Below are 126,078 nucleotides of genomic sequence, written 5' to 3'. Positions count from 1 at the left end.
ACAGCAACAATTGGTTATTATGCATTCCTGACGAACTTGTTAACAAATTAATCTGGTATACTTATTTAAGTTACGCACATTATGGAGCCAGAAAATGTTTTCTTATACTGAGACAGAACTGTTATTTTCCCAACATGGAGAAACGTATTCGACGAGTTTTAGCGTCATGTAAAATCTGCCAGAAAGCTAAATCAGACACGACTTCACATATTCCTCCATTACATCCCATTGTACCTGTTAAATTGAGACATATGGCTGCTGTAGACATTTTTGGTCCGATTCCCAGAACTAATAGAGGTTTTTGCTACATCTTTGTCGCTGTTGAACTCACTTCAAAATTTGTTACCTTCACTCCGTTACGCAAAGCTACTGCTAAAACTGTTCCGAAATCATTTGTAAAACATTTTCTATTTCATGTAGGGCATGTGTTGAAAGTAATTTCTGACAATGGATCACAGTTTCGATCTGCTATATGGACACGTATGTTATGAGCTAGAAACATTTCTCCGATCTATATATCCAGGTACCACGCTTCTTCGAACCGTTGTGAACGATTAATGAAAGAAATTGGTAAACTGTTTAGAATATACTGCCATAAAAGACATATTGATTGGGACACACACATACACTCATTCCAGGATGTAATTAATTCCATACCAAATGAATCCACTATGCTATCTCCGTCTGTTATACTGAAAAATGTTGAACCACATAACAAAATTAAAGAATTAGTAAAATTTCCTACATCTCGTCGACTACGACACCATGAAATAATTGACATTGCGCTGAACAACATCAAACGTGCCGCAGAGCGCCGGAGAAGACAGCAAAAACAGGTTTGTACATGCCATGACTTTCACATTGGACAGAAGATATTAGTACGTACACACTATTTATTTAACAGAGGAAAGAGTAGATGCAGTAAATTTGAGCTTCTATATGCAGGTCCATATCGAATTCGCAGCATTCCTCACCCCAATGTAGTACACGTCGAAACTTTGAGAACCAGAAAAACCAAAGGGAATCACCATATCTCCAACATCAAACCGTTTATTGAATGAACATACTTTATGATTTATCACACTGTAATGCCATTTCCTAATTTTTTTTATATAACCAATTATGCAATTATATTCACATGAACACTAACTGATGATTATCGTATTTTTTCTTGGCAAGTGCCCGGCAAGGTAAGGTTAGCAGGTCGCTTTTCTTGTCGTTACACATCAGACTGTGTACATTTTCATGTATGTATGATTGTTTTCCTATTTTGTTTGTATGCACTATGTAATCTTTAAGATATAACAAACACCAGTTGACTTGGACATTATGCCTTATGATATCTCAACATCGTGACTATTTTACATTTTTTTTGCTGCTACATTGTGATACTCTGTATACATTTTTGCACCTGAACACTGTCTATGTTTTGACATAATATGTTTTCTGTCATGCTATGCTGTATGCTCAATTATATTACTATAAACCAGTTTTTATTTAGTGGGTATATGATTTAAATGCAAGACATTAATCTTTGTTCATCATTTTCAGAAAGAAATAACGCGTAAAAGAAATAAATTAACCAGAAATGGGAATTTCACCTTCGGAATGAACAAAAGAAGATGCGATACCTCGTCACGAAGAGTAAATGGATCAGAATTAACAAGGATTAACAAGAACATACTATACACATCGTAGAATAGCAGTCTTAACTAATTTTTTCTTTCAGAATACGAGGCGATTGATGCAGGCTGTCAGGCAGAACTACACATCTTAGTTTTAGTGATGAAATATGCTATAAATAAGGAACTCTATACTATGAATAGTTGCATAATGAATAATTAAGTGACTTTTTTGCAGATGATAATGAATGGTGATGAATAATGATGACGAATATGCTAATATGGATAATGAAGTTTTTCTTTACAGATGATGATAATAATGGAATTATGATGATATGGATAATGAAGTTTTTCTTTACAGGTGATGATAATAATGGAGTTATGATGATATGGAATTAATGAAGTTTTTCTTTGCAGGTGATGATAGTAATGATACTGAAGTTTTTCTTTGCAGATGAGGATAATGTTGAAGTTTATGTATTTAAGCTATGTAGTTATTTAAGTATTTGTTGCAGTTCGTTTTGACAGTATGTCTTATGTCGCATGGTATGATGACTGAAGGTTTTGGAAAGGACAGCTAGAGAACATATATATTTAATACACATTTCATTACCTGTTAATTCGAAGTTCACTACTTTTCAGCATAATATGCGTTTCTTCTTTCAGTTTAATAATCCATTTTGTATTTTTTTTTCAGGAGAAATTATTCGTGAAATTAATGTGCTATAAGCAGTTGGTCATTAAACCTGTGTCATTCATAAATGTGATCACATATACTCTATTTGTTTCATAACCTTGCTACAGCTGACTCATGCCGAATGACGTTACACATCTTCATTTGCAGCAATAACTCAAAAGCAAATATTGTTATGCCCCAGTAATTAATTATCGATCCCAACGCAATGCATTGCTAGCACAAAAAAAATTGAATAATAGTTACAGTATGTTACATTAGCAATATGTACTATGTCACTGGAATGATCAGTTCTGAGTAATATGTCATTTGAATGGTGAATTCTGAGTAATACTGAATAATGTTTTCTGGTCACAGACCATGAATAATAGATACAGTATGTTACATTTTCATTATGTCCTATGTCACTTGAATGATGAGTTCTGAGTAATACTGAATGATGACTTATGCATTAATGCTATTCCAATAATTAACTCATGTTTTGAATGATGACTTCTGAATAATACTGAATAGTGTTTTGTAAAACTATATGAATACTTTGTAACTGGCCAATGAGTGCCAGTCATTATTTTTAAGTAACTGGCGAATGAGTGCTAATAATTATCTTTAAATATGTCATATGTCACTTGAATGATGAGAAATGTTTTATAATATTCAATACTTGCTACATGTTTAGTAACTGGCCAATGAGTGCCAATAATTATTTTAAATATGTCATATGTCACTTGAAGGATAAAAAAATGTTTTGTAATAATTAATACTTGCTGACCAACGAATGCCACTGTTTCTTATACTTTAAATTTATATTATGTCACTTTCATGCTATATATGAATTAGCTCCTGTTTTGAATGATGACTTCTGATGATTTGTATCTGGCCAATGAGTGCCAATGTTCTCTGTAAACAGATAACTTATGAACATTACTCTGTAATACTTCATACATGGTACAGAAATGTTCAGTAACTGGGCGATGAGTGCCTCAAATTACTTAAAAATCAGTTAATCGACTAGAGTAATTATCAATGATGACTGGCATAAGATTTAATGTCCTTCACCTTCTGACCTAATTACCAGAAGTTACTGCAATATCCGTTTGTCCTGTCTATCCTCATGCTCATGGAGCACTATATTTGGTTTTTGCACTAATTCTGCGTTTGTATACCTTACAAGAATGTGGTGTTGACACAACGTGCTGTCCACCACCTTGAGCGATGGAGATATTAGTATGGTCCCACTGTTTGGTGTACCTAATGTACTACCAAAATGATAACATGGAATATTACTATGACATTTCAGTGTCTTGGCTACACTGATTATACTTCTGGGAAAAGAACTTCAGATTGTCTCACTTGGTGTTGTGCTTCTGTAGAAAGATATGGACTTTCAGTGCAGCTGCATGCAACCTAATGTGTTACAACCATGATGCAATCCTTCCCATTCCTTTCCTAGTTCTTGTAAAATGATAAAGACATATACAGGGCGTGTGCACTTCATTTTCATTTGTTAACAAGATCAGTAGTCCTAAAAATGCTAAAGACTTTTACAGTGCCTGTGCACTTTATTTCAATCCATGATATGTTATGTAAAAAAGCTAAAGACTTTTACAGTTTGTGTGCACTTTATTTCACTCTATGATATGTTATGTAAAAATGCTAAAGACTTTTACAGTGCGTGTGCACTTTATTTCACTCTATGATATATTATGTAAAAATGCTAAAGACATATACAGTGCGTGTGCACTTCATTTCATTTGTTAACAAGATCAGTTGTCCAAAATAGACTAAAGACTTCTACAGTGCATGTGCACTCTATTTCACTCCATGATATGTTATGTAAAAATGCTAAAGACTTTTACAGTACGTGTGCACTTTATTTCACTCTATGATATGTTATGTAAAATTGCTAAAGACTTCTACGGTGCATGTGCACTTTATTTCACTCCATGATATGTTTATTTGTTGTAAAAATGTTTAAGACTTCTACAGTGCGTGTGCACTTTATGTCATCTGTTAATATGATTTGTACTCATTCCGTATAAATTGTGATTTCCTGATATATTCTGAACTACAGTGCGTATGCACTTTATGTCATTTGTTAATATGATTTGTACTCATTGTGTATACATTTTGTCTTTGCTTCATATGTTCTGTACTCAATGCATGTGCACTATATTTTATTTCATGTTCTGCACTTTTATATATGTATATATTCTGTGATTGTAAACTTAGTTAATTAGGAAAAATTTGTTGCTCATGGCAAGTCCAATTGACTCACCATCGCTGCCAAATTTTTGCCCCCCCCCCCCCAGTGGAGGGTTATGTAAGACGTATGTGTTGCTGGCGATGGGCGTGGCATGGCAGAGTCTCTGACCAGAGTTGTTGCTTGTCGCAAGTCGGCAGTAGTCTGTCATAGTATGCGGTAGTCCGTGCTAGTCGGCGCGTGCCTGCGCGTGTTGGCAGTCTGCTCTGGTTGGGACTCTGCAGGATGAGTATTGTTGTAGAAGGTAAAGAAGCAGCCTTGCTCATATCTAATAATGTATGTTAATTGTCATTTAATTTGTTCCAAAAAATGCCCTAATAATAATTTTCGTGATATAAAGTAATTTTTTAAAGAAAAGCATTCATTTCAATTTAAAGAAAATTTCCAATGCATAATCATTCCTTCCAAGAATCAAAAAAAAAATATCCACCAACATTGCACGAAGCTGTGTCGAAAAATGTCTACATAAGAGCAGATATATTTGCAGTTTTTATTGAGGTAAGAATTTTTCCTTTTTTTATTCAGAATACAGTGCCAAAGGGCAGCGCTGCTGTCCTCATAAAATTTATCGGGTTACTAATTTGTTTTTTTTATTATTATTTCCGGATTTACGAATTGAATTTTGTGGGAACATTAAGTGTGAATGCATTTCTGCACACAGATTATAAATGGGAGCCAATTTTGTTCAGAGATTACATTAAAATCAATTTTGTTCAGAGGTTATAATACTTTAAAAATTCATTTTAATTAATATTTCGTAGGGAGGTTACATTTGGCTCATGGTTCATCATTTAATTAATAAAAATATTTTCGTGTGGGGAGGTTACACTGGTAGCAGTAGTTGTGCAGCTATATGCGACATAGCATTGCATTTGACATTTCTTCTGTGTTGATGAAGCTCCTTAGGTGACACAACAATTCCAATGGTGTTCTATCACCTCGAACTATAATACCTTCTGCATGAGATGATCCACCGATTTATGTACCCAGCGTCCGCAATGTTAAGATATTGCTGCTGCAAGGGTGGCTTTAATATAATGTCCAGAACAATTTGGAATATTATTAAAAGAGAAACAGGTCAACCAGGAGCACAGGAAGACAGTATTACCATCAAATTGAATGAAAACTTTACGAACAAAAAGTCAGAAGTTGAAATAATTTTTAATTATCATTTTCTAAATGTTGCGGATATAGTAGGATCCAGGTGTTCATTAGAAGATGCTAGTCAGTTAATGGAAGAGGCCATACCTATGCAATTTGATACAATTGAAATCTCACCCACTTCTCCCTCTGAAATTAGGAAAATAATAAACATGCTTAAAAGCAAAAACTCACATGGAATTGATGGCATTTCCAGCAAAATACTAAAAGTTTGTTCTCAACAGATAAGTAAGATTCTCAGCCACCTGTGTAATTGCTCTCTGGAACAGGGCATTTTCCCTGATAGACTGAAATATGCTATTGTTATGCCTTTGCATAAAAAAGGGGATAGATCTGAAGTCAACAATTACCGTCCAATCTCCCTTCTAACAGCTTTATCCAAAAGTTTTGAGAAAGTAATGTATTCAAGAGTAGCTTCGCATATCTGTAAAAATGAAGTACTAACAAAATGTCAGTTTGGTTTCCAGAAAGGTTTTTCAACAGAAAATGCCATATATGCTTTCACCAATCAAAATTTGAATGATCTGAATAACTGAACACTACCCATTGGGATTTTTTGTGATCTCTCAAAGGCTTTTGATTGTGTAAATCATGAAATTCTGCTAGACAAGCTGAAGTATTGTGGCATGAGTGGGACAGTGCACAAATGGTTTAATTCATACCTAACTGGAAGAGTGCAGAAAGTTGAAATAAGCAGTTCTCATAATATGCAAAGATCAGCACATTCCTCAAACAGGGGAACTATCAAGAATGGGGTTCCACAAGGGTCGGTTTTGGGTCCTTTGTTGTTCTTAATATATATCAATGACTTGCCATTCTGTATTCATGAAGAGACTGATGATACAAGTATAGTAATCACACCTGACAAACAGGAATGAACTGATGAAAATGTCAATAATGTCTTTCAGAAAATTACTAAGTGGTTCCTTATAAACAGACTCTCACTGAATTTTGATGAGACACAGTACATACAGTTCCGTACAGTAAATGGTATGATGCCATTAATAAGTATAGACCTTAATCAGAAGCATATAGCTAGGGTAGAATATTCAAAAATTTTAGGTGTGTCCATTGATGAGAGATTAAATTGGAAGAAACACATTGATGATCTGCTGAAACGTTTGAGTTTTAGCTACTTATGCAGTAAGGGTCATTGCAAATTATGGTGATAAATATCTTAGTAAATTAGCTTACTACGCCTATTTTCACTCATTGCTTGCATATGGCATCATATTTTGGGGTAATTCATCACTGAGGAAAACAGTATTTATTGCACAAAAGCGTGTAATCAGAATAATAGCTGGAGTCCACCCAAGATCATCCTGCAGACATTTATTTAAGGATCTAGGGATATTCACAGTAGCTTCTCAGTATATATACTCTCTTATGAAATTTGTTATTAACAACCAAACCCAATTCAAAAGTAATAGCAGTGTGCATAACTACAATACTAGGAGAAAGGATGATCTTCACTATTCAAGATTAAATCTAACTTTGGCACGGAAAGGAGTGAATTATACTGCCACTAAAGTCTTTGGTCACTTACCAAATAGTATAAAAAGTCTGACAGATAACCAACAAGTATTTAAGAAGAAATGAAAAGAATTTCTGAATGAAAACTCCTTCTACTCCATAGAGGAATATTTAGATATAAATTAAGAAAAAAGAAAAAACCAAACAAAAAAATTATAAAAAAATAAAAAAACAAAAAATAAAAAAGTTGTTATATTAACTTAATTATGTCGTTAAATTAACTTAATTATGTCATGTATTGGAAAATTTGACTCATTTCACATCATTACGAAAAATCGTATTCATGATCCATGGAACTAGTATTAATCTAATCTAAACTAATGTAATCTAAACTCTAATCTGTCTGGCCATTTAAGCAATTAACTGCCACAACAAACTTCGTATTATCGTTAGCTACACTGTTTTACATGAATGTTAAATCTAAAATTGTGAACCAGAGTTCTCGTGTCTCCAGTAGAAACGTAGGAATTGCCCTTTCATCCACAGAGTGGAACTAGACTAGATTCAGCCAGTGAACTTTTTCTCTCTCAGACTACGGTGATAGCTCCATGTCATTTCGTGTTGAAATTCGAGTCTGAAGCTCACTAACCTGCTTCTGCGTATCCTCTTGCAGTCGTAAAAGATTTTAGTGGTCACGGCCAGCAGTTCTATACAGTGTGATGTGCGAGTGTTTCACACGTGTGTCACGCCATGAGTGTTCGATTTCACGCACACAAATTAGTTACACGCCAGCCACCATGAGCGCTGTGTTTTGTCCATTAACTCTGTACCGTTTCCTCTTACATTAGTTTGTAGGAATTTATATCTTCATGTTTACTCTATGTTGAGTCCTGTGATTGCGCATAGTGCTTAGTAGCGAGTCAATAAGAGTCTTAAGGTGGATTCGCACCAGCCAGAACGTCACCGTCACGTCAAAGTTTCGACGGGCCATAGTGTAGCCTACTTGGCGAGCAACTGTTGCATCAGGTACACAGTGTGAACTAATATGAAAATATTCCCCACTCACTGCTATTTCGAAATGATCTTAATATGTAGTGGAAGACAATAGTACATTAAAATATTTTATTTTGTATACCGAAGGAAATTGCAAAATAAGGATACATGTCTTGTTTAATGAGCTTTACTCACGATTTTTCCAGTGGAATGGCGAAAAGAAAAACCGGGAGTAAGGCTGATGTGGCATGCAGAAGTTTAAAATAAGATTCGTAATAAATTAAAGATGAACGGCAAGTAGCAGAAATATATGTAAACATAGTTCAAGTACACTAAAAAGGACCATCTACACATATCGTAGACAAACCATCAGCTTCTGTAGAGGCGACGTTGGACACTTAAAATTTGAATTTTTCTTCGTAATTTTTATTTTTATATTGCTTAACAGATAAAAACACTATTGTTTTAGACATTCTGTAATGTTTGTTTTCGTTTTTCTAACCTAGATTCTTTTCCTCTCTGTTTCTCTTCATCAAGGGCAACAGCAATCTTTGAAAACTGCTTTAAACTAAATTTTGGCATTTTATGACGATCTACGATGAACTACGAAATAGCGCCTCTGTTGAGTATTTTATGAACTAGCTGTAACGTCACGACGTTCTTTCTACGCTGACGTGCCATGTAGTGCGAATGCTACGCAGCTCCTCTGACCGTCGACGTTCCAAAATGTGACAGTTACGTGACGGTGGCGTTCAGGCACGTGTGAATCCATCCACCTTTATTCGTTCTCTCACGAGTCTTGTCTCGGCGTACACTGCGTCTAAAAGATGTTCTGTATTATTTGACCCACGAACGAATAAAGCCATTGTTGTCCCAGTAAGGAGATATCGTTTGTACGTTATTATTCGTAAATTAAGCAGGTTAAGCGGTCGGGCGGTCTAGTACTTAGCCCTGCAGCCAAGTTGGTGACCACAATGTGATTTACGACTGCCTGACGCACAAGTTAAACGAAGTACTATTGCAGGATTACGGAAAGTGTGGCAACGACCAACTCTACTGTGTCCAGGCTCACCGTACGATCACCAGCTTTCTCGCCTCACAACCCTGTACTTTGGATTGCTCAGGTCGATGCAAGTTGCTTCTATTTGGGAATTACTGCGACGTCACCAAGTAAGTACTGGTTATGAGCCAACTGAACCAGCAGCACGCGGCTCAAGTGCAAGATGTGATAATCTCTCCTGTAGAGAGTGGTGCATACGACCATCTCAAAACAGAACTAATCCGTCATGTATCTGCTTTGCAAAAAGAGCACCTCTGCCAAATTCTGATACAGGAAGATTTGGGGATCGCAAACCATCCCAGTACTTGCGGCATTTGCGAAGCAAGATCGACAGTAGCAAGGAACGCGGCAGCTGCTGAGTTCAGCTGCAGTAGGCGGTTGCCGTCTTCCATTAAAGCGATCGTCACATTGCAGTTTGATGTTCCTTTAGACCCAGTGGCAGGGATAGCGTCAAGACGCTGTATCACTTGTGTCTACCTGTGTAACAACTGCGCAGTGAGCAAGCCAGCATGCCACAGTGTAATGAGTCTACTACGACGCTCTGACGGCAAAGGTGGACGTATTGACACAAAAAATTGGGCAGTTGTTATCTCGCCGTAACGCCAGCAGCGACCATGGCTGATCCAGACTCTGGAAGTGCTCACGTAGCAGATCGTTGACCACTCGAGTATGCCTGGGACAGAAATGCAGCAGGAGGTATGTTGGTACCACTGCAAATTTGGCAATGAAGAATGTCGCTGTACCAAAGCCTGTGTATACTCAAATGCCAGTGGTAGTTGGACGTAGACGCTTTGTCCAATTGCTGGTCTGAGTGACAGCGTCTTTTGTAAGGAATCGACATACAGGACAGAAATATCTGGTTGAAACTGACTCCAATCTGTGTATCTTCCCACAAACTCTGCTACACCAGTGTAGGCCACATATGCTGTTCCATCTAGCTGCCACAACCAGTTTTTCTATCGAGATGTGAAGCACACACTGATTTGAGCTGGATCTAGGCCTGTGCCAGGCATTTATTGGGTCTTCACAATTGTGGACATTGAAAAGAAGACAACAGGAGTGGACTTCCTGGCCTACTATAGCCTTCTGCCTGACATCGTCGACACACGCCTGGTCGACCAAAGCACTGGACTGATGGTTGCAGGATCCTAGCACCACGCAACCACCCAATCTGCCAAATAGATTAAAGCTGCAGACAGTGAGTACGCCACCCTACTTCGAGATTTTCCATCATTACAAGACCGCCAAGTATGCCTCAAGATGTGAAGCATAACATCTTGCACTGTATAAAGACTACGGGGGGGACTACCGGCGATCCCCAACATGACAGTTAGCCCAGGATTGGTCAGCAAATGCAAAGGCAGAATTCAACAGTATGATTCGAGAGGGCATCATGTGACCATCCAGTATTTCTTGGTCTTCAATGCTGCAGGTAGTGCCAAAAATGTGCGGTACAATTGAGCGCTGAAATTCTCAGCATCAACAGAAGAACATCGCCAGCATCTCATACAAGTTTTCAAATGGCTGGACAATTACGGTGTTGTTCTGAACACAGTGAAATGTATTTTTGGTCAGCCGCAAATTGATTTTCTTGGCTGCCGATGTACCTCATCGAGCTCCATATCTCAACCTGAAAGAGTGGAAGCTATTCTGAAGACCCCCTGGCATGCAACGATTTCTAAGGATGCTAAATTTTTTTCTCAGCATATACTACAGGCAACAAAATGAAATGAGCATATGGCATCGTTGGCTGGGAGGCCCCATTTGGGGAAGTTCGGCCGCCGCTACAGGCAACTGAAATTCAAGAACTATTAACGGATTGACTCACAGGTCCAAAATACAATGAAAATGCATCAGTGACTCTTGGACAGATTGCATGACTGCTGTGTTCAAACAAGCAAAACAAGTGATAGCAGGTGCTGCACTGTTGGGGCACCCTGAGCAAACCATGTCGTTAACATTGGTGGTAGACGGGACCCAGGCAGCAGTAGGTGCTGTTTTGCAGCAACACAACAACAGTATATGGCAGTCTCTAGCCTTTTCTTGCGGAAACTGTCAACATCTCAATGAAAGTCAAGGGCGTATGACTATGAACTGTTAGCAATATACATGCAATCAAGTACTTCCGTCCTCATTTAGAAGCCCATGAGTTTACAATGTACATCGACTACGTGCTGCTCACACATCACTTCAACAGATCAATGTCAACTGTTTGCTGCAGTAGTATAACTAGCTTATGTTTATTGCACAGTTCACCATGGCCATCTAGCACACATCCGGAGTCGAGAATGTGGTTGTCTCTGTCGAGTCTGTAGTGTCTTCATTATTGATTACAAAGAGTTTGCAGAAGCACAATACACCGACCAGGAACTGCAAGATCTGTTGCAGGAAACAACTTCATCTTTAGATTTGCAATTAGTCAACGCTCCTTCAATGAGCATCAAGTTATACTGCCTTGTATCAGCAGAAACACCTCGGCCTTTTTCACCAACAAGATTTCGGAAAGACGCCTTGAAATCTTTACAGAACCTGTCATCCAGACGCACGATCTAAGTTACGCCTCATCACACATCATTCCGTGTGACCAGGAACAAAGAAAGACTGCCTTGAGTGGACATGATGCTGCATACAATGTTAGCGTTGCAAGGTCAGCCAGCAAATATGTGCACTGATCGGCTTCTTCCTCTCCACTTGGACGTCATGGGACCACTACTTCCTTTGAATGGTCAACAAACAGTACTTGTTGATATGACTGACTGATTCATGTGTTGGTCAGAAGCGGCAACTGTCGACAACACATCTGCAGAAACAGCATATTCTTTGTACTAAACTGGGTATCACAGTCCTGCTGTCCTCTGTACATTAAAACAGATCGTGGCAAGCAGTTCGAATCGGAATTATTCGCCAAGCTGTCAGCATTCTATTGCATGACTCATCACAAAACAACCAGCTACCACCAGGCCAGCAACAGCATGATAGAGCACTGGTCGTCAACACTAAAATCAGCTCTGGTGTTGCATGCTGCCAGGTGGACAGAAGCTTTGCTGATGGTTCTACTTGACCTGCGGAACACGTACAAAGCTGATGTGTATGGTTCCTCTGCAGAACTGGTGCACAAAGAGTCACTTCAATTGCCCGGATAATTTGTAAATGTGACTCCGCAGTCTGATACAGACTCATCTACCTTTGCTGGTCGTCTTAGAGTTCATGTCAAGCAGATCGGCCCTCTACAGCCGTCCAGAGACTGAAGTGTTGCCACATTTGTCCACAAAGGCCTCAGTATGTTTACACACATGATGTCGCATACTGGTCGCGTCAGACTGGCTCTACAGACACCACAAATCAGACCACACCATGTCGCCAAAAGGGGAGATCACACCCTGGACATTCTGGTCGATGCCAAACATTACAATAGACAAGGTCAAGCCAGCATACGTCATCCAACAAGCCCCTCCCCCTCCCGCCCACCCCCGAAATTCGATGGACACAGCCCCATCCAGCATCTACTCCAGCAACAGCAAATACGGCACCAGAGCTGGCCACGACCCCTGCACCATGAGATCTGGTTGACGTGTCCACTTTCCAGCGCACTTTCTGAATGGCACTCGGCGCTCTGTCTCTCCCCCCCCCCCCCAACCCTTCCCCCAAGGAGACTGTTGTAGCTACAGTGGCCAGCAGTTCTGTACTTTGTGTTGCACAAGTGTTTGACATGTCTGTCATGCCACGAGTGTTCGATTTCGCACTGTCAAATTAATTCTGCTCCGATCGCCAGGAACGCTGTGTTTTTTGTCTATTAACTTCGTGCCGTTGACTTTTAGTGTACAGCAATTTATATCTTCATGTTTACTCTATGTTGAGTTCTGTGATTGTGCATAGTCCTTAGTAACGAGTGAACAAAAGTCTTATGCATTCTCTTATGACTCTTGTCTTGGCTTACACTGAGTCTGAAAGACGTTCTGTATTTCTTGACCCATGAACGAATAGAACCATTGTCATCCCAGCAAGGAGATATCGTTTTGGGTTATTTGTTGTAAACTAAGCAGGCTAACCAGTCGGATGATCCAGTACTCACCCCTAAGACCAGAAGCTATTTTTCCATTTGGAACCATGTAATAACGTGATGCACAGTCGCTGTTTGATTCTGTACAGTTTCTGCTTTCTTTCGTATTTCAGTGGTCACCAATTTATAGGACCTTTGCATCACTCAGGCAGTAATAATTCATGCATACACACATGCTGTAACCAACTGGTTTAATTCTCACATTTAACAAAATACAGCTTGACAACCGAAAGTAAACAAAGATCTGCCAAACCAAAACGCAAAGAGAAAACATACACCAGCAGAGTTAGGTCGGATGACCAAAGAACGATATGCACTTTATCGGAATTCGATGCTTTCCACAAGTGTTTTCTATGGATATCATAACTGACAAATCGTTTTTCATTTAGCTTCCCCTTTCAACAGGAGGATTTGTCTGTATTTATGTTTAATCTCCGATATTTTCGAATTTGTTAGTAATAATAAACTCAAGGAATCATAAGTTCGAGACTCCAAGTTCCAAATAGCTTCAGCATTTAATACATTTTGTCCCAGGTTCTTATCTTTGTTGTAAAACATATCACTTTGTTAAGTGCATTAGTTCTTAAACGTATTTGTATTCCCTGTAGCACAATAGATTCAGATATTAAGAGAGAAGCAGCAAGCTTACTTTCAAATTATTTGATAGCTACTGAACCAGCCTTAATACAGCCCCACAGTGAACGCTGTTCTTACACTTTTGATGCTTTATAATCTGTACAATGAAAGCAAATCCCAGAAAGTTAATGTTCGCGCTGTACAGCTGTCTTGCACATCTGCCACCGCCAATCACGTATCAGTAAGGTGATTTTGTTTACTTTTATATAGTTGTATCTCAATGTTCTTCAGTTGCGGGTGACTATGGCTTTCAGGCTGTGCCCACAGCAGCCCTCTCAAAATACTTTCTAAAAGTTACAACAACAGAGGCAGCCAGCAGGGATCTTCTTTTGCTGTGCATAGTATAGACACTGTTTCTTAAGCTGCTGGAAAGCTCTCTGACTGCATTCAATTTTTTTGAGCTGCTGCAAATGAATTTGTAGGAAGGCCTACTGAGATATATGTACCAGAAAGACAAATGGTACCTCAATTACTTCTCACTCCTGTGGATTCTGTCTCTTTGTAAGTATAGGATTAATCACCAATCGACCACATTACTGTAGCAACGTGACTGTGGTAGGTCTAGGGGTCCTATACAGAACAGGCAAGGATACATTGGGTTTGTGTGGGCTGCATACATTCAGGAGCAAGCATCCATTCCGTGGCAGACCTACTGTTATACTGATTGATTTATACCCTGTAGGGGTTTCCTTACGATCTCCTGGGAATAATCCATCCTTCTTAAAGAACGCACCCCTCCTCCTCCCCTCCTGCCCCTCTGGGAAATCCCCAAACCTCCTCCCCTCCCCTATGCCAATACAAGCACATTCTTGATATCAAATTAATTGACTAAATAATTAAATTGATTAACTAATTACCCTCTCTCCCTCTTGAGAAATCCCTCAACCCTCCCTTCCTCCACCCTACCCCTCCCCTTCCGAAAACTGATGGAGAAAATTGGTCTGTGTGGAGAGGAAGAGCATAGGGTAGTTTATTTTCTTTATTTTGAGTGCTATCCTGTTGGCAATTAGCAGGAGAAGTTCAACCTCTCCCCTCTGCCCTATCGCTCTCCCTTCCACCCCCTCCCTCCCTGCTGTACCACTGCATTTTTTGAATTTTGTGTGATTTGGATGGGGTTTCTGGTGCACTTTCTTTGTCACCCCCTCCATCCCCCCCAACCTTTAGTTCTGTTCCATGTCACCACTCTGGGTATCAAATTCATTGATTAATTAATTAAAATAAAACTGGAAGAAACTAGCTCAATTGAGCTACCCCACTTAACCCATTGTGCCACTTTTGGTATTCTCCCATTGAACATGAGCTACTTGAGGCCAGACCTGAGTTAATTCAATAGCTCACTCACATTCTGTCTATTTGATTGACTAATTAATTAAATCGATATCCATTCTGTGTGGGACAGTTTTCTTGGTGGCTACATCCCCCTTTGGGAAATATTGATTGACTGACGGGAAATTGATTGCAGAGTGTGGAATATTGTTTATTTAAACAATTTATGGGGTACAGTTAGTGGAATATTTAAACAACTGCGGCGCCTTTTCATTCCGATTACACAAGGAATATCGTCATGAAGCACCATCAGATGTAATTACATTGTCACAGATTGCGCTAAATATATCTGGCGATCGGCGGATTGTACCATGTCCAAGCAGCCCTATAAGATGCACTATGCACTGGCCACTGGAAGCTGCAGTGCGTCCAGGGCCCATGATACCGCACTGTACCAAGAGGGACGCCAGCCATATACGGTCAAGCACACATGTCCCGGTTATAGCACGTTGACTGTACAGAGACTGTCTGAGCCATCATGGCTTCTGTGAGGCTACTTGCATGATCCTACTGACGCCACTTACGTGTGCGTTCCATCGATTCCCGCCCTCGTCGTATCATCTTTGCTGGGTTATTTGCTCACTCTGGGGCTGTGTGGTGGCGAGTGGTGTGTCAGACGTGGAGCTGGATGGTTGTGCCTGAGTACTTGGCGTCCGGGCCATTGCAGCTGGTTAACACTGTTGACCATTGCGTTTTCCTGCAGTGTCGACCATTGCTACTGGCGATTTTAGTGGTTCAAGGAGCAACTCTCATCGCGTAAAACTTGGTTACAACGTGCATTAGACAGCTGTGGTGTGCTAAATACGCCAGGGTGTATTGAACAACTTGCTAGCAGCCACAAGCTGAAGCGCAGTATTATCTGGTGCCTACCTAGAGTCCTGAAGCTATTGACCTCCGTACCATTGGTTTGAAATTATCTATGAAGTTGATTTAGTAGGCAATGTATCTAAGGACTGCTAATTCTGCCCAGTATGAACTGGCCAGGAATCCAGTTTCTTAATGCCTTTCGGTGACCTCTTTGGGGCTGTGTGTCTCAATCTGAAGGTTTCTGTATGTGCCATGCTAGGATTTTTCAACGTTAATCTTGTACTTTAAATCATAGTTTGTTTTATTGAGTATTTGATCTACTGATTGTAATTTCTGTTTGTTGTAGACCTCATGGCCCTTGCTGGGGCGAGTTACTGGATTTTGCCTGTAACTAAAGTTGTGTGTGCCCAGCCTAAAGGTACACAGGTGCAGGTCATGCATGTGTATTTGTTTACTCTGTGTCGAGGAGCCCTTTGGGTTATAGTTGTACAGTTTAACTGGCTATCTGCCATTTCGTGTGTATCCCAATTACAGTGTCTATCAGCGCCTATGGGGCTGTACTAAAGGTTTACCGGTACCTTGATTTGTTAAATCTTGTTGGATATATTACATAATTATTCTTTTAAATGACCTTGTACATTGCTTTTTGTTATTGCTGGAAAGGTTAACTTGCAATGTTATGAGCAGGCACCTCCCATCCTGAAGTTTCAATAGTTGAATTTTCAATTGCTTGCTTAAGTATTACTGTGTGTAATAATTTTTATCAAACTTGTTTGCTGTTTGTTGTTTAGGATATGTTGACAGCTTTGTATCAGCAGTGGTTGATGAGTTGGGCATGGCAGAGGTGTCCCTGGATTAAAAGGTAACTGATTCAGTAAGTCTGTTATTTTAAGTCCCTTGTGGGTATTTAATGAAATTCTTTGGGCAAACTGAGCACTGAGTTTCTTCATTTCTTTAAAAATTTAAGGGTTTTAGGGGCCTGGTATTTTATTTATGTACTTAACGTGATTTCTGTGAACCAGGATTGTGACCAATCAGTGAAGTACTACTGTTGCTTTGATTTTACGTGTGAACGGTCTTTGGGCAGCTGCAGAGCAGAATAACCAGTGGAGATGTATCCATTTTAATGTTTTTTTATTTAAAGTTTTTTGAACTTATATTGAACTCATGTTGTGGGTTGGCCCTTGGTTGTGGGGAGAGAGTGCCACCACAGGTATATTTCATTAATTAACTGTTTGTAGTCAGGCCTCCATTGTGTTGCATAGTTGCCATTTTTAGTACTGATTCTAATTTTATATATAATGCAAATGATTTTATACATTGTGAATTTAATTTAAAAATCTTAACCATTTGTATGTATTTGGTAAGAATCTTGGTAACTGTCAGTTGACTCGTGATTGAATTGGTATTAAACAAAAATATTTGTTTGGGAATCATAAATTACGAATCAAGTTCCACATGTTTTCCTTAAATTAAGCCCGATCCTTGTTCTTGGTCTCACTGTCGATTGAAATTACACAATGCAAACTCAGTTACTAGAAAGCTCCACTACCCATGACAGCAGATGCAAGCTACCTTTTTTGTGACCATCAATTAGCTAAGTCACCCTAGAGACATGGTCCACTTTGTTCATGGTGGCGTCCTATGCTGTGAAGTTCCCACCGCAAGTGGATACTTCCGATTGCAGAACCTGCACAATCTGCTCACAAAACACACTTTAACACCACTTTAGCGGAAACAGCTGCTCTGTGTGTTCGCCCTGTTGTGCAGATACTCACTGAGGCAGCTCACAACACAAACGGCAGAGGACACTAGGAGAAACAACCTCCCCACCACTCCTCCTTCCAATCCCCTGCATGCCTCCCCCACGAATGTCTGGTTACTTCCTGTCGAACACAGCATCTGGTGGCGGCAACTCTTTGACATTGATACCTGAAAAATTCCTGTCGAAACACATGCTCTCTCTCTGTCCCTCTCTCTCTCTAATTGCCTACTTCCTGCAAATGGAGCGTCTGTCATGTACCACACTAAGCCCTCTTTTGTCCTGAATAAAGTAGTGGAGACCTGGTAAATCCCCAGCTATGAACGTCTTGGAAGTACTCCCTCACTCTATCAGAGTGATTGAATTGTTAATTAAATCAATAGCCTTTGTATGCAGGCAATTTTTCCTCGCATACTACTGGTGGATAGTGGGTCTGGTATATTTGGTGGGAATCAGTCCCACAACTGCCCAGTTTCCAAGCCCTACTCTTCCACCTTTAGGGTTTTTCCCTTACACCCTGTTGGTGGACAATAGCATAGGTGGGTCATTTGGCGGGAAATCCATTACACAGGGGGTTACTGAAAATTTCAAATTTATAATATCCCTTGGCCCATACCAGCGGTTAGAAGTCGCGAATCGATCAGCTATTCGGTTCAAGGGCGTTCCTGATCAGAGTTAACATATATCCTGAGGCGGCGCATTTCGTCTGCATGAGATAAATATTTATTCCTTGACTTAGCGTGATCCAGGGCGAGCGAAGAAATGTCAGAAAATGGGCATGTAACCTATCTACGTTGCGAGACAGGATAAGAAGAGGACGTGTATGAAGTGTGTGCAATGAATCAGTCATTGTTAGCCGCAATATTGTGTAATTTGTGTTTTTTGAGATTCACAAGCGATATGTAATGTTAATGTGGATTTAAGTAACATCCATAATACAGTATGGTGCATTCCAAGGGTAGTTTCGCGTACTTATTTTTGATCAAAAGATTTTGTTTATGAACTGTAATGTACAAGCTAGTATAGGACTTCGAACATCTGGTGGTCAATGTTTGCTACAGAACCTGCTTCAATAACAAAGCATAGAGAAAGTTTTCTCTGCTAAAACTAACTCATTTCACTCGCAGACAATCATTGAATGACCAAATGCGAATGGCAGTATCCCAATTCAAGAAGATCCTATAAAAGTTTTCTTTCTCTTACATTTCAAGAATTTTACAGGCGATCGTCATAGTCAGCAGTTGCTTCTACACCACGAGAGTAACTTGTCTACATGTACAAAATTACGTACGCTGAGGGATTAGTCGACGTCGCTCTGGGAATTGATATAGTACTTCACAGGCATACAAACAGAGACACTACACACACTAGTTCAATAACAACAAGTTTAATATTACCAACTTGAAAACATTAGTTCTTCTTTTTAGCCTAAATATTATAAATTTCAGCTCAGTTGCATGTAATATCCTGAAACAATTTGTGGGAGGTAGGGCATGGGGCTGGAATGAAGTATGTGCTCACAGTACCACTATCAGAAAGTTATATTGTCGATTGGGTTTTTAAAGCATTATATAATCCCTAAGTTTGTTCTCTCAGCTACACCAGGACGAAGAATGAGGAGGAGGAGGACCAGGGGAGGAGGAGGAACGATCTAGCCCGTTATTGGGAACTAACAACAACGAACACCACTTCCACCTTGAAAGTTATCTAAATAAATAAAAAAGGTGAAAGTTATCTAATTAAATAAATAAAAATATTGACTGAAGTACTCTGTTTCTGATTGTAAACTCTGAACTCTAATAATAAATAAAATGATGTAATGAAACTTGTACTGTTGTAATGTGAAAGCAAAGCTGCACTGTAATAATAATTAATTGTTGTAATGAAATCATAATATTGCCATTGCTTCCTCACTGTAACACAACTTAACATTGCCTGTATCCTTACTCAGACACTGCTTAATATTGTCAGGCTAACTCTAACACAGCTGAACTTTGACTACCTACTGCTCCAGGGGCGCCGACTTATAAAAAGTATTGGGGGGGGCATACTGGGGCTCTTTTCCTGGAAAATTTTCTAAATTTTAGATGAAAAATAGTGAGTTTTAAAGGTCTTTTAGCATTTTAGATTCATATGATCAACACTAGAAACATGGACTCTCGATAACTCGACACTCTGGGAAACTCGACAAGCCTGACACATTTTTTGGCTTGAAAAAAGAAACAAAACTTAAACGCGCACAGTATTTTTGTAAAAAGCTAATTTAATTACAGTAATAATCATGCTTATAGACTATTACAGAGCAGTGAATATATAGCTCTGAAAAGACTGGAATTATATTTAAATAAATCCTAAACTATCATTAAAAGAATAAAACATAAAATATTGCTGTCACACAGTTATAGCAGTTTGATTAATATGTGAAATACCTAATTTAAGCTTACTTTGAATTTGGCTCAGGGTTCATTAAATAAAAACACTATCTCAAAGTTAATGCTTTAATTCAGTTAATAAAGTTAATACAGTATGCCTAATACTTTCAGTCAAAACGTATGTAAATAGTGGGTTTTAATTGGGACTTCCACCCTAAAAATATTTAAGTATTTGAAAATAACTAATACAGTACTATAGTAATATAGTAACAGTACTAAAATACTACTAACATTTCGAAACTCAAAATTTAACATTATGTATGTATTTAATTCTCTATTTTATAAAGATTTTTAATATTGCTCTAAATGTCATTATTAGGGCTAAAGTGTCTTTAGAAAGGTGTAAATGTCGACCGTCTGACTGTATTACCGAACATGAAGTTGTTGATGACTGGTCAGATATCCAGTTCATCCAAAACATCTTGGTGGGCATGAAGAACAGCCAAGTTGTTCAATTTCTTCTGTCCCATTGTTGATTGGAGATATGACTTCAGACGTTTAAGGGCGCTAAATGACCGATCTTCTGTTGTTGTCATGGTAGGAACTACTTGGAGAAGCTCAATGCGCTTCGCTGCTTCACATAACATTTCTCCAACTGCAGGCTCTAGTGTAATGTACTTTCTTACATCACGCATGTTTTTAAGACGAGTTATCTTTTATTAGCGATATCGGCTAACATATTCAATTGTAAGTGCAGTCTCTCAATGTCTACGTCATTTTTAAAAGACTCAGTTGATTTTTCCAAATTTGTTTCACATGTGCTTACCAAAAGCAAACACTCTTGTTCAACTGCAATGATCTGTGTTAGTCCAGTTGAAGTAAACCGCTCAGTAATGCAAGATTGCCCCATTTCACAAACTTCAACGTAAATAGCTTTGTAGTATTCCTTTGAGGTTTTGAAAGCATGCAGTGAGCTGGCTTCGTTGTTTTCAAACTACTTTGGTATATGAAGATAGTAACTGTTCCAAAAGAACAGATACCAATGATGACCATGAGACGTCTCTAGAAAGAAATAATAATTAATCGAAACCCTCAGCTGCCAACAGGTGTTGTTGATATACCTCAATGGGGACAGATGAAAATGTTTGTCCCAACCGGAACTCAAACCTGAGATCTCCTGCTTACATGGCAGATGCTCTATCCATCTGAGCCACCGAGGGCATAGAGGATAGCGCGACTGTGGGGACTTATTCCTTGCACTCTTCCCATGAGACCCACATTCCCAACTGTCCACGACCTACATTCGTAATGCTCCTAAAGGATATTTGCCCATTCACTCATTACTCATTACTAGCGCCAACTAAGGTGACGATTCCTGTAAGAGTTCAGGCAAAGTGTATGCATTCGCACAGAAGAAGGTCAATGGCTGGGTAGCCTTTAACTACTCGCTATCCATCTGGGCCACCAAGGGCACAGAGGATAGCGCGACTGCAGAGACGGTTCTTCTCTGCGAATGAGCACACATTGATCGAACTCTTATGGCAATCGTCACCTTAGGTGGCGCAAGTAATGAGTGAAAGGGGAAATATCCTCTAGGAACATTACGAATGTAGGTTGTGGACAGTTGGGAATGTGGGTTTCATGGAAAGCGTGAAAGGGGTAAGTCCTTGTAATCACGCTATCCTCTGTGCCCTCAATGGCTCAGATGGATAGAGCATCTGCCATGTAAGCAGGAGATCCCGGGTTCGAGTCCTGGTTGGGGCACACATCATCAGCTGTCCCCATTGAGGTATATCAAAATACCTGTTGGTAGGTGAAGGTTTCGATAAATTATCATTTCTTTGGTATACTTTGATTCCAAGGAAGTGAAGGATCATCAACTTGTGAAGGTTTTTTTTAACAAAATTACCAAAAGTGTTCAAAACTATCACGCCTTCCATTCAATATACAAATCAATCCCTCATATATTTTACCCAGATCAGCAACACTTAGATGAGAGCATTGAATTTTTGCGTCGACATCCTCTACTGGCTTCATTGCATGGCAATAAGGATGTAAAAGGAAATAAATCTTGAATTGCAACATTGACTCAAGGTAACCTGTTTTGTAAAATGCCCCTGTTTTGTCCTCTGCAGAAAATGTTTCAAAAAAACTCTAGACGTTCTTCCAAGTTCTCAGTATTCTCAAGATACTAGAAGCTTGTATAGTCCATCAAGTCGGGCAAAAGGGTCGTAGACCAGCTTGGTCGTTGGTGCTCTCACAGCGTATGCTTCTAAAAAGTCCCATCCTTTAGTTGGATTCCCTTACAGGGTTTATTAAGTCCTTGGCTAAAGCCACAATATCCCTCATCGACGTAAGTTGGCAGAGACTGTCTACAACTGCCAAGTGTAAACTGTGAGCAGTGCAGTGCATATAATGTGCTTTTGGTTGTATATCCAAATCTAACTTTTTTAGTCCTTTGAACTTACCTCATAGCACTGTCCTCTTAAGTTATCCATTGGCAAATCAAGATGAGCAAAAACGTCTTTTAAAATACTAAACAGTGTTTGTGATTCAGTGTTGAGGGTCTCTTATAAGCCAATGAAGTCTTCGTTGATAATTAAGGAATGATCGACAGTATGAATGCAAAATGACGCTTGTTCCTGACTCGAAGAATCACTTGTTTCGTCAACCATCATAGAAAAATGTTCAGTCTTCTTGATTGAAGCCAATACCTTTCTCAACACAGACTTTCCAATGATCTTGTTTTGTATATCGTGGGACATGCGCTTATACCCCGAACGCCCTAACCAATCCTTAAACTCAGGTATGTCATTCTTTCAGACTTCCAACAACTGAAAAAATTTGAGTTTACATCTTAGTGCCCTCTAAATGCTACTCCTTGTTGGCATAGAAACTGCACAGTAATAAAAATAGTCTCATGAGCTAAACGGCCTTTCTTCATATCATTATTTAACTGTTCATTCAATTGGGAGGCCACATTTTGGTTAGTGACAGAATTTAGTTTCAGAACACCTTCTTCATGTGTAAACGTATTTTCATGAAGACGGAATTTTTCCAAAGCCTTTTTCCAGTTAGAAAACCCTATGGAAGTAAATACACCTCCTTTTTTTGAAGAAAATTGTAGTAGATTTTTTCTACAACTTTACAGATTTTGCAAAAAATGTTTTCAGTAGATGCTTCATATTCTAGCCATGTATATTTGATCAACCAAGACTTCTGAAATGATCTTCACTTACTGGATCATACAGGTTTCGGGTGTGAACGGTTCTCGCCTGAAGACGATGAAGTAATTGATGACACAATAATTGATGGAGGTTGACTTGCAGTATCATCAACTTCCAAGCGCGCCTTTTTTGTAACAAATTTCTCCTTTGCAAACTTAATTCACAATACATTAAGAGACTAAAGTAAATGAATAAAATATAGTCATATAAAACAGTCCACTATACACTAAAGTCGGAACACTAAACACGTCTGCAGCATGCATTGAACGAAACTATCCACACTGGATGACTGTGACAGCAGGGTGGGCTTTATACAGCCCCGGCATCATGGCGACGCGAGGCAGAGGGTTCCAGGTGCTTCTGCCACAGTTCTTTGATGTCGCCACGGCCACAGTGCTGGCTCGCCTTTACACAAGGGTTTGCGCACCGGGACAGATTCTAAGTGTACCTGCAGCACCTTAACACTATCGTGATTCATAGCACTTGTTTTCAGTTAACCTGCTTACTAGTGTAATAATTATTTGTTTTAACTCGTTACTGAATGTATTTTGAAAGGTAACTATCGTCAAGCAAGGAAAATAAAAAATTTGAACATAATTTTTGTGATTTTCCAAAGCTTAATATAAATAATAATTTTCTTAAATTTTTTTCTTGGGGGGGAGGGGGGGTGACCCTCCTAAAAAATTTGAACATAATTTTTGTGATTTTACAAAGCTTAATATAAATAATAATTTTCTTAAATTTTTTTCTTGGGGGGGGGGGTGACCCTCCGCCCCCCATCCCTAAACGAACGCTTGAGGGGGCTCGAGACCCCTCAGGCCCATGGAGTCGGCGCCTGTGTACTGCACCCTCATGCAGCTCAGAGATACTAGCTTAACTTCTGCGATACAGCTTACAACAACGCTGCTCGCCCACAATCGATTCAGATACCAAAAGTATACATTACACCTATCAACCTGTCTGCTACAAGACAGAGTGTACTGGACTGTATTGAGTAGCAGTAAACACCACACACTTAAACCACATTCATTTCATAGCAGTAGTTGTTACAGTTAAATGTCGGAGATTACTTAAACACTCGTACATCCCGAATGCTCATGTCCCAACGTCCACATGCAGCGCCTCAGGCCAGAGAGTTGCATAGCCCTAGTTGCCGCCATTGACGCACTTTTCAGCGATTGCGCCAGGTCTGCAGCCAGACCTGCACTGCCAGAGAGGACCGCCCAGCCATGGAGCATGTCCAGGATGACCGAAATGGTAGGAATTCGGATGTTGTCAATATGTCCAGCACCAACACTTGTCAGTGATCGATACTGAATCTTCTCAAATATCCACATAAAAAAAAACGAAGAATACTAGCAACACGCGATTGCGAAGGCTGCCCAACAGTAACCGAGTATTAGTTCGTTATTCACCTGCCCAGAGGGCGACATGTTGAAGTCAACTGCATCTCAATTTCTCACCTGACCGAGTCTCGAGGCTTGCACCTTAAGCCGGAAATGCCTATTCATTCTGGCTACTGGCTACCTTCACCACACACCCTGACTCCATGAAGAGGCGTCCCAGAAAACCAGACAGAATGACTTAAGTTCTTAATAATGGAATGTTAAGAAAGTTAGTGAAAAATGTGTGACTTTGTAAAAAATTGTAAATGGGTTTTTACGAGGTACAGCATCAGTTTTACTGATTTTAGTGAGAGGTAACATCAGACAAGAATCATCAGAATTGCAACGATTGAATGCTGCGTCCCTCATGCCAGTAACGGGAGAACTAGAATCCCAAACTGCTTTTAACATGTGTTTGCCAACTTGAATGGTAATAACAGGATGATAAAAATGTTTCAGAGGCTGTTCTGTTTCATGTAACAGTGAATACCTGATGTCTTCTGAGCGGATCATATGCTCTGTAATGTGTGCAAAACACGATGTATCCTGCGTTGGTGCGGCGCTGGCATCATCTGACGCCTAATCTGCTAATCATCATTATGTAGTGTCTGAACCGTTTGGTGCGTTGGCGCATGTAACTTCAATGATTTGAACAGTGTGCTGGGGTTCTGAATGATTTTCATTACCTTGACACGGATGAAAATGTGAATCTGGTTCATTTAAGCATAAAGACTGGTTGCTATTAAAGTGCCCTTTATTTCTGAAATTATGATTAAAATTTCTGTTTCCCTCCTTATTCCCATTGTGACTTTGAAAATGCTGGGCATATGTGGCATAACACACCACTTTGCTAAAATGATGTGTTATGTGATGTCTACCTCACTTAAGAAAGATGATCACCACAGCTGAACGTATTGTTTTATTAGTTAAGTAGTTTAAATTCGCCAACTGCTAGAAGATTTTGTTATTGTTTGTGGATGTAAACTGGTATAGATGGACATGAATATCAACAAAGTGGACTATGACTGCAGTTTACTATGCATTGCAGTACATGCTGGGTTGGCAGTTATTCCGTGCTGTGGTATCCTAGCTTTAAGAAGTGGGGTGTACTGTTGAATAAAGGGCAATGGTACTAACATTACAGAAGGCACAGGAAAATTATCTGTCAATTCCTACAGAACTGTCATTCCTTTCAGACAGAGTTAATGAATTATCAAATCCAATGTACAGGCACTAATTGTATATGAAGTGTTGCCTTATATAATAATATTGTGACAGAGACATAAAATAACTGTGTTCAGAAGAAGAACTTTCTATTATTTACTAGAAAGCTGAAAATTTATCAAAGCTTTACATTTCCAGCACACTGCTACAACACAAAGTCAAGATTAATGCAATCTACGTGTTTAAATTACCATTTATTCAAGATGCAGCACTTCGTAATTTTAGGATAACTACACTCCCAATCTGAACATATGTATTTCTCACGCTAGGGAACATTTCAAACTAAAGACACTTGAAATTCTGTTTTTTCTTGTATCGTTATTCTCACTGTTAGGACACTTATGTTTCAAATGTCCCAGCCTTTTGTACTTATAGCACATAAATTTTTCTTGCTGTGATGTTGGTGGCCCACACGATTTGACAATATAGGGTCAGCGTTATTTCTCAATGAGTATACAGGAGAAACCATTTCAGTGAAAAAATTTTTGTTTACCTTGCCAGCTCTTCACTATAAAAGCACCGCCACTCATAGATTCTTCATCCATACTGAAAAACTTGTTTTTAATTGCATCTGTTGTAATAGGAATTCCTAAATATTCAGAGGCCATAATCATTTGAGAGTATTTTTCCTGTAACCCTGCTAACAATAATGACTGAATCTATTCATCACTAATTGCAAAACCAATTCTACATGCTGTAGGACAAAAAGTGTGAATCTGTGTATAAATATGTCTACACCTACTATGCTTAAAAGCAATGCAGATATTGCTGGAAACAACTTTCTGGTGTCATCTTAGCTTCGTAAAAATTGTAGTCACAATGTGCCTCTTTCTAATGTACCTAACTACTCTTAACAGGACCAGTAGTAACCTACATTCAAAAATAGATGTAGACTGATGAAGCACCTGAACATGAGACCCTAGGGCTCAATATCCAAAGTGGACTGATATAAAAATCACGATTTTTGATTGAAAGTGGTTAGTTTTTTATTTGGCAACAGTTCTGTATGGTTTTTGACCATCATCCACTACTGATTTACATAGCTTGTCATTTAGTCACATTGTTCTGGGTGCAATGATACTAATGTTTTCAATAATTTTTCTTGCAAAAGCAGAATCATTAAACGAAGATTTCAGTTTCTGCCACAACTATACCGTTGCTTTTGCTTCTCTTATACGCACATGTAAAGGTGGATCAATAATAGGAATTATATTCGCTTTGGTCTGGGCATCTTCTGTTTTAAATACTCGCAAGACGCATTTTTCCCATACTTCATAAAAAAGCATGCAACAGTTCTGATGTCCTTTCAGTATTTTATGGGTTTCAAATAAGAACACATTATCCCTGATCTCTTCACCACAGTTGTTTCTATAATGCTGAGAGTTGTGTTGCATGTGGATTCCGCCTGTGATGTACTAGTACTGAGAGAACTGGCAGATATATTACTTAACTCTTCATTAGACCACTTTATGTTAAAAGAAACTAGCACTTTCCTCTGCACTCAGTGTGACACAATAAACAGATATGACACACATCACAAAAGATAAGGTCAAAGGGAAGACAAGCATATACAAAAGAAAGAATCACTAAAGATCATGTCTCACAGAGATCATCATCATCATCATTATTAGTGTTCTGGCAAAAGGCAGGTTTTCACATGATAGTTCTCCAGTCTGTTTGGTCTTCTGCTGTCCTCTTCAGGTGTGCATAATTACCTCTTCCCTTTATGTCATCTACCATCTTGTATCTCCTTCTTCCTCTCAGTCTTCTCCCACAAACCAATCCTTCCAAAGCATCTGCTAGCAAGCACTCCCTTCTCAATGAATGTCCCAACGAGTTCTTTTTCCTTTCTCTTACAACCTTCAGCAGACGTCTTCTCTCACCAACCCTTGCCAATACTCTTTCATTACTCACTCTTTCCATCCAGCTTATTCTCTCCATTTTCCTCCACATCCACATCTCAAATGCTTCTAACCTTTTTTCATCCTCTGGTCTCAGTGTCCATGTTTCTGCCCCATATTGTGCCACACTCCAGACAAAACATTTGCCAAGCCTTTTCCTTAGACCTCTATCTAATTTGCCTCATAAGAGTCTCCTCTTTCTGTTGAATGCCTCCTTCGCTATGACAATTCGAGTTTTCACCTCCTGGTGACATCTCAAGTCTTCAGTTATTGTGCTTCCAAGATATTTAAATGCACTTACTTGGCTAATGGTAGATTGTCCTATTTTAACATTGGACAGTCTGCGTCTTGTACTGATGACCATACTCCTTGTTTTTGATGTGTTTATTTGCATCCCATACTCCACACAAGTTTCATTCACATCTTTCAGCATGTTAGACACTGTCCACTAACGTTTTGCCACTAATACCATGTCATCAGCAAATCTTATACATTCTATTCTCTTTCTACCAATACATATTCCTCTTATCCCATCTAAGCCTATCGCAATAATCTCTTCAAGGTATGCATTAAACAACAGTGGGGAAAGGCAACAACCTTGTCTAACACCTCATCCAATGCTGCTTCCTTCTGACATTTCATTTCCAATCTTTATCCTTACTTTCTGGGGTACATATAGATGCTGTATCAGTCGTCTCTCTTTCCAATCTACTCCTTTCCTCTTCAAAATATCCATCAGCTTGTTCCACTGAACTCTGTCAAAAGCCTTTTCTAAATCTATAAAAACACCAAAGATTTCTCGACGTTTTTCCATATATCTTTCCCTTATCGTGCTTAACAGGCCATTAGCATTTCTTGTTCCTTTTCCTCTTCTAAATCCTAACTGCTCCTCTGCAGTCCCTCTGTGTAGCTTGCCATATAGCCTTCTACTCAACACTCTCAGAAAGACTTTAGCTGCATGATAAATTAGACTGAGAGTCCTATGCTCTTCACATTTTTTAGTGTTTCTCTTTTTCTCTGTTGGTATCACAACTGTTGCAAGGAAGTCCTCAGGCCATTCCCCTTTGTCATATATCTCATTACAGAGGTAGACTATTTATTTTCTTGCCTTGTTTCCCAGAGTCTTCAACAGTTCTCTTACAAATCATCAATTCCACATGTCTTCCTATTCTTCTTCTCCTTCAGCGCCTTTTCTGCTTCTGATTCCAAGATGGTGAATCCGTTTCCATCTTCCGGAACATATTGCTCCTCTTTAACCTTCATTTCTCTTTGAATTTCATCCCCCTTACACCTACATTCAATATATTCTTGCCATCTGTTCAAAACCTCCTGTAGTTCTTCTGCCAGAGTACCATCTGCTCTTTCTATTTCCATGTTATTCCTCTTTCTTTTACGTTCAAAAACTATCTCACCAGCCAGTTTACACATCAGTTCATACTTTCCCAATTTTCTCTATTTCGTGCCATTCCTGTTTCATTAATTTTTCCCTTGCTTCTTCAGTTTCTCTTCTTAATTCATTATTCAGTTTCCTGTACCTCTTTTTGCCTTCTTCAGTTTCTACATTTTTCCACTTTCTCCGTTCTTCCATCTCTTTCAACATGTTTTCTGTTATCCATTCTTTCCTGGTGCTTCGGGATACTCTAATTCCTAGTATTTCTTTGGCAGCGTCCATGAGTCCTTCCCTCATTTTTATCCACTTGTCATTAACACTTTCATCAACACTACCTCTTTCCCATTTTTCCATAAATCTGCTCTCCAAATCTGAGGCCTTTCCTACGTCTTTGAGTCTTTCTATGTTTCGCCTTTCCTTTACTTTACCTCTCCAGACGTTTTTCAACTTCAGTTGAGTTTCTCCCACTATCAGGTTGTGGTCTGAATTTATATCCGCTCCTGGATAAGTTTAGTAGTCTTCAAACAGTTCCTAAACCTTTTTGTATCAAGGATGTAGTCCAGCTGATATCATTCCCTATTCAAATTTGATATCCTTGTGTAACGTATCCTTTTGTGGTGTTCAAGTAATGTGTTACCCACTGGTAATGAATTTTCTTTAGAGAAACTAATTCATTTCTTATTCCTAATCCAAATTTTCCTACTGTATCTTCATCTCTTCCTTCACACACCACTGCATTCCGTTCCCCCATGATGATAAAGTAGGCATTTCTGTTTTCTTTCTCAATGAGTTGTTGTATTTTCTCATAATACTCTTCCACTTCCTCATCTCCGTGCTGGCTGGTTGGCATATATACCTGTATTGACACCAAATCTTTTGAACTACCCTTCAGTATTAGCATTATCAGACTTCCATCAATATATTGTACCTTCATTACCTTATTTTTTAGCTTTTGGCCTGTCAATATTCCTACTCCATTTTCACCACTTTGATGTCACCTGAGTAAAAGAGCTTATATCCTCCACTTTCTATCTCTCACTTCTCTCCACATCAAATTTCACACAAACTGAGGGCATCTAATCTGTTCCTTTTCACCTCCAGTTTTGCATTCTCTAGCTTTTCTACTTGCAGTAGTGTCCATGTTCCAATCCTTATCTTACCTTCATTCACTGTCCATTTCTTCCTTTCAAATATGTCTACCCTCAATGTGTTACCCTCCTGGAGATCTGAATGAGGGGAAGTTTTAACTCCAGAATCTTTCACATGGAGAGACATACCAGGAACTGCTTGGGAATGAAATGTGGTAGTTTCCTGTTACTTTCCACAAAGGCAGTAGGATGCCAAACCTAAAATCAGCCGCTCACTATGAGTCAGACGGCCTCTGTAGCCGCCCCTCTGGGGAACAGTCGCTATTTGTACTCTTTTGTACCCAAAGAGAAAAGGTGCCTCTACTGCCAGCTCCCCCATACCGAAGTCCATCTTCTCCACCTTCGCTGCCGTTGAGATCTTCACCGTATCCCTGGCAAGGGCTCTCACGAGGTACTATCACCCAGGCCAGGTGAACCAAGGTTTTTTTAACGAGATGTTACTCCTCCCCCTCCTCCTTTCTCAACTGGGCTTGGGACCAGCTATGGCGGAACTCACAGAGATCACAAACATTCATTTGAATGCATTAAACAACTTCAGCACCGACGAATCAGCATTTACCACAACGAATTATCGTCCAAGATTAGTGTTTAGGCTAAAGACACCCGTTTCTACATTAAATATATTCGAAAGTTATCCTGCAGTGACACTGTGTCTGTGGCAGTTTGGGGCTGGAAGTGTTTCTGTGCACTTAGGATGCTTCACAGGATAGATGATGAACTTGATGCTGCACATTACACACATATAATGGGTGATGCTATAATCCCATCAGTCTTTCAACTAAAGTGATTCATTTGTTTCCAGTAGGATTCATCTCCACTACACATTCGGTTATGGTGCACCAGTGGTTTGCAGAACAGAATGATATTTACCTTCTCTAGTGCCCCATACTGCACCAAACCTCAGATACACTGAAAACATTATGAACATCTTGGTGGAGACAAAACCAACCATCCAAGAAAACTGCCCTGACCCCACATCAAGAACCTGTGATGACATTTATAATGATGTCCTAGCTACCTGAAAGGAAAGGGAAAATAATGAGAGATTTATTACTTACATCATAGTTCCCTCCCTTGCAAGATGTGGCTGATCACTGAAGCAGAAGGATTTCCAAAAGAGAATTAACTGGTAAAGAAATCAATTGCTGTGCTTCTTTGAAGGCCGAGAAAATCTTATTAATGACTGTGAATTGTCGATTCTGTTAATTTCGTGTTTCCTTTAGATTAAAGAAATTAACACTGAAGAACAAAAAATAATTATCTTAAGTGGAATTAGATCCAAATCCTGCATCTTGGGGTTGCTTATCATTCTGTCGTCCACACCATCAAATTATAAATATCTGTATTGTGATATTCTGGTATTTCATACAACTGTCTCATCTTTGACTACAACTCACGTCTTAAAGTGCCAGTCCCATGTGTAAAATCCTAGAAATGACACTGAACAGATTTTCTAGTGTTTTTTAAGGAGATGCATGTGTCGAGTTGAGTGTCAGTAAGCAGTAACTCCCTCAGTTACACTCACAACTACAAGTGTCCTTTACGTTTATGAGCTGTGCGGTGCACTATGTAATGTGGTTGGTTCCTGGCAACATACTGGGCAATTCAAATTTCAGTTACTGCCACCTTTTATGCTGCCAAGGGTCTTTTATAATGTTGTTGACAACTGTTAAAGAAGTTCAGTTTTTTATTAATAACATTGCAGTGTGTAATACAAGGGCTGACTGAAAGGTAATGCCTCCACCTTCGTAACTCTTTTGGCAGCACTGGTATGTGGCAGGTACTGGCTTGTTTCGTAGCCTCTTCTCTACAGCTCCAGTTGGCGGGAAGCCTTAGCATTGAACGGTTGTGTTGTTACAGTGTAAAGTATGGAGCCCTGCGCAGACGGTCGGTCAATGCGATTCAAGCAACATGCAGTCATTGAATTCTTGACAGCATAAGGTGTCACCCCACAGGAGATTCATCAGAGAATGAAAGCAGTTTACCGTGATTGTGTTGTTGTGTGAGTAATGAGTGTCGTTGGGCGAGTAAGTTAAAGATGTTGAGGCGGGAACATCTGACCTGCGTGACAAACAAAGAGTTGGACGCCCTGTGACAGCAACTACCGTCTTCCAGAAGCCAAATGTTGATTCAGGACGATCGTCATATCACCCAAAAAGAATCTGCAAACACAATCGGCATTTCACAAGAACGTGTGGGTCACATTATTGCTTTGCAGCATGACAAGCCAAACCACACACTTCATGTGCCACCACAGCAGAACTTCAGAGACTGAATCTCACCACTGTACGACATCCTTCATACAGTCCAGATTTAGCACCGTCTGACTTCCATCTGTTCCCAATAATGAAAGACGATATGCGGGGACATCATTGTGCTTCTGATGCAGGCATTGAGAGAACTGTTAGATTGTGGTTGCGGAAACAGAGTGTCGACTTCTTCCGTGATGGCTTCAGAAAACTTGCGCATCGTTGGCAGAAATTTATCCAATTGGCTGATGATTACGTGGAAAAGTGAATATTGGTAATTAAAGATCACATTCTAAGGATTATTTCCAGATTTGATTTATTAAATAATTCCCATCCAAACCTAATTAACGAAGGTGGAGGCATTACTTTTCATTCAACCGTTGTATTTAATTTTCTACAAATATCTTTAATCTGTTAATTCCAGAAAGAATAATTATGCCCAAAAAAGTAAAGTAGCTTTCATTACACTTCATTAAAATTTACTTTGGTGCATCAAGGTCTAAATACTGTTGCTATCGGAATATTTTTCCTCTTACCCAGTCACAGAAATTACTTTTCATGTGGCAAAACAAAGTTTGTATGAAGCAACTCTTCTGTTACATAGACTACTTTTTATAAGTAGATATCTAGTGCAAAAGGATTAAATAAAATCTTTTCCTCTTATAATACAAAGCCATTAGTAAACCACCAGCATGCAGGCACATTTAAGTCTATTTAAATCTAAATTGTATTAAATGCCTTCTAAAAATACTCATTCCTCATCTTGACAGTATAGTATGCTAACAATCTACTAAACATACAACTGTATAACCCAAGAAGAAGGAGCTCCACCACCTAGAAGATGTTTTAGCCTAATCACATCTTGTGTGTTGAGGACGCTGGAGGAAATCTGACTCGAATGAGGTGAGATATTCCCGAAAATCCTTTGAGTTCCTTATTGCTGCACAGTCTATGTACATTTATTCCAACGATCCAAAATTGTACAGCATACTCTGTAAGATAATTTTCAGATGTTGTAGCAATGAAAGGCAGTGGTATTCCGCTAGGTACCTTGCAATATGTACATCTGGGAGTGGTGATTGTTACGCATTATTTTCCATGAAACATACCAGCACCTTAAGTAACAATGGCTTACAAGGTGAGAGCATGGTGGCCCTTTGTTTAAGTGTGGTATGATAGAACAGATCTAAGGAGAATTTTAGAATTTTATCGATTGCCATTGTTCTCTCACAAAAGATTAGCGAGGAACTGTGAAGGTGTTGCAAAGCAGGTAATTCATCCTGAATGCTGCATGATCATTCACCTACATAAATATCTGCATACAGCTTTTTGCTTTAATTTGAAATTATCATTTGTTTATCAAATCAAATGGCTCTGAGCACTATGGGACTTAGCAGCTATGGTCATCAGTCCCCTAGAACTTAGAACTATTTAAACCTAGCTAACCTAAGGACATCACATAACACCCAGTCATCACGAAGCAGAGAAAATCCCTGACCCCGCCAGAATTCGAACCCGGGACATTTGTTTATGATATGAAATTAATGTATATTTGTAAAAATACAGTATGTTAGCATTTTCTTGAATAATAGCAGAGGCGTTGCAAGAAGTGAGGACACAAGCTCTGCCCACAATGAACACTGTCTTTCGCACAAATGAGTGATAATGAGAATTTTTTTATATCAGTGAATTCAAAGAGAAAGCAGAGCTACTAGGATTACCAAGTGTACCTATGTTTTGCGAAATGTACGTATGAGATTGCATTGACATGGGTCGAAAGTAGTCCCACCACATCGACTTGAGGAAAACTGGCGCCACCGACCTGATTAACAACAAACAGCTGAAACAATACCACTCCCTGCCTAATTCTTGTCTATACACAACACTTGATACTGTGTGCCTGCTGTCTTCTCATTATAGGCGCTGTTCCTTTGTGGTAGTGATGGTGATAGTGATGTGGTGGTGGTGATGATGGAGGAGCAGTCATGACCACCTATCCCTCCAAAAAAACAGAAGCACAGCATTAACTACCTACAAAATATTATATTAGAGCATTTTATACACTTCATTGTCATTGTTATGACACTGAAGCACCAAAGAAACTGGTACAGGCATACATATTCAAATAGAGAGATATGTAAACAGGCAGAAAACGGCGCTGCTGTCGGCAACGCCTATATAAGACAACAAGTATCTAGTGCAGATGTTAGATCGGTTAGTGCTGCTACAATGGCAGGTTATCAAGATTTCAGTGAGTCTGGACGTGGTGTTATAGTCAGCGCATGAGCGATGGGACACAGTATCTCCAACGTAGCGATGAAGTGAGGATTTTCCCGTACGCCATCTCACGAGTGTACCGTGAATATCAGGAATCCGGTAAAACATGAGATCTCTGACACAGCTGCGGCCAGAAAAAGATCCTGCAAGAATTGGATCAATGACAACTGAAGAGAATCGTTCAACACGTCGGAAGTGCAACCCTTCCCCAAATTACTGCAGATTTCAGTGCTGGGCATCAACAAGTGTCAGCATGTACAGGTATGCCGACAACCTCATGAATCCATGGATCCTGCAATTCAGCAGGTGACTGTTCAAGCTGGTGGAGGCTCTGTAATGGTATGGGGCATGTGAAGTTGGAGTGACATGAGACCCGTGATACATCTAGATATGGCACTGACAGGTGACAAGTACATAAGCATCCTGTCTGATCATCTGCATCTGTTCACGTTCATTGTGTACTCTGACGGACTGGACAATTCCAGCAGGACAATGTAACACCCCACACGTCCTGAATTGCTACAGAGTGGCTCCAAGAACACATTCCAGAGTTTAAACATTTCTGCTGGCCACCAAACTCCCCAGACACGAACATTATTAAGCGTATCTCGGATGCCTCGCTACGTGATGTTCAGAAGAGGTCTCCAATCCCCCCCCCCCTTCCTCTTATTTATGGACTGCCCAACAGGATTTCTGGTGTCAGTTACCTCCAGAACTACTTCAGACTTCGAGTCAATGCCACATTGTGTATGGCACTGCTGCTTGCTCGCAGGGTCCCTACATGATATTGGACAGGTGTATCAGTTTCTTGGCTCTTCAGTGTATAATACTAGGCATCTGTGCCACATGACATGTGAGTAATTTCTTCCGTTGGGGGAGGGGAGGGAGAAGTTGGAGAGAGAATAAAATTTTGACTCACGACAGCCCTGAATCGCAGCCTGGGATCCCTGCTTGCTTTTCAAAACATAAAATAATTGTAATCATCAATTTCCTTATATTTTTGTGATTGTCCATAGTATCATCATGATACCTCCTCAGCAGGTGATTTTAAAATTTCAGAAAAATAATTAAATCTCCTTAGTGGAACAGCATTTACATTATTTCTTTTAGTTTACACTATTTTATTGTATAACAATGAAGTTGCACGTGTTTTGAACATTCATCACTGATTTTCTTAACTGATCTGGTCGGTGGAGATATTCCTGAGAGTATATCACTTACATACAGTATTTTAAACAGTTTGCTTCTAGTTCTCAAAAGAAAATTGGGGTAACATTTGTGGTTCCATGGCTGCACGTGCTTTGCCATTCTGAAAGTAGGTGCTAAGGTGTGTGCTACACTTGTCTCCCATATAGCTTGCTTACTCTCATTTCGCTTATTTAAGGTAATCCCCAGCGTGCCAGCAGAGTGTGGTACTGTCTTGTTGTATTAATTTTGCGAGAAAATCTTCAATACCGTAACAAATTTCTCAATATTTAACGCACAATGATAATTAGGTTGAACGCATAGTTACAACAGATGTTGACTACTGTTAACTCTTGAGTCTACTTCTGCAATGGGGTCTCACACGTGTTACAAAAATAGCAGTTACACGCTGTCTTTCTATCGGGACATTTTTAAGCACAAATGAAATTAATTAGCACCATACTTTTCCCTTTAATAGCAGTCAGCCGTTTTCGTATGCTCGTAAATTTGTTTAGTGCATTTATATAACTGAGGGATCAAAATGAGGAAAAGTACACGAATTTTACAGCTACGTATATACAGTCATATTCCATTAGAGCGTAGAGTTCCGCCTCGGCAGGCAGTCACATGATGCCGGTTTCTGGTCCGAAACGTCAACACAACCAGACGTTTTACTGGCGCAAGACACCTTGGGTTCCATAGCTTTGTGCAGAATACCATGTGAAGTCCTGGTTAGGTGCAAATAATCTGACGAATCTGGTAGACTGTATTTAATATATAAATTCATAAAAAATTATTGTGTGTAGGATGTTGTTGTCTCTGCACGGTACGACCATCTTTGGTTGATACTTGCTAGTTGAGTCAGTGATGCACGAAGTGATGCTGTGACGGCAAGTGGTAATTGTGGGGTGCGGTGTTTTGATCCCGTAGATTGTTTATGTGAGGAAGCACGTCAATGAATACTAAGGTTCTGAAAACCTCTGCCATCAAAGATGCGAACATTGTCAAGATTGCTGTGGAAATGGTACATCAGGTACCTCAGTTAATAGAGTTCAATCAGAAGCAGCCGCTTGCAGCAATAATACAGGAGCTATGCAATGGGTGGGGACTTTCGGAGCCTGACCAGTATGCACTGCAGTTTTCAGAAAACAACAACCAGAACTATATAACGGAGAAAAATAGAAATGAGATTAAAAACGGATCAGTTCTGAGATTGACACATTCACCATCTACAACTGCTCAAGAGATATTGCAGAAACTGAACACAGGAACAAACGACGAAAAACTTGCAGCGTTACAGAGACTTGCTAAATTAAGTACAGATATGACATTTGCTTTGGAATTCATAAATAAACAAGGACTTGCGTTAATAATAAATATGATTGAGGGGGGAAAGTGTAAAATCAACATGTTAGCTTATTGCTTGGCGTCCTTTGTGGAACTAATGGACCACGGAATAGTTTCATGGGATATATTAGAAATACCATTCATAAATAAGGTTGCCAGTTACGTGAACAATCAGTCAGTCACACAAGATGCAAAGGTGATACAGGCTTCTTTGTCTATACTCGAGAATATAGTATTGAATAGTTCGGGAAAATATGGACAAGTAGAAAAAGAAGTCACTTTTCCGAACTTGATCATGCACCTGCAAAGTCCACATCCTGTGATTCAACAGAATGCCATTGCGCTCATTAACGCACTGTTTCTTAAAGCCGACCATGTTAAAAGAAAAGCTGTTGCTGCTACATTGTGTTCAAAGCAAGTCCGGAATGTTATATTAAGCAACGTCATACAAACTGTGTCAGGACAGGTAAGTTTAGAAAGTTAATAGTTGCATGCGAACAGTACATAACATTAAAATAAAACTGCTTGTAGGTAAACCCTCGGTGTTCTCAGATGTGTGAAGCTGGAAAATTGTGGATGGATATGTGAAGGGGTAAATTTTTGGAGTATTAGAATTTGTTTCTCAGAATGAAAACAAAAATTGTAGAATAAGTCTCTCTCGCAATATCCTTTCATTCATATTACGGAATCGTGACAGCCAGATTTGCATGCACCAGTGACACTGATTCTATGACATTTATGTGCTATACAGCACTTCATTAAAGGTGTTTCTTGATGGGTGGAGTGAGGTTTAAAGCAGTCTGTTAACAAAGTCCCAGTCATTAATTAATACTACTGTGACTGGGTCGACAGAAGCGTCCGATCCCACGCGTCGGCTTTGACCGTAAGGGTGTTGTCGTGTGTGACGTCATGACGGCGCGGAGTTTGGTGAACCACAGTCTTATGGAACATTACAAAGTAGAAAATTTATCATCATGATGTTGAAACACGCAGATACAGTACATCCAAGGCCGAAATGTCATTTTCAACATTTGTTATAGGTTGTAGGGTAGGAGAGGAGTGGGAAATATGCTGCTCAGAAGTCATTACAACCAACCAACGAAGAGGTGGATTACAAATTTTATGATTTTGGAAATTGTGTGTTTCTTCTGTAGGAGTCACAGAAAAAAAGTGAGACAAAGTACTTGGGGCGACCGGGAGCTGAGTGTGTTGCAATAAGTACGGTAGATCTCTATCCAAAGGGCAGGAATTGTGGTTTAGAATGTTATAAATGCAAAGGTAAAGCTAACAAAAACCTGCACAGGTTTCACAGGACATTGTTATGGTTTGGGCTGGTTTTCAATGCTACTAATGTGTGTTCAGCTGGACTGCAGGCAGCGAGTCTAATGACTTGGCAGGTGTAGTAGTTCGTACTAGCATGTAATTGTTATTTTGACAGCACTCTGCTTGATAGCGAATGACAGTGTCGTATGGAATGAACAAGATGTGACACTGAAATGAATATATTGTCAGCAGATTGTTGACGGTAAATTACATAGGGCATGCCACCTGTGGACTTGGGCTGGACAGGGCTTGTCATTGGTCCTGATAACATGAAAATTCTTTGAACACTAATTTCTGGAAAAAAAAGAAAAAAAATTCTTCCACAGAGCCACAGCATGACTAATGAGTAAACTACTATGATTTTCTCTGGTGTTTTAAAGCTATTTATGTAGGTGATCTGATGGTCAGTGGTTGTGCGAAGTTATTAGTTCCAGTGCACTTTCAACAGATAATTTTGTCTAAACACTATCTCATGTTGTGACAACTTCTATCCATGGCTTTAATTTATTCTCAACTGAGATAAGTACAAAATACATATTGTATGTGATTTACTTTCCTTTTGGACAAACGGAAATAAGGAAGCGTCCGATCCCGCACGTCTGCTTTGACCCATGACGTCACAAATATGGCGGAAACAAAAACACACACACACACACTTTCCACAAGAAGCCTAATGACATTAATGGGACAAGCGCGGGAAATGGGGTGTTTTGGGTAGGGGGGCAAACTAAATATAAACAAATTTAGACGCCTTGCGTAGCTACAACGTGTAAGTGAAGACAGCCATGCATGAATACCCACCCACCTCCCCAGAGGTCGTAACCCCTGCAACCCATAGAAGATAAAGATGCTACAGTAGCTGATTAGTGTTTTTTTGTCTTTTTTTTAAAAAAAAAAAAAAAAAAACCTCACGGGATAGAACGAACAGATCAGAAAAGTAAATAAAATAAGAGAAAACAGAACTGGAGACAGTCACACTCAAACCAAACTCTGCGCCGTCATGACGTCACACACGACAGCACCCTTACGTCACGGGTCAAAGCCGTCTCGTGGGATCGGACGCTTCTGTCGACCCGGACAAACTCTGTTTTGACCCAAAGCTGCTGCTGTTGAATTCAGGTTTAAACTGTCATACAATGTGTGTTAATATGTTATCTTCCTGCAGTTGTGTGGAATTGGATTAGAGATACTTTATTAACACAGTATAGCACTGGCTAAAGTGCACATTGTCGGGAGCTCTTGCATTGCGTGCTGATGTTGGAAAGTTGTTGGTGTTGCTCATAGCCAGTTGGGTGATAGTAGGCCTATATGGTAGCTAGTAAGAATCTCTAACTCGGAATCACATTGTTGTACTTCAGAAGTTATTCAGGCTGTGGCATTGTGTTGCAAATGTTTAGCCAGTTGATTGCTAAATAATACCTTCTGGCTTGAGCTGTTAGAAGAATTAGTCTGTTGTTGGGGTTCTCTGTCATAAGGTTATATGGACTGGATAGAGATTTCTGTATGCTATAAGATTCCAATCTCATATTCCTACTTGTTTTAAAAGGCAAGCCCTTTTTTTGTTGTTAGTACGTTTACAGTTAATGTAATTTTAGTTCATGTTGTGTCAAAAAAATGCAAACCATCTGACCAATTTATTTTTGTGATTGGTGACCCAGCAAAATTCATAGTTATGTCATTCTCATATATCACTTTTTATGAAAAACTCCAGTCTATTACCACCCTAACAAATGGAGAAGATAGAATTTTGACTTTCTCACCAGAATTCGCCAATTTCTTAAACTTTAGTGTGTGTGGTATAACACATTCATTCAGCTGCATCTGTCTTCTGTGATTACCAACACGTGACCAGACCCCTACCCCTTTTTTAACTCAGAGATGTTATGTGTAACATCTGCTCCTAATTATGTATACATCTATGCCCCACAAGCACACATTGCAGTGTGTGGCATGGTGCTTTTCCTGCTCCTTTTGCGAATATAATGTGTGGAAACAATGACTGTTGGTAAATTTATCTGTAAGTTTAGCTGTCTCAGATTTTCCTTTTTCGGTTATTTCACGAAATGGTATTTGAAGCTTTGTGGCACAGTGGTCAAGTACTCGACTGTGGATACGTAGGTCTTGAGTTTGATCCCTGGTGAGTCTTTGGTTTTTTATTTGTAACTTATCATTTCTTTCACCTCAGGGAATGTTTGTTAATGTGAAAAGTGCTTCATCATACTGATGTTTGCAGAGTCTCCATTAAACTGTAGGGCTCACTATAACTGGCTGGATAAATGAGTTCAAAGGTTGGAGGCAACAGCTTACTACTTACAACAGGAGCGTGCCTAGTAAAGAACAGTGGCACTCAAACCAATCTTCTGATTGATGAGAGCATTAACTTCTTTTTAGGATGATGTGATGTATTTCTGAAATCATCTTGTGTCATAAACTCTTAGACATTTAATGGTAATCCTTTCTTTGGTGCAGAAAGTATCTCTTATGGTGACTTCCACTGAAGTCTGATGAGTATCTCCTTGATGTTCTCACATTTGCTAAATGAACCCGCGCTGAAACATACGGCTCTTCTTTGGTGCTTCTCTGTTTATGTTACTTGGTACAGTTTGTATATAGTCATGAAAAACAAAAGTAATTAAATATATGATTTACGAAATGTGTAGCCTGCACAAGAAAATTTTAAAAATATTGAAAAGGAAGATCAATACAAAAGCCCCAAGCAACCTCCCCTCACATACACACACAAAACATTTCAAATTTATTAATCTATCAAGAAGGAACATACATTTTTGCTAACACATACATATGACATGCCTGTTGCTGTAAAGTCACAGGATCATTGAATAAATCACCTTTAAAATTCTGTTTCAGGTAGGAACAGAAATGGCACATCAGTTGTATGTTCTCCAAACATTAACTTTGGGCCTGCTGGAGCATCGTATGAACACTCGCATGGATTCTCAGGATCAGGATGCACATGACAAAATTAAAGAATTGCGTCGAATTGCATTTGATACAGATATTGGAAATTCTGGAGGTGGCGATTTGGCATCAAGGCGTCAACTTGGAGTTTTTGCAAAGGACTACAAGAAGCTTGGCTTCAAGCATGACATTAATCCAGCTTTGGATTTTATGGAAACTCCTCCTGGAATGCTGGCATTGGATTGCATGGTTTATTTTGCTCGGAACCATACAGAGAGTTATACTAAGGTACAGACAGCTACTGTACAATATTATGTTTTTTAGATCTATGTGAAGGTAATTTCCCTTTATTGTATGTATGGGTAATTGGAACTGACTGATTCCATCTGTCTGCTTTGTCCTGTGATGTAATGGTTTTGTTGTGTGTGGCGTCACTATGGCGCGGTGTTGGTGGATGTTTGTGTGTTGAGTTTAACATTGGGTTCATTTGAGTCTTGGTTATGACTGTGGTGATGTGGGTTTGTTTGTCTGGGTAATCAGTGTTGTAACACGGTTTGGAAGTGTTTGCTTTGTTTTCAAAGAATTATTATGTTTTTTCTTTTTGTTTGTGTGTTTGGTTATTTTTGTTAGGTCTGACTAGTTTGGTGTACATTGTTGTGAGTGTGTGTGTGTGTGTGTGTGTGTGTGTGTGTGTGTGTGTGTGTGTGTGTTTTGCGGTAATTGTGATGTTTTGCGTGTTTTATATTTTGGCATTTTGGTTGTACTTTAATTGATGTTGTGAACATGGGGGTTTTTGGGTTTTCGAATTGTTAAGATTTTTTGTTTCGGTGGTGTTTTGTGAGTTATGTAGATGTGAGAAGTTTATGGCTGTTATATAGGTCAAGGAAAATGTCCAATTCTGCTTTTCGAATTGGAGATGATGGTTTTTTTTAGTATCGTGGACTTTGTTTGAGAGATATAGGTCAAGTGAAGTGTACAGTTACTGTTGGTTGTGTGGCTGTAGCGTTTTGTTGTGAGTTGAGTTTTTTTAATAATATTTTCAGATGATGCGGTGTTTTGTATTGTTATATATTTAGCTTCTCCTAAATCCTCTGTTTCCTGCACTTGTCCCATTACTTTCCTTTTATTGTTGGATTGACAGGTTCTTGTTTGCATTTGTTGGCATGTATATGTAGTGACATCGTAACTATTTAGTATACACTAGACGTAGTTGTTTCCACCATATTGATGATGTCAGGGGTCAATCAAGATGGTGGAATCAGTCACTTCCCTAATACCATGCTAGAGTTGCGTCACTATTACTGTCTTTCTTTCTGTAGGATACAATTTCATTCGTACCTGGTTTCTTATGGTGTTTAGTCTTGACTGTCTGTTGGTTGCACGTAATTATTGAAAAACCTGGAATTTGATTCTTGTTACGTACATTATTTTTTGATTCAGACAACATATTTGCATTGTGAGTGTCTCCCTTAAGTTAGTGCACTACTTATAAATCTTCCCAAACCACAACTTGTGAATATTCTTCTTTTTGTGCTTGTTGGTCCTGCTACAATTGAATCACTTTCTGTGATTATTTATTAGGAATTCTATTTTATCTAGTGTAGATTTTAATTTTTGAGTGAGTTAAATCACCACAACCGTTGTCCATTCTTTTCTCTCTAGCAAGCTTGATGCAGTTGTACATGAAGATCTCCCAGACAGTTCAATCCTTCTTCTCATGTGACATCATTACTATTTGAGTGTCTCTTGTCTTTGAAGATTTGTATGTCCCAGGTATCACAATGTCCTCCTCCAGATTTTTTCAAATATTGTTTGAGGATTTATGTAAAACCATTCTTTCCATATGACTGTGTCACTGCCGTCTTGAAATATATCAACTAGGCCCCTTTTAAATGAAGCTGCTGTTTTATTTCCTCATTTTTCTTCTAGTGTTTTTGATTCAAAACCAGAGTAATTTCATGTAACATGTCTGTAGACAATTTCTGGTGGGTAAAGTCAGTGTAGCAGTTTGCAAAACCATTCACATTTGGATCAAGTTATGCTTCGTGAAATGCGATGTTTATAGATAGCAAATTTGTGTTCTAAAATAACTGATAAATAGAGTGGTACAATTTGGAAGGTACGTTTATTCTGCTGATGATGTGTGTTGTGCCTAGATAGCCCAGTTGGTAAGAGCAATTCCTGTCAAAAGCAAATTTCCATATGTGCTGTATTATGTGGTCATATGCCTCCATAATACGAGTGACTTTTTTTCCTCCCATTATTTTTCAAGCAGTATTCTTGTAACAAAAGTGAGCTCTGCTGTTGTCCCATAATTTGGTCACTCTCCCTTCTATCTAGGTAACTGGAAAAATATATTTTTAGAACTAGTCAGCATACAGTTCAGTGCTGTGTATTGTTCGTTTTCATATTTTGTAATCACTGTTGAAATTTAACATTACTGTGCTGTTTGGATGGTACAAACTTAAGTGTTCTTGTGTTTTCTTCAACAAGTATTTAGATTTTTCAGTTTTAATGTTTGTAGATCACTTGTTTGAATTGTCGTGTGTACACCTGATGGGCCTATATATATATATATATTACTGTATGAGTGAATAGGTGAATGCATACTTTATGAGGCATATTTGAGACTTGTTTGGCAGCTGCATATATGGCAATGTGTGCATGACTGTCCATGGACGCAGTATGGAAAGCCATATGGTGTGTTTCACATACACGTGGCATTAGTAGGTGCCATCAGAACAGGACACTCTCATAGCAGTGGGCGGCTGCTGTACCAGTAGCATTATTAAATGAGGCATTGTGGGGGCTCAGTAAACATTAGTGTCTTCCATTCTTTCAGGCACGTTGTAGTCTGACAGGCAACAGTAGCTTGTACATCAGTTCCTACTTTCTGCTGTCACTTACCTTTCTTTTTGTTTTTGCAACTTCTTCTCATAAACCTACACATGGCTTGGGAAATAGACATTAAGAAATTCATTTTGTTAGTGATCGAGAGGTAGCGTCTTTGATTAGCAATCAAAATATCATACGTCCTGGGTTTAAACTCAACCATCAGTTAAATTTGAATAATAAACGGCATTGGTGGCCAACGACTTCCTGCATAAGAAGTCACCCTCATTCTGCCAATGGCCTTGTTAGAGGGGCCAGAGGAGTGGACAGAGGTTCAGGGCACTCTCTTGTCTTTGGGGTGGGAAATTGTCCCTAAAAGGTGGAAGAATCAGGAATGATCAACAGCATGAGGATGAAAAAGGCAATGGAAACTGCTGCATTAAAGAGAAATAATGTGTATCCACATGATACCTATAATTGAAAAGTGTTGTTGCGATCTCTCCATTGTCAAAAGATTCTGGAATAGTCCCCCATTTGGATCTCTGGGACAGGACTGCGAAGGGGGAGTTGACCATGAGAAAAAGATTGAATAATCATCAAGATGGTAACATTCTACAAGATAACATTCTAGGGGTCGAGACATGGAATGTCAGAAGCTTGAACGTGCTAAGGAAGCTTGAAAATCTGAAAAGGGAAATGCAAATGCTCAGTCCAGATATATTGGGGGTCAGTGAAGCGAAATGGAAAGACGATAAGGATTTCTGGTCAGATGAGTATAGGATACTACAAACAGGAGTAGGATTCATTGTGAATAGGTAGATAGGGCAGAGAGTGCGTTACTGTGAAAAGTTCAGTGATAGGGTGTTCTCATTGGAATCGACAGCAAACTGGCGCCAACAACAAGTATACATCCTAATGTTGCAAGCTAAACGCGAAGAGATAGATAAAGTATATGAGGATATTGAAAGGGTAAGAGGATATTGAAAGGGTAATGCGGTATGTAAAGGGAGATGAAAATCTGATAGGCATGGAGGACTGATATGTGAGTGTAGGGGAAGAGCAGGAGAAAGTGTTACAGGAGTGTGTAGACTTGGTACTAGGAATGAGAGGGAAGAAAGACTAATTGAGTTCTGTAATAAATTTCAGCTAATAATTGTGAATACTCCGTTCAAAAAGCAAAGAGGAGGAGACATACTTTGAAAAGGTCCGGATCTACAGGAAGATTGCAGTTATATTACATCATGGTTAGACAGAGACCCTGAAATAAGATACTGGATTGTAATGTGTACCCAGGAGCAGATATAGACTCAGATCACAATGTAGTAGTGATGAAGAGTAGGATGAGGTATAAGAGATTACCGAGGAAGAAACAGTACACAAGGAAGTGGGATGCAGACGTAGTAATGTTCTCTTAGGTTATAGATACTGCAATAAAGAACTGCTCAGTAGGCAGTACGGTTGAAGAGGAATGGACATTGCTCTAAAGAGCAATCACAGAAGTTGGAAGGAAAAACGTAGGTACCAAGAAGACAACACTGAAAAAACTATGGGTAATGGAAGAAATGCTTCATGTGATAGATGAAAGAAGAAAGTACAAAAATGTTCAAGGAAATTCAGGAATACAGAAATACAAGACGCTGAGGAATGGAATAAATAGGAAGTGCAGGGAAGCTAAGACAAAATGACTGCATGAAAAATGTGAAGAAATCAAAAAGAAATGATTGTCGGAAGGACTGACTCAGCATATAGGAAAGTCAAAACGGCCTTCAGTGAAATTAAAAGCAAGGGTGGTAACATTAAGAGTGCAATAGGAATTCCGTTGTTAAATGCAGAGGAGAGAGCAGACAGGTAGAAAGAGTACACTGAAGGTCTCTGTGAGCAGGAAGATTTGTCTGGTGTAATTGAAGAAGAAGCAGGGGTCGATTTAGAAGAGATAAGGGAGACAGTACTAGAATTAGAATATAACAGAGCTTTGGAAGATTTAAGATCAAATAAGGCGGAAAGTATATATAACATTCCATTAGAATGTCTAAAATCATCGGGGGAAGCGACGACTGTTCATGTTGTTGTTAGAATATAGAGTCTGGCTATATAACATCCGAATTTCGGAAAAATATCATCCACAAAATTCTGAAGACTGCAAAAGCAGACAAGTGTAGAATTATGGCACAATCAGCCTAGCCGCTGGTGCATCCATGTTGCAGAAAAGAATAGTATACGGAAGAATAGAAAAGAAAATTGAGGATGTGTTAGATGACGATCAGTTTGGTTTTAGGAAAAGTAAAAGCACCAGAGAGGCAATTCTCACGCTGTGGTTGATAACGGAAGGAAGACTAAAGAAAAATCAAGACTCTTCATAGGATTTGTTGACCTGGAAAAAGCATTTGACAATGTCAAATAAATGTTGCAAGATGTTTGAAATTCTGAGGAAAAATCTATACATCGAAGAAGCAATGATGGATATAAAAGGAACGTTCAGGAATGGAATTAGAATCCAAGGTGAAAGGATACCAACGATACAATTTGCTGACAACATTGCTGTCCTCAGTGAAAGTGAAGAAGAATTATATGATCTGCCAAATGGAATGAACAGTCTAATGAGGGCAGAATATGGTTTGAGAGTAAATTGAAGAAAGACGAAAGTAATCAGAAATAGCAGAAATGAGAACAGCGAGAAATTTAACATCTCACGAAGCAGATTAAGTTAAGGAATTTTACTACATAGGCAGAAAATAATCAATGACAGACGGAACAAGGAGAACATCAAAATCAGACTAGCACTAGCAAAAAAGGCATTTCTGGCCAAGAGAAGTCTACTGGTATTACACATAGATCTTAATTTGAGAAAGAAATGTATGAGAATGTGAGTTTGGAGCACAACATTATATGATAGTGTAATATGGATTGTGGGAAAAACGGAACAGAAAAGGTTCGAAGCATTTGAGGTGCTGCGCTACAGACGAATGTTGAAAATTAGGTGGACTGATAAGATAAGGAATGAGGAAGTTCTGTGCAGAATTGGAGCGGAGAGGAATATGTGGAAAACACTGACAAGACATCAGGGAATAACTTCCATGGTACTACAGAGTGCTGTAGAGGGTAAAAACTATAGAGGAAGACAGAGATTGGAATACATCCGTCAAATAATTGAGCAAATAATAAGTTACAACTGATACTCTGAGATGAAGAGGTTGACACAGGAGAGGAATTCGGGACAGGGTTCATACAAAAAAGTTGTGGACTGTTGTAATCAAGGAATACAGCGTATCATTTCAAAACATGAACAAGAAAGAACATGAATATGGTAAAGAAGTTGTTCAATCATTTAAAGATGTTTTAGTGTACCATTTTCAAAAAATGTATTTATGGTGAATGGAGTAATAACAATCTCAACAAAAATTATATGTTAGAAAACTGCCAGTTTACAGACAAAGCTGAAGTAAGAGTAATCCATCATTATGTTCCTTGCATTATTTGCTGAAATTCCTCCACTAAAACCCGTGCTAGCATTTGTTCATGTTGGTTTTCTCTGGGACTGTGCTGAGAGGCTGGGAAGGAATAACATGATGGGCTTTATCATGCTGTGCCATTCTGTGTGCAACAGCAGCCACGTAAATGTGAAACAGACATGGCAGCATGCCATTTAGATGTCTGCTTGACGTTAGTGGAATGGGTGTAAGAGTCTTGGACGTTCGCTTGGTTTACAGCTAGGCTGTACATATTTCAAAGGTGGTGGTGTTAAAGATTACTTTTCAAAATGATCTATAGAAGTAAGAAACAGATAATAGGGAAAACAATGAACTATAAATTGTGGCAGTGTTATGTGCAAAGTTCTTTTTTTAAAGACGTGTTACTCGGATAGCACAACAATGACTTTGCATTTAATTTCATGTTACTGCTCTGCATTTCACTTGCAATTAAATGTTTCTGTATCAAGCATCTGAGATGTTTTGTGTTAATTTTTTACTCTCACCAGGTGGTTTTAGAGAACTCATGTCGAGCAGATGAACACGAGTGCCCATTTGGTCGTACAAGTGTGGAACTGTGCAAGTTGCTGTGTGAAGTTCTACGAATAGGAGAACCACCTAGTGAACAGGGGCAAAATTTTCATCCAATGTTCTTCACGCATGATCATCCCTTTGAAGAATTTTTCTGTGTTTGTATTGTGCTGTTAAACAAGACATGGAAAGAGATGCGTGCAACAACAGAAGATTTTGTTAAGGTACTAATGCTTCTCTGTTCTCCAGTTACTCTGTGTTTGTGCTGCCATTTTGTTTCCTAGTTCAGTATGTTCAGATAATTTTATAGTTCTTGTTTTATGAAATGATATTTATTGTGCAATATGCCTGATACTATGTTGGTCTGTTCAGTATAGTGGCATATTTCTCTTTCTTGCTTTATATGGTTATATACAGGCTGTAATGAAAGGTATGTCCAAACTTCCAGGAAACATTCCTCACGTATAGAGAAAGAAAGTATGATATGGGCAAGGGTCTGAAAATGTTTTATTTCCATGTTAGAGCTCACTTTCTACCTCTCTTCATAACCAGATTAATAATTGGAAATGCACAAAAACGGGAAGTACCAGTGTTACATGAAGTGGTTCCTTACGTGACATGTTCAACATACTCTCGTGGTTACTGTATGAAACACCTTCCTAAATGAAATGTTCAAAATACCCTCTGTCTCTGTTAGCAGACACACATGCATAAACCCACCATCAGATTGAATCTTTGATATGCTGATGTATCCCTGGGGGAATGTGTGTTGTTTCACAGCCATCCACAAAGACTGTACACCTTGTTCCTGGGTGTCATACACAAGGGCTTTCAAATGCCCTCACAAATAAAATTCTAGTTGGTTCTAGTAGAACAGGTAGACTAATCTCTAAGAAGCATGAAAAGTTTCTCCGTTGAGCCTGGATGGAACAACATGACGACATAAAAGTCACCAATGCCAGCCCGATTGCTGACAGAAAAGCTTTGTTGGTGATGTGATTCTCAGGGATACATTAGTGATTCAGCGTGATGGCAGGTCGATGCATGTATCACTGCAAATGGAGGGCATTTTGAACATTTCAATTAGGAAAGTGTTTCAGTCTGTAACCAAGAGAATATTTTGAACATTTCATGTAAGAAAACATTTCATGTAATGTCAGTACATTCTGTTTCTGTGTGTTTTGCATGGCTAATGTGATTATGAAGAAAAGTAGAAAATGAGGTCTGACATGTAAATAAAATATTTCCAGACCCATGTCCAAATAACAAATTTTCCCCTTCTATGTGTCAGGAATGTTTCCTGAAAGTTGGACGTATCTTTTTGTTATACCCTTATAGGAAAACAAAATAAATGACCTGGTTCCTGTAAATGTAATTAAAGTTCAGTCTCTATTGTTGACTGTATCTTAGCAAGCTAAAGCATTCCAACTATTCAACATTTAGAACAAAGATGTTCACTTATCTTAAAGACAGCTGAAATCCCAGTAGAACTTGCAACAGCAAAGAGATAATCATTTTGAAATAAAGCTTATTTGCATAGAAGGCACATTAGTAATACTTGTGAATGCCTGATGGCTTAATGCATGTCTCTTTCCTAATAACACCCTTTGTTTCCTGCCAGAGATATAAGATTTGAACCATTCTGCAGCATTTCCTGTTACACCATAATATTCGAATTTACTTAAGAGGATATTGTGATTTACACAGTCAAATGCTTGCAATTTTTTGTCTAATGAATTAAGTACATTTTCACTGTGCGTGTAGATAGCCTTCTCAATATCAGAACCCTTTAGAAATTTGAACTGCGACATTGACAGTATGTTATATGTGATAAGATGGCTATAAAGCCGATTGTACATTATCTTTCCTAAAATTTTTGAGAATGCTGGCAAAAGTGAAATTGGACGGAAATTTGATGCTATTTCTTTATCTTCCTTCTTAAACAGTGGCTTAACTTCAACATATTTCAACCATTCAGGAAATACTCCACTGACAAAAGACTGGCTACACAGCCAGCTTAATATGTTAATTAACTCAAAATCACATTTTTAATTAACTTTGTTGATATTTCACCATAGCCACTAGAAAGTTTTTGATTTTAAAGATTTTATGATAGACATTACTTCTGCTGGGATAGTGAGGGTCCAATTCACATTATGGAAGTTACTTGAAATGTCTGGTCTGAGGTATCCCATGGCAGCATCTACAGAACCTGACAACCCCCACCTTTTCAGTAACAGTTATAAAATGTTTGTTAAAAAGTTCTGCAACACTATACACGTCTGTCACCAATGTATCATTTACTGTTAATGCTATTTGCCCCTCTTCATGTCTGGATCTACTGGTCTCCTCCTTCACTACATCCCATATTGTCTTTATTTTGTTATCTGATATGACTATCTTTTCCTGCAATATATTTGCTTTGATGTCCGTATTACAGTCTTTAATATTTTTCAGTATTTCTTGTATTGTACTATTGCATAAACATCAGAACTGTTTTGGATTGACAGATACAGTTTTCTTTTTGTTTTACAATATACCTCTATTCTTTGAGTAATCCATGGCTTCTTTGTAAACTTTGCTCTAACCTTGTGGGAAAAATATATCTAAAAATGAAGATGATGTGACTTACCAAACGAAAGCGCTGGCAGATCGATAGACACACAAACAAACACAAACATACACACAAAATTCAAGCTTTCGCAACCAACGGTTGCTTCATCAGGAAAGAGGGAAGGAGAGGGAAAGACGAAAGGATGTGGGTTTTAAGGGAGAGGGTTGGAATGACTCCTTACCCTCTCCCTTAAAACCCACATCCTTTCGTCTTTCCCTCTCCTTCCCTCTTTCCTGATGAAGCAACCATTGGTTGCGAAAGCTTGAATTTTGTGTTTATGTTTGTGTTTGTTTGTGTGTCTATCGACCTGCCAGCGCTTTCGTTTGGGAAGTCACATCATCTTTGTTTTTAGATATATTGCTCTAACTGTGGTTAGTTTTGGGGGAAAACTCTGTTCAAATAAGGTAAGCACTTTATTAGCAAAAGTGTTATATTTTTCATTCATGCCATCAGAACTGTAAACATCACTCCAGTGAACGTCTCTGAGGAGTGCCCTAAAATAATCAATTTTTGGCTTATTGATTACCCTCTTGAGTTCAGATTTAACATACTTCATATCCTGTTCAGTATTAATATTTAACAGAAGGAACTGCATGTCATGGTCTGAGAGGCCATTGCGTATTGGTTTTGTAATATAATTTTGTTCATTGAACTTTTCTATAAAGATATTATCAGTGGCTGTTTGTGAGCAATTGGCTACCCTCGTTGAGAACTTTACAGTGGGAATTAAGTTGAATGATAGTGTTACTAACTCAAATAAGTTCTTATTGGGGAGAGTCTTTAAGGAAATCTACGTTGAAGTCACCAGCAACCACTATTTCTTTGTTTTTGGTTGTTAAATGAGCCAGTACACCTTCAAGATGGTTTATGAACAGATTAAAGTTACCTGCAGGTGCTCGATATACATTTAATATTATGAAGGATTTTGTATGAAATTCTGCTTCTGTTGCACATGCATCCATATGCTGTTTTAGGCAAAATTTATGAATGCCTATTTTCTTAAATTTATGACAGTTCCTGATGAATGTGGCAACCCTACCTTTTTCCATTTCTGCTCTACAAAAGTGAGATGCTAACCTAAATCCTGTAACACTTAACAGTTCTATACCAGTGGTCGCATGATGTTCAGAGAGGCTGATTATGTCAGCTGGATTTGAGGACTCAGATTCATCTGTGCAGATAATTAATTCATTAATTTTATTTCTCAGTCCTCGAATATTTTGATGCAATAAAGATAGCTGACATTTCACATTGACTGAGTTAAAATTGGGTAGAGTTGAAATTTCTGCTGATTGTTGAAAATTGTTAATCAATAGCTGTTTATGCTGATGTAATGAGCTAGAACTATGTTTTTTGGCTTGTTCAATGTTTTGCATTCCTAAGCAAGCAAGAAATATTTTCCGTTATGTTTATGTTCTATGAAAAGGGAGTATATCAGCGCAATAACAGATATCATCCTGTAGGTAATACAATGTACAGAAATAGTATCTTAACAACTACTTCTCTCTGTTGATGTATACCCTGACAGTTTTTACACCTTACATTGTTCTTCTTCATAAGATTACCTCAAGAATGTGATAGTTTGATGAATTGAGAAGTGCTATTATTAAACAAAGATGATCTGCTGCCCATTTTTTAGTCCCAAATTTAGATCGCAAAAGTCATTTACGAACACTTAGTTGACTACACTGAAACACAAAAAAGTGACACATAGATCATAAGAGTTACCAGTCTTGTGAATTATCTAAGACTACAATGGAAACAATCGGATTTAATACCACTTGAATTGTGTTGTTGGAAGCGACTTGAGTTGAGCCTGGAATCAGTCACTTGATCGAATGATATCAGAGTCTGCCTAATTAGAATTTAGTAGTGGTAGGAAGACTGCTGGAAAGAAATGCATTTATTTTCGAACAAAAGTGAGAGTGAGCCTGCAGCCAGTTGGCCTTAAATTGGCTGGCTAAGACACTGTTCTTTCCCCCTGAACCATGGACCTTGCCATTGGTGGGGAGGCTTGCGTGCCTCAACAATACAGATAGCTGTACCGTAGGTGCAACCACAATGGAGGGGTATCTGTTGAGAGGTCAGACAAACGTGTGGTTCCTGAAGAGGGGCAGCAGCCTTTTCAGTAATTGCAGGGGCAACAGTCTGGATGATTGACTGATCTGGCCCTGTAACACTAACCAAAATGGCCTTGCTATTTTGGTACTGCGAACAGCTGAAAGCAAGGGAAACTATAGCCGTGATTTTTCCCGAGGGCATGCAGCTTTACTGTATGATTAAATGACGATGGCGTCCTCTTGGGTAAAATATTCCGGAGGTAAAATATTCCCCCATTCGGATCTCCGGGCGGGGACTACTCAAGAGGACGTCGTTATCAGGAGAAAAAACTGGCGTTCTACGGATCGGAGCGTGGAATGTCAGATCCCTTAATCAGGCAGGTAGGTTAGAAAATTTGAAAAGGGAAATGGATAGGTTAAAGTTAGATATAGTGGGAATTAGTGAAGTTTGGTGGCAGGAGGAACAAGACTTTTGGTCAGGCGAATACAGGATTATAAATACAAAATCAAATAGGGGTAATGCAGGAGTAGGTTTAATAATGAATAAAAAAAATAGGAGTGCGGGTAAGCTACTACAAACAGCATAGTGAACACATTATTGTGGCCAAGATAGATACGAAGCCCACGCCTACTACAGTAGTACAAGTTTATATGCCAACTAGCTCTGCAGATGATGAAGAAATTGAGGAAATGTATTATGAGATAAAAGAAATTATTCAGGTAGTGAAGGGAGACGAGAATTTAATAGTCATGGGTGACTGGAATTCGACAGTAGGAAAAGGAAGAGAAGGAAACGTAGTAGGTGAATATGGATTGGGTCTAAGAAATGAAAGAGGAAGCCACCTGGTAGAATTTTGCACAGAGCATAACATAATCATAACTAACACTTGGTTTAAGAATCATGAAAGAAGGTTGTATACATGGAAGAACCCTGGAGATACTAAACGGTATCAGATAGATTATATAATGGTAAGACAGAGATTTAGGAACCAGGTTTTAAATCGTAAGACATTTCCAGGGGCAGACGTGGACTCTGACCACAATCTATTGGTTATGACCTGTGGATTAAAACTGAAGAAACTGCAAAAATGTGGGAATTTAAGGAGATGAGACCTGGATAAACTGAAAGAACCAGAGGTTGTACAGAGTTTCAGGGAGAGCATAAGGGAACAATTGACAGGAATGGGGGAAAGAAATACAGTAGAAGAAGAATGGGTAGCTTTGAGGAATGAAATAGTGAAGGTAGCAGAGGATCAAGTAGGTAAAAAGACGAGGGCTAGTAGAAATCCTTGGGCAGCAGAAGAGATACTGAATCTACTTGATGAAAGGAGAAAATACAAAAATGCAGTAAGTGAAGAGCCAAAAGGAATACAAACGTCTCAAAAATGAGATCGACAGGTAGTGCAAAATGCCTAAGCAGGGATGGCTAGAGGACAAATGTAAGGATATAGAGGCTTATCTCAAGAGGGGTAAGATAGATACTGCCTACAGGAAAATTAAAGAGACCTTTGGAGAAAAGAGAACCACTTGCATGAATATCAAGAGCTCAGATGGAAACCCAGTTCTAAGCAAAGAAGGGAAGGCAGAAAGGTGGAAGGAGTATATAGGGGGTCTATACAGGGGCGATGTTCTTGAGGACAATATTATGGAAATGGAAGATGAGGTAGATGAAGATGAAATGGGAGATATGATACTGCGTGAAGAGTTTGACAGAGCACTGAAAGACCTAAGTCGAAACAAGGCCCCGGGAGTAGACAACATTCCATTAGAACTACTGACAGCCTTGGGAGAGCCAGGCCTAACAAAACGCCAGTCCTAACAAAACTCTACCATCTGGTGAGTAAGGTGTATGAGACAGGCGAAATTCCCTCAGACTTCAAGAAGAATGTAGTAATTCCAATCCCAAAGAAAGCAGGTGTTGACAGATGTGAAAATAACCGAACTATCAGTTTAATAAGTCACAGCTGCAAAATAATAACACGAATTCTTTACAGACGAATGGAAAAACTGGTAGAAGCTGGCCTCGGGAAGATCAGTTTGGATTCCGTAGAAATGTTGGAACACGTGAGGCAATACTGACCCTACGACTTATCTTAGAAGAAAGATTAAGGAAAGGCAAACCTACATTTCTAACATTTATAGACTTAGAGAAAGCTTTTGACAATGTTGACTGGAATACTCGTCTTTCAAATTCTGAAGGTGGCAGGAGTAAAATACAGGGAGCGAAAGGCTATTTACAATTTGTACAGAAACCAGATGGCAGTTATAAGAGTCGGGGGGCATGGAAGGGAAGCAGTGGTTGGGAAGGGAGTGAGACAGGGTTGTAGCCTCTCCCCGATGCTATTCAATCTGTATATTGAGGAAGCAGTAAAGGAAACAAAAGAAAAGTTCGGAGTAGGTATTAAAATCCATGGAGAAGGAATATAAACTTTGAGGTTCGCCGATGACATTGTAATTCTGTCAGAGACAGCAAAGGACTTGGAAGAGCAGTTGAACAGAATCGACAGTATCTTGAAAGGAGGGTATAAGATGAACATCAACAAAAGCAAAACGAGGATAATGGAATGTAGTCGAAGTAAATCGGGTGATGCTGAGGGAATTAGATTGGGAAATGAGACACTTAAAGTAGTAAAGGAGTTTTGCTATTTGGGGAGCAAAATAACTGATGATGGTCGAAGTAGAGAGGATATAAAATGTAGACTGGCAATAGCAAGGAAAGCGTTGCTGAAGAAGAGAATTTTGTTAACATCGAGTATTGATTTAAGTGTCAGGAAGTCATTTATGAAAGTATTTGTATGGAATGTAGCCATGTATGGAAGTGAAGCTTGGATGATAAATAGTTTAGACAAGAAGAGAATAGAAGCTTTCGAAATGTGGTGCTGTAGAAGAATGCTGAAGATTAGATGGGTAGATCACATAATTAATGAGGAGGTATTGAACAGAATTGGGGAGAAGAGGAGCTTGTGGCACAACTTGACTAGAAGAAGGGATCGGTTGGTAGGACATGTTCTGAGGCATCAAGGGATCACCAATTTAGTACTGGAGGGCAGCGTGGAGGGTAAAAATCGTAGAGGGAGACCAAGAGATGAATACAGTAAGCAAATTCAGGAAGAGGTTGGCTGCAGTAGGTACTGGGAGATGAAGAAACTTGCACAGGATAGAGTAGCATGGAGAGCTGCATCAAACCAGTCTCAGGACTGAAGACCACAACAGCCTCAACATAGTCCCCTCTTTAATATGGACGTCTTCTAGGTAAGTGACAGAAGATTGAAAAAATTAACATTTTGAAAAATCACACAGACCCTACCAGACAGAGCCACAAACACCTTATGTAAATTTCCTAAATGTTCCTTGTTTATATGATTTGTAATCATGAGGTCATCAGGATAAGTGACACGTTGGGAATATCTGCTATCAGCTGTTATAAAAATCTTTGGAAACTAGCAGATTCACTTATGACCCCAGATCGCAACCTATTAATATGATAAGGGTTGACAGGTGAACTTAATATCAAGAGTTTCTTCAATTTTTTGGCTTATGCAAGCTGTAAAAAGCCTGTGCCAGGTCAGTTATTATAAATAACTGATCATTTGCTAATTTGTAAAAAAGTTCGTCATCTTCTATTTGGTCACAGACAGTAAGTTAAAAGTTGACATACATGAGTGGAATGTCCCAGGCTTATTTACACCCACTAAGGGAGAGGCCCATTGTCTAAAGGAAATAGACAAAAGAATTCACTGTTGTTCCAGCCTGTCTAATTTCAGTTTCACTTCATCCAGAAGGGCCAACGGAATATGGTGAACTTCAAACAATGTGGTCTGAAATTCATGGCTGTCATAGACCAGTCTCAAATAATGTCACAAATTGAGAACATAAAGTGTGAATTTCTTCACATAGCACTGAAAGCTAAATGATATTAACAGTGTGGTGCTGAATAGGAAAACCATAAGCTGAATAAGTATCGTCAAGTAAAAAAATATTTTCTTCTGATGGTGATCATAAGAAATGGCAATGTCCTTGTCACTTGTTTATACTTGTTAGAGAGCTCTGTTTGGTGTAACAACAGAATTTTATGACACGTGGAAGTCCAAAAATTTGAAATGCATACTGTCCAAAGGTGGAACACCAATACTAAAGTAATTAGATTGATTTATCACAGAGGCAGACTCTGGTTTCTTTGTGTAACAGCATTTGTTGTGGAACCACTGTACAATCCCTTCATGTAATGTTGTTGTTCTGGATTGTGAGAACACAATGGCTGGGTGCAAGTTGAACTTCCACTAAGTGTCCGTTATGAAAACACTTTTAGCTTTTGGTATCATAATGATGGATGTAAACTGAAATAGTCAGCCTAATTGTGCATTAATTGTAAACATTACATCCTATACCTCTGAACAACATGAGGTGGAGTAGAATAGGGCTGGTTGGCTGCCACTGTGCGAGACATACATGTTACCTTTTTTGTTTTTAACCTGCTTTTTTCTGCAATCACTGTTACACAAGTAATATTTTCTGCGTTAAAATTGAAAGGAAAGTTTTGTTGCACTTTGTCAGTCGTTCCTGCAGTTATTGTAGGTACTTTAAAGTCAGTGGAAAACATTTAGTGGTTGGTTAGGGAAATTTAAAAAGTACAACTGACATGCTTCACCTCTGCTAACAACAGATCAGACTGGTGTAAGGCCTGTTTGCATTCATCTGTATTCAGAGGCAAGATGAATGACAGTGTCCGTTTTTTTAGATTAGATTAGATTTACTTTCATTCCAGTTGATCCATAGTGATGAGGTCCTCCAGGATTTAGACCATGTCAGGAAAACAATAATACATGACAAATATTTACAACTAAAATTAAACTTTCTGTGAATGATAGGCACAAGTACTTGTAAGGTTACATTTCCTACTAAATCCTTGAAGATTTACAGACCATGAATTGATGCTTCCTGTGTCTGGTTTAGGTTTACAATGTTGCAGAAATTCTAACCATGCTGTGACCACAAACATTTTAGTAGGAAACCAGTAAATGCCCAGTTCTTTAAAGAATCAAACTCTCTTGCATAAAACAGCTTCAGACATCTGATTACTTTACAGATGTGTTGATATATTTGATGCAAAGCATCTAAGTAGAAAAATTTAAAAAAGGTTTGAAATTGTGCTTAAAGTTTGTTGAAAGTCACTAAGTGCACTCATGAAACACTGAATGAATATAGTCTTCATGGTTATCATTCGATATTAAGCAAATGCAAGTTTTTCACATATCTCAATGTTTATGATATTATATCTCCTGAACTGTGTGTTGTACGATGATATACTTCTGTTGGTACATCAAGTGATATACATAGATACTGTCTGCAAAGTATGTTGCAAATAGAGCGGGTAGTAAAGAAATAATAAATTAAAAGTCATATCAGATGCTGAAGTTTCCCTTTAAATACTTTTAGTGGTGTGTGGTGTTTTTTTTTTGGGGGGGGGGGGGGGGGTTCCAGTGTGAAAAAGTTTCATAAATGTTTGAAATTATGTGTGAAGTTTGTTGAAAGTTGATAAGTGCTCTCATTCTCAAGTACAGGACGAATAAAATTGGGTATTTGTGCACTGTCAGTTGTGCTTCCTCAAGACAAACACACAGTTTCTAGCTGTAACATTGTCTTGTTTGTTAAAGTTTTAACATAAGATTATACCTCTTAATGAGTAAATTATCACAGCATTTTAAATATGACCAGTAATTACATGAAGTATGGAAAATCAAATTTTTGTGCCTTCTGGAAGCCATTAGATAAGCAACTTGCAAGTGGGACCAGGTTCTGGGACAGTTGCTGAACATAATAGATCATTCTGTCGACAAAGTATAAATGTCTGAAAGAGGTAACTCTGAGGATTCTACCAGCAGGTCGAATTTTTACACGAGATAATACAACTAGGGGTTGCTGGATAGCAAAAAAGCCCACTACCGCTGTCAGCACTGAATATCACTTGTTCGGAAATGTAATGCTATCTCAGTCCTCTTGTGCATTGTTAAAACTGGAGTAGCTGGGAGGAAATGTAGCTGCTGAGGAGCAAGCTGATCAAATGTTTTGGTATCTCATGTTGATGTACCTGCTGTTACCACAATTTCAGAAATTTGCATCCATCGTAGCTGTGCTATCCAATGGAAGTGGAACTAACTTTGGCATAAGTTTTACATTCCCAAAGTTAGACCATAAAAATCATGTGTTCGCTCTTTTTTCAATACACTCATGACACACAGTTCATAAGATATACTGACATTGTTAATTTCCCATAACTACACTGAAAAAACTCAGAATTAACAACACTTGAACTGCAGTGGTAGAAATAACATGTGGGCGAGGCTGAAATTAGTCAGATGGTCAAATGGTATCACAGCTTGTCAAAGTAAGAGGGATGTTCATTAAGTAATGCAACACATTTTTCCCTGAGAGTAGGTTGGTTTTTGTTCAGGATTCCACTGCACCATGTTATTCCTCACACTTTTGGCTACAAAACCCTATTTTTCAACATTACATCCATTCAATGTGACAGCCTTATGCCACCTTACTGGGAGGGCCTGTATGCTTGTGTGGTACCACTCTACTGGTCGATGTCAGAACTAACGTCTTGCCACGTCGATAACCTTCTGCTTTCCATGGAGTGCATTCTTCATTGGGCCAAACAGATATAAGTCAGAAATTGGGCTACAAAACCCTATTTTTCAACATTACATCCATTCAATGTGACAGCCTTATGCCACCTTACTGGGAGGGCCTGTATGCTTGTGTGGTACCACTCTACTGGTCGATGTCAGAACTAACGTCTTGCCACGTCGATAACCTTCTGCTTTCCATGGAGTGCATTCTTCATTGGGCCAAACAGATATAAGTCAGAAATTGGGAGATTGCATGCTGCAGAGTGAGGAACCCAGTGGGCACACTTCTTCGAGTACCCAACTGTGGAAAAGTGTGTCAGTACTACCAACAGAGATGTCTAGTTATGTATTAATATGTTTTGAGTGTTCATCTTCATCCAAATCCAGTTCCCTTCCTATAGTATCACTTTCAAGGTCATATCCCTTGTGTGGACACTCTACATACTCCTTCCACATTCCAGCTTTCTCTTCTTTTCATTGGGTTGGTTTACTATCTGAGCTCTTGGTGTTCACACAGCTGCTTCTCTTTTCTCTAATGGGCTCTTTAATTTTCCTGTGGGAGAAATGTATCTTTCCCTATGTCCTCTAGCCATTCATGCTTAGCGATTTTGCATTTCCCATCAGTCTCATTTTTTAAATCTCTATATTCCCTTTCACCTGATTCATTTTTAAATTTTCTCCTTTCAACAATTAAATTCAATATCTCTTGTGTTGTCCAAGGATTTCTAGTAGGCCTTGGTTTTTTACCTATTTGTCCTCTGCTGCCTTCACTATTTCATCTCTTAACGGTTCCCATTCAGCTTTTGCTGTATTTCTTTCCCCTGTTCTTGTCAGCCATTGCCTAATGCTCACTCTGAAACTCTCAACAACTTCTGGTTCTTTCAACTTATGCAGGTCCTATCTCCATAATTTCCTACCTTTTTCATGTTTCTTCAGTTTTAATCTACAGTTTATAACCAGTAATTGTGGTAGAGTCCACATCTCCCCCTGGAAATGTCTCACAATTTAAAATCTGGTTCCTAAATCTCTGTCTAACTATTATATAATCAGTCTGAAATCTTCCAATGTATCCAGGCCTCTTCAATGTATACAACCTTCTTTTATGACTTGTAAACCAAGTGTTAGCGATGATTAAATTATGCTGTGTGCTTAATTCTATCAAATGGCTTCCTTTGTCATTCCTTCCCCCTAGTCTGTATTCAAATACTATTTTTCCTTCTCTTCCTTTTCTTACTACCGAATTCCAGTCACCCATCACAGTTAAACTTTTGTCTCCTTTAACTATTTGATTAATTTCTTTCATCTCATCATACGTTTCTTCAACCTCTTTTTCGTCAGTGGCACTAGTTGCACGTTAACTTGTTCTACTGTGGTAGGTGTCGGCTTTGTGTCTAACTTGGGTACGATAATGCATTCACTATTCATAGTAGCATTCATAGTAGCTTACTCACATTCCTGTTTTCTTATTCATTATTAAACCCACTCCTTCATTACTCCTTTTTGACTTTGTATTTATAACTCTGTATTCACCTGACCAGAAGTCCTGTTCCTCCTGCCACCGAACTTCACTAACTCCCACTTAAACCAATCCATTTCTGTGTTTAAATTTTCTTGTTTACATGGCCGATTTAGGGCTGTAACATTCCAATCACCGATCTGTAGAATGCCAGTTTTGTTTCTCCTTATGACTACATCCTCCTGCGTAGTCCTTACAAGGAGATCTGAATAGGGGACTATTTTATCTCTGGAATATTTTACCCAACAGGATGGCATCTTCACACAACCATACAGTAGAGCTGTGTATTCATGGGAAAAATTACTGCTGTAGTTTCTCCTTGCCTTCAGCCATTTGCTGTACCAGCACAGCAACACTATCTTGGTTGGTGTTAGAAGGATAGATCAGTCAGTAATCCAGACTGTTGCCCCTGCAGCTACTGAAAAGGCTGCTGCCCCTCCTCAGGAGCAATATGTTTCTGTGGCCTCTCAAGAGATCCACTCCATTGTGGCTGTCCCTACAGTACGGAACCCGTATATGGTCACTTTGTTGTCCATCCATCCATCTGTCTGTCTGTTAAGAAATATTTTTCTCAGGAACAGGGACACTTATCAAGTTGCAATTTATGTCGCATATTAAGGTCTGTGGTCCCTTTATTGTATAAATATTGTAAGCTTCTAAGACAGTGCAATCAAAAATTTCAGCCATTTATGTCACATTTTTTGATGCTCAGAAAGTCACTCGTCAAAATCTATAGGGTGCTTCTCGTTGATCTAGAATCGTGTAATTTGGCAAGAAGCAAGAGTTCACAGTACAAGTAAAGGAAAAAAATCTGAAAAAATGTTAAACTGTATTTATATCACGTGAAAATATGTTTTGCCATTTGAACATAAATTGCATTCATCATCCATCAAAAGTATAATAGGTGAACATTACTGCATGCGAATATAAAATGTAAGTTGTAGTCATGTTTTAGTAAATAAATAAAAATGTTTTATTAAATTTTCTCCCTCTACATGTATATACTGAAGTCCCCAACTTCGTACTTTTTGTATATCCAAACTACTTTACTACAGATATTGATATGGCCTCTGAATTCCTGGCACCAATATCTTGTAACTATTGATATTGATAACAGGCAAAAATCATTGAGATTCTCAATTCCCAGGATGGATGAACTATGTAAACACGTAATTAAGTTTGTATGGAACCCTCAGTGTGAGTCCTATTAGCAATTGGCCGATTTTTGCGTGGGGCAAGCTATCTCCTTGTTGCCTCTTTTTAGAGAATTACACATACCTATTGTACCTCTAACATTTCCTGCTCTGTGTAAGCATATACATACAAGTTCCACTTAATATGAAATCTAGTTAAATTAAAGGTCTGATGGTATTGGCTTCATCGGCAGTAGTAAAAGATTCCTGTACACATTACTTTTTAGTTTGTAGAATTTTTCGTTCCCTGTTACCAGTAAGGCAATTCAGAGAACTTGGTTTTATGTATGTAGGACATGTACTGCTGTTTAAAACTGATCATTTTTGGACCTTGTTATTCAACTCTGTTAACTATTTGCAACTGGGCCTGCTACATGAGAGACAGTTTCTTCTTGCTTAGCTGCACTAAATATAGTGAAGCCCAACCTTCTTATTTCTCCAGCACTGCTGGGGGATATGGCTGTACCTTCCCCCCCCCCCCCCCAAAAAAAAAAAAAAAAAAAAAAAAAAAAAAAAAAAAAAAAAAAAAAAAAAGTCATTGTACTTAAACTGCCAGTTAGATAATTTCTCTAAGCTCCCGTTTGTACCGACAATGATGTCAGAGTCCACTAATCCTAAACTTGGAAATGGCTTCAAGAAATTTAACAACTCCCAGCTAAACGTGAAAGTTGATGTTGTAGAAAAGTCACACAGAAGCATTGTGTACTCACTTGATTGTGATTGAGGTCCTCTTCCTGAATGAATGCGGAAATGTGGGCTTCACATATGGAATGCATGTGAAAAGAAAGGAACATTACTTTAGTATCACTTAGAACTGTATATGAAGAGAAATTGGTATTAAGTCCTTCAAAAGGAAGGTTTGTTATTAGCACACGTTTTGACTTGTGACAGTGTTTCATGAACTTGTCATAATTATTAGGAGATACAAGAAAATAACTTCATCAGAGAACAGACAGGAATGGAGGATGTAATTATGATTGTAATGAAAGTGAGGTGGAGGCAGGTGGGACAGGTAGCTAAGTGAATAGATTGATAAGTGGAACAATGCTGTTTTTTACTGGAGTCGAAGGAATGAATTAACTCTGAGATGATGACCTAACAGAAGATGTGTAGATGTCAGTAGAAAACCTGCAAAAGCGGCACTAATGTATACCACTGTAGGCTCTAATGCATAGAGGTAGACCTAGAGTAGACTTATACAGGGTGTTACAAAAAGGTACGGCCAAACTTTCAGGAAACATTCCTCACACACAAATAAAGAAAAGATGTTATGTGGACATGTGTCCGGAAACGCTTAATTTCCTTGTTAGAGCTCATTTTAGTTTCATCCACCCACACTCAATGGAGCATGTTATCATGATTTCATACGGGATACTCTACCTGTGCTGCTAGAACATGTGCCTTTACAAGTACGACACAACATGTGGTTCATGCGCGATGGAGCTCCTGCAGTCGCCAGTCGAAGTGTTCGTACGCTTCTCAACAACAGATTTGGTAACCGATGGATTGGTAGAGGCGGACCAATTCCATGGCCTCCACGCTCTCCTGACCTCAACCCTCTTGACTTTCATTTATGGGGGCACTAAATGTAGAGACTCTTCGCGCTCGTATTGTGGACGGCTGTGATACAATACGCCATTCTCCAGGGCTGCATCAGTCCATCAGGGATTCCATGTGACGGAGGGTGGATGCCTGTATCCTCGCTAACGGAGGACATTTTGAACATTTCCTGTAACAAAGTGTTTGAAGTCAGGCTGGTACGTTCTGTTGCTGTGTGTTTCCATTCCATGATTAATGTGTTTTGAAGAGAAGTAATAAAATGAGCTCTAACATGGAAAGTAAGCGTTTCTGGACACATGTCCACTTAACGTCTTTTCTTTCTTTGTGTGTGAGGAATGTTTCCTGAAAGTTTGGCCGTATCTTTTTGTAACACCCTGTATACACCAATAGGGCTTAATTGGTGGCTGATGATGATGATGATGATGTTGATGATGATAATAACAACGTGAAGAGATGGAGACATATTGAGAGCAATAGAAACTGTTTTTTGCCAGTAAAGTAAGAAAGTGATCTGTCAACACTGACATAAATTCTATGCACATCAGTAATGTAGTCTTCTTTATTATTGTAATTATGTTGCAAATGCGGTATGTTGATGATTACTTTTAAGTTCGAATATCCAACTGCAAACACTGTTGTTACTTAAATCTAAATTTTTGTTCCAGTCAGACTCAAAGCTTTAAACCAGTTAGATGATTTGAAAGCCTAGCTAATTGCCACAACAGACTTTAGTGACCTTGAGTGTAGTGCAACCAGTAATGAGTGAAAAAAAAGTTGTTTCTTTAGAACATACACTTGCCAGTAAAATTGTAAGAGTAACTGCTCATTTCATTATCCACTGTGTTTAATAACATGATGAATGTAACACAATTTGTGGTGAATGTAACACAGTTTGTTCGTCAGACACAAGCTCTCCAAAGTGATGCAGAAATTTGTAATATATTTATTTAAACTTGTAAAATGCTACATTGTAGAGAAATCAGTCAGAATTCTTAGAAAATGGAAGAGGAAATTGAGTAAAGCCTGAATGAATACCTAACATGTTTTTTTAAATATAGTGGAGGACATGGGGGGGAGGGAGCAGGCAGTTGCAACTGGAAAGAGTTTACATGTGCAACTCTGGGCTTCATCACATATAGCTTGACAGAAATGTAAGAAGCAAAGGAAACATATTTTCTAAATGAATTTCTTGAATGAAGAAACCTTTGTTGTAGTGAGCATGACAGACTTTATCTGCAGATCAAAATTTAAAATGTGGCTTCGATACTACTTATCAGTCTATAAAATTCATTTATGATGTACAAAGAGTAAATTGTATCAACAAGTTGGAAGAGCATTTTTATTAGGTTTACTTGTTAGATGCTGGAGCTATTGCTTTTTGTTTATGATTACCTATAATCTTATGCTGTGGACGCTGCACAATCTTAAACTTTTTCTCAAGGGTTTATCGACTGACAACCTTAGTAGTAAAACAATGCCTGGTGCAGCAGTATTGTAGTAGCTATGTTAAATTTTGCCATGCTGTACTTGACCTTTTAGTGTTTCTGGTTGGTAATGGGAACTACCAATGACTGCTTCTATGAAAAAGTTCACTGTCTACCGTGAGAGTAGATGTTGAATATGAAGAACAAAGCATGGCTTAGAATGGCTACTCTGTGTGAGATGCTGAGTGCTGTTGTCCCCTAGCATATCGTCTCTGACCAAGACAGCCTATGTACTGTGAAGCACTTGCTTCGTTCAGTTCGTGAATGCCACTTTCACTAACATTCAAGAAGTCATGATTGTATCAATTACATAATTAAGTTGTTGTCCTAAATCTTTGAGAATCATTTTTGTATAACACTCTTGACTCATGTTGAGTTGATGTAGCCCTAATGCAGTGAAGAAAGTAATTTTGTGTCCATACTCTAGCACCCATTTACAGATATTTCAATTGTTGTTTGTTTTCTTTCTTAGTTAAGAAATTGAGTGTATTTCAATGCTATTTTCATCATACTTTAATTATTGTAACTCACAGATTTCCAGTGGTTTATTTTATTTACTCAAATTGTAAGCTTACACATAGGGTTTTACAAATTTACAATTGCAGGTAAGGAAATAGAATGAATTTATGTATGCACACACACATACAAAATTGAAATGAAAAAGCCTTTGCCCAGAAATGAGCAGGTTGTAAGAGCCGGGGCAACATAAACACTGACACAGGTATTTCGTTGTCTGCACTTCTCAACATTCACATACTGTTGGCCCTTGTAAGTATATGTATTTCATTAGTTGTCCTTAGGTTTGCTGATGTCCATATGTAACCTGTTCAGTGATCTCTATGTGGTCCAGTCTGTGTCTGGCTGGTAAGCATTGTGCTGGCTTTTCTCCTGCTTGTAGATGGCTTATTTTGGATGCCCACAGATTTTCTCTGCCTTAGTTCAGATGAAAACTGTAAAAGCTCTTCTTAGACATCAACAAAAGTCTTGTTGGAGTATGTCCATGGAGTGGGTTAATTCATTTTCTTTCACTTTCTTTCTACCAGTATTAGCAACCACTTTCTGGCATGTGTCAGGAGGAGCAATGCCCGCCTTGCAGTACAATTGAACAACAGGAGTTGATTTCAGGCATCCAATAATTAGCCTTGCATTTTCAGTAAGGGCTACATCTATTTTCTCCCTGTCTTACCTGACAGGCGACCAATCCAATTTCACATGCAGTGTATCATCTCACTTTCATATTACAGGTTATTAATGAGCATTTCAGATTACAAGCAGTCATTATTGAATTTCAAATGGTGTTTGAAACTTTATAATGGATGCCTGCCATCTGAAACTGATTATTAATAAATTGATGCCCAAGTGAGACTATATACTATGTTCTATTTCCCACATCTTGTGGTTGCTCCGTGCCTTTATGATAAATATTACCAATTACCTCATCAGTCACTGTTTTACCCTATCCAGCTGCACTTCAACTTCCAGTCATTTTTCTTTACTTGTTGTCTCTACCATTTTACAGAGTGGCACACACAAAACTGGCCTGAACCAGAATGCGAAAGCGAGTGAGTAGCATTACTAGCTTGTCAGTTTCTTTGCAACCTTCCAACAGCAGTAGCATGTGAGTAGTTCATACGTAAAGTAGTTGTTATAAACCGTGTACTTCATTGTTATGCCTTACTCCATTGAAGAACGTGTGTTCATTGCTGAAGAATATGTGTAGTCTAAAACCATTAAAGTTGTTCGTGACTCTTTTCATCAACAGTTCCCTAAAAGAAATATTCCTGCAAAATCAACGATTCAGGATCTAGTGAGAAAGTGGCATTTGACAGGCAGTGTTGTTAATTCAAAGAGAAATAAGGCACTGACTGTACGTACACCTGAAGTTGTGGCAAATGTGACGGCACACGTTGAAAGAAGTCCCTACAAGTCAACATGATGATTATCACAACAGTGTGAAATATCTCGCAGGCCATGTCAACGCATCCTTCATGGCTAAAAAATGAAACCTTACCATGGGAGTGTTGTTCAGCAAATAAAAGAAGCGAACAAGGGTAAGCATACACATTACTGTAATTGGTTGCTAGAAAATGTCGCTGGGGGACATCTTGATCTGTTCCTCCATTTTTCAATGGATGAAGCTTGGTTTCATCTGTTGGGTTACGTTAATTCACAAGACACAGGGCTACAGAGAATCCCCATGGCATACTGCAAAAGCTGTTACATGATTTAAAAATTGGTGTATGGTGTGCTGTAGCTGGTAACAGAATTATCGGGCCAGTGTTCTTCAACGAAACTGTCAACACACATGTTTACTTGCAAATCTACAATGAATTTTCGGCTCTATAAGCTCCCCCCTTGAACCATGGACCTTGCCGTTGGTGGGGAGGCTTGCGTGCCTCAGCGATACAGATGGCCGTACCGTAGGTGCAACCACAACGGAGGGGTATCTGTTGAGAGGCCAGACAAACATGTGGTTCCTGAAGAGGGGCAGCAGCCTTTTCAGTAGTTGCAGGGGCAACAGTCTGGATGATTGACTGATCTGGCCTTGTAACATTAACCAAAACGGCCTTGCTGTGCTGGTACTGCGAATGGCTGAAAGCAAGGGGAAACTACAGCCGTAATTTTTCCCGAGGACATGCAGCTTTACTGTATGCTTGAATGATGATGGCATCCTCTTGGGTAAAATATTCCGGAGGTAAAATAGTCCCCCATTCGGATCTCCGGGCGGGGACTACTCAAGAGGACGTCGTTATCAGGAGAAAGAAAACTGGCATTCTACGGATCGGAGCGTGGAATGTCAGATCCCTTAATCGGGCAGGTAGGTTAGAAAATTTTAAAAAGGGAAATGGATAGGTTAAAGTTAGATATAGTGGGAATTAGTGAAGTTCAGTGGCAGGAGGAATAAGACTTTTGGTCAGGTGATTACAGGGTTATAAATACAAAATCAAATAAGGGTAATGCAGGAGTAGGTTTAATAATGAATAAAAAAATAGGAGTGCGGGTTAGCTACTACAAACAGCATAGTGAACGCATTATTGTGGCCAAGATAGACACAAAGCCCATGCCTACTACAGTAGTACAAGTTTATATGCCAACTAGCTCTGCAGATGATGAAGAAATTGATGAAATGTATGATGAGATAAAAGAAATTATTCAGGTAGTGAAGGGAGACGAAAATTTAATAGTCATGGGTGACTGGAATTCGTCAGTAGGAAAAGGGAGAGAAGGAAACATAGTAGGTGAATATGGATTGGGGGGAAGAAATGAAAGAGGAAGCCGCCTTGTAGAATTTTGCACAGAGCATAACTTAATCATAGCTAACACTTGGTTCAAGAATCATGAAAGAAGGTTGTATACCTGGAAGAATCCTGGAGATACTAAAAGGTATAAGATAGATTACATAATGGTAAGACAGAGATTTAGGAACCAGGTTTTAAATTGTAAGACATTTCCAGGGGCAGATGTGGATTCTGACCACAATCTATTGGTTATGAACTGCAGATTGAAACTGAAGAAACTGCAAAAAGGCGGGAATTTAAGGAGATGGGACTTGGATAAACTGAAAGAACCAGAGGTTGTAGAGAGTTTCAGGGAGAGCATAAGGGAACAATTGACAGGAATGGGGGAAAGAAATACAGTAGAAGAAGAATGGGTAGCTCTGAGGGATGAAGTAGTGAAGGCAGCAGAGGATCAAGTAGGTAAAAAGACGAGGGCTAATAGAAATCCTTGGGTAACAGAAGAAATATTGAATTTAATTGATGAAAGGAGAAAATATAAAAATGCAGTAAATGAAGCAGGCAAAAAGGAATACAAACGTCTCAAAAATGAGATTGACAGGAAGTGCAAAATGGCTAAGCAGGGATGGCTAGAGTACAAATGTCAGGATGTAGAGGCCTGTCTCACTAGGGGTAAGATAGATACTGCCGACAGGAAAATTAAAGAGACCTCTGGAGAGAAGAGAACCACTTGTATGAATATCAAGAGCTCAGATGGCAACCCAGTTCTAAGCAAAGAAAGGAAGGCAGAAAGGTGGAAGGAGTATATAGAGGGTTTATACAAGGGCAATGTACTTGAGGACAATATTGTGGAAATGGAAGAGGATGTAGATGAAGATGAAATGGGAGATAAGATACTGCGTGAAGAGTTTGACAGAGCACTGAAAAACCTGAGTCGAAACAAGGCCCCGGGAGTAGACAACATCCCATTAGAACTACTGATGGCCTTGGGAGAGCCAGTCATGACAAAAATCTACCATCTGGTGAGCAAGATGTATGAGACAGGCGAAATACCCACAGACTTCAAGAAGAATATAATAATTCCAATCCCAAAGAAAGCAGGTGTTGACAGATGTGAAAATTACCGAACTATCAGTTTAATAAGTCACAGCTGCAGAATACTAACTCGAATTCTTTACAGATGAATGGAAAAACTGGTAGAAGCGGACCTCGGGGAGGATCAGTTTGGATTCCGTAGAAATGTTGGAACACGTGAGGCAATACTAACCTTACGACTTATCTTAGAAGAAAGAGTAATAAAAGGCAAACCTAGGTTTCTAGCATTTGTAGACTTAGAGAAAGCTTTTGACAATGTTAACTGGAATACTCTCTTTCAAATTCTGAAGGTGGCAGGGGTAAAATACAGGGAGCGAAAGGCTATTTACAATTTGTACAGAAACCAGATGGCAGTTATAAGAGTCGAGGGGCATGAAAGGGAAGCAGTGGTTGGGAAAGGAGTGAGACAGGGTTGTAGCCTCTCCCCGATGTTATTCAATCTGTATATTGAGCAAGCAGTAAAGGAAACAAAAGAAAAATTCGGAGTAGGTATTAAAATTCATGGAGGAGAAGTACAAACTTTGAGGTTTGCCGATGGCATTGTAATTCTGTCAGAGTCAGCAAAGGACTTGGAAGAGCAGTTGAACGGAATGGACAGTGTCTTGAAAGGAGGATATAAGATGAACATCAACAAAAGCAAAACGAGGATAATGGAATGTAGTCAAATTAAATTGGGTGATGCTGAGGGGATTAGATTAGGAAATGAGACACTTAAAGTAGTAAAGAAGTTTTGCTATTTAGGGAGTAAAATTACTGATGATGGTCGAAGTAGAGAGGATATAAAATGTAGACTGGCAATGGCAAGGAAATCGTTTCTGAAGAAGAGAAATTTGTTAACATCTAGTATAGATTTAAGTGTCAGGAAGTTGTTTCTGAAAGTATTTGTATGGAGTGGAGCCATGTATGGAAGTGAAACATGGACGATAACCTGTTTGGACAGGAAGAGAATAGAAGCTTTCGAAATGTGGTGCTACAGAAGAATGCTGAAGATAAGGTGAGTAGATCACGTAACTAATGAGGAGGTATTGAATAGGATTGGGGAGAAGAGAAGTTTGTGGCACAACTTGACTAGAAGAAGGGATCGGTTGGTAGGACATGTTTTGAGGCATCAAGGGATCACAAATTTAGCATTGGAGGGCAGCGTGGAGGGTAAAAATCGTAGAGGGAGACCAAGAGATCAATACACTAAGCAGATTCAGAAGGATGTAGGTTGCAGTAGGTACTGGGAGATGAAGAAGCTTGCACAGGATAGAGTAGCATGGAGAGCTGCATCAAACCAGTCTCAGGACTGACGACCACAACAACAACAATAAGCTCCAAACAAAGAATGTTGTGCATATTTACAGCAAGATGGGGTAACTTCTCATACGTCAGATTTGTCCTTAGCTTTACTGATTTTACAGAAGAGAGGACCATTGGTAAGGGCTTGTAGCCACCCAACTCTCCTGACCTGTCACCATGTGACTTTTGCCTCTGGGGATTTCTAAAGGCTAGAGTCTATCGCGACAATCCCAGAACACTTGACACATTAAAAAACAACATATGTGAAGAAATTTCGAACATTCCTCAATGAGTACTGAAAAGTGTTTTTCTTAACATGCTTCAGCGTGCACAACTTTGCTGGGATGGTGGCGGAGAACATTTTGAACATAGACTTTAAATTCCTTTCTAAAATATGCTTACTAAACTAATGAAACTAAACCTGTTACTTAAACTGTTAATTACGTAGTTAATAATGAAACTGTACAGTAAAAATGTAAGAAAGCAATGATGTATGTTGATTTTCTTCATTCGTATTCCTTTCAGCGCAGGGTCTGGTTTTATGTGCGCCACACTGTATTTCAGTGTTATTCCCAGTGTCAGTATTAGGGTTAGTGACAGAAAGGATGAGTTAATGTAATATTATTCTTCTGACATTCATATTTACTTGTTTATAGGTATTTAGTGTTGTGCGAGAACAAATTACAAGAGCACTAGCTACTCAACCCAACAATTTTGAAATGTTTCGAGCAAAGCTGCAATTGCTGACATATTCAGAAATAACAAACCTGTGGCAACAGGAACGCATGTCTCGTGAAGAGTGGGAGTCACATGCTCGGCCAATTGTTGAGCTTCGTGAACAAATTACTCCTGAAATTATGGAACTTATCCAACAGCAACGGCTTGGGTTTCTTGTTGATGGCACACGATTTACTAAATACTCCATGCGTGGACAGGTAAATATGAAATTGAAATGCTGAGCATAGTGTTCAGTAATGACCTTCCTTTTTAAATTTTATTACAGTTTGTGTCATAATATACTTTTATGAAAAAAAAATGCAGTTGTATTTTATGAATTCATGTTTGATGTGCTGTCTGTCTTAGTGTGTCAGAAATTGATGTATAGTACGTGGATGTTACAGTAGAAATAAAAAGTGTGAAGATGGTAATATTACAGAATAATATTTCATAAGTGCAGTAGGCACTGAGAATTTACATTTACTTTTGTCGTAAAAATCATTGACAAATTTTTCCTGTGTAACTTACATCCCAGATTTTCGTAATAATTGTGACTGATAGTGGATTTTATTCAATACCACCATTCATAATAATCTTTGAATTTCATCTTTTATCAGTATTTAGTATGTTACCTAACTATGGGAAAAATTGTAATAGTTTTGTTTGAGTTTGAAATATCAGAACTACATGAAACAGCAAAACAAGATGTCACTAAATTTATTTAAAAGAATTGATTTAAAAGTGTTGACACACACACACACACACACACACACACACACACACACACACACACACACTTGGGTAAACTATACACATGAAGTGACAAAAATATAAAATGCCATTATCCTTGTGGAAAAAGAGCAGTACTTCTATTTGTTGTAGGATATGAAATCTGTGTAACGACCTGTGACTGATCTTAAACAAATTGAGCTAAATCAATACCATATTGTTTCACAAAACTGACAGTTTTTTACTGTTTGTGATATATGGGGTTGGGTTGAATTATACACTGATGGAAAAAAAATCGCAACACAAAAAAATTATTAATGTAGTGAAATTAAATTTTGGGAATATGTTTATCTAGATAAGATATTTAAGTGATTGACATTGTAAGACCACAGGTTAATGTAAGTGAGAGGTAAGCCATCACCAATTTGAAATGCTGGTACTTTAATAACTGGTATAACTGCCAGACCGTGGAATTCACGCAAGTGAACGTACGTGCATTGTGTTCCACAGGTGCTGGATATCAGTTTGTGAGGTGGAGTTCCATGCCTGTTGCACTTGGTCAAAAAGGGGTGATAAATGCTGTTTTTTGATGACGCTGGAGTTGTCATCAATGATGTCCCATATGTGCTCAATTGGAGACAGATTTGATGATCAAGCAGACCGAGGCAAGACGTCGACACACTATAGAGCAAGTTGCATTACAACAGTGGTATGTGGATGAGCATTACCCTGTTGCAAAACACCCTCTGGATGAATGAAAGCACAACAAATCAAATCACCAGATCGGCATACAGTTTTGCAATCAGGGGGCTTGGGATAACCACGAAAGTGCTCCTGCTGCCATAAGAAATCACATCCCAGACGATAACTCCAGGTGTAGGTCCCAACAAGCAGACCTGTGGGTTGCAAGCCCTCCTCCTGACCAACATGTGGCCATCACTGGCAGCGAGGCAGTATCAGCTTTCATCAAAAACACAACAGAGCTCCACCCTGCCTTCCGTTGAGCTCTTGACTGACACCACTGAAGTCTATTCAAATTTTGCATCAGCCGCGTAAGAGTGGCACTAGTTCCTTCACTATGAGGATGCCAATCAGGTTTGCTTTAAATTCATGCTGTAACAGTCAGGAGGGTTAGTTACCTTTGAGATTGGCGGTGATCTGAGATTATAGTTCAATTCTTTTATCTTGGCGGCTCGCGCATGCCCGCCCAGACGCTGGAGATTGCTGCGTTGCCAGTTGCACACGACGCACGCGCCAATAGAAGCAGCGCCATAGTATAGCATAGTTCGCAAGCTTACGTGTAGGGGGGAGCGCGCAGTTCATGAAGTAAAGCCACCACGGCCGCATTAACCCTTTCGCTGCTACAAAGACGTGCTCCCTGCATTCCGCGCTGTGCGCGATTTTGTCACTGCACTGCTCGCCTGTGCAGACACATTGTGTTCCGACTGCTTTGACACTCTTTATCATTCGATTCCACAAAAACTATTTGGCTCAAAAATTAGATTTTTACCTAACTTCTTGACTGATACCTTCCCCCCATAAATGACTTAATTTTGTTTCGATGTTCAAAGCAGTTCTTATGCAGCATTAAATATAGTAAACCTTTGCACGAAATTTTGAAGAGTTTGCAGAGGTAAAAGTCCATAGAGTATATTTTCCGTATGGTCGATTTTAGTTGCCACAATGTTGAGAATGAAGTGTGGACAAGATACCTATATATTTCATTTAATTTAAGTACCACATAAGTGTCGTATGTAATATTGAGAAATATTCCACCCTTCGCGACTGTAACAAAAGTTTTACTTACACTGGGCACGTTTGGCTTTATTTTAAAGCACTTCAATCAATCAAAAGGAAGTAGACAAAATACATTAAACAAAACTGTGGACTTACAAAAACATTAGGACTTGAATATACCATCTGTCAGTGAAGTGCTCAGAGCTATGTCAAATATAATTTTGTGTGTGGCACACACAAACAGCATTTATTTGCTAAAATACTGATGAGCCAACACAAAGGTTGAATATTGTGCTACCACAGCACAAAACTACGAAAGGTGACTTGGCAATGGAGGACACAAAATACAGTCCTCTTATGATGCTTCAAAAGAGAGAAACGCGTCTGGTCTAAATAAGTCGCTTATTACAGTTGCAGAAGAGGCATATATTTCAATACCATTGGTAAAACTGTGACTGTGGAACAAAAACAAGAAATAGAACGCCTTATGTGGTACTTAAATTAAATGAGATATTGTTATACAGTAAATATTATATGAAATTTAGGTATCTTGTACACATTTCATTCTCAACATTGTGGCAACTAAAATCGACCATACGGAAAGTATCCACTATGGACTTTTACATCTGCAAACTCTTCAAAATTTCATGCAATGGTTTACTACATTTAATGCTGCACATCAAAACAAAATTAAGTCATTTATGGGGGGAAGGTATCAGGCAAGAAGACGTGTAAAAATCAAATTTTTTGGCCAAATAGTTTTTGTGAAATCGAATGATAAGTGTGTCGGCTCTGAGCACTATGGGACTCAACTGCTGAGGTCATTAGTCCCCTAGAACTTAGAACTAGTTAAACCTAACTAACCTAAGGACATCACAAACATCCATGCCCGAGGCAGGATTCGAACCTGCGACCGTAGCGGTCTTGCGGTTCCAGACTGCAGCGCCTTTAACCGCACGGCCATAAGTGTGTCAAAGCAGTGGGAACACCATGTGTCTGCACAGGCGAGAAGTGCAGTGATGACAAAATCGCGCACAGCGCGGAATGCAGGGAGCACGTGTCTGCAGCAGCGAAAAAGTTAATGAAAAGGCAAAGCACTAGAAATTTCATTCAAACGAATAAAATTCGTGAAGTAAGGCACTCCAATATTGTTTTTAAATAAAGAAAATATTAAGCACTGCACAAGGTTTGAACTCATAATCTTTCACTTGGCAGCCAAACACCTTAACCGTTCCGCTACCTCAGCTAATCGAACAGTGTATCTCCACATGGATTCTAACACCTCACGCAACTACTTATAAACCCTGTTGGTATGACTATGAATTACTCACGCTTCGTTGAAGTACAATAGGAAATAAACAATTACCGCTGTTCTTTATTGCGGAAAAGCAGTTCGTGAGATTGAAACAAACACCTTTCCTTGCTATCGCCTGAATTAGAAGTCTTATTGCTTGTTTGGTTTAATTAATTAATAGAATATGAAGCAATTGGTATAAAGAATGCATTTTCCAAACTTTCTGTAAAAGAAAGTCTGCTATCAAGACATTGCTTTTGTTCTATTACTTTATTTATGACTGAACGTTTCTAAAATTGAAGACACTCGTCCGTGCTCTGCACTGCTGTCGAGATCTGGCAACGTCATTCTCTGTTCATTGGCTGACTGTGTTTTGTGACGTCAGATGCGCAGAACGAACCTAAACTCGGCCGCCAAGATATATGACGCGCACTTTAGTGGAATGCACACTAAAGGGTGTGTGCAGAATGAGGTTTTCACTCTGCAGCGGACAGCGGAGTATGCGCTGAGATGAAACTTCCTGGCAGATTAAAACTGTGTGCCGGACCTAGACTCGAACTCGAGACCTTTGCGTTTCGCTGGCAAGTGCTCTACCGAGAGGTCCCGAGTTCGAGTCTCGGTCTGGTACACAGTTTTAAACTGCCAGATAATTTTAAAGGGTGTGTGGTTTGGAGCTGCCCTTGAAGTAACCAATTTGTAATAATTTACTGCATCACTGTAGTGTCAACTGTTGCTCAAATTGATGCTGCAGATGCAGTATGACGTGCCAGAACCATACACTGAACACAGTGGTCTTCCCCCTCGGTAATGCCACATACCCATCTGGAGCCCGGTCTTCTTGCAACTGTACATGCTCGTGACTACTGCTGCCAACAATTGTACAGTGGCTACATTTCTGCCAAGTCTTTCTGCAGTATCGCAGAAAGACCATACAGCTTCTCCTAAGGTAGTACATGACCTTGTTCAAACTCAGTGAGGTATTGATAATGCTTCTTTGTTGCCTTAAAGGCATTTTTTTTTACTAACATCAACTCATCACGTCCAATCTCAAAGGTAATTAACACTCCTGACTGTTACAGCATGAATTTAAAGCAAACCTGATTGGCATCCTCATAGTGATGGAACTAGTGCCACTGTTATGCGGCTGATGCAAAATTTGAATAGACATCATCTTTCAGATGTAGAAACACGCCTACCAACTTTTGTTTGTCACACAGCTCCTTTTTCGTGTTCCAGTTTTTTTTTCCATCAGTGTATTTCTATTCACTGACTGATTTACATCATATACATTTGATACAACTGGTATCATCAGTATTTGTTTATAAACATAAACTACACCCTCTGGGAATTTAATAGCTGAATCTTGTAATTATATAAAAGAAAAAAATCAAATATCTTCATTGATTTCTCAGTCAAAATTGTACACACTTCGTTCTGTAAATATATGACATTTCTCATTACTCACTAAAGGGGAGTTTTCTGCCATTATCAAAGATGATTCTCTGTAGGTATTATGAGACACGTGTTAACTACTACAGTATTGTCCGCTGAGTGGAAAGCGTGCCGGCTTGTCATGCCGGGGGGGCCTGGGATCAATTCCTGGCGGGGTTGGAGATTTTCTCCGCTCAGGGACTGGGTGTTTGTGTAGTCTTCATCATCATCATTTCATCCTCATTGACGCACAAGTTGCCAGAGTGGCCTCACCTGAAACGACTTGCACCAGGCAATCGGGTCTGTCTGCCGGGAGGCCCTCGCCACATGACATTTCATTTCATTGGCAAACCATCCAGCTTAAAACATATCCATTTGCTTGGGTGTGTGAGTTGGAAGGTGCTATATTATATAGTGCAGTTGGATTATTGCTAACATATTGGGCAAGGCATGCCACCAACAAGCAATTAGTAAAATGTGTGACATGATCTCCTGGTAATCCTGGATGACTGCTGCTGAAAGGCAAGATTATGTTTGCCGAGCTATTATAGACAATGAAGTTATTTCAGCCACAACTGTCTTTGCACTGTCTTAGGCTGTTACAGTAGCACAGTACCAGAACACTACATTTGTGACGGTATCCTTCAAAATATTAAATGTTTATGCCATAAGTAGGAGGCATGAACAAAGTGTCTCACACTGCAAAACTGGGTTTAAACTAAAACTGAAGCTTCCATATGACATAGATTAATGTAGATGGATGAAATTGAAACACTGTCAAAACATGAGAGATTGTTTTATTTATTTTAATATAAAATACTGATTCAAGCGCAATATACCTGTGGTTTCAAACAATATAACTTCTAGAAAAGAGAATACAATGTTTGCTCTGAGAGCTTCCAGAATGTGTCACCACCACCATCACTGACAGACCGAGATACTGCATTATCCATTTGTAATGAAATGGAGTTTGTCCACATTTACGTCTTGATTGTACTGTAGTTTTCTCCAACTTCCACTTCTATCCCCTTTTCACACTGTCTTCCACAGCAGTTCTGTCTCTCTCTCTTCAGCTATTTATTGAACACAACTTTTCTCCCATCCTCCCATCTCCTTGTTATTACAGTATATCCACTGTTCATTGCCTTAATATTTGAATCTCTGGTATTGAATTCTGATGCGCTATGATTAGTTGTTATCTGTATCTTTTTCAGGCATGCTAACAGTATGAGAGAACAAAGTGTAATGTTCATGACCAGCAATTGCATATTACTGGGCACAGTAATGAATCCATAACTAGTGAGGAAAACACTTTTCTCAAAAGAAAATCAAGTTACTTCTTTCATCACTTCCTATCTATTTTAATTTTATGTTGAAGGTGTACTTGTGTACATTCATACCACAAATGTGATTTAAATTTTTAAATCTTACATCTGTCATTCTTGTGCACTTGGCAGTTTTGATTGCTGTGCTTCACATTGTCTACCAATGTCAATTTATAATCGTACAAAAGTGAACAATTACTTTTCTTAATACTTCCATTAGATATTCATTTTATTGGTTTCTTAGTTTCTTCATATATGGGTGGTGCATGTCATAAGACTGGTAAATATTTCTCATTTGTTTATGCTGAGTGTTAACATGGTTCTATCGTACCATCCCACAGTTGTCAATTCTGTTACGCAGTATGATATATGTGAATAAACTTCAAACAGTTATTATTTAGTGTTTAATGCTGTAATGATGTTTGTTTATTTGTTATCATTTTTTCTCTGACAACTGCTTCATGACTGGTCATTTTAGTATATAGGATGGCATAACATACTGTTTAGCAATTTCTATTGAGAATAAAATAAAGAAATTTCGATCTATATGCTACAAAACTTAATAAAATAAAAATTTAATTTCACTTTCATTTGCCTCTTCTTTTGCAGCGAATTAAGGACAAATTTTGGTATGTGAGACTGTCTCCAAATCATAAAGTGTTTCATTATGGAGACTGTGATGAAAAGAGTGTACCATCTCTAGAAGAACTTCCAAATAAACTAGCTGTTGTAGACATCAAAGCATTGGTTACAGGAAAAGAATGCCCCCACATGAAGGATGTGAGGTATGTCTGCTTGATGATATCTTGTCAGCAATTTATTATGCTGATAACCATATTGCATAAAGGGTTTGGAATTTAAATGGATTTTTTCATGCTTTTTGGTCATTCCAAATTGATGCATGTAATCTCAATACATTCAATCTAATGGGACAATGTTGTGAAATAGTTTAGGAATTTCATGTTGCAAGCAGTTTAGTAAATAGACAAACAATGGAAAACCCAGGATGGAATGTAACATTATGAAAAGGATACTTGTTACTCATCATATAGCGGAGATACTGAGTTCCAAATAGAGCAACAACAAACAGACTGTCACAAAATAAGCTTTCTGCCAACAAGGTTTTGTCAAGAACACACACACACACACACACACACACTGAATTGTGTGTGTGTGATCTATTTTTGACAAAGGCCTTGTTGGCCAGAAGCTTATTTTGTGACAGTCATTTTGTTGTGCCTATCTGGAATTCAGTATCTCCACTGTATGGTGAGTAGCAACTATCATTTTCATAATATTTTTAGTACATAGACACTGTGATTACACATGAGCAAAACATGATAGTGTAGTTAAACCCAATTCAAAGCACAAAGTAAAGTGAATAAGTGACTGTCGCCAAGTATGGATAAAGTCGTGGCTGGTGTATTATTTGCTGTAGGTCAGACAACAGCACTGGGTATATGTGAAAATAAACAGAGATTTTTTTTTTTTAAGGAATATTTTGTGAAATGATTTGTCTAAATAAAATAGCTTAGAGTAGCGTTTGATTCACCTTTGAATGATGCTCAGAATCATTTGTAGGAAATGAGGTGCATCAAATGTTTCTCTAATGCATTTTTTTATTCCTTACTTTTAGACAAATCATTTCACAAAATTTTGGACAGTTCTGTTTTCATTTTTTTTTATTTTCAAGTTTTGTTTAGAAAGAATGAAATATAATATATTTAAGTATCAATCTGTATCAAGTTTATATTTTTATTTATTTATTTTTAGCAGGAAAGAAGTAATTTCACAATTCCTACACCAATGTAACATTTAAATGTACAAAATAGGTAGGCCTTTTTAACACTTCATTTACATAGCTAGGAGCAGCCATGTATTAAATATTTTAATTTTCACTCAAATCAACTTTTTCTTAGTTACCGTGATTATTTTCAAGCAATTAAATGTCTTTATGCGAAACTAGAGATCACGATGATTACTTTGATACTCCATTTGTCCATTTCCCACTCTTTGTTTGGCTATGAAAATTTGGAAAAAATGTGTGGTGTGTTTCCTAGAGTGTGTTGTTTTTGGTCCATTCAAACATTTGACCAATAACTCCCAAATGCAGGCGACGTCTCTCAGTATGTCAGGATGCCTTCCAATGCCAGCACAATGTTATTAAGTAATTTCTATGATTTTGTGTGGCTGGACGCACAAGAAGCATTGAGTAAAGTACGTTAAAGGGGAAGAAAAGACACTTGGAGGGATGTCAGGGTTTCCTTTCTGTGTTCATTCCTGAAATATATTGCTCTCTTCTGGTGTTTCTTTTCAGTGATGGAAGACTCTCTTGCTTTCAAAATTGTAAGATTTGTCTTCCTTTTATTTCTGTATATGCAGCTACTTCCATCTCATGAGAGTTCAGTCCATCTGTTGTCTAGCTAGACATGGTTGAAATTGTATTTTGATTTGCCCACACACCAATTGAAATGATGCTGTGATTGAAGCATTAGACGTGAACTCAGGAGGAGCACAGAGTAGGATTCAAATCCCAGTAATGCAACTAGATATATATTTTTCATGGTTTGCCAGAATCAGGTAAGGCAAATGGCAAGATGATTGATTTGAACAGGCCAAGGCCATTTTCTTGTTCCATACATACCTTCTCTGAGCTTATACTCCAACTCTAATGACATTATCATTGAAGTGACTTTAAAACATAACTTTCCTTCTTAGATTTTGTGATTATCTTTGATTAGTTTCTTGACCTCTGCTATTGGATGGAGAATTTTAGAGTCCATGTAAATACACTATCTGATCAAAAGTATCCAGACACCTCTGCAATGCAGAATTTACCACTAGATGTCATGGGAGGTGGACCTATCAATATAAGGAGGCGGGGAGTATCGCGTTTCAGTAAAGAAGCAGTAACAGCAGTATGGTTCTGTCAGTAGTGCTCAGTGACTTCCAACATGGACTAATCATTGGGTGTCACTTGAGTAACAAATCCATCAGGAACATTTCAACCCTTCTAAACCTGCCCGAGTTGATTGTTGGTGATGTGATTGTGAAGTGTAAATACAAAGGAGCAACCACAGCTAAACCAAGACTGGGCAGACCTCTGTTACTGACAAACAGGGACCACTGAGCATCGTGGAGGGTGGTTGTAAAAAGTCTCATGAAATCCGCAGAAGGAATCACTCATCAGTTCCAAAGTGCTACCAGCAATCGAGCTAGCAGAATGACTGTGCATAGGGAGTTAAATAGGATGGGGTACAGTAGCTGAGCAGCTGTTCATGAGCTACACATTTCTGTAGTCAGTGCTAAGTGACACGTAAGGCAGTGTAAATGAATGCAAATGAGTGATCCGGAGTGATGAGTCCAGCTGTACCCTGTGGCAGTCCAATGAAAGGGTTTGAGTGTGGCAAATGCCTGACAAAAGTTACCTATGTATTGCCAACAGTTGAAATACAGAGAATGTTTTGCTATGGTGTGAGGGTGTTTTTCGTGGTTAGTGTGCACAAGAAAATGCTAAATGCAGAAGGATAGAAATACATTTTACAGCATTGTGTACTATGTACAGTAGAGGAACAGTTTGGAGATGACGATTATTCGTATCAGCAGGACAGTGCACCCTGTCATAAAGCAGAGTCTGTGACACAGTGGAGTATGAACAATAATATTTCTGAAATACACTGGCCTGTCCAGAGTTCCGATCTGAACCCAGTGAATCACTGATGGGATCGACATCACTCTAGACCCTGGCTGTCCAACTTCGACCCTTGCTGTCGAACATCACTACCTTTTCTGGTTTTGGATTCTGAGAAAGAATGGGCTGCCGTTCCTCCACAAACATTTGGAGTCATTGAAAGTGTTGTCAGCAGAGTTCAAGCTCCCATAAAGATGAAGAGTGGACACACACCATAATGATGCCCACTAATAAGTGTCCAGATTGATCAGAGTGTGTAGATTTAGCTTTCACAACAGACAGGAAGTGTTTACTTGGATGAGAGAGTACATGAAGTATGCATATGCAAATTTTTAAATGTAGGAGAACATTCATCCATGCAGATCCGAAAGAGAAAATGTCAGTTAACTGCAGAAGTGCTCATAGTAATGTCCCGGCATTAGTATCTATTATTAATGATAATGTCCACACAGGACTACGAAAATAGAAGTAACTGGCAGCAAAATCTTGAATTGTAACTGGACTATATACTTGATAAGGGTACCTCAGATAGTAGTTCTGGTAGGGCATTTGTTACTGTAAAGCACTCAGTCATATCCAGTGAGGTTATTACAGACTGAGAAATAATTTCAGTAAGATAAGCATCAAAGATTGATAACATGGTAGACCACCTGCCTCAGCAGCTGTAGCAATAAATTTCTTCTGGGAAAAGTTGGAAAATATTGTGCATAAATTTTGTCATGATACTGAGATACAGAGGGACATTTCCAATTATATGTATGTCAAATGTCTTACTGGAAAATTATCTGTAGGGACTGGACTGTCATCTTTTTGTGACCAACATACTTGAACTTTAATTCACTAATGCAAAGGAGGTGTGTTGGTGACTACAAAACTGACACAATGTCAATGTCTACATGTGTTAAAAGAATGTTAAGAAAATGTAATAGAGGGAAACATTCCAGTGGGAAAAATCTATCTAAAAACAAAGATGATATAACTTAGCAAACAAAAGCGTTGGTACGTTGGTAGACACACAAATAAACACACACACACATAAACACACACACACACACACACACACACACACACACACACACACACACACACAAAATTCAAGCTTTCGCAACCCACGGTTGCTTCATCAGGAAAGAAGGAAGGAGAGGGAAAGACAAAAGGATGTGGGTTTTAAGGGAGGCAAAGAGTTTGGGCAGAGATGTCAGTCGAGGCGGAAGTACAGAAGCAAAGATGTTGTTGAATGACAGGTGAGGTATGAGCGGCGGCAACTTGAAATTAGCGGAGGTTGAGGGCTGGTGGGTAACGGGAAGAGAGGATATACTGAAGGGCAAGTTCCCATCTCTGGAGTTCTGATAGGTTGGTGTTGGTGGGAAGTATCCAGATAACCCAGACGGTGTAACACTGTGCCAAGATGTGCTGGCCGTGCACCAAGGCATGTTTTGCCACAGGGTGATCCTCATTACCAACAAACACTGTCTGCCTGTGTCCATTCATGTGAATGGACCATTTGTTGCTGGTCATTCCCACATAGAAAGCTTCACAGTGTAGGCAGGTCAGTTGGTAAATCACGTGGGTGCTTTCACACGTGGCTCTGCCTTTGATCGTGTACACCTTCCGGGCTACAGGACTGGAGTAGGTGGTGGTGGGAGGGTGCATGGGACAGATTTACACCGGGGGCGGTTACAAGGGTAGGAGCCACAGGGTAGGGAAGGTGGTTTGGGGATTTCATATGGATGAACCAAGAGGTTACGAAGGTTAGGTGGATGGTGGAAAGACACTCTTGGTGGAGTGGGGAGGATTTCATGAAGGATGGATCTCATTTCAGGGCAGGATTTGAGGAAGTCGTATCGCTGCTGGAGAGCCACATTCAGAGTCTGATCCAGTCCCAGAAAGTATCCTGTCACAAGTGGGGCACTTTTGGGGTTCTTCTGTGGGAGGTTCTGGGTTTGAAGGGGTGAGGAAGTGGCTCTGGTTATTTGCTTCTATACCAGGTCGGGAGGGTATTTGCGGGATGCGAAAGCTGTTTTCAGGTTGTTGGTGTAATGGTTCAGGGATTCCGGACTGGAGCAGATTCGTTTGCCACGAAGACCTAGGCTGTAGCGAAGGGACCGTTTGATATGGAATGGGTGGCAGCTGTCATAATGGAGGTACTGTTGCTTGTTGGTGGGTTTGATGTGGACGGATGTGTGAAGCTGGCCATTGGACAGATGGAGGTCTACATCAAGGAAAGTGGCATGGGATTTGGAGTAGGACCAGGTGAATCTGATGGAACCAAAGGAGTTGAGGCTGGAGAGGAAATTCTGGAGTTCTTCTTCACTGTGAGTCCAGATCATGAAGATGTCATCAATAAATCTGTACCAAACTTTGGGTTGGCAGGCCTGGATAACCAAGAAGGCTTCCTCTAAGCGACCCATAAATAGGTTGGCATACGAGGGGGCCATCCTGGTACCCATGGCTGTTCCCTTTAATTGTTGGTATGACTGGCCTTCGGATGTGAAGAAGTTGTGAGTGAGGACGCAGTTGGCTACGGTAATGAGGAAAGAGGTTTTAGGTAGGGTGGCAGGTGATCGGCGTGAAAGAAAGTGCTCCATCGCAGCGAGGCCCTGGACGTGCAGAGTATTTGTGTATAAGGAAGTGGCACCAATGGTTACAAGGATGGTTTCCGGGGGTAACAGATTGGGTAAGGATTCCAGGCGTTCGAGAAAGTGGTTGGTGTCTTTGATGAAGGGTGGGAGACTGCATGTAATGAGTTGAAGGTGTTGATCTACATAGGCAGAGATACATTCTGTGGGGGCTTGGTAACCAGCTACAATGGGGCGGCCAGGATGTTGGGTTTGTGAATTTTAGGAAGTAGGTAGAAGGTAGGGGTGCGGGGTGTTGGTGGGATCAGTAGGTTGATGGAGTCAGGTGAAAGGTTTTGTAGGGGGCCTAAGTTTCTGAGGATTCCTGGACATCAGGAATTGGATTACCTTGGCAAACTTTGTATGTAGTGTTGTCTGAAAGCTGACGCAATCCCGCAGCCACATGCTCCCGATGATCAAGTGCCACGGTCATGGAACCCTTGTCCACCGGAAGAATGACGATGGATCGGTCAGCCTTCAGATCACGGATAGCCTGGGCTTCAGCAGTGGTGACGTTGGGAGTAGGATTAAGGTTTTTCAAGAAGGATTGAGAGGCAAGGCTGGAAGTGAGAAATTCCTGGATGGTTTGGAGAGGGTGATTTTGAGGAAGAGGAGGTGGGTCCCGCTGTGATGGAGGACGGAACTGTTCCAGGCAGGCTTCAATTTGGATAGTGTCTTGGGGAGTTGGATCATTAGGAGTAGGATTAGGATTATTTTTCTTCGTGGCAAAGTGATATTTCCAGCAGAGAGTACGAGTGTAGGACAGTAAATCTTTGACGAGGGCTGTTTGGTCGAATCTGGGAGTAGGGCTGAGGGTGAGGCCTTTGGATAGGACAGAGGTTTCCGATTGGGAGAGAGGTTTGGAGGAAAGGTTAACTACTGAGTTAGGGTGTTGTGGTTCCAGATTGTGTTGATTAGAATTTTGAGGTTTTTGGGGGAGTGGAGCTGGAAGTGGGAGATTGAGTAGATGGGAGAGACTGGGTCTGTGTGCAATGAGAGGAGGTTGAGGTTTGCTGGAGAGGTTGTAGAGGGTGAGTGAGTTGCCTTTCTGGAGGTGAGAAACCAGGAGATTGAATTGTTTTTTGAGGTGGAGGGTGGCATGCTGTTCTAATTTGCGGTTGGCCTGTAGGAGGATGCTCTGAACAGCCAGTGTGGATGTGGGAGAGGAAAGATTGAGGACTTTTATTAAGGATAGGAGTTGACGTGTGTATTCATTGGCTGAGTTGATGTGTAGGTGAAGGATTAGGTTGGCGAGGGCTATGGATTGTTCAGTTTGGAACTGGTATAGGGACTGATGGAAAGAAGGGTTACAGCCAGAGATGGGAACTTTAAGTGTGAGGCCTTTGGGGGTAATGCCAAATGTCAGACAAGCGTGAGTAAATAAAATATGGGAGCATAATCTGGCTAAGGCGAAGGCATGTTTGTGGAGGGAATGTAAATAAAACTTAATGGGGTCATTGTGGGGATGTTGTGAGGGTGACATGGTATTAGAAGGTGGAAAGTGTAACATGAGGCTGAAATGAAAATGAAAATAAAAAGATATGGGGAGAGAGAAAGGTGAACTAGAAAGCAACTGGAGATCTGGTGTGAAAAAAGTCGAAAAAGTGTTGGTTAAAGCTGAGCTATGTTGATCCTGTGTGAATTTGGGTTGGTAACCAATGATGTGCACAAAGGTTAGGTGGTTGTGTTGTCGCCAAAACACATTAAAGGGTGGAGAAATTTGGGAAAATTTCGAAAAAACTGTGTGTAAATGTATTAAAAGGTGTGGTTTTGTGGTGGCAGATTATGAAAATGAGGCTAACAATTGTCTGCCCAAGAAATAATGACGTAAAAACCTGTGGGAAGCGGCTAAAAATGATCAGTGATGTGGGAAAAGTGGAAATGGAAATAAAGCGAAAGTTGTTAGAACTAGCTGAAATGGTTGTTTAATTGGTGAAAGGAACTGTTTGTTAGCTGGGAATGGTGGATTTTATAGCAATGGTAGTGTTGAAAGCGGAAAAAGAAATTTTTTTTGGTTATGGTTTGGAAGTGGGTTACGTATTATTGAGTGTATATATAGGCAGGATAAAATTGTATGGTAGATTACGGTAAAAAGGAGAAGGTGAATACAAAGTGAAACTACTTGCAAAAATAGAAAGAGAAAGTAAGATGACAGAAAAGATTTCGAAATGCAACAGTGACAATAACTCCTCCGTCACAGCGGGACCCACCTCCTCTTCCTCAAAATCACCCTCTCCAAACCTTCCAGGAATTTCTCACTTCCAGCCTTGCCTCTCAATCCTTCTTGAAAAACCTTAATCCTACCCCCAACATCACCACTGCTGAAGCCCAGGCTATCCGTGATCTGAAGGCTGACCGATCCATCGTCATTCTTCCGGTGGACAAGGGTTCCACGACCGTGGTACTTGATCGTCGGGAGTATGTGGCTGAGAGACTGCGTCAGCTTGCAGACAACACTACATACAAAGTTTGCCAAGGTAATCCCATTCCTGATGTCCAGGAATCCTCAGAACCTTAGGCCCCCTACAAAACCTTTCACCTGACTCCATCAACCTCCTGACCCCACCGACACCCCGCACCTAGGGTTGCCATATTCTCGGAATCCAAAACCAGGACAAATCTTACGGTCACCGTAGCCGATCGAAGGAAATAAGAGGAATAAGGAGTCCTCATGCCCATAAGCTAAGGGAAACGTGCATTTAATTAATGATCCAGAGTTTAGGAAGACTGCTTCATTAAGAAAGCATTTATTACAAAAAAATAAGAATATGCATTACATTATTCAGTACATGAAGGTCTATTGTCATCATTTGAGCTTTTCTTATACCAATCGTATTTCTCAGAACCTTGAATAGATGAAAGGAACTTAATTTGTTTCTCAATCAGTTTATGAAATTCACTGCAACTTACATTTTTCATATTGTACTGTATTTGCATCATTGCATTAACTGATTTTACTGTTAACCTATTCCTTTCTTCTGTCCACTGAGAATTCATGATGGAAAAGACTCTCTCTACATTGGCGTTATGACTGGGAATGGAGAAATAAAATTCCACAATTTTCAGCAACTCTGAATACTGCTCACTAGAAATACAATTATGAATGAAGAACACCCATTTCTTATGTGACATCATATTCTCAAAACTTTCATCTTTGACCTCCCCCAAAACACACTTTAATTTCAGTACTTGGTCAAAGAGAAGGGACTCATTCAATTTACAGCTTGTGTTTTCATGCATCCACTTGAATGTCTTTTCAACATTTTCCCCTGAAGGTACAGTCTTTAGCAAAATCCAGTCAAAATGTTTAACATCAGACAAGGGCTTACTCCATTTTGTCAAGTAATCAATAACAGTTTGATAGAAAAGAGAGACTTACCCTAGAAATGTAGAATGCTGATATTGTGTGAGGTCAGACATTAATTCTTTAACTTTAGACGTAATGAAAACACACTGTTTTCTCTCTCCTAAAATTTGCAGTGTATTTTCTAGCTCCAGTCTTACCTCATTCACTGATATGTCTTCACTCTCAATGCTGCTAACTGCCCTCTGGAAACGATTCATTTGTACATACAAGAAGAGCAGATACATTTCACCAACAGAATCAGAAAAGAATTTCTTGAGAAGGGAAGGACATGTATCAAGTGAAAGGAAGTAAGACATAAGTGCCTTAAACATGTGGATGAACCTCTCTATAGCAGGAAACATGGTGAGCCACCTGGTTGTTACATGTCTAAGTAGGTCCTTAAGTGTCACATCAACAAATTCTGAAAATTCTTTTAGTGATGCTACACGAACAGTATATATGGAGAAATAATCAAAAACCTTTATGATAATGCTCTCAACATCATAAGAGAGGACATCTGCACCAGTATGAATTGCATTATGCAAAATATGAGCTGGACAACCTACTCCTAAAATTTCTCTATTCAGTTTCTTCTGAAGTTTCTTGTACACATTGTTTTCTCCTTTTCTCGCAACACCCCCAAAGTTAGTATTTGTGTCATCTGCACCAAAAGCAGATACCTTATCACTAAGCCCATGTTGTAAAATGGCACTGTATACACACTCAGTTATTGTACTAGAATCCTCACTGTCACATTCATTTAAATTTAACAATCTACTTTGGACACCTTCGTCATAATCAAAATACTGCACAAGAACAGGAAATATTTTCAAATACTTGTGGTTGCTAGCATCAGTGCTAATACTAACATAATTGGCCTCCGATAGACTGTTCCTTGTTCTGTCTTCAATGAACGGTGATATAACTTGATTAACGATGGCTTCTGTTTTAGTTTTGCCGCTGGAGAAGTTTACTGCAACTTTCGAATCACTAAAAACATGAGAGATAATTTTTGATGTGCAAGAACTTGAGTTGTATGAATGATGGTGCTTGACACAGTGAAATGCAAATGCAGCTTCTGCTGCAGCTACTTTATTACCATCTGTCTGTGTTTTGAAAAAGCTGGTGAGCTGTTTGGAAGATGATGAACCCACTGCCGTCTTATGCTTTTTCGATTGCACGTGGTCGTTAATATCACGTCTACCTCCATTACTGATTGAAATGTAGGAACTGTGAAGAGGAAAAACATATAGTAGAATAATTTTTCTAGGAAAACAACGATTTCAATGGGTCTGTGTATAATCATAATGTTACTCACCCGCAAATTTTGCAGGAAGCTTCGTATTCAGTTCTTCCTCGCTTTATACTTGGAAACTGTTCAGTATATTCCTCCCTGTACTTAACCTTCCATCTAGCCGACATTATTAAACCACCAGGCAAATAATAACAACTATTTAATACAATATAACACAACGAAATTGCAAGCACAACAAACCATGCGAACATTCAACAAGCTAATCAAAGAGGATAATACTCTTCATTGCCAGAGATGACTGACCGCCCACTGTATCGACAACTCGCAATCTCGCAAATCGAAGAGGATGTACCGTACGCCTGAGCCTGACTGCCCATTGTTTCCATATCTCGAAAGCTGTTCTGTTCTGTTTGGATTTTATATAATGTGAAGGCAAAGAGATAACATATTGATGCTTCTTTGACAGCAATTTTTGAAATTATCGGAAGTGGACTTCAAATCCAGCAAATATTGCGGACATTTGCCTTTTCGGCCTGGACGTTTTCATTTACCCTAAAATCGCGGACTGTCCGTGAAATCCGTGGCATATGGCAACCCTACCCGCACCCCTACTTTCTACCTACTTCCTACTTCCTAAAATTCACAAACCCAATCATCCTGGCCGCCCCATTGTAGCTGGTTACCAAGCCCCCACAGAATGTATCTCTGCCTATGTAGATCAACACCTTCAACCCATTACATGCAGTCTCCCACCCTTCATCAGACACCAGCCACTTTCTCGAACGCCTGGAATCCTTACCCAATCTGTTACCCTCGGAAACCATCCTTGTAACCATTGATGCCACTTCCTTATACACAAATATTTTGCACGTCCAGGGCCTCGCTGCGATGGAGCACTTCCTTTCACACCGATCACCTGCCACCCTACCTAAAGCCTCTTTCCTCATTACCTTAGCCAGCTTCATCCTGACCCACAACTTCTTCACTTTCGAAGGCCAGACATACTAACAATTAACAATTAAAGGGAACAGCCATGGGTACCAGGATGGCCCCCTCGTACGCCAACCTATTCATGGGTCACTTAGAGGAAGCCTTCTTGGTTACCCAGGCTTGCCAACCCAAAGTTTGGTACAGATTTATTGATGACATCTTCATGAGCTGGACTCACAGTGAAGAAGAACTGCAGAATTTCCTCTCCAGCCTCAACTCCTTTGGTTCCATCAGATTCAACTGGTCCTACTCCAAATCCCATGCCACTTTCCTTGATGTAGACCTCCATCTGTCCAATGGCCAGCTTCACACATCTGTCCACATCACACCCACCAACAAGCAACAGTACCTCCATTATGACAGCTGCCACCCATTCCATATCAAACGGTCCCTTTGCTACAGCCTAGGTTTTCGTGGCAAACGATTCTGCTCCAGTCCGGAATCCCTGAACCATTACACCAACAACCTGAAAACAGCTTTCGCATCCCGCAACTACCCTCCCGACCTGGTACAGAAGCAAATAACCAGAGCCACTTCCTCATCCCCTCAAACCCAGAACCTCCCACAGAAGAACCCCAAAAGTGCCCCACTTGTGACAGGATACTTTCCGGGATTGGATCAGACTCTGAATGTGACTCTCCAGCAGGGATAAGACTTCCTCAAATCCTGCCCTGAAATGAGATCCATCCTTCATGAAATCCTCCCCACTCCACCAAGAGTGTCTTTCCGCCATCCACCTAACCTTCGTAACCTCTTGGTTCATCCATATGAAATCCCCAAACCACCTTCCCTACCCTGTGGCTCCTACCTTTGTAACCGCCCCCGGTGGAAAATCTGTCCCATGCACCCTCCCACCACCACCTACTCCAGTCCTGTAACTCGGAAGGTGTACACGATTAAAGGCAGAGCCACGTGTGAAAGCACCCACGTGATTTACCAACTGACCTGGCTACACTGTGAAGCTTTCTATGTGGGAATGACCAGCAACAAATGGTCCATTCACATGAATGGACACAGGCAGACAGTGTTTGTTGGTAATGAGGATCACCCTGTGGCTAAACATGCCTTGGTGCACGGTCAGCACATCTTGGCACAGTGTTACACCGTCTGGGTTATTTGGATACTTCCCACTAACACCAACCTATCAGAACTCCGGAGATGGGAACTGGCGCTTCAGTATATCGTCTCTTCCCGTTACCCACCAGCCCTCAACCTCCGCTAATTTCAAGTTGCCGCCGCTCATACCTCACCTGTCATTCAACAACATCTTTGCCTCTGTACTTCCGCCTCGACTGACATCTCTGTCCAAACTCTTTGCCTTTACTTTACATATGTCTGCTTGTGTCTGTATATGTGCGGATGGATATGTGTGTGTGTGCGAGTGTATACCTGTCCTTTTTTCCCCCTAACGTAAGTCTTTCCGCTCCCGGGATTGGAATGACTCCTTACCCTCTCCCTTAAAACCCACATCCTTTTGTCTTTCCCTCTCCTTCCCTCTTTCCTGGTGAAGCAACCGAGGGTTGCGAAAGCTTGAATTGTGTGTGTGTGTGTGTGTGTGTGTGTGTGTGTGTGTGTGTGTGTGTGTGTGTGTGTGTGTGTGTGTGCGCGCGCGCGCGCGCAATCGCCGCTGTGCGCGCGTGTGCGCGTGTTTATTTGTGTGTCTATCAACATACCAACGCTTTCGTGTGGTAATTGTTTTTAGAATGTTAAGGAAAGTATGATAAGGAAATGTGACAAGAAACAAATTGCCATTTACCTGAGCTGTTGACAGACTTTCATTTCTGGGGCAGGAGAGAAGTATCAACAGATAAAATTCACATGTATGATACAGTTTACTCTAGTTGCCAAGCAACATTGTGAGGAATGATAAAGACCTACTATGGTTAAATATCGATCCTAGAAAGTTTCAACAAAACCAGAGAGAATTTTATCACCCCAGCAAAATATGAACAAAGGTAAAATGAGCTTAAGGAGAGTAATATGAGAAGCATTCAGTGAATTCAAAAGTAAAATTGTAGCTACTGATCAGAAAAAAAACCCTAGTGAGTAAATGAATCTCGAGTCTACTGTACAGTTGCTTGCTGATTACAATGGCACCAAAATAAGAACTTGAAGCACTGGCTTAAGTCTTCGGAAATTATTTTTGTGATGGATGTTGGACTATTGGTCCTCATTTCATCGAACACATCAGTGCAGTAACGATAAATATTAGCATAAGTAGCAGTGGAAAAGAGAATCAACTTAAATTGCTCAGAAGAGGAAATATGCCTGAACATCATGGTATACCTGCACCATTTTATATAGATTATGGGAAAGATTTGCTCCTGTTCTAGCAGAAGTTTAAATAAATAACTGGAGCAGAGAAGCTTTCCCACTTTCAAGTATAGTCGTTAGAGACAGTGTAAATATCTAGAAGAATTGTATACTTAATTGATCTAATGAAACTCAGCTTCTTATTTTATTCACAATACAAAGGTCAGTAGTTTGTGGTTGGCTGATGTTTCGTTCATTGTCTCTAAAAATCTGCAGTCACCTGGGAAATAAAATATGTACTTAACAAATGTTGAATCACTTTTACTGATTGTATTGGATGCTTTCTAGTAAATAGGACACATCATGTTCTTACCAGGGAGAAACTGTCAGATGGGATGTGGATGAGTCTGTTGTATATAGGGATGTCACAAGTGCCAGAAAATGATAGTGTATTGCTGGAAGATCTAAAGAGGGATAACCCTTGGTGAAGGACTTGACAGTCGACTCTCAGCATAAAGAGATGCCGTGTATTATGCATACGTAGGCAGAAAATATCGATACTGATTACACAGCTGGTGGACAGTCACTAGAATCTGGTAAAACTGTTTCTAGAGGTGTATGTTAGGAAAGTTTAAGATGGAATAACCACATAAAATAGTTGATGGAAAAGGAGATACCACTCTGTGACTTACTAGAAGAATCCTAATGAAATTTAATTCATCTATGAAGGTGCTTACAAAACACTTGCTTTACTGATTCTCAAGTATTATAGGTCTGTTTGGAATGTTTACCAGGTAAGCTAGAGAGAGGAGATTGAGAAGATTCATAGATTGATTGTTTACTAGGCATGAGGATGTCACAGAGTGATATATTTGAATTGCCCTCAGATCAGTTAACTACTGAGTGAAATATTGTGAACAGTCTGTATAATTAATCTTTTTAAATTGGAAATTTTAGTGACTACAAGAGAGATGTTCTCTTTGATGATTGCGCACTTTTGAGACTTGTATGATTCAGTCAGTTAAAGGTGTTTGTCACTTTAATGTTCTTCCTTGAAAATTCAGGAAAAATAGTACTCAATGCTCACTGGATTTACAGTTGACATTTTCTGCTGAAATCTCGTAGTTTACCTGGTGACATTTTGCAACCTCTTTCAGAAACTGTCACCTGTTCCTAAAAGAGTCATAAAACCATTACTTTCACCTTCATAGGCCATCTGGAGTCCATTCGTGTGCTAATACGGACTGTCAATGGAAAGTGAATAATAATTGTATGCACAGAGATTAAAAATATTTTCAAAATTAACATGACCACATGTGCAATTTCTAACTATCCATCCATTCTTCATCAACCAGCACGATCTATAAATTGCTGAGATATCTGGGATACATAAAGTTTGATCCAAAAATGAGAATTGCAACATACCTTTTGGAATAATTAACAAAGTATATTCTCGAAAACATCAAACCAGTCTCAGGACTGAAGACCACAACAACAACAACAACAACAACAACAACAATTCTTGAAAAAGCAGTATGCTTTTGTCCTTAACATTAGAGTTGATCTAATTTATCCTGTCATTTGTGGCTTTTTTCAAGGTTGATAGTTTTTGTACCATATAGGTTCACAGTGTTTGCAGTGTTTTGCTCTGCTGTTGCACAATTCAGATAATAAGGATGGTATGTGGGTGACACATATACGACAGATATTTGCTGGATTTTGAATTATTATTCAAGGGATACCACAGCTAGTTGTTTTGGGATGGTGACCAATTAACGCTTCAGACTTCTCTGTGTCTATTTTTAGCCAGCCATAATATGACAAGAGGCAGAGAGATGTTATGGAGTTCCACGCAAAGTAAAAGATGGCTGTACAGGGGTTTACCATGGATTCAGGGAACATATTTTGAGAGAAATCAAATGATTTTATGTTTTATTGGAAGCCACATTTCAAGTACGTTTGTTTATATTTATACCAGGTATTCTGCATTCTATTATCATAATATTGCAGTCTAATGAAATCATTTTGAGCTGCATTTTTACACCTATATGTAAATATTCAGTGTCACATGTAACTAGTTACAAAAATAATACTATGGTGCTCTAAATGAGCCTGCACTACCAGGACATTTTTATTTATGATGATTTCTACAGTGTCTTTGTAAAAGTATAGTACTATTTCATTATTCACACTCAAATCATTGAGAGCACTCTGTTTTGAATTAGATAGTAGTACTCATTGCAGTCATAGCTCCATTGTTCCTGTTTAATGTGTAAGCAGTCATTAAGTATTATCTCATAACTTCATTCTGATACGGTGAGTGTTCCTTTGAAATGCTGTCTGAAACAATTATTTCAGTGAAATGGTTTGTTATTTTTCATTTTGAATTCTCAGTCTCTTTCAAAAGAACACAAAGGTATTGAATGAGCTTCATAATTTGTGTAAGAAAATGTGATACAAGTGATTATAGTAATAAAAGGAACAGCTGAAGGAAAACTGGTGCTGTGAGAGTTGATGACAGAAGGAATGCAGCTAACACTAATGTTTTACACTCATTCCTTGTTTCTTATATGGTTAGAAGCATGATAATAATCAGATATTCAAAATATCTGAATGATGTGGAATAATATGAGTTTCCATACATATATATCTAAAAAGAAAGATGATGAGACTTACCAAACAAAAGCGCTGGCAGGTCGATAGACACACAAACAAACACAAACATACACACAAAATTCAAGCTTTCGCAACAAACGGTTGCTTCGTCAGGAAAGAGGGAAGGAGAGGGAAAGATGAAAGGATGTGGGTTTTAAGGGAGAGGGTAAGGAGTCATTCCAATCCCGGGAGCGGAAAGACTTACGTTAGGGGGAAAAAAGGACAGGTATACACTCGCGCACACACACACATCCATCCGCATATACACAGACACAAGCAGACATTTGTAAAGGCAAAGAGTTTGGGCAGAGATGTCAGTCGAGGCGTAAGTACAGAGGCAAAGATGTTGTTGAAAGACAGGTGAGGTATGAGCGGCGGCAAATTGAAATTAGAAATTAGCGGAGATTGAGGCCTGGCGGATAGCGAGAAGAGAGGATATGCTGAAGGGCAAGTTCCCATCTCCGGAGTTCTGACGGGTTGGTGTTAGTGGGAAGTATCCAGATAACCTGGACGGTGTAACACCGTGCCAAGATGTGCTGGCCGTGCACCAAGGCATGTTTAGCCACAGGGTGATCCTCATTACCAACAAACACTGTCTGCCTGTGTCCATTCATGCGAATGGACAGTTTGTTGCTGGTCATTCCCACATAGAAGGCTTCACAGTGTAGGCAGGTCAGTTGGTAAATCACGTGGGTGCTTTCACACGTGGCTTTGCCTTTGATCGTGTACACCTTCCGAGTTACAGGACTCGAGTAGGTGGTGGTGGGAGGGTGCATGGGACAGGTTTTGCACTGGGGGCGGTTACAAGGGTAGGAGCCAGAGGGTAGGGAAGGTGGTTTGGGGATTTCATAGGGATGAACTAAGAGGTTACGAAGGTTAGGTGGACGGCGGAAAGACACTCTAGGTGGAGTGGGGAGGATTTCGTGAAGGATGGATCTCATTTCAGGGCAGGATTTGAGGAAGTCGTATCCCTGCTGGAGAGCCACATTCAGAATCTGATCCAGTACCGGAAAGTATCCTGTCACAAGTGGGGAACTTTTGGGGTTCTTCTGTGAGAGGTTACGGGTTTGAGGAGATGAGGAAGTGGCTCCGGTTATTTGCTTCTGTACCAGGTCAGGAGGGTAGTTACGGGATGCGAAAGCTGTTTTCAGGTTGTTGGTGTAATGGTTCAAGGATTCCGGACTGGAGCAGATTCGTTTGCCACGAAGACCGAGGCTCTAGGGAAGGGACCGTTTGATGTGGAATGGGTGGCAGCTGTCATAATGGAGGTAAATGTTAAGAAAAGTGGCATGGGATTTACAGTAGGACCAGGTGAATCTGATGGAACCAAAGGAGTTGAGGTTGGAGAGGAAATTCTGGAGTTCTTCTTCATTGTGAGTCCAGATCACGAAAATGTCATCAATAAATCTGTACCAAACTTTGGGTTGGCAGACCTGGGTAACCAAGAAGGCTTCCTCTAAGTGACCCATGAATAGGTTGGCGTACGAGGTGGCCATCCTGGTACCCATGGCTGTTCCCTTTAATTGTTGGTATGTCTGGCCTTCGAAAGTGAAGAAGTTGTGGGTCAGGATGAAGCTGGCTAAGGTAATGAGGAAAGAGGTTTTAGGTAGGGTGGTAGGTGATCGGCGTGAAAGGAAGTGCTCCATCGCAGCGAGGCCCTGGACATGCGGAATATTTTTGTATAAGGAAGTGGCATCAATGGTTACAAGGATGGTTTCCGGGGGTAACAGACTGGGTAGGGATTCCAGGCGTTCAAGAAAGTGGTTGGTGTCTTTGATGAAGGATGGGAGACTGCATGTAATGGGTTGAAGGTGTTGATCTACGTAGGCAGAGATGCGTTCTGTGGGGGCTTGGTAACCAGCTACAATGGGACGGCCGGGATGATTGGGTTTGTGAATTTTAGGAAGAAGGTAGGGGTGCGGGGTGTTGGTGGGGTCAGGAGGTTGATGGAGTCAGGTGAAAGGTTTTGTAGGGGGCCTAAGGTTCTGAGGATTCCTTGAAGCTCCGCGTGGACATCAGGAATGGGGTTACCTTGGCAAACTTTGTAAGTAGTGTTGTCTGAAAGCTGACGCAGTCCCTCAGCCACATACACAAAGACGATCAAGTACCACAGTCGTGGAACCCTTGTCCGCCGGAAGTATGACGATGGATTGGTCAGCCTTCAGATCACGGATAGCCTGGGCTTCAGCAGTGGTGATGTTGGGAGTAGGATTAAAGTTTTTTAAGAAGGATTGAGAGGCAAGGCTGGAAGTGAGAAATTCCTGGAAGGTTAGGAGAGGGTGATTTTGAGGAAGAGGAGGTGGGTCCCGCTGTGACGGAGGACGGAACTGTTCCAGGCAGGCTTCAATTTGGGTAGTGTCTTGGGGAGTTGGATCATTAGGTGTAGGATTAGGATCATTTTTCTTCGTTGCAAAGTGATATTTCCAGCAGAGAGTACGGGTGTAGGATAGTAAATCTTTGACGAGGGCTGTTTGGTTAAATCTGGGAGTGGGGCTGAAGGTGAGGCCTTTGGATAGGACAGAGGTTTCGGATTGGGAGAGAGGTTTGGAGGAAAGGTTAACTATTGAATTGGGGTGTTGTGGTTCCAGATTATGTTGATTGGAATTTTGAGGTTTTGGAGGGAGTGGAGCTGGAAGTGGGAGACTGAGTAGATGGGAGAGACTGGGTTTGTGTGCAATGAGAGGAGGTTGAGGTTTGCTGGAAAGGTTGTGAAGGGTGAGTGAGTTGCCTTTCCGGAGGTGGGAAACCAGGAGATTGGATAGTTTTTTAAGGTGGAGGGTGGCTTGCTGTTCTAATTTGCGGTTGGCCTGTAGGAGGATGCTCTGAACAGCCAGTGTGGATGTGGGAGAGGAAAGATTGAGGACTTTTATTAAGGATAGGAGTTGACGGGTGTGTTGATTGGCTGAGTGGATGTGTAGGTGAAGGATTAGGTGGGTGAGGGCAATGGATTGTTCAGTTTGGAACTGGTATAGGGACTGATGGAAAGAAGGGTTGCAGCCAGAGATGGGAACTTTAAGTGTGAGGCCTTTGGGGGTGATGCCAAATGTCAGACAAGCCTGAGAAAATAAAATATGGGAGTGTAATCTGGCTAGGGCAAAGGCATGTTTGCGGTGGGAATGTAAATAAAACTTAATAGGGTCGTTGTGGAGGTGTTGTGAGGGTGACATGGTACTAGAAGGTGGAAAGTGTAACATGAGGCTGAAATGAAAATGAAAATAAATATAAAAATATATGGGGAGAGATAAAGGTGAACTAGAAAGCAAATGGAGATCTGGTGTGAAAAAAGGCGAAAAAGTGTTGGTTAGAGCTGGGCTATGTTGATCCTGTGGTGAACTTGTGTAGGTAGACAACGATGTGCATAAAGGTTAGGTGGTTGTGTTGCCGCCAAAACACGTTAATGGGTGGAGAAATTCGGGAAAATTTTGAAAAAACTACGTGAGGATGTATTAAAAGGAGTGGTATGGTTACCCCCAGAAACCATCCTTGTAACCATTGATGCCACTTCCTTATACACAAATATTTTGCACGTCCAGGGCCTCGCTGCGATGGAGCACTTCCTTTCACACCGATCACCTGCCACCCTACCTAAAGCCTCTTTCCTCATTACCTTAGCCAGCTTCATCCTGACCCACAACTTCTTCACTTTCGAAGGCCAGACATACTAACAATTAACAATTAAAGGGAACAGCCATGGGTACCAGGATGGCCCCCTCGTACGCCAACCTATTCATGGGTCACTTAGAGGAAGCCTTCTTGGTTACCCAGGTCTGCCAACCCAAAGTTTGGTACAGATTTATTGATGACATTTTCGTGATCTGGACTCACAATGAAGAAGAACTCCAGAATTTCCTCTCCAGCCTCAACTCCTTTGGTTCCATCAGATTCACCTGGTCCTACTCTAAATCCCATGCCACTTTCCTTGACATTGACCTCCACCTGTCCAATGGCCAGCTTCACTCGTCGGTCGACATCAAACCCACCAACAAGCAACAGTACCTCCATTATGACAGCTGCCACCCATTCCACATCAAACGGTCCCTTCCCTACAGCCTAGGTCTTCGTGGCAAACGAATCTGCTCCAGTCCGGAATCCTTGAACCATTACACCAACAACCTGAAAACAGCTTTCGCATCCCGTAACTACCCTCCCGACCTGGTATAGAAGCAAATAACCAGAGCCACTTCCTCATCTCCTCAAACCCAGAACCTCCCATAGAAGAACCCCAAAAGTGCCCCACTTGTGACAGGATACTTTCCGGGACTGGATCAGATTCTGCTGGCTCTCCAGCAGGGATACGACTTCCTCAAATCCTGCCCTGAAATGAGATCCATCCTTCACGAAATCCTCCCCACTCCACCTAGAGTGTCTTTCTGCCGTCCACCTAACCTTCGTAACCTCTTAGTTCATCCCTATGAAATCCCCAAACCACCTTCCCTACCCTCTGGCTCCTACCCTTGTAACCGCCCCCAGTGCAAAACCTGTCCCATGCACCCTCCCACCACCACCTACTCCAGTCCTGTAACCCGGAAGGTGTATACGATCAAAGGCAGAGCCACGTGTGAAAGCACCCATGTGATTTACCAACTGACCTGCCTACACTGTGAAGCCTTCTATGTGGGAATGACCAGCAACAAACTGTCCATTCGCATGAATGGACACAGGCAGACAGTGTTTGTTGGTAATGAGGATCACCCTGTGGCTAAACATGCCTTGGTGCACGGCCAGCACATCTTGGCACAATGTTACACTGTCCGGGTTATCTGGATACTTCCCACTAACACCAACCTGTCAGAACTCCGGAGATGGGAACTTGCCCTTCAGCATATCCTCTCTTCTTGCTATCCGCCAGGCCTCAATCTCCGCTAATTTCTAATTTCAATTTGCCACCGCTCATACCTCACCTGTCTTTCAACAACATCTTTGCCTCTGTACTTCCACCTCGACTGACATCTCTGCCCAAACTCTTTGCCTTTACAAATGTCTGCTTGTGTCTGTGTATATGCGGATGGATATGTGTGTGTGTGTGCGAGTGTATACGTGTCCTTTTTTCCCCCTAAAGTAAGTCTTTCCGCTCCCGGGATTGGACTGACTCCTTACCTTCTCCCTTTAAACCCACATCCTTTTGTCTTTCCCTCTCCTTCCCTCTTTCCTGACGAAGCAACCATTTGTTGCGAAAGCTTGAATTTTGTGTGTATGTTTGTGTTTTTTTGTGTGTCTATCGACCTGCCAGCGCTTTTGTTTGGTAAGTCTCATCATCTTTCTTTTTAGATATATTTTTCCCACGTGGAATATTTCCCTCTATTATTTCCACATATATATATATATATATATATATATATATATATATATATATATATATATAATGGAAGGAAACATTCCACGTGGGAAAAATTATATATAAAAACAAAGATGAGGTGACTTACCGAACAAAAGCGCTGGCAGGTCGATAGACACACAAACAAACACAAACATACACACAAAATTCAAGCTTTCACAACAAACTGTTGCCTCATCAGGAAAGAGGGAAGGAGAGGGGAAGACGAAAGGAAGTGGGTTTTAAGGGAGAGGGTAAGGAGTCATTCCAATCCCGGGAGCGGAAAGACTTACCTTAGGGGGAAAAAAGGACAGGTATACACACGCACATATCCATCCACACATACAGACACAAGCAGACATATATATATATATATATATATATATATATATATATATATATATATAATGGTTATAATAGAGGGAAACATTCCACGTAGGAAATATATATCTAAAAACAAAGATGATGTGACTTACCAAATGAAAGTGCTGGCAGGTCGACAGACACACAAACAAACACAAACATACACACAAAATTCAAGCTTTCGCAACAAACTGTTGCCTCATCAGGAAAGAGGGAAGGAGAGGGGAAGACGAAAGGAAGTGGGTTTTAAAGGAGAGGGTAAGGAGTCATTCCAATCCCGGGAGCGGAAAGACTTACCTTAGGGGGAAAAAAGGACAGGTATACACTCGCACACACGCACATATCCATCCACACATACAGACACAAGCTTGTGTCTGTATGTGTGGATGGATATGTGCGTGTGTGCGAGTGTATACCTGTCCTTTTTTCCCCCTAAGGTAAGTCTTTCCGCTCCCGGGATTGGAATGACTCCTTACCCTCTCCTTTAAAACCCACTTCCTTTCGTCTTCCCCTCTCCTTCCCTCTTTCCTGATGAGGCAACAGTTTGTTGCGAAAGCTTGAATTTTGTGTGTATGTTTGTGTTTGTTTGTGTGTCTGTCGACCTGCCAGCACTTTCATTTGGTAAGTCACATCATCTTTGTTTTTAGATATATATATATATAATGGAGAAGGAAAGTTGCTACTCACCATATAGCTGAGATGCTGAGTCGCAATAGGCACACCAAAAAGATTCACTCAATCAAAGCTTTCAGCCATTAAGGCCTTTGTCAGCAGTACACACACACACACACACACACACACACACACACACACACACACACGTGCGTAAACGCAACTGTCACACACATCTGCAATCTCAGAGAGCTGAAACCACATTGCCAGCTGTACTGTTAATGCACTTGTATCGTATTTTACTACACACACTTGTTAAGGTGTGAATTAACAGTGCAGCTGAATATAACAATTATGAACCTCATACAATACCTTTGTGTTTTTTTGAAAGAGAAGTGTGGTTTCAGCTCTCTGAGACTGCAGATGTGTGTGCAAGTTGCATTTACGTGAGTGTGTGTGTGTGTGTGTGTGTGTGTGTGTGTGTGTGTGTGTGTGTGTAGGCGCGCGCGCGCGCGCGTCCCCGTGTGTACCTTTTTGTTATGCCTGTCGTGACTCACCATATCTGCTATATGGTGAGTAGCAACTTACCTTCTCTGATATTTTTACATTCCATCCTGGATTTTCCATTGTTTCTCTCTCTCTCTCTCTCTCTCTCTCTCTCTCTCTTTCTCTTTCTCTTTCTCTTTCTCTTTCTTTCTCAAATGTACAATGGAATCTAGATTTTAATACTACTGTCTTAATGCAGGAGTCGGAAGACGACACATCAGTTGGCGTTTTCACTTACTTTAGACTCAGTGGAACTCTCGTCACTAGATTTTGTTGCGCCTGATGAGCAAGTATTTGATTACTGGACTGATGGAATCAATGCACTTTTAGGTGAGTTTTTACGGTTTTGTCTGTTATGATAGTATTTTCATACTGGTGTGACAGAAATGTTGATGCACATGCACATTCTTTTTTAGGAAGTAAAATGACAAGTAAGGAAACAGTAAGTGATTTGGAAACACTCCTATCAATGGACATAAAACTGCGACTCTTGGATGCAGAAGGGATTGACATTCCACAGGATCCTCCTCCAATACCTGCTGACCCACCAAACTATGATTTTTGTTATGATTTGAAATGATAGTAACTTTTTAGAATATATAGATTTTATGTAATGTTCTTTAGTGATATTCTTACATATACCAAAGATTAATCTTATGTCATGATTTTACAGCACACTCTTTTTTAAAATTTTTATTTATTATTGTTTTTAAGCATGTATTTATTCTCATTTTTATTGAGTATGGATCACCGTGAATGTTATTAATAAATTAAGAATATTGTCATTCCAGTCAAGTGCTCTTCAGTCAAGTAAAGCTATAACTTATATTGTGAATGGATTACCTTTGTATTATGGACTAGTTATTGTTTGTCAGTTACAAATTTTATGAATAGTTTCCACAGAGATTTATTTTTTAAAGACTGATATATGAATTGCAACATGTAGAAAATGACTTTTCACTGCAACAATTTCTGTGAGCGGAGAGTGGAAAGACCAACAAGTTAATTATTTCAGAAGAAAACATCAAATACCACATCTTTTTATAAGAGGATGCAATCTCATTTGTTTATATTTCCATCAAAATAAGAGCTGTTGTTTTACCTAGAAAAATGTGCTGTGCTGTATTTTGCTAGTGATACAGCAAAAAATATGGTGCTCAATCTCCTTATGAGCCTTATTGCAGCCACTGGCACTGCCATCTCATTGTACATGATCTGTTTTGTGCAGTACCATTCGTGTTCAAGAATAATTGTGATTTTTGGATATGTTTGTATTGAACATTTGTACAAAGACTTTTTACCAAAACATTCATATCTCATGTATTCCAGTATTATACTGTACGTATTGACTGCTGAAATATAAAATTGTTTGAAACAAAAATGTTTTTCTCATTGTTGACTGCTGATCCACGCAGTCTTTTTATATTGAAAGTGAATTTCATATGCTGTCTAAACTAAAACACAAATGCAGAGCAGACCACAGTGTTAACTGTTGGAATGTATGTAGGCTGATTTTAATTTATTGGAAGTGAAAGATATCCATTCTGTGTCCAGTTGTTGGGTGTGGACCTCAGTTTTCATTAAATTAGTGCTACATGCTTGTCACTGTGCTCGAATTTTGGCAACCTTTTTGCATGAATTCCTGTGTTGAAAGTTGAAATTGGCATAACATTCGTACTGTAGAAATGCCATTGGCCAAAAATAGCAACATTATAAGTAAAGGGAAAAGTTACAATTTGGAACTGTGTATGTTGTTAAATGTCACTACTTTGGACTGCATCCAGTAGACATTATTGTTGTTATCAATATTAATGTCACTCGGTTGATTTGCCAAGACATGGATGGGCAGAAAGGTTTTAGAGTCCTGTAGATCCAAACTAGTGTAACAGTAAGCAAACATTTTCTTGCAGTAAAGCAGCTTTAATGTATTGCATGGGTAAAAGTGGTAGTGTTGTGATCAGGTTGATTTTTAGTCATTGTTCAGTATCAGCTGTAAGTGCTCACCAGAGCAAGCCAGTACAATTGTTCTTGTGCCTTAGTGTAATGTTGGCACTGGGAGGACACCCTATTCACATTCCTCCTCAACTACAGCACCATATCCCCCATGCTCTTCACCTGCTCATCCTCAGTGCAACAACCTGCCTTGCTTGTTGTAAGCGTCCACATTACAGATGCCTCCATCAGCACCGTCACCCACATCAAAACCACCATGCATAAACAATACCTCCATTTTTACAGTTGCCACTCAAGCCACACCAAGAAGTCCTTCCCATACAGCCGAGCCACATGTGGGTATCTTATCTGCAATGGTTATCAGTCTCTTTCCAAATATGCCGAGAATCTTGCAGGTCTTTACAGACTGAATTTACACTCCCCATTTTGTATAGAAACAGAAGTCCCTCACTTTGTCTCTCCAGATACCTACCTACCCCAGCCCCCTTTCCCCCATATCTGGTCTGCCAGAGACCAACCAATTGCTGAGCATACTGCACAACAGCATGCTTGACTTTGCTTCACAGTCTGTATCATCTGGATTGTTCCCATCAACATAAGCTTTTATAAATTGCTTGAGTGGGGACTCTCCCTAAAAGATGTTGTTTGTTCCTGTAATTCCCCTGGTCTCAACATTTGCTAGTTCCTTTCCCCTCCTGCCATTATCCCCTTTGCTGCTTACTCTTCAGTTTCACACAAGCCTGCAACCCCCCTCCTCACACAAACCAGTGCACATGTGTAGTCCTTTCCCCTTTTCTGTTCTCTCCTCTCTCTCTCTCCTCAAATACAGCCTCCTGATGCTTTCAAGTACAGCTTCCTGATGCTGCATCTAACAGCCTACCATCCTGCCCCCATAGGCAGCACTACAGCATCCATCCCTACCCCTACTATGCTGTCTTTCTCCCTCACCAAACCACACCCCTTCTTTATCCTTCCTACCTCTTCCAGCTGAGATCATTACATTTGTGCCTCAGAACCTGAAGACAATATTAGCTGTGTGTGTGTGTGTGTGTGTGTGTGTGTGTGTGTGTGTGTGTCTGGAGGGGGGAGGGGGATATGTAAGTCTGAGGTGGGATGTTTCCAGTAGCTCAATTGCTTTTAAATGTGCCTGTCTCATCTCATACAGTGGCAGTTCTATGTGGTGAATAGCAATTTACCTTATTTCATTATTGTGTGCACATGTTTCACATAAATAATTTCAAGTAAATAGAACAGCTGATATAATTATTTTAATAAATATAGACATATTTAAAAGTGAAAAACTATTCCTACCATTCAGAACTGGTAAGAGAGATAGGTTTGGGAAGATCAGGAAAGACGTTCAGATATCCCATATATTTCATGAGTGACCAACCACTTGCTCAATTCCCAATGAAATCATATTAGAGATGTGCAGTAATAACACAACATAAGAGCCTGTAGTGAACTCAACACTTATCAAACAGCGTAAACTACTGATTTAACATACCAAGAGGGTGCCTGCAGCAGCAATCTTGTGTATGACATAATTTGGTTTAATATGGGATGACATGATGAGGCAGCTAAGGTATAAATGTGGGTGTCTCAACTGATGAAATGGGAACAAATCATGTGGAGTAACACACTGTTCTTTTGTGCAGCCCTTGAAGTTCTGTTGGGACAGTCACTCAGAGTGTAGTAGTATTGGCTCACTAATGTGGACAGGTGATGGTGAGTAGACCAGTACCAGATTATCACAACAGCATTTCCCAAATTCTTTTTTCAGTTGCTAAAACTACCTGTCAAAGTAAGGCTTATAGATTTGTGCTTAGTTTTGTTTTACAGGGGATTATCATATTGCATGTGGCATGCTAATTAAACCTCTGATCTGTGAACTAAATTGCTTGACTTGTTATCAGGCAACATGCAGTATAAAGTATTTTATGAATTGTGTTGGGCATATGCAAAGTTTTGTAAGATCTGTGAGCTGCCAGGAGTAATGCTATAACCGTTTAGGCATTAATTCAAATGATGCACAAAAATTCCAGCATTCAGACCATGAGCTAGTTTATACTGCATACCTTATCAAGTGTAGCCCATATGGACATGGCATTACACATTTCACATTTCTGTGTCGGGGCCATCAGTCCAAATTAAAGTGACAGTTGTGGCATGGTATTGTTGAGTGATCATATTGATCAAGAATGATTTGAAAAGAAAAAAGCTTTTGCTTGTAGACCATGCTTAGTTGTTTTGTGGCAGCTGATTACTTGTTTTGTGAGTTGAATGAAGTTGAAGGGGAAATGCAAAGGAACTGAACAGTTCCTCCCTTTTCATCAAGAGAGTAGAACATGAAAGTTAAAACTTCCTTAGGACTAAGCTGTGCACACATACACTAAGAGGTTACAAAAATCAAGGGATAGCGATACGCACATAAACAGATGGTAGTAGTATTGCGTACGCAAGGTATAAAAGGGTAGCACATTGGTTGAGAGCTGTCATTTATTCACATTTCTGATGTGATTGTAGCCACATGATGGGGATTAACAGACTTTGAACACAGAATGGTAGTTGGAGATAGATGCATGGGACATTCCATTTTGGAAATTGTTAGAGAATTTAATATTCTGAGCTCCACAGTGTTGAGTGTGCCGAGAATATAAAATTTAAAGCATTACCTCCCACCACGGACAACTCAGTGGCCAACGGCCTTCATTTAATGATTGAGAGCAGTGGCGTTTGCATGGTGCTGTCAGTGATAACAGACAAGCAACACTGTGGGAAATGACCACAAAAACCAGTGATGGAATTACAACAGACGTGTCCATTAGGACAGCGTGGTGAAATCTCGTGTTAATTGGCTGCGGCAGCAGACAACTGAGGTGATGCCATTGCTAACAGCATGACATTGTTTGCAGCATTGCTGCTGGGCTCATGACCATACCCATTGGACTTTAGACAACTGGAAAACTGTGGCTTGGTAAGATGAGTCCCAATTTCTGTTGGTGAGAGCTAATGGTAGGGTTTGAGTGTGGTGCAGACCCCATTAAGCCATGGACCGAAATTGTTAACAAGGCACTATGCAAGGTGGTGGTGGTTCCATAATGGTGTGGGGTGTGTTTACATGGAATTGACTGGGTTCTCTGGACCAACTGAACTGATCATTGACTGGAAATGGTTATATTTGGCTACTTGGAGACCATTTGCAACCATCCATGGACTTCATGTTTCTGAACGACGATTCACCATGTCAACAGGCCACAATTGTTCATGATTGGTTTGAAGAATACACGGGATAATTCAAGCAAATGATTTAGCCAGCCAGCATACCCAATATGAATCCCATTGGACATTACAGGACATAATGGAGAGGTCATTTCATGCACAAAATCCTGCAGCAGCAACACTTTTGCAATTACAGACAGCTATAGAGGCAGCATGGCTCAATATTTCCACAATAGACTTCCAGCGACTTGTGGAGTACATGCCAAGTCAAGTTAACCAACTGTGTTAGGTGAAAGAAGGTCTGACACAATATTAGAAAGTATCTCATGGCTTTTGTCACCTCAGTGTATAGTGATTTAGCACTGAACTTCAAGCAAATAAAATATAGCCAAATTCAAAACACTTTATTAGAATACTTAATGTTAATCAAGTAGCTGCAATCAAACAACATTACCAACTGCAAAATGGGCACAACATGCCCCTAAGCCCTGTCGTATGCTGACAGTGGCCACCTGCAGTTTCATGAACAGTCTGTTTACAGGTTGGTACAGGTACCTTCTAAAACAAGAACAAGCATACATATAACAAAATATACAAAAGTCCAGATTCCACTCCGAGCTCAGGATTGTAATTCATAGTTACAGCAATTATTATTAAATAATATTTTCCTAGCTAGGAAAAGCTTAAAAACAAAAAATAATTGAAATAAAAGGTACACAGCATCAGCTGCTGGTGCTACTAAAATTACTTAGCACATAATTTACTTGTAAGAAATGAATGTCTAGCAGTAGCTGGCCAATAACAAAATAATTTGTGAGCAGTTACTGTGGCAAGCTAATGGATCAGTGATTACAAATTAAGGTAATTAAGAAAGAATCTGTTTAAATAAGGTCAGCAAGGCTAAAGATTAAAGATAGTTTAATAAAATCTAAATCATGCAACAGCTTTAAAACACCTGTAACTGAACATAATAATAATAATAATAATAATAAATGAAGAACAAAAAGGCTGTTGCAAAGGAGCACGAGGATGTAAAGAGCAACTGATAATAGATGCAGAGGTGACGTATCAAGCTAAAACTAAACAAAGGTCGCTACACTATGCGTACATTGATTACCAAAAAGCTTTTGATAGTGTACCCCACTCATGGTTACTACAAATATTGGAAATATACAAAGTAGATCCTAAATTGATACAGTTTCTAAACATAGTAATGAAAAATTGGAAAACCACACTTAATATCCAAACAAATTCAAATAATATCACAGACAATACAGATCAAGCGTGGAATATACCAAGGAGACTCATTAAGTCCTTTCTGGTTCTGCCTAGCTCTGAACCCACTATCCAACATGCTAAATAATACAAATTATGGATACAATATTACTGGAACATACCCACACAAAATCACACATTTGCTATACACGGATGATCTAAAACTACGGGCAGCAACAAATCAACAACTCAACCAATTACTAAAGATAACAGAAGTATTCAGCAATGATATAAATATGGCTTTTGGAACAGACAAATGTAAGAAAAATAGCATAGTCAAGGGAAAACACACTAAACAAGAAGATTACATATTGGATAACCACAGCAACTGCATAGAAGCGATGGAAAAAACAGATGCCTATAAATATCTAGGATACAGACAAAAAATAAGAATAGATAATACAAATATTAAAGAAGAACTAAAAGAAAAATATAGACAAAGACTAACAAAAATACTGAAAACAGAATTGACAGCAAGAAACAAGACAAAAGCTATAAATACTTATGCTATACCAATATTGACCTACTCATTTGGAGTAGTGAAATGGAGTAACACAGACCTAGAAGCACTCAATACACTTACATGATCACAATGCCACAAATATAGAATACATCACATACATTCAGCAACAGAAAGATTCACATTAAGCAGAAATGAAATAGAAGAAAGGGGATTTATCGACATAAAAAACCTACATTATGGACATAATATGTCTGCTTGTGTCTGTATATGTGTGGATGGATATGCGTGTGTGTGCGAGTGTATACCCGTCCTTTTTTCCCCATAAGGTAAGTCTTTCCGCTCCCGGGATTGGAATGACTCCTTACCCTCTCCCTTAAAACCCACATCCTTTCGTCTTTCCCTCTCCTTCCCTCTTTCCTGATGAGGCAACAGTTTGTTGCGAAAGCTTGAATTTTGTGTGTATGTTTGTGTTCGTTTGTGTGTCTGTCGACCTGCCAGCACTTTCATTTGGTAAGTCACATCATCTTTGTTTTTAGATATATTTTTCCTACATGGAATGTTTCCCTCTATTATAACTACATTATGGACACGTAGACAATTTAAGAAAATTCTTTCTAGAATGAGCAGAAACTAGCAAAATACACAAAGCAATCACTCATATAAATACATCGGCTACACCACTGCAATTTCATAACCACTTCTACAACCATTTAGATCACATAACATCAACAGATACGAAGAAAGTAAATTGGAAAAAGAAAACACTACATGGCAAGCACCCGTATCATCTAACACAGCCACACATCGATTAAGACGCATCCAACACATGACTAAGAAAAGGCAATATATACAGTGAGACGGAAGGATTCATGATTCCAATACAGGATCAAACAATAAACACCAGATTTTACAGTAAGCATATTATCAAGGATCCCAATACCACAACAGATAAATGCAGACTTTGCAAACAACAAATAGAAACAGTAGACCACATCACAAGCGGATGTACAATACTAGCAGATACAGAATACCCCAGAAGACATGACAATGTAGCAAAAATAATACATCAACAACTTGCCATACAACATAAACTAATAAAACAACGCGTTCCCACATACAAGTATGCACCACAAACTGTACTGGAGAATGATGAATACAAATTATACTGGAACAGAACCATTATAACAGATAAAACAACACGAGATAACAAACCTGACATCATACTCACCAATAAAAAGAAGAAATTAACACAACTAATCAAAATATCCATACCCAATACAACAAATATACAGAAGACAACAGGGGGAAAAATTGAAAAATACATCCAACTGGCTGAGGAAGTCAAGGACATGTGGTATTAGGATAAAGTTGACATTATACCAATTATACTATCAACTACAGGAGTCATACCACACAATATCCACCAGTACATCAACACAATAAAGCTACATCCAAACGTATATATACAACTACAGAAATCTGTAATTATTGATACATGTTCAATTACCCGAAAGTTCCTAAATGCAATGTAACATATACCATACAGTTAAAAGGAAGCCACGCTTGATCAAGGTCCGCGTCACTTTCCATTTTTAACCAGACATAACGTCTGAGAAAGGAAAGAAATAATAATAATAACCCTGTCTTTCAAGTGCAGCCAGCATATCATCTGATAAAGATAACATACCAGATTCACTTAAAACTAATAGAAATGAGTTCTGTTGGGAACAGGATAAAACACACTAAAATAATTAAAGCATGAGCAATGGTCAAAGTTTAATAGACATGCAGAAGCTCAAACATATCATGCAAAATTTGCGGACATCTTTGTTCAACCACATAAAATAACTTTCCATCACCTACACTACTTTCCAATGTGATACCAACAATGGCGCTAAGCATCCAACAACAGCTGATTCCAACTGCTGAAATATGGAACTTCCTTCATGCCAAGAGTTGCATCCTTTTGCCAGTCTATACACAAGGGGTTAACAACACTTCACAATATTCTCAATGTCCACTGCTGCCTACTGTAGATATTAAAATACACTTTGGTATCACACCATCTAGTGCCTGCTGTAATCTCAAATTCAATTGAAAAACAGTAAACTGTGACACTCGTCTTCTTGTGCCACAACTGTCACTTTACGGTCTCTTTTTTGCTACTTAAGGCTTTGGTGCTCCATGCCTGCCACCTTGCGGCAAGCAATATTCTGTGGATGGAAAGCAACACTCTGATCTCCCCTGCTGAAAGCCCAATTGGTGGGAGAGGGAGGGGGGGGGGGGAGGAAGGGAAATACCAGCCTCCTGGTTAACATTACATTTACTGTTGTGCTCAAACTGACTAAGATGGACCTGACTTGGCATCCTTATTTTAGTATGCTGCTCTCAGAAACCAACAGGAGAGTTCTTTTCCATAATTTTGCATTGGCCTACAAAACAGGGAAGCATTTTATGGGCAATAATGTGACTGGCCTCTCTTTGAGCCCCAAAACCCTGCATATAAACCAAATCACCAATACAGAAATTATGCTCCTGATTGTACCATTTGACCAGCCTCAGACTTGCATGAGCAATATTTCAACATGCCACATTCCACTTGGCCTTAATACTGCAAGAATCAGCCTCCTCCAGCAGGAGATCGCCAGTCGTCTACAGGTATGAAAGTGGTGAGTTGACTGGGTAGCCCAGCATCAATTGAGTGATCGTAGTTCTGTGGGCTTTGTGAAGTGCGGTATTAAAGGATAAAATTAACCAACTCACTAACTTGTCCCAGCATGACTGACTCTTAGCATGGTATATAAGTAAAGCTGCCTTTCAATTATGGTTGTTCTGCTCAGTGAAGGATGGTTGGAGACGATAAGGAATTGTTGTTGAATGTTTGATGGCATAATCAAAGCAAAACCTCTTAAAAGGTGCTGAAGAGAAGGTGGCTGCATTATCTGAGATGAGGGTCCTAGGAGAGCCAAAACTGGTAAAGATGCTAGTAGAATGGTGAATGGTCAGCTCCTTAACTGACCTGCTTGGAACCAGCCACACCACCAGTTGAAAGTGTCAACTGCTACAAATATGTTGTGATAACCCCAAGTACATGGAAACAGTATGACATAGTTGATAAAAATTTCATGCATTAGATTGTTCTCATGGGAGAAATGCAAGAGACCCTGTTGAGTAATCAAGTTAGATTTTGTCATCTTGCATGATTCACATTGTGCCACAAATGTTTTGACATTCTTCACTAAACCAATCCACACCAGATGCTGTTTAATTCTCTAGAGCTAAATGTAAATGCCTCCCGCAGATGAATTCATGAAAATAAATGAAGGATCGCTGGAACCAAACTTATAGGAAGGCAATTTTCAACCTCGGGTCATAATGGGTCTGGTAGCAAAGCAAATCCCGAGACACCTATTATGGGCCCGCTACTTTGTCCCAATCGATCCACTCCCAGACCTGAGACAATCTGGGGTCCTGCTCCAGCTGCTTCTCATAACTACAATACAGAGTGGAAATCTCTTGTCAAGAGAGTAGTCACTCTTTCTACAAACAATCCGCATTCCTCATTGCCATAATGAACTTCACCTTCATCCTCCTGGAACAGCCTGCTTAATGGGTCAGCAAGTGTGCAGTCTAACAAGCATCCAGCTGACGGTTTGATTGTCTTATCTCCACCAGAAAGGCTTGTGTTCCAAATAAAAACAGAACTTTTTTTTTAAGCACAAGTAGCACACTAGCATTTCCAACTCATAAACTGAGTACCTGCTTTCAGCCTCAGACCAACATAGTGATGCATAGGCTTTGGTCTTTGTTTGTCATCCTTGCCCTGAAGAAGGACAGCAGCAACATCTGAGAGTGAGAGATATATCTCTGGAGAATGAAGTTATGAGTGAAACCAGTGATCCCCAGTACCAGTGCACTAGCAAGAGCCTCCTTCACTGTGTTGAATGCCTCCTGTTGGGCCAGTATCCAACAAAATCACTTGTTCCTCTTGCAGAACTGGTTAAGAGGAACAGATATCTGAGCCAAATTGGGAATATACTATCAAAAGAAACGAGCCATTTTTATAAAACACCCAACCACCTTTCTTTTCTCTGGGAGGCTTAAAACAAAATGGCCCAATTCTGGAACTGGTCAGTCGCCACACCAGCACTCAACACAATGTGTCCCAAAAAGGGAAACTGACTGTGAACATATTTCACCTTCGTTGGCTTGACAGTAAGTCCCAGTTCCTTAAGCCTATCCAAAATCTTAGACAAATGATCCTGGTGTTTCTAAAACGTTTTGCTGTATATCACTATGTATATTCAGCAGAACCTGAGGTCCCCCAACATCATATCTAGCAATCTCGACAACACCACTTTTGCTGTAGCCAGATCAAAGAGCACCCGACTGAACTCATACGAGCTATAATCAGTGCAAAACATGGTCACACCTTTAGAATCCTCAGCTAATGGGGTATGGTAGTATGCCTGGTTTAATTCAATGACACTAATGAATTTAGCTCCAGTGAACCAAGAAAAGCAATGATGTAAATTGGGCATGGGGACAGCTTTCTGACTGAGACCCTTGTAATCAACAACCAGACCAAAACCTGTGCCACTGGCCTTAGGCACTAGAAAAATAGGTGGGGTATAAGGCGACACTGAGAGCCTAATATCCTCGTTCTGTAATAGCTGACCTGCAATATGGTGATGCTCGTTCATCTTAGGGGGTGACAACCTATATAGACTCTGCCTCAGAGGTACAGAATCAGTTCACTGGATCTGATACTGGATGTGATTTGTAACCCCAAACCTGTTAGTGAGAACTTCACTGAACTGCTACACAACTTCCTGCTCCCTCTGAGCAGGATTTAAATTGCTCAGATCAAAGATAGTACCATGGCTACTAATCACATAAACACTCTGCTGAGATTTATGATAATAAAATGGAAATTTAATACTGTCCTTAAATTTAGAGATACATTTCCTATCCACATAATTAATAATACAATGGGTCTTAACCAGTCACACCCAAAAATCATAGGGGTAGTAAGCCCCTTAACAACCAGAAATCAAAGAGACCAAGAGAAATTGCCTAATTCAAGTTTTAAGCGACACTGATCAAGATCAGACAATATACTGTCATTGGTGGCTGTACATTCATCACTGATATGAGTGATCAGGCCAAACCCTCCTACCCCATGATAGTGATAATAGTGTTTGCTACCCAACCTGAATCCAATAGAGCACACAAAGGTTCAGAATTTAGACTAACACAAGTAAAACGGAATGAATTAATCTGAGTATGTTGTATATTATGAATATAGTGTGGTGGTCTGTGCCTAGTTCTATTATGCACTGCCACTCCCTGGCATCACGGTTTCTTGCGAGGCTGTTTGCGATCCCTCACCAGATGACGTGGCAGATAACCCCCAAAAAACACCACCTTCTCCCCACTTCACATCAGACCTGTTGCCCAGCTGCCATAGAAATCTTATGTTTGCCATCTGCAAATTTAATATTCTCTACTGTAGAAATAGGTGCAAACAACTCTGCAAAGGAATTTGGTTTATGATAAAGTACTATGCAGCTGCAGCTTGTGAACTACGCGTTCTAAAGCAACAGATACCACATCGTGCTTCAACAAACCTAGTTCAAAAGGAACACATGAAATATGAATGCTTTCAACATCTTGCACTCTGAAACAATACCCATTAACAAAGTTTTCTTTCATCTGAATCCCTGTTTCCTGTTTGATAACTAACTTGTGAAATTCACGTAGTGAAATCTGACCCTGAATAGTTTTCACTACTAACTTATTCAAAGGAACAGGCAAATAACTTGCAACACAAACAACTGCAAAAGGTGTAGCACAACAGCTTACTCCTCCAATAAAGCTGTTAGTGACAAAAAGTCATTACAGCTTATCTGCTATCTATAGACAGACACTTATATTCACTCAAAAAAGACAATATAAAGGATTTGACAACTTTGCATATCCTCACCAAAACTCAGTTTGATTGCCACATGCCTAATTGGTCACAGTGGGGGTTTCGGAACCCATATTGTTGTGGACTGACTAGACAGCCAGTCCACAGTGACGGGTAACCGAAAGGCACGCACTTAAACTCACGCAGGCTGGCGTGAGGTCTGAAACAGGATACGGAATGAATGCTATAAATAAAAGTACGTAGCTGCTGGAATACTTAACTTTAATCCACAATTGGTGAACATTGGTCTTGTTACTGTACATGCTTCATTAGATACATAGCAAAGGATGAATGGCGCCTTGCTAGGTCGTAGCCACTGACTTAGCTGAAGGCTATTCTAACTATCTTCTCTGCAAATAAACGAGGCTTCGTCAGTGTTGCATTGCTAGCTAAGTCGTCCGTACAACTGGGGCGAGTGCTAGTAAGTCTCTCGAGACCTGCCGTGTGGTGGTGCTCGGTCTGCTATCACTGACAGTGGCGACACGCGGGTCCGACATGTACTAATGGACCGTGGCCGATTTAAAACTACCACCTAGCAAGTGTGGTGTCTGGCGGTGACACCACACATATCACCTTGCCAACTTAAAAGGCTAACTCACTGTTGCAATGAGCATAAATCTGCTTGCATTTGCAAAATTTATGGGCAATTAGCAATGTCTTTAAATGCTGACAGAAGAGCAATGATTCTCTAAAAAAAAAAAATATTGGCAATACGATTGAATCTGAAAAATATGTGAGCATGATGCTCCTATTTGTCCTAAAATTTCAGCATTCTTCTCTGTGTCAGATAACAATATAGCACAACGTAGCAAAAGGTACAGACAGCACTCAACCAATATCTTTAACAGCTGATCTGACAGGCTCCTTCACCACTGCATGAACTCCACAGCACTAACTTCAACCAGGGCTCCACAAATCTGCAACTCATAGGCCAAACTTGCTTTCTTATGGTAGGTGGCTCCCATGACAGGTCTGGATACCGTCTTCATCTCTGTAACAAAGTGGAGGGGGGGGGGGGGATGTAGAACACTGAGCTTCCAGCAAGTAAAATACTGGTCAAGAAAATCATACACACAAGAGAAAGCACAAAATTAGATTCAAACTCGGGAGTGCCAGAAACATAACCCAGAGGCAAGAAAATTTAAATTCACAACAATTAATTAGAATACTTTACGGTAATTAAACTACTGCAACCAGAAAACATTATCAATTACAAAAACTGGCACAACATGCCCCCAGACCCCATATTATGCTGACAGTGGCCACCTGCAGTATCATGAACAGTCTGGTCCCACATTGGTAGAGGTACCTTCTAAAACAAGAATGAGCATAAATAGAACAAATATTCAATTATAATAACAGCTTTTAAATAAAAGCCTACACCGTGCCCTGAGGTCAGGATTGTAATACACAATTACAGCAATTATTATTAAATAATATTTTCCTATATAAGGAATACTTAAAAACAAAAAATAATTTGAGTAAAAGATATACAGCATCAGCTAAAGGCACTGTTGAAATTACTCAACAGTTAATTAACTTGTATGAAACAAATCACTAGGAGTAGTTAGCCAACACCAAAAGAATTTGTGACTGGTTACTGTTGTAAGCTAATGAACCAATGGGTACAATTTAAAGTAAGTAAGTAAGAATATGTTTCAGTAACTTTAGCACCCCTTAGGATGGCTTAATAAAAGCTAACTCACCCAACAGCTTTAAAACAACTGTAACAGAATAAAAAAATAAAAGGCAAAACCCACTAAATTCCATCCCCACCACCTCATGGCAAGTGATACATCACAGATGGAAAGCAACACACTCTGATATTGACTAAGGACCATCTCAGGCACAACTACAGTTAAACCAAGACCAGGTAGGCCTAATATACTGACAGACAGCAGCCCTAGAGGATTGCAAAGGGTGGTTGTTAAAAACTGCATGAAATCAGTGGAAAAAAATCACTCTGACTTCCGAGTGCTATCATCAGTCCAGCTAGCGCAGTGATTGTGTAGGAAGTTAAAAAGAATGCAGTACAGTGGTCAAGCAGATACTCCTAAGCCACACATTTCTGAAGTTGATGCTAAGTGACACTTGAGGTGGTCTAAAGAATGATGCCACTAGATAGTATATGACTGGAAGTCAGTAGTGAGTCACTCTGTATCCCATGGTAAACCAATGGAACGGTTTGTGTTCAGAAAATGCCTGGAGAATGTGTAGTGCAAATAGTGAATTGCGGAGGAGATGGTGTTACGGTATGGCGGTGTTTTTCATACGAGGGTTGGAACTTAAATAGTGGTAACTATTTATTCACAACCGATACAAAAGAGTTAAATGTTTGCACCTGTTACTGTCCTTCAAAGTAGTCACCAGCATTGTGTAGAACCTGTTGCCAGTAATGTGGAAGGCATAGTATACCATTAGCAGAGCCTGTTCTGTTGATGGTGTGAATGGAGCGGTCTAAAGTTATGGTGATTCTCCTGTACAATTGTGATGGTGTTATCCTAACACATTACACTCCTCCACAGCAGACTGTCAATGCACAGAATTACTGTTCATTTTTGGAGCATCACCTGTGATCAGCTTTGCAAAAGAAGCGGTGACACTTTCTGCGACAGTGCGCGGGCACATACAGTGCAAGCTGTGGCTGCTCTGTTTGGTCAATGGGACTGGGAAGTAATGTACCATCCACCACACTCCCCAAACTTAAGTCCTTGTGACTTTGATTTGATTCTGAATATGAAGGAACCACTTCATGGCATTCAGTTCAGAACTGTTCCAGAGATTTGACAGGCAGTAGACCACTCCATTTGCAGCATCAACAGAACAGTTTACTAGCCTGTCACATTGCTGGCAATGGGTTCTACACAACACTGGTGACTACTTTGAAGGACAGTAACAGGTTCAAACATGTAACTCTTTTGTGTTGGTTGTGAATAAATATTTGCCACTATTTGAATTCCAACCCTCATATTTAGGATGTGGTTCCCTTTTGCTGTGTAAGAAAATGCTGAATATGGGTGGGTATGAACACATTTTACAGCATTCTGTACTTTGTACAGTAGATGGACAGTTTGGAGATGATGGTTATTTGTAGCAGCGTGAGAATGCATCCTGTTATAAAGCAGCATCTGTGAGTCGTGGAGTGTGGATAATAACACTTGTAAATGGGTGAGCCTTCCCACAGTCCTGACCAGAAACCAATGGAACACCATTGGGATAAGTTAGAACAGTGACTTTGCTCCATACCCCAGCAATCAACATCACTATCTTCTTTGGTTTTGGGTCTTCAGAAAGAATGGTCTTCCACTTCTCCACAGATGTTCCGCCACCCAACTGAAAGTGTCCCCAGCAGAATTCAAGCTGTCATCAAGGCAAAGGGTAGAGAGATGCTATATTAATGTCCACTAATAGGTGTCCAGATACTTTTGATCAGATGTGTAAGAAATGGTTCTTGCAGGAGAGCAAGGGAATGTAAGAATCTGTGACTTGTCACATTTTGTGGAGGTGGTGTTATTAATGTAACCAATGTCTGGAAGTGCTTCTTAATGTCTGAGAATGGATGAACAGACATTCATGGTACTAAGTGACTAAGATAATTCAGCAGAGTCAGAGATGGTTGAATATCTTATAAGTGATCACACTGTGGATGCTGAGGTCCTTTATGATACTGTTGTGAACTAGTAGAATTGAGTGGCATCTCCCTGGTATGAGGTTGTGTCGATGAATGACAGTTGTTTCATCGTTTAAGGCTACAAGCTGGCGTAGTAGATGAATGTGTGTGGCAAACAGAGTATCTTGTGATCCTGTAGTGTTACTGATAAACATATTCTGTGGACAGATTTTTATATGTAAATGCCTTTCATCTGAAAGTTATAGCAATTCAATGAGCTATTTGGTGAATACCTAACTCACTCATGTGTTGACGTGTTTTTGTGCATTTGCCCCTCATACACCGGTTTCTTTGATGGACATTGTGTGCATATTTAGGACCAGATTATGAGCTACTGAGATGTAAATATTACCGTGCTTGGGGTGCATAGAAATTGGAGGCCTAATGTTAACAGAGAACTGATATTCTGCATTCTGATTGTTTTTGTAGCATGTAATGCCCCTTCTTAGTCTCTATAGTTAGTTCACTGATAACACATCATGTTGATGAGTCCTTGTGTTCTTGTTTCAGAGTGAAATACTTCTTTCTCTGTTCTTATGATACGAGTTGCTTTTTACTTCTTATGCATTCAAACATGAACAAACAACTTAAGTCTTATTTTTGTGACTGTGTTGTGACTAACCTATACATTAAATTACTTTTGTTGAGAAGTAATATAAACCTACAATTTCTGTATGACTAATTTTAAAAGTCACGATATTTGTTAAGAGTTACAATGCGTGCTATTGTAAGGATGATTAACCTAAGTTTTACACCTAAAATATTTCCAGAATCATCAAAGGCAATAATTTCTGCTGCTAATATTGTAGGTCCAAAGGGGTGAATTCAACTGCATTTCACTCTCCAAAATCCAACGAGTACTTTCAGATAAATTACAACATTTAGATCTTACCATTTATCTGTTCAAATGTGAAGATACGCAGAAGTTCATGATTTTATACCCAAATAAAGAAATACAGCAGACAGTATAAGGAAGAAACAACATTTTCCACTGCCACAATACCAATATGAAAGGGTCGCATAGAAAATGTAGCTTTCTATTACTGTTGCGTAGTTCACGTGTATCGAATGCTTGTAACTTAAAATCTTTCACATATGTACGTCTTTAATGAGAACGCAGAAAAATCACAAAGTGAGCAATTGAATTGTACACATGAAGGTATTCTTGCAGACAGCATCACAAGTGACAATACAGTGAATGTGCAAAAATTTTGATTGCTAAAGCACTGCGCGAAAGAACTTGTCCCCCTTCTAACAGCCTTGTACCGCAAGTCTCTAGAGGAACGGAAGGTTCCAAATGATTGGAAAAGAGCACAGGTAGTCCCAGTCTTCAAGAAGGGTCGTCGAGCAGATGCGCAAAACTATAGACCTATATCTCTGACGTCGATCTGTTGTAGAATTTTAGAACATGTTTTTTGCTCGAGTATCATGTCGTTTTTGGAAACCCAGAATCTACTATGTAGGAATCAACATGGATTCCGGAAACAGCGATCGTGTGAGACCCAACTCGCTTTATTTGTTCATGAGACCCCGAAAATATTAGATACAGGCTCCCAGGTAGATGCTATTTTTCTTGACTTCCGGAAGGCGTTTGATACAGTTCCACACTGTCGCCTGATAAACAAAGTAAGAGCCTACGGAATATCAGACCAGCTGTGTGACGAGATTGAAGAGTTTTTAGCAAACAGAACACAGCATGTTGTTATCAATGGAGAGATGTCTACAGACGTTAAAGTAACCTCTGGCGTGCCACAGGGGAGTGTTATGGGACCATTGATTTTCACAATATATATAAATGACCTAGTAGATAGTGTCGGAAGTTCCATGCGGCTTTTCGCGGATGATGCTGTAGTATACAGAGAAGTTGCAGCATTAGAAAAATGTAGCGAAATGCAGGAAGATCTGCAGCGGATAGGCACTTGGTGCAGGGAGTGGCAACGGACCCTTAACATAGACAAATGTAATGTATTGCGAATACATAGAAAGAAGGATCCTTTATTGTATGATTATATGATAGCGGAACAAACACTGGTAGCAGTTACTTCTGTAAAATATCTGGGAGTATGCGTGCGGAACAATTTGAAGTGGAATGATCACATAAAATTAATTGTTGGTAAGGCGGGTATCAGGTTGAGATTCATTGGGAGAGTCCTTAGAAAATACAGTCCATCAACAAAGGAGGTGGCTTACAAAACACTCGTTCGACCTATACTTGAGTATTGCTCATCAGTGTGGGATCCGTACCAGATCGGGTTGACGGAGGAGATAGAGAAGATCCAAAGAAGAGCGGCGCGTTTCGTCACAGGGTTATTTGGTAACTGTGATAGTGTTATGGAGATGTTTAGCAAACTCAAGTGGCAGACTCTGCAAGAGAGGCGCTCTGCATTGCGGTGTAGCTTGCTCGCCAGGTTTCGAGAGGGTGCGTTTCTGGATGAGGTATCGAATATATTGCTTCCCCCTACTTATACCTCCCAAGTAGATCACGAATGTAAAATTAGAGAGATTAGAGCGCCCACAGAGGCTTTCAGACAGTCGTTCTTCCTGCGAACCATACGCGACTGGAACAGGAAAGGGAGGTAATGACAGTGGCACGTAAAGTGCCCTCTGCCATACACCGTTGCGTGGCTTGCAGAGTATAAATGTAGATGTAGATGTAGAGTTACACACAGAGTCAGGGCCAAGTCTGTAGTGGATGAAGGGGCAAAATGGTTGTTGCAGCAAGTATTGCTCATAATCCACATGTTAACTACAGAGAAATAGCAAGTGTCCTTGGAGTAAGTCAGTCCAGTCAGTCCAGTATTCACATTTCGTGTGCAAACTGCTCCCATCTATATAATGAGCCACTTCAGCAACACTTTAATGAGAGGAACAGCAGAAGGCATGTGGGAGTTGTGTCAGTACTGATGTTATATCAGTAGAACAGGTTCATACTTCAAAGAATTCCTTTACTGATGAAGCAAACTAAATGTAAAAAAAAAAATGTTAAATAGATAGATTGCTACTCACAATAAAGATGACACATTGAGTTACAGACAGGCACAGCAAAAAGACTTACACACTCAGCTTTTGGCCAAAGTCTTCTTCATAAAAGAAAGGAAAACAGACACACACACACACACACACACACACACACACACACACACACACACATATCCACACAAGCAAGCACACCTCATGCACATATGACCACAATCTCTAGCTGCTCTGGCCAGACTGTAGCTGTTCCACTGAACAAATGCAGCAATCTGGAGTGGAGCAGGAAAGGGGAAGGACAGCAGAGTATGGGTGGGGGTTGGGAGAAACACTGTGGAGCAAGTGGATAATTCAGGGACTAGAAGGTGGAGGGACGAGGCTGCCTGTGTCAGCTTTGGAAGGCTGTAGTAGAGATGGTAGGGGAAGGGAGAGTAGGGATGGAGAGTAGAAAAGAGAGGAAGAGGGAGGGGAACAGATTGGTGGATGCATTGGCAGAGAGTGGTGGACAATGAGAGTGAGGGGATGTGAATTGGGAGTAGGTTATAGGTCAGAAGCGGAGGACATTGTTGGGTGAAGGGTGTGGGGATAGTAGGCTATGATAAGTTGAGGCCAGGATGATTTCAGGAGTGGAGAGTATGTTGTAGGGTAGCTCACATCTGCTCTGTTCAGAAAAACTGGTGGCAGAAGAAAGATCCAGATGGCTCAGGTTGTAAAGTAGCCATTGAAATCAAGCATGCTATGTTCTGTCGGTGTTGTGCCACAGAATGATCTGCTTTGCTCTTCGCCACAATTTGGCAGTGGCCATTCATCCTCGTGGTCATAGATGGTTGAATATCTTATAAGTGATCACACTGTGAATGCTGAGGACCTCTAGGATACTGTTGTGAACTAGTGGAATTGACTGGCATCTCCCTGGTAAGAGGTTGTGTCGATGAATGACAGTTGTTTCGTTGTTTAAGGCTACAAGCTGGTTGGCACTCATACCAATATAAAAAGCTGTGCAATTACTGCAGCAGAGCTGGTATGTGACGTTTCTGCTTTCACAGGTGGCCCGGCCTCTGATGGGGTAAGATAAGCTGTGACAGGACTGGAATAGAAAGTGCTGGGTGGGTGGACCGGGTAAGTCTTGCACCTGGGCCTTCTGCAGGGATATGACCCGGGACTCAGGGCCAAGATACCCTATCCTCAATCCTTCACCACCTTGAGATATTCCCTCCCATATGCTTCACATGGTCCTCCTCAAACCAGGGTGCCACCTTTCTAGACATTGACCTCCTCCACTCTGGTGGCTCCATCCACACCTCTGTCCATGTTAAACCCACAAACACCAACATGACTGCATTTTGACAGCTGCCATTGCTTCCACATAAAAAAATCCCTTCCATATAGCCTAACCACCTGGGGTGGTGTACCTGCAGTGACAAGAACTCCCTTGCCCAGTATGTTGAAGGTCTCACAAAGATCTTCACAGACAGGCACTATCCCCCTGACCAAGTCCACAACAGATTTCCAATACCATACCCCTACCCCTCATCTTCCCACCACCACAAGAATGAGATGCAAAGGAATGCCCCCTTCATCCTTCATCATCCAATACTTCCCTGGTCTGGAACAGCTGAACCACATTTCTGGTACCGCACGCGGCAGAATTTGAATACCCACCATCATGGACGTCGAAGATCCCTAGAGGTCTCTGCACCATCGCGCCGTAAGCTGTGGTGGCGCACGCCTCCTGGCCTGCATTTAGTATGAGGGCGCCACAATGGAACACATGGTTCCAGCGGCCAATAGCGGCACCCTCGATAGAGTATTTAAGCGCTTACCTCTTACTCAGCCAACGAGTCTAATCTTGCATACGTCTCTGGACACATCACCTCGCGTTACATAGCTTACTCACTTTCTTGTTCTGTGTACGAGGTTGTTCGTTCTGTCCTTCATTGGCCGTGTCCGTCCTCTCCTTTTGTGTTGTTGTTCGTGGGCCGCTCCGTGGGTCCCACCATGCTTTCCGTCACTTCAACCCCACGACCATCCCAGTTGCAGTTACAACAACATTCTTTGTATGGACTTTGATTATCTATCATAATGCCCTGACAAGTGGGAAATCCAACCCAAGGCTCTTCCCAACCCTGCTAAAGTAGAATTCCAACATCCATCCAACGTCGACAACATCCTAGTCCTTCCCTACGCCATTCACAATCCCAAATCCTTGCCACAGGGATAATATCCCTGTGGAAGACCCAGGTGTAAGATCTGCCCAATCCATCCAACCAGCAGTTCCTATTCCAGTCCTGTCACAGGCTTATCCTACCCCATCAGAGGCCAGGGCACCTATGAAAGCAGCCATTTTGTATGCCAGCTCTGCTGCAATTGTTGTAAAGCTTTTTATATTGGTATGACTACCAACCAGCTGTCCACCAGGATGAATGGGCACTGCCAAACTGTGGCCAATGACATGGTAGATCACCCTGTGATGCAACATGCAGCTGGGCATAACACATTCGATTTCAATAGCTGCTTCACAACCTGTGCTATCTGGATCCTTCCCTCCACCATCAGATTTTCTGAACTGTGCAGATGGGAGTTATCCTTAAAACACATTCTCTACTACTGAAGTTATCCTTGCCTCAACCTATGGTAACCTACTGTCTCCACATCCTCCATCCAACAGTTTCTGCCCCTTCTGTCCTGTAATTTCCTCCCATCTCATGTCCCCTCACCCTCATTGTCTGTCACCCTCCGCCAAAACAGACACCCCTCTCCTTTTCTACTCCCTGTTTGGCTTCCCCTCTCCTGTCCCCTAGAGTTTCCCGATGCTGCACCGGGCAACCATGTCCTGCCACCTACCTGTCCCTGCATGCTCCGCAAGACAGTGCTCTTTTCTCTGTCCCCCTTCCCTGCCCCATTCCAGATTGCTTCTTTTGTTCAGTGCAACAGTTGCAGTCTGCCCAAAGCAGCTGCAGGCGGCAGTAATGTGTGTGAGAGAAGTGGCTGTTTGTGTGAATGTGTGTGTGTTTTCCCTTCTTTTCTGAACAAGACTTTGGCCGGAAGCTCAGTGTGTAACAGTCTGCAACTCAGTGTGTTATCTTTATGGTGAGTAGGACTCTATCCTTCTCATAATTGTTGATATACCAACCTGAACTTTCCAAGCAGAATGTAAGAAATACGAATTATTGGGCTGCTGAGAAACTGCACTGGCTGAGCCAGGTTAAACAACAGATTTAGTGGTCCACAAGTGTTTTAAGTTGGAATATTGGAACAATATTACTTCTCCCTGTTTCATTCAAGAAACTATACCAAAATGCTGCTGGTTTACTGAGAGGGAGTACCACTTTAAATATAGAGATGTATGTAGTACCAGTATGATGGATACCTTGCTCACTGCTCACTTGTTAGGGAAGTGCTCACCCAATTTTTTGATAGACATTGAACAGGATGTGAAGGCTTGCATGTCCAGCAGATTTACTCCATTGGCCACTTTTTTAAACTGAGGATAGCTCAAAGACGAAGCATGTGCTCAAGTTCCATGGAATTTAGAGAAGTGTTCATGACCACTTACTTTCATGATTTAAGTATTATCTCACATTTAGACTTGCTTTTTTTGTTTGTATGAAATTATTGTTTAACAGCCTCCATTCCACAGTTTCTTGTTTTACAAATCCAGTTCATTTGTGACAGTCGTCTTCCTCTCACGGCTCTGGCAAGAACAAGAGATGAACTGTTACGGTACCATAGTTAACTGGTGACCCAGCCAACACGGCTCTGGCAAGTGGGAGACTGAGTAGATGGGAGAGACTGGGTTTGTGTGCAATGAGAGGAGGTTGAGGTTTGCTGGAAAGGTTGTGAAGGGTGAGTGAGTTGCCTTTCCGGAGGTGGGAAACCAGGCGATTGGATAGTTTTTTAAGGTGGAGGGTGGCATGCTGTTCTAATTTGCGGTTGGCCTGTAGGAGGATGCTCTGAACAGCCAGTGTGGATGTGGGAGAGGAAAGATTGAGGACTTTTATTAAGGATAGGAGTTGACGGGTGTGTTGATTGGCTGAGTGAATGTGTAGGTGAAGGATTAGGTGGGTGAGGGCAATGGATTGTTCAGTTTGGAACTGGTATAGGGACTGATGGAAAGAAGGGTTGCAGCCAGAGATGGGAACTTTAAGTGTGAGGCCTTTGGGGGTGATGCCAAATGTCAGACAAGCCTGAGAAAATAAAATATGGGAGTGTAATCTGGCTAGGGCAAAGGCATGTTTGCGGTGGGAATGTAAATAAAACTTAATAGGGTCGTTGTGGAGGTGTTGTGAGGGTGACATGGTACTAGAAGGTGGAAAGTGTAACATGAGGCTGAAATGAAAATGAAAATAAATATAAAAATATATGGGGAG

General features: G+C 40.0%; 1 protein-coding gene and 1 non-coding gene across 2 annotated transcripts; both read left to right on the top strand.

Moving 5' to 3' along the window:
- The first annotated feature begins 21,915 nt into the window (after positions 1-21,915).
- Positions 21,916-21,990, top strand: Trnat-ugu. Its single transcript has one exon. It is a non-coding gene; the product is annotated as a tRNA-Thr (tRNA).
- A 15,088-nt stretch (positions 21,991-37,078) lies between these two features.
- Positions 37,079-103,528, top strand: LOC124802536 (engulfment and cell motility protein 1). The gene is made up of 7 exons (XM_047263392.1): positions 37,079-38,025; positions 41,751-42,089; positions 48,610-48,855; positions 71,962-72,240; positions 79,148-79,323; positions 102,381-102,511; positions 102,598-103,528. The coding sequence occupies exons 1-7, from the start codon at positions 37,168-37,170 to the stop codon at positions 102,759-102,761; spliced, it is 2,193 nt and encodes a 730-aa protein (XP_047119348.1). The 5' UTR covers positions 37,079-37,167; the 3' UTR covers positions 102,762-103,528.
- Positions 103,529-126,078: the final 22,550 nt, after the last annotated feature.

This window comes from Schistocerca piceifrons, chromosome 6, assembly GCF_021461385.2.
Source record: "Schistocerca piceifrons isolate TAMUIC-IGC-003096 chromosome 6, iqSchPice1.1, whole genome shotgun sequence".
Classification (NCBI taxonomy): domain Eukaryota; kingdom Metazoa; phylum Arthropoda; class Insecta; order Orthoptera; family Acrididae; genus Schistocerca; species Schistocerca piceifrons.
This window is presented reverse-complemented; position numbering and strand designations above follow the sequence as displayed.

Coding starts and splice junctions, on each gene's coding strand:
- LOC124802536 (XM_047263392.1), top strand. CDS start 37,168: ATGAATACTAAGGTTCTGAAAACCTCTGCCATCAAAGATGCGAACATT. Junction 38,026..41,750: donor TACAAACTGTGTCAGGACAG/GTAAGTTTAGAA, acceptor ATTCTGTTTCAG/GTAGGAACAGAAATGGCACA. Junction 79,324..102,380: donor CCCCACATGAAGGATGTGAG/GTATGTCTGCTT, acceptor GTCTTAATGCAG/GAGTCGGAAGACGACACATC.